General features: G+C 55.1%; 4 protein-coding genes and 1 long non-coding RNA gene across 16 annotated transcripts; 3 read left to right on the top strand and 2 right to left on the bottom strand.

Moving 5' to 3' along the window:
- Nucleotides 1-14,264: 14,264 nt before the first annotated feature.
- On the top strand, nucleotides 14,265-51,146 carry HDAC7 (histone deacetylase 7). 10 transcript variants are annotated; one of them, XM_032347986.1, is made up of 26 exons: nucleotides 14,265-14,312; nucleotides 31,451-31,501; nucleotides 34,625-34,809; nucleotides 34,946-35,036; nucleotides 35,287-35,398; nucleotides 36,022-36,137; nucleotides 36,330-36,455; nucleotides 36,803-36,894; nucleotides 37,085-37,195; nucleotides 37,337-37,517; nucleotides 37,738-37,934; nucleotides 38,182-38,355; nucleotides 39,465-39,684; nucleotides 40,987-41,120; nucleotides 41,266-41,386; nucleotides 41,601-41,650; nucleotides 42,872-42,979; nucleotides 43,956-44,011; nucleotides 44,179-44,266; nucleotides 45,370-45,489; nucleotides 45,700-45,797; nucleotides 47,037-47,155; nucleotides 47,810-47,943; nucleotides 48,247-48,331; nucleotides 49,611-49,749; nucleotides 49,901-51,146. In XM_032347986.1, exons 1-26 carry the CDS (start codon nucleotides 14,291-14,293, stop codon nucleotides 49,944-49,946), a joined length of 2,976 nt encoding a protein of 991 aa, XP_032203877.1. In that variant the 5' UTR covers nucleotides 14,265-14,290; the 3' UTR covers nucleotides 49,947-51,146. The 10 variants fall into 10 exon arrangements, with proteins under 10 accessions (XP_032203877.1, XP_032203878.1, XP_032203879.1 ...); XM_032347987.1 differs by lacking the exon at nucleotides 14,265-14,312 and adding an exon at nucleotides 15,293-15,329; XM_032347988.1 differs by lacking the exon at nucleotides 14,265-14,312 and adding an exon at nucleotides 15,582-15,790.
- Nucleotides 51,147-52,963: 1,817 nt separating this feature from the next.
- On the bottom strand, nucleotides 52,964-59,865 carry SLC48A1 (solute carrier family 48 member 1). Its single transcript, XM_032348001.1, has 3 exons — nucleotides 59,612-59,865; nucleotides 54,001-54,168; nucleotides 52,964-53,376 (listed from the first exon to the last, which is right to left on the bottom strand). Exons 1-3 carry the CDS (start codon nucleotides 59,745-59,747, stop codon nucleotides 53,240-53,242), a joined length of 441 nt encoding a protein of 146 aa, XP_032203892.1. The 5' UTR covers nucleotides 59,748-59,865; the 3' UTR covers nucleotides 52,964-53,239.
- Nucleotides 59,866-59,890: 25 nt separating this feature from the next.
- LOC116593688 lies at nucleotides 59,891-73,214 on the bottom strand. Its single transcript, XR_004286943.1, has 3 exons — nucleotides 68,037-73,214; nucleotides 67,170-67,496; nucleotides 59,891-59,997 (listed from the first exon to the last, which is right to left on the bottom strand). It is a non-coding gene; the product is annotated as an uncharacterized LOC116593688 (long non-coding RNA).
- A 58-nt stretch (nucleotides 73,215-73,272) lies between these two features.
- Nucleotides 73,273-96,437, top strand: RAPGEF3 (Rap guanine nucleotide exchange factor 3). Of its 3 annotated transcripts, none has more exons than XM_032347994.1 (28): nucleotides 73,273-73,567; nucleotides 74,045-74,257; nucleotides 79,925-79,978; nucleotides 80,064-80,170; nucleotides 80,326-80,447; nucleotides 80,601-80,769; nucleotides 81,319-81,403; nucleotides 81,738-81,798; nucleotides 81,907-81,983; nucleotides 82,161-82,307; nucleotides 82,826-82,938; nucleotides 83,215-83,303; nucleotides 83,605-83,683; nucleotides 83,893-84,043; nucleotides 84,129-84,211; nucleotides 85,043-85,082; nucleotides 87,555-87,636; nucleotides 87,938-88,084; nucleotides 90,005-90,120; nucleotides 90,581-90,706; nucleotides 90,800-90,981; nucleotides 91,238-91,328; nucleotides 91,419-91,469; nucleotides 92,350-92,437; nucleotides 92,782-92,846; nucleotides 93,243-93,297; nucleotides 93,429-93,500; nucleotides 94,311-96,435. In XM_032347994.1, the coding sequence occupies exons 1-28, from the start codon at nucleotides 73,562-73,564 to the stop codon at nucleotides 94,427-94,429; spliced, it is 2,790 nt and encodes a 929-aa protein (XP_032203885.1). In that variant the 5' UTR covers nucleotides 73,273-73,561; the 3' UTR covers nucleotides 94,430-96,435. The 3 variants fall into 3 exon arrangements, with proteins under 3 accessions (XP_032203885.1, XP_032203886.1, XP_032203887.1); XM_032347995.1 differs by having other exon boundaries at nucleotides 73,274-73,567; nucleotides 90,023-90,120; XM_032347996.1 differs by lacking the exons at nucleotides 73,273-73,567; nucleotides 74,045-74,257; nucleotides 79,925-79,978 and having other exon boundaries at nucleotides 80,070-80,170; nucleotides 80,624-80,769; nucleotides 94,311-96,437.
- An 8,914-nt stretch (nucleotides 96,438-105,351) lies between these two features.
- On the top strand, nucleotides 105,352-120,328 carry ENDOU (endonuclease, poly(U) specific). The gene is made up of 10 exons (XM_032347998.1): nucleotides 105,352-106,343; nucleotides 111,067-111,189; nucleotides 113,472-113,543; nucleotides 113,997-114,131; nucleotides 114,582-114,753; nucleotides 115,138-115,337; nucleotides 117,734-117,847; nucleotides 118,476-118,582; nucleotides 119,331-119,473; nucleotides 120,086-120,328. Exons 1-10 carry the CDS (start codon nucleotides 106,289-106,291, stop codon nucleotides 120,204-120,206), a joined length of 1,242 nt encoding a protein of 413 aa, XP_032203889.1. The 5' UTR covers nucleotides 105,352-106,288; the 3' UTR covers nucleotides 120,207-120,328.
- The last annotated feature ends 7,563 nt before the right edge of the window (nucleotides 120,329-127,891 follow it).

Here is a 127,891-nt window from a genome sequence, read left to right as displayed (position 1 = left end):
AAAGCAAAACAATCTGTGGACAAGAAGGCATTGTTTTACAGTCTTGCGAGTCTCTACTGTTTGGCTCCATCGAAGGCAACTGGGGTCTCATATCTAGCTCTGCATTCCATCTGTTAGGGATATCACATACCATGAAACTTCTGGAAAACACCTCTGTACGCAGCGGAAGAATGAGAGTGAAAAGGCAAACCATGTCTTAGTTTTACGATGAAAGTAGTTTTGGCCTTGTGAGGGCCCTGCATGGAGCTCAGAGGCGCACAGGGATCCCCAGACTACACTCTGAGGCCCACACTGTACTTTTGTCTGTGCGGTTGTTTCCTGGGCCAGCCGTGCCCTCCCCTCCTCCCTGATTCCCCGGTTTTCTCAACGGGGCTGATTCCAACTGCTCCTGCCTTTGCAGGCTCAGGGTTCAAGTCTTTCACGAAGTCTTTCCGGAACTTCCCTATGCCATACCCACCCCTTGCCCTGTGCGCCCTCTCTCTAGGGGAGAAGTGTTCACCTACCCTACTGTAGAATGAAGCACCCACTGTTGTGTGTTGTAAGTTTCCGTTTTGCCTTTGGGGCTTCCCACCAGACTGGAATGAACGAGGGATTCCACAAGGTTGGAATGAATGGACGAATGAATGAATAACGGGCAACGTCCTACCCACTTCTGTGAGCTCGAAAAGATCTGGCCTTCACCATAGATGTTAAGGGGGGAAAAAAAATCTGCCTGGGTCCCTGCTAGAAAATGAAATGCAAACGGACTTATGCAAATTTAAACACCTTCCCTTGAACTTTGGAAACTGAGAAGTTAAGACCCTGTGTGGCTTCAGAACCCGTATACGCTCAGTACCTACCTCTCCCTAAAGCATCTGCCACATCTTCCTCATTCCCCCATGTAGACGGTTTGTTTTGGGACCAAAATGTGGAACTCAGCATTTCTCTCGATTCCTACTTATCTGATTTGATTTATCCCACACCTTAGTCTGCTCAGATCCTTTGAATCCTCATTCTGTCATTCAATCTTCTGACCGTCACCCCTGGTCATATATCTTCTAAAACTTGGGTCTTCAGACCATGTATAGAGTTGACTGAGACCGAGCCAAAGGCTATGCCCTCCTGCGGGCTGACGTTAGTGCACCGACCAGAAACACTTCGGTTCAGTTGTTCCCTGGGAGCAAGGGGAGGGGGTGGACAAGGAGGCGTTATGTCTCAGGAGAAGGGAGTAGTTGGAAAGACCCAGGCATCCACAGAACAGGGGAAATTGTCAATGTTTCCAAAGCCCAGCCCTCTTTGGAACCTAATAGTCTCCCCCAAGTCTGAACAGACTCTTACAGAATGAGACCAGAGCCAAGCCCTGGATCAGGGATCCAGGGATATCTGTTACAGGGAATGCAGGAAGAGATGGATCAAGTATCACGTTCCCAGCTGGACTGTTCTGCAAATTCTGTCTGAGCTGGACTCAAGGAAGAAAGGCATAGGCTCGGAGAAGAGGAAGGCTGTAGGCAGTGGGCAGAACGCTCCCTGGGGGTCCCTACCCTGAAGGCGAGTGGAGAAGTCACACGTAGCCCAGGCCAGCAACCCTTATTTAGCTTCATGAGGCCTCCCCACTGCCCTTTGTACTTGTGCACAGAATCCTAAGGGGCGTCTAGAAAGGCCTGGGCCACTCTGACACCCCATCTAATTAAACGTCCTGCCGATACCTGTGAACACTTGCGGCAGCAGGCGTGAGGCTAGGACCGGGAGAGGGCTGGGGTCCTAACTGTGTCTGTTGCCTGCTTCTCTTCTTCCATTCGCCTACCCGGATGGGCCAGGTAGACCCCGCAGCCCGTCAGAAAAGGACCGGCAGCCCAGGTCAGCCCAGCCTGGGTGCGGAGGACTGTGAGCTCCCAGTTTAGAGTACCATTGAAACCCCCTCCTGGTGTCCCCTCCGTTTCCTCCAGCCACCCCCAGCCCCACTCCCAGCTCCTTGGGTTTAAAGTTCTTTCCCTCTCCCACCCTGGAGCCCCAGGGGAGCAGCAGGAGGGCATGGTGGGGCAGCCGGTGGTGGTGTTCGAGTGGGGATGGGGAGAAATGATAAAGGGGATGGGCAAGAAGCCAGCCCCACTTCCTCTCTGATAGGACCCCACCCCGGGGGCTCCCTGCCTTCAGCTGTGTTTAAGGGGAAGCCTTGAGGTGATGAGGAGTGGAGAGGAAGAAAGGGAGCAATGTCAGTAGACAGGACACCAGGGCCTTTGGAGAGGACCCATGCTTTGATGTTAGTTCATCCTCTGAGCAAATGCTTACCCAATTCCTCCTACCCTGGACCAGCATGATGCTGGGCTAAGAAGGCAGCATAAACAGAAGGAGCTCAGGGGCTCTCCCGCCCCCTCCCTCCATTCCTGGCCCCGGGGAAAGCAGCCAGGCTAGCAAGGAAGAGCATGGATTTCAACATTGGTTCTTCCTACTTGGGGTGGAATGACTTGAGGTCTCTGGGCCTCGGTTTCCTCGCCTATGAACGGCAACATGCATGACTAGGTATTTGCGAAGACAGAGGGAAAGCATATGTAGGATTCAGAGGAGCGCCTGGCACCTAGCCAGTGTTTGAGGACCATTAGCCTTCATTATTATAATTCTCCTCGCCTTCTGGAGATCCTCGCCTCTAAGTGAGGGTCCTCTTCCTTATACAGAGCTCCCTCCCCTCAACACACACACATGGCCAAGGCAGGGTTGGAGGAGGTGGGAGTTGGAGCTTGCAGGTGCACAACTGTCATGGAGGGCCATGCTGGTACCCCAAGGGAGCTCACTGCCCTGCTCACTCTCCCAGCTCCACACCTGTGGGCAGGGCAGCTTTTGTCTGGAGCAGAGCTCCCCAAGGCAGGAGGAGCTGGGGCTGGAGACCAGTTGACCATGCCTGGCCTGAGGACACTCTGTTCTAGTCCGGGGCTCTGCTCCACCCCATTATCTCCTCCTGCAAAGCCTCCTCCACCCATCAACCCCCAACCGAGATTAGAGACCCTCAACTGTCTCCAACTGCTCTGATTCAGGGATAAGGCTGGACCCTTGTCCCCGCTGCTACACAGACACACACACACACACACCAACACACACACACACCAGCCATCCCCATCTCGGTGCCATGGTGCAGGAGGCCGTCTGTTCTTTGGGTCCCAGGGAGCTAGGAGGCAGGTGTCCCCGGTGGGGAGAGATCTAAAGCCTCCCTCGGTCTTCCTCTTGATTCGGTGCTGCTAAGTCTTTCTTGTCTCTGCCTCTCTGTGTCTCTAGGCTGCTCTGGCTGTTTCTGCCTGTCTCAGGCTGCTCTTCCCCCACCCCCAGAGCACACCTGGCTCCTCACATCAGATAACCCAACCACAGCAGCTCCCCTCACCCCCACTCGGCTTCCAGTAGCCCCTCGCCCTTTGCCCTCTTCCTCCCCCTCTTCCTCCCCTGCCTCCCCCACCTCATAGCTCCCTGACTCACCTAGATTCCGGGGTGGGGGGTGAGGTGGGGGGAACAAAGCTTTAAGGCCCTAGTGGGTAATGAAGGTGCAAGAAGACAACTCTTTCTACCCCCCAACACATTCTCTCTCTCTCTCTCTCTCTCTCTCTCTCTCACACACACACACACACACACACATACATACACTGTGGAAATTCTATACCCCCATGCCCTGTAGGAAACAGAGTGGGGGAGGGACCCAGGGACCAGCCTTGAGGTATGAGGAAAATCCAGCCTGAGGAAGTGAGGGGGTGGTGGTTGGGGGGCAGCTGCCTCTGTGTCTAGGGGCTCCACAGCTTCTAGGCCAAGAGAAACTTCTTCCCTTTTCCAGGGCTTCCTGTCTGTGAATGGTCACCTTCAGTCCCAACACCATACGCCTTCCCAGCACAGGGAAGTCACCTTCAGTCCCACCACGTGCCTCTCTCAGGCCAGGTCCTGGGCCGGGGAAGTGGATGGACTCCATCTGGGCCATTTGCAGCCCCTGCCTCCTGCTCCCCAACGACGGCCAAGGAGGGAGGAGCTGGGGTGGGGTACTGTGGAGGAAAAGGGGCTGAGAGTGGAGGTGTACGGCCAGCACTGGTAAGACCCATCGGGAAGGGGAGCGGTGGCACACAGGGGTGCTGGGACCAGGGGACCAGTAGGTGCCTGGTAGCTGGGGATGGAGGTTTTAATGCCTCTTGACAACAAGTGAATCATAGGCAAATGATGTGGAAATGATGGCATAAATAAAGATGTGTTATTTCAAGGCCCCAATATGTCAATGAAGGAAGAGAGCAGAGGGGGAGGAACGGCAGGCTGGCCGGGCCGGATGGTGCCCCCAGGTGGGGCCCAGGTAGAGTTCCTGGGGGGCAGGGCTGTGGAGGTGATGGCCCACTCCCACCTCCCACCACCTTCAGGGAGACATGAAACAGAAGGTGACAACCACAGCCCACCAGCCCCTCCCCCAGGGCAGAGCAGTATTCACATTCCCCAAGCTCTGTGGTGATCCCCCAACCCTGCCCCGCCTCCCTGGGGCCATGGTGCCTGCTCTTGACTTCTCTGGGTCCTGTGCCCTGGGGTATGTCCCTCCGTGCCCAGGACAAGGTCTTGCCCCAATCCGTGACACAGAACTCAGTAAAGCTCCAGGAGCTTGGAACCCAGGCAGGGACTCAGAGTTTCTCCCATCAGGGAAGGGCTAAGCTAATGGCACAGTGACAGCACCTGGCAGGTGCACAGAGTCCCGTAAATAAACTCAGGGAATGAACGAGATCATCACCTCCAGAAGGTGGTCAGGGCCCTCCGTGTAGCCCAGCCCAGGCTTCTGATCAACCTCCATCCCCACTCTCCACAGCCCCTGACAATGCTGACAATCCTTAAATGACTAGAAAAACACGTACACTCATACCACCTTACCTGATCAGTACCAGCTGCATATTTCCTCTCCGTCTTTTCCTCTAAGCCCCTGTTGGGGTTTTTTTGGTAATACGGTTGCCATCACAGTTCATACACAAATCGATACTGTCTTGCGATGCTATGTTGCATTCATAAACATCTTTATAACGGCTTCATAATTTTCTATTAAGTGGAAATGTAACTTGCTTCACAATTTTCCAGTTGTAGGTGTTCAAATTGTTGGTAACTTTCCATATTCTAAACAATGCAGGGGTGAACATCACTATGCCCGTATTCCACTCCCCCTCCTGAATTTTGGCTGCAGAAACCTAGTTTAGGGTACATTGGGTGGCGTAACTGAGCAAAGGGTGAGACCATTTTATAGCTCTTACTATCTGTCCCCAAATTCATTTCAAACATGTAAATTTCACCACACTGTCACTAAGGCTGGGAAACAGTGTCTACCTCCCTCTTATTTTTTTTTTAAATTTTATTTATTTATGAATTTATTTGACAGGCAGAGAGAGAGGAGGAAGCAGGCTCCCCACTGAGCAGAGAGCCCAATGTGGGGCTCGATGTGGGGCTCGATCCCAGGATCCTGGGATCACGACCTGAGCAGAAGGCAGAGGCTTTAACCCACTGAGCCACCTAGGCGCCCCTACCTCCCTCTTATTTTAATTGGCATTCCTTTGATGGCGATCCCCACCTCCCCTACTAGCTGTATCTCCTCTTTCCCTGAAGAGTCTTTTGCTCTTTGAACGTCGGTCCACCACTCTTTTCGTGTTCATTATCAATTTGTGTCAGTTTCCGTCAGAATGGTTTTAAAGCATCCTCAGTCGCAGCAGAGGACAAACCTCCCCTTTCCCACCTTCTCTCCCACTTTGGATTCCGACACAGTATTTCCTCTTGCTTCTTTTAAATCTCTGACCGCTCCCTCTCGGCCTCGTTCATGGCCTGCAACCTCTCTGCCCACCCAGAAACTTGGTTCTCTCATGCTCCTAGAGTTAGCCGTCTTTCCAATTCCCATCCCCTCCTTTCCCTGCTCTTATGATCTCATCCATTGCTACCAACAACTCCAGTTCTCACTGAGGACCCCAGATCTTTATTTTGCCTTCCCTCCTTAGATAGCAACTGTCCACTCGACACCCCCTCCAGATGTCCCACCAGGATCTAAACTCCACAGATCCGCTGCTTGGCTGTATTTCCCCCCAAATTCACTTCTCCTCCCACACTGCCTAATTGTGCTGCCTGAATCCCTTTGGGTTTGCAGTTGTGTTTGGAAGGGGACAGGGAAGGGTAGAGGCTGGCCACCTGAAAAGAAATAGGTTTCCTCCAACCTTCAACTTAGAGCAAGAGGTCGAGGAAGAGAAGGAGAAGACCGTTGTCTGGGAAGACGCTGTTCGGTGACTCAGTTTCCCTGCTTGCCTATATGCTAGGACTGGTTGCAGGTATAGATGCTTGAAAATTGAAAAGTGGGTGGCCTCCCTCCTAGAGCCAATTAACACTTCACGTGGCCCTCACCTGCCACTCCTCCGTTTCTGGAGCCTCTTCCCTAGCAAGGAGCTAGAAGGGCTGAAGAAGCAGCTCGGCTAGGCGCCAGCTAGACCTGGGCTGTTAACTACAGGGGCTGCTCGCCCTGGAAATGTGGCCGGCCAGGACTGCGGTGTGTGGCAAGGGGAGACCTCACACCGCTTTTGCAAGACTTAGTCTGAGAAATGGTTGTAAAACATCACCTTAACAATATCTCTGTTTCAGTTACATGCTGAAACGATAGTTTTACATACATTAGGTTCAATAGGCTGTTAAAATTCATTTCATCTATTTACTTTTACTTTGTTGGTGGGATGGTGGAAAATTTAAAATTACACATGTGGCTCACATTCGGTTTCTACTGGATGATGCTGGTCTAGACTTTTCCAGCAGGCAAAACAGGGGGCTCAGGTCGAGAGGCAATGATGGGTCGTTGACGGATATCGCCACAGACCCCAGTGGAGACGTGGGCCAGCCAAAGCTCCGAACGGATGTCATCAACCAGTCAGACACCGAAGGACAGAGTCTCAGGGGCCAGTCTCTCTCAGGCAAAGCAAAGCAACATTTCTGGGAAGATTTCTTTAATCCTAGACTTCATGAAGCCCTCTGGCCTAGGGCTTGGCTCTCCAGAGTGTCTCTGTGGATGCCCTGTTACTCCAGGAGAACAGTCACCCAGAGCTGCCCGCCCCCTACCCCCCACCCCCTACCCCAGCGCTTTGGATCTTTCAACCCAATGGTTCGCAGGGAAGTTCATCATTCCACTGGGGCCAGGCCTGGGGCCTCTCCAGCAGCCCAGAGGCCTCCTTTCTCCTGTCTCAAGACCTCTTTCCCACCCGCCCGGGCTTAGGCTCAGCCCACCTGTGGTCTGGGAAGGGACGAGAGAGGAAGGTGGGTTAGACATAACACCCGGCTCTAGATACACCGCCTGCCTAGTATACATATTTTGAGCTCCATTTCTAATGCCCGTCCTTCCTGTCGTCCCACTGATAGGGGAACAGAAAGGGAACAGGAGAGGGCCGGGGTGGCAGCACCAGCCCACTGGACTTCCCTTGTCTGTTTGTCTCCCTCGCCTGTGCCCCAGCTGAGCCATAAGAGGGCCCTGGGTTCTGGGGCCACAGCCTGCGTGGGTCTGCCCTTCCCTCCCCCTCCCAGATGGCTCCACCTCTCCCAGGTCCTGGCTGGGATCCGAAGGCCCCAGGCAAGTGGGGGAAGGGGAGCCACTCCTACTTTCCCAGCAGCTGCTGCTGCCTCTTCCTGTTTTGCTAAAACGCTGGCTCTGGACCCAAAGGGGTGGGGGAAGTCGTCGCCAGCCGCTCCCGCCCCCCAAAGGTCAACCTCATCCCCCTGGTCTTCTTAGCTAGTTATTTATAGCCCCCTAGGCCCTGGCTGAGGAGCTGGATCTCTCCTCCCTCAAATGTCAGCAGCTGTGAACATTGCCCCAGGGATGCAGCCAGATGTGCAGATCACTCCAGATGCTTGGTGCCAGGATTGGAGAGATGCAGCAGGGCCCTCTCTGCTGTCTGGTTGGCCGTTCCCAGCAGCCAGTCCATCCAAACTTCCCTCAACTGAGTCAACTCGGAACCCACACCTGTACCTCGGAAGGGTCGGGAAAGCTTGCACATAGTTCCCCATGGCCGCAGCCCTGCCAGGCTTCACTGTGTGCCCCAGAAGGGTTAGCTGGTGTGAGACTCTGCAGAGTTCTTTGCATAAATTAGGACAGTATTTATTTTGAGACTGAGTTTGTAAGGGGAAACTCTACAAACTTAGAGTTTGTAGCTTAGAGGGTGGCTTAGAGGGTCAGGGGGACAGGACACTCAGGACACTGTCTTCTATAACTAACATCCACATTGGGCTCTGCCCCGAACACAGCCTAGTGAGGCCAAGCACTGCACAAAGCTTGACTCCCCATCCAGAGGGTCATCACAGCAACCCTAAGGAGGCACACACGACGTACCCATTTGGGGATGAGGAAATGAGCTTCCCAGAGGTCAAATAGCATGCTGAAGGTCACGCAGTGGGTAAGCAACAAACTCCAGCCCAAGCAGACTGACTCTAAACTCTTGCCTTGAACCACGATACAACATACCCTCTCTTCAGCAATACCTTTATAGATTTTTTTTTAAGATTTTATTTATTTTGACAGAAAGAGAGAGACAGTGAGAGAGGGAACACAAGCAGGGGGAGTGGGAGAGGGAGAAGCAAGCTTCTTGTCAAGCAGGGAGCCTAACTCGGGGCTTGATCCCAGGATTCTGGGATCATGACCTGAGCCAAAGACAGAGGCTTAACGACTGGGTCATGCAGGATCCCCTCCTTTACAGGTTTTTAAATATTTCCTTGAAAGCTCAGTGTAGAGAAGCGTGGAGTCCAGCCTCAGGGACTGCCCAAGGAGGAGAGCAGGCGGCGTCTTCTCTGTCTCCCGCGCCCTCCTACCCCTAACCGCTCTGGGAGAGCTGGAGTGAGGGATGTAATGGGGGCAGAGACTTCTAGAATTACGGCTTCAGGCACAGAGGGCAGCAGGTCATTGCAAGACAACTGCCCTGGCCCATCGAGACCCCATTGTCCAGCAGGTCCCTTCAAACATGGAACTTCCATGACTCTGAACCCAGCGTATCCTTGAGGGCATGGGTGTGATTTCACTGGAAGAAAACGATTTCACTGGATGGTCATATGGAAGTGGGGCACTTCAAGGTCCTAGCAAGGAACCCCGTTCACATCCCGAGTAGCCAGCCTCACCCCATTCACCCTCCCCTCCGCTCCTTGCTCCTTTCTTGCCTCCACTCCCCTGACCTACAGAGACATCTTCTAAATCCACCCTGAAACACACCTCTGGGGACGATGGGTACAAGCCCGGAGGCCAGGACCTCTTCAAGGTCTTTCTAGAGATGCTGAGGCCAGAAAGAAGTGCTTCCAAAAAAGAATCACCAAGACCCATAACCAAGTCAGAAACTGCCCTCCAGCCAATTCGGTAGTTGGGGCTGCAGAGGGTCCTGCTGGGGCCAGGGAGCGAGGCTGAAGGCCCCAGCCCCCCAGTGAGTGGACCTCAGCATCCCTGCAGGGCCACCCCCACCCCACCTCCAGAGCCAGTAACAGTGGGCTGGTCACAGAAAGGCATTTTGCTGCTCAGACGGATTTCTTCTTGCTCACAATTAGAGTATGGCCCAGTGGCTGCTTCCCTGACCATAATCTCTGCTGGCACTGGCATCTCCAGGGCTGGGCGGTGTGGGCTGTTAGCAGGAGGGCTGATCTGGAAGCTGGGACACCTGAGTTCTCTGTCTGCTCCCCGCCACTGATTAACCATGTCCTCTCCGGCAAGTTATTCCCCCAGGGGCCCACAGTTTCCTTATCTGTAAAAGGAACTGTTTGGATCAGATCAGTGTCCTAAACCTGAGGTTACTGGGTACTCTGCACTCCAGAGAGCCTGATGGAGTCTTTAAGGGGGGCCCAGAGATCTGTTTTTCACAGATCCTTCTAAGTGATTTTGATAACAATGTCAGTTTTGGGGGGATCCTACAGATGAGATAATCTTATAAATCTACTCGCAGCTCTTAAAGAGCCAAGATGCTAGTAAACAGAACAATTGTCTCAAGAAGTTCCAGAGCTGTGGTTTTGGCAGCGGTGGGGGAGGGGGGGACTTTACCTCCTTGTCCTGTCGTCTTCATCATCATGACTATTCTGATGATTTTGCCCCTGGTGTTCTTGTGGTGGAAGGATGTGGCGGGTCCCCATCTGTTTGTTTCCATCACTAATGGAGGCTCTGGCTCCAGGGGGCCCTGGCTTACCTCAAGGCTGGGAGTGGGGCTGGGAGAGAAGGGAAGGGTGGATGGGGCCTCTTGGCAAGAGAAGCTTTCTTTCCTTCTCTCCTGGGTGGAGTTTGGCTGGATGGGCCCTGGCACCGACCTCTGGGGCCAAGAGAGTGTCTTCCCACCCACATCCCTCCCCCACTTTCTATCTCAGCAGCCTCAGTGGTGACTGCCTTCTCCCCTCCTCCTGTCCTGACTTCCTCTCCAGATTCCCTGAGTCCTTACCAACCTCATTCCTGAGCCTCCCTAATCTGTTTGCCACCCCTCTGCTTCCTTGCCTCGCCTAGCACATGCCATTCTCCCCACCTGGAATGTCACCCCCCGCACCTCACACTGATTCACATTTCTGGGCTCCTCCAAAACCCAGCTCAAAACTTCCTACTTCATTCGGGTCCCAATCCGCTCAGGTCATCCCTCTTTGCCTGTGCACTCACGGACGCTTGGAATAACAGGATCAGAAAAACGGCTTCAACTCGGCAAGATAAGCTGACATGGCCTAAACTGGCTCCCTCACTTGACGGATGAGAAAACCAAAGCCCAGAGAGGCTGTGACTTGGCCAACGTCACACAGTAGTGAGATGTTAAAAAGAGTTGTTTTCTTCCAAGAGGCTTTCAAGTATTTTATATTTTTTGTTTCCTCAACACACTGTGATCAATAGGAGGGCAGAGATTGTATTTTGTTTTTGCCTTTAATGTCCTTTATCTTCACTGTGGTATGTGCATGCACATGTGTGTGCTGTATCCAGGGGCTATCAGGACAATGATTCTAAAGCTCACAGTGTTTGGACAAGTCCTTCCTGTGACCTCAGATCAGCCCTGTGAAGAAGGAGCCAAGATATTGCTATTTTACAGAGCAGAAGACTGAGACTGAGGCTCAGGAAGTTGTGGCTTGGGAATTTAATGGCAGAACTAGGTCCAGAACTCTAGTCAGCTGCCTCCCAACCCAGAGCCCTGAACCCCATAATGCCTTCCTTCCAGTTCTCTCCTGATAGTCCCGGCTGGGGCCCTGGAGTAGTCAAAGGGGTGACCTGTGCCATCTTTTGCATTCATTCTGTTTTCTTCATCTTGGGGTTAAGGAGACCCTGTCTTTGACTTCCTGCCCCTCCCCATCCTGTCCCACCGCTTTCCCTTGTGTCCCCTATATGTCATTGTTGGTACATAGACACATACACGTATACTAAGAACTGCAGGTGTCTAGGGCAACAGACCACAGGGGAAACCACATCACCTTTGTTGACACTGAAGGGGGGCAAAGCGACAGGGTAAGGGACTCACTTCATTCCTTCCACCTGCCTTAGTCTCCACAGTTATCTGGTCTACCAACCAACCTGAGCCATCTGGACTTGTAGCCTCTTCTGGACTTAGCCACCCAATTCTGGCCCGGAAGACTGTATCCCCCCTTCCCTCCCATCTTGAAATCCGAGGTGGGGGGCCTGGCTGGCTGCACTCCTAGTCCTAACTGGAATACTCACATAGCTCCTCTAATTCTGACTGTGTGATGCCGACAGAGAAAGGGGGGAGCCGGGGATGAGACGCTATGGCTGGGGTCAGTTGGGAGGTACATTTGGCTTCAAGAATGTCACACATCGATCAGCTGAGACCTCAAGCAGCCAGGTTTACACGAGGCCAGCAGCTTCTCCATTGTTCCGACCTGCCATGAGATACTGCACAGGCTCTGAATCAGACATTCAGGATTAAGTCATTTTACTGGCTGTGTGGACTTGGGCAAATCGTCTTGTCTTTCTGGACTTACGTCTGCTCATTGAAACAATGGGGATAATGACAAGATATAAGTGAAAGAACCTTGAGCAGCAAATGATACAAAGGAGACGCTCAGTAAATCCAAATTATCTCCCCTCCTTCCTTCCTGCCTTCCACTTGCTATATCTGGTCCCATGAAACCCTTTATTTGGATCTGGAGACCTACCTCCCCTATCAGTCCGCAAATCCCAAACCCTGTGAATTGGCATTTGATTCCAGGTTCAGAAACAGCAATGCAAGGCCCACCCCAACCCAGTGAAAACTGTGAGGTCTCACGGAGGCTGTGGGGAATGAGCACTTTCTGATTGGCTTTGTGGGGAGTGTGTGGGAAGTGTGGGTTAGGGAAGAATTGTGGCTTTGGCTATCGCATCTAGAAGGCAGGGATGAAAGTGGTCTCAGAGCCCTGAGTGTAGACTGGATGACTTTCTAGAGCTTTGAATCCCTGACCCAGGGTGGGCACCCAATAATATATGTTGAAGGAGCGAATGACTCCATCGCTTACTAGTTGGGTAACTTTGGTTCAGATTTTGTAACCCTGGTGGGCCATACTTTAAGTGTGAGCATAACAAGGATTATTAAGAATAAATGATCTAATGTCTGCCAAGAGGATGACATAAGCCTGCTACACGGCATATAGTTGTAAAGTACTCAAGTAAAGATAGGAGAGGAGAAAGAGAAGGTCAAGTAGGCCCAGAAGCCCAAAGAGAAGCAGAAGGGGTGTGCCCTGCAGCTTGGGACTGGCCAGAGACTCCAGGAAGACTCGAGGGAGCCAAGGCAGGTCGTATGGGGCTAAAGTCTTCTGCAAGGTGCTTGGCTGAGCCACCTGGGAGATAGGCCTGACTCCAGAGCTCTGCAGAGAAACTTCCCATGGTAACCAGGATAGAGGAGAGACAGGCAGCCTGCACTTTCCTGCCTCATATCTTTCAGGGTTCCTGGGGCCTCTGTTATATCCAGCAAGGGGCATGGGACTTAGAAACTGGCTTAAGACCCTGCTTCCGGTGGGAGGGCGGTGGTGCTGGAGTGAAGAGTTCAGCTGTCCAGGGAGGGAGGGACACAGTCCAGCTTTCTGGGTGCTGGTCTTATATGTGATCTTACTGTCTACACTTTGGGGATGGTGAGTCCTGGTGTGTGTAGAAAGCACTGGATACTTGGGGGACAGACTGAGGCAGAGGGAGACAACCCTTTTTTGCTCCAATCTCTTAGAATTCAGTGATTAGGTCAAAAAGAAAAAGAAGGCTCAAAAGAAATACGTGAATGATGCACATGGCAGAAATGAGGCAACAGGGGCCTGATTTCAGTCCAGAAACTACTCCAGGAAGCCTGGGGTGTATTAAGGTGGGGGGATGGCAGAGTTAAGGGAGAGAGATGATGTTGGGGAGGGAAGAGGCTAGGAGTCTGAAGTAGCCAAGCAATTTTTCTGGAAGCCACGGGCACGAAGGAGGGATCTGGAAGGACCCAGTCATCTGGTTTGGAGGTGAGAGCTGGGAAGAATGCACCTGAGGCAGAAAAACATGCATCTTGCAGTGTCAGCATGGGGGGGTCATGGGGAAAAGGGGTGTCCAGCTCGGGAAGGAATGGTCCTTGACATCTGGGAACATCTGTCTCACTTCAGCAAAGAACACAAGTTCAGCACAGAACTCAAGTTCTGTGCAAGCCATTTAGGAAGACACTGCAAGAAACTCACCCATGACTAAGGGATCAGGGGATGTCCACTCTTGAACATTCTTGGGAAGAAGGAGAGTTGAGACACGGAGACTAGGTGGATGAAAGTCAGTGCACAGAGCAAGACTGACTAAGTGCTGGTGGGGTCCTTTCACGGAGGGGGAGAATCCCTGGGGCTATGGGAATCCTGGAATGTCTCCAGAGAAAGTGACTATAGACCCCTGAGAACTGGGAAGATTTCAACAGAAGCAGCAAGGGACAGAGAGGGCACCATTTGTGGAGGAAACACGATGAGCCAAAGTAAGGGAGTAGGAAAGCCTGAGGGCATGATGGGGTGCAGACAGTAGCCCAGTTTAGCTGAAATAATGCGAGAAATAACAGCAACTAATATTGTTGAGCACCAAGTACCAGGAGCCACTGGGCAGAAGAGCGAGAAAAAAATAGCGGGATATGGGTGGAGGGAGGGGTGTTTGCACAGTGTGCTGCCGTGCCATAGAAGGGCTTGGATGCCAGGCAAGGAGCTTGTGAGAGTAAGTTAACAAGAGCAGAGGGGTTGGATCTGCCTGCTGACTGAGCCCTGGGACAAGGAAAGGGACCGCTACAAGACCCAGGAAGAAACAAGTGAGGAGGCCCAAGCTGCGCTTGTGCGAATGAGAGTCTGTAGTCAGAAGCTGGACCTTGCCATGTCCAAGCCCTCCTAGGCCACCATGGACTCTTGCTTCCCATGTGGTATGGCTCTGCTTCTGGCTCTGCCTCAGTTTCTCCTTCGGTAGAATAGTGAGGCTCTTGGGGTTCCAAGGATAGAGGGAGGTAAGATAGGTAGGAAGTCAGAGGGAAGCCGCATCCTGCCTTCTGGAGGTGACGCCTCCCATCACAGGAGAGTCTAGTGTTTTGGGCTGTGGACCTCTCCCCTTCCCAAAGCCAGTCTCTGTCTCCCACCCAGCACATTGCCAGAGGCCACGGAGCTGATAGGCTAGGCCAGGGAGCACAATGGGGAGGTCCTCAGACCCTGACCCCTGAGTCTGACCTTCTGGTCCTGTTAAGAGGTGGGGGCGGGAGGGGGGGCAGGGAGTGCAGGAAGGACTGCTGCGCAAATCTGGACCAGAGCTGAGTTTACTAGCTGAGGGAGGGCTGGAGGCGGCTGCATTCCGACTCACAGACTGGAACATTTCTGTGATCCGCTGTAATGCACTGGGAGACACTGGGCACATTGCTGAAGTTTGACTCATAGGGACCGGGAGGGGGAAAGAAGGGGGGAGAGTTATGGGGGGGAGAGGAATGGGAGGAAGAGAGGAAGAGGAGAGGAGGGAAGGAAATCCCTTGAGAAATTTCTTTAAAAAAAGAAAACTTTCAAAATCAGCACCGCCCCCACCCCCTTTTTCTTTTAATAGGAACAGGCTGGACCCTTCTGTTCCCCTCGGCAGGCGGGGGGGGGGGGGGCAGAGGGGAGGGCTGGGCAGTGATTCAAATCAGATCCTGGAACTTTCCTCAGGCAAGTCGTGTTGATGAGGGGTATGGTGGAGGGGTGGACAGGGGTGTCCGTCTGGGATTCCTTGGCCGGGACTTGGGACTCCACGAGTGCCTCACGTCCCTGTGTGCGGCTGTTTGCTGGTGGGGCCGTACGTGCACGCACTTGGGAGCGCGGGGGTCCCTCCCAGAAGTGTGTCTGTGCGAACGATTGTGCCCCTGTGTAAACAGGGCTGTGCGCTCGTGTACGCTTGTGTATGCAAGGCTGCGTGCGCTCAGGTATCTGGGTTTCCGGGAATTGTGCGCGGGTCGGCGCGCGGCGCCTGGGGCTGGGCGGCAGCGCGGCGGCCGCGCGCGGGTCGGGGCCGCGTCCCGCGTTCCGGGTTCTACGCTGCCTCCCGGGCCGCTCTGTGTGTCCGCCCGCCGCCCGAGCGCCGCGCCGGGCAGTGTCTGCCGCGGTGGTGTGTCCCCGGGCCGCGAGCGCCTGCCCCCTCCCTCCCCTCCCCCTTGGCCCGCTCTCAGACTCAGATAAAGCATTTCCTTCCATTGTCATCCTACCCGGCCGGCCGGGCTGCCAGGGCCCTCCCCCTCCCGGCCCCCTCCCTTCCTCTCGCCGTCTCTCAGTCGCTCTGCAGCCGCCGGCGACTGGGGGGATGTGAGGCCGGCGCCCCAGCCCCCCGCCCCGCCATGAGCCCCCCGATCTGAGGGCCCCGGCCCCTGGATGCACAGCCCCGGCGCTGGTGAGTACTGGGCTGCGCCCCCCGCCCCGCCCGCCCCGCCCTGCGCGCGGCACCCAGCGCCGCCCGCCCCGGCTCGGGCTCGGCTCCGGCTCCGGCTCCGGCTCGGGCTCCGCGCGGCCCGCGGGCCCGGCCTGGAGTGCGCCCCCCGGCCGCGCCCGCCCCTCCCGGCTCCGCGGGGGCTCTGGCAGGTCCCCCCCACCCCGCCTCGGCCGGGGCCGGTTCCGGGGCCGGAGGGCTCGGGCCTCCCGCGGGGCGCCCACATCCGCCCGCCCCGGGGCAGCGACAGGCCCGAGGGAGGGAGTTGGAGGCCCCGGAACGCCAGCGCGCAGGCCGGCCGTCCCATCACCCCCAAGCCCGGGGAGGACCGATCGGCTGACCGAGGGAGGGATAGAGGGCCGCCGCGGGGCCCGGGAGGGGGCGGTGCTCCGGGGCGGAAGGTTTGGAAACGCGAGGGCAAAGGGCACGACCCACCGACTTGGGGCCCGGCTCTTGGCGCTGGACATCAACGCCCCCATCCCGCGGGGCCCGGGAGGGCCGAATGCAGCCGACCCCACCGCAGGGGGTCCCGGACTGTGAGGTTTCTCTGAGCACCGCCCCCCACCCTTGCTCACCCATCAGGACGAGGAGACACCTGTGCCCAAGTGAGCTGCTGAGGTGCCGGGAGCGGCGCGAGAGGGTGGGGACCACAAGACTGTGTACTGAGGGGTGGGGAACGGGATGTCCGCCCCCCAGGCCTGTGGTCTGTTGTGCTTGGGAGCGTGAGCAGGGGGTAAATCTGGCAGCTCCGACGCCCTGAGTTCCATAGGCCCGTGACTAGGAGAGAGCCCGCTGGAGCTTGCAGGCCACTGAGTTCCCCCAGCCCCGTTTCCTTCTCTCTGCCTGCCCATTCGTATCTGACCTCCCAGCCACTGCTGCTCCTCCACCCCCCCCACCCCCCCCCCGAGTCCTGGCCGTTCCCTTGTCTCTGCTGGCTGTCCTGCACACAGAGGCCTCCCGCCGCATCTGGACACTGGCTGTCTTGCTGCTGCCCATCCCTCCCCACGCCCAGATTCAACATCTGCTTGAGGCCCAGCTCTGCCTGCCAGTTTTTAGGTTGAAAATGAGGCATTGGCCCTCAGTGACCCTGCTGGGGACTCAGCATCTGGACACATCTGCCTGTCCCCTGGACTTGCAGCAGGACCCATGGGAACCTTCCCCAAGACCACTGCCCAGCCACTGGGCTGAAAGAAAGTAGACTGTGACTCAGTTCCCTGTCTCCGAATGGGGTACTTTGGCAGCCCATATCTCCCCAACAAGGACCCCATAGTCCAGGTCCCTAAAGTGGCTTGGCTGCCACACACACTTCTTTCCTCACTCCTCACCCCAACCCTTTTATACTTCCCAGGCTCCTTCTCTGGCTTCTGCAAGCTACTCTTAGCTCATCGTTGCTTATCAGCTCATCCTCCTTACTCTCTGCTCTGTGTTCCCTCTACTTGCCTTTCTTTGTAAGTAATTTTCTTCTCTGTAGTCACTTTAGAGGGAAACTAAGGCAAAGCAGTCACTGTGTTGTACCCAGTGAACCCAGACCAGAAGCAGGTCTGGACCCGCTAGTACTCTTCCCTGCCTTTAGTCCCCTGATGTTCCCCCACCCTGTAGGGACAGGCTCAGAGCTGCCCCTTGGTGTTATATCCAGAATGGCCCTGGGGCAGTGTCCTCCTGAGGCCTCTGTGTTCTTAGCTTTGGCCCCCGGGTGGGTGTCTCTCTGGTCACTTGGTGTTAAGCTGGGATCCTGAGGCTGGCAAGGTTGCATTCGGGTCTTGCACTGACCCCCACCCCCACCCCCAACCCCACGCCAAGAATCTAAACTGGTCCCTCTGCTTTGACACTGAAGCTCAGTTTCCCCATCAATAAAATGGGGACAGTATTTCAGGTCCAATTCCCAGAGCACAGAAGAAGAGAGGCTGACTTGAAAGAAATGGACTGGCGTCTAGTGTGGAGACTGTTATGCTGCCCCCAGTTTCCTTCAGGGATGACGGACAGACCCCAGCTTTCATCCTTGGTGGCTTCTGGGAAGGAGAGTTGGAACTCTTTCTTTCTCTATCATCTCCCCAGTCCTCAGTGAAAACCCCTGGGAGTGATGAACACATGTGTGATGGGGGTGGGGACCCCCCTTTAGTGTAGGCATGCTGGCTCAAGGACCTGGAAGGCAGAAGCTGGTGTAGCCCCGGCCTCCTGTTGTCCTCCTCCTGGTCTTTCATTAAGAGCTGGTAATTTTCAAGTGCGAAGGGGAGGCCCAAGAGAAGATGAGCTCAGGCAAGGCCCAGGGTCACCCAGCCAGGGAATGGTAGGCTGAGTGGGCCAGAACCAGACCCTCTAACTCTGCTCGTGCCCATTCTCCTGACCGTCTCCTCCTCTGGCCTGGCTGAGGGCCTGCCCAACCCCACCTTTGCACCTTGGCCTTGGCCTGTCCTAGGTCAGACTAAAGACTGGACGGGAGGTATTGCTAAAAGCAGGGCCGGAGGAAGGCCCGGGAGCTGGGGGGGGAGGGCATCTGTCCAGGACTGTGCATTTGTGTGTGTTGGAATGGTTCACTAGATGGGGCACTTCCTCTGGAGCAGGAAGCTTTGATTTCCTGTGGTGGGGGCGTTGGTAGGATTAGGAGTGGGGGGCTCAGCTCTGGGCCATCCCTGATGTCCTTTAGAGCCACAGAGGAGCACTTTCTGTCTAAGGCTGCTTCCCCCAAGCCAGGGGAGGCAGGAAGGAGCGCGCTGGTGAGGAGGCCCAAGCTGAGGCCAGAGAAGGAGGCCATGAGGGCAAGGAGGTGGTGTGGGGGGGGGGAGGGGGGAGGGTGGTTAGTGGTGGGCAACACAGCAGGAAGCCTGGTCAGCAGGTGACCCTGCCGGCTATTGTGTTTCCCTGTGATATTTCCCCCCTGTTTCTGTGGTAACCTTCCCAAGGGGACCCAGGCCTTTGGGCTGCAGGAAGGTGCCCCCAGACAGCCCTTTCCTTAGAAGCCTGAGTATTAGGAGGAGTCCCTCAATTGGGCCACCTCCCTAGGCCTTTTGGCTCTCGAGAACCAGGGCCTGGGAATCTGGGCGAGTAGTTAGAGCCAGCACTGATGGGGGTGGAACCTGGGTGTGGACCCCTTCGCATCTCCTGGTTAGCGGGTGGGGGGCAGCAGGGGAAGAGGAGGGTCTGCTAGACTTTGGAGAGGGCTCTGTACCTCACCTCATTCTGTCTCTCCTCTCTCCTCCTCCAGTAGCCCTCCCTCTACCGGGGACAGTGGACTGCATGCTGCCTGGGGCACAGGGTTGGGATGGGGGTGGCAGAGGCCGGAGGGATGTTTTCATCAGCAGAGCATAGCTCCTTTGGTCCTGGACCGGTTCCCAGAGGCAAAATAAATTCAGGAGAGCATTTGTTTAGTGTGGGTCCCCATGTGATGGGTGTGTGTACACACGGGGTTTGTGGTGGGGGTCTGGTTGTGCACGCTCTGGGACTGGTGTGTGTACTTGTGGTGTTTCCGTGGCAGTTTGTGACCCATGTGGTGGCTCTGGATGAGGTGTTTGGAGAGCACGCACACATGTAATTCAGAGGTTCGACATCCGTAGAATTGTATACCTTTGCGATTTATTGCTCCGTGTAGGATGTATGGACGTGTTTTGGGGGAACGTATACCTATGGAAGAGCGGGTTTTTCATAGAAGTCTGGATATTTGCTGAAAACCACTGTCTCAGTTGTGGTCCTCCAGTGCCGGTTCCCGAACCATTTGCTTCCGGCACCTGGGAGGGGGTTAAAAATAAAGACCCTTGGGCCCCATTCCAGACCAACTCAGAATCTGCAGCGTTGGGGCCCAGGAATCTGGGTTATAATATGTGCTTCAAGTGATTCTGGTGCAAAGCCATGTTTGAGGACCACTGATCGGGGCCAACATTTTCGTTTTTTCTTTTGAGAAGACCGAGATCCGTAAAGGTATGTGGTTTGTCCAAGGACACAGGGCTATGGAGAGGAAGATCTACAACAGAAGTCCACCCTTTCAAAGCTAGTACAGCACCTACCCAAGCGTCCTCTCTGTGTGTGTGTGTGCACGCGAACTGGGCCTTGACCTTTCCTCTGGGGTGCCAGCCTTCCCGACCTTGCTTTTCCTGTTACAGCCTGCTTTCTCTCCCTGAGGAAGTCCTGGAACTGTTGAGCATCTACCGTAAAGGGGATGACAGCCGCCGGGGGTACCCCATTACTGAGCTGGTTGTTCAGCTAGTCACACTTTTGTTGGAGTGCCAGGCACCGGGCGCAGATATGCAGTGAACACATAGGCAGAGCATCTGACCTCAGGGAACTTCCACTTTAGTGGAGGAGAGAGACAGTAACGAGGAGGCAAGTCAAGAAATGAGTGTATATATATATCTCCTACGTTGTGATAAGCCCTAAGGAGGAAATGAACTGGGTGCAGCAACAGAGAAATAGCAAGGTGGGACTTCCTTGGAGAGGGTGGCCAGGTGGCTTGAGAAGGTGCCATTGATGCCTTCTCTCACCTCCCCAGACCAGAAGTGAGTCCTCAGAGCTTCTGAGCATGCTTGGGAACCGCCTGGATCCCGGTGGGGCCCCTGGGCTGAGCACTGGCCTAGGACTGAAGCCTCTTTCGGGGCATGGCAGGCAGCAGGGTCTCTGCTCCCCGAAGCAGCCCCCTGAGGTTGGCGGAGGGGAAGGGGAGGAAGGGGAGCTGGGCAGTGCTGGAATTGAGGCTGCTCCAAGGGGCAGCAGCTTTTCCCTCTGCCAGGCTGAGTCCAGGGCCCCATGCAGGCACGTGTTGGGTGTGGGGAAGGCAGCAGCCTCTCCCCAGGAGCTCTCAAGCACCACCCCATTCCTGACGCTCCAGCCTCACCTTCCTCCCGCCTCATCCCCTTCCTCCCCATGTCTCCACCTGGGAACTCCCGTGCCAAGTCCCTCCTCTCTGGGTCTAGCCTGGCTGCCTCTGTAGCCACTGGGATTTATTCACCTGGCTCAGGAATCACTGTGGAGAGGGTCAAGAGTTAGAGAGGACCGGGCCCTGGAAGGGAGGGTGGACCAGAGAGAAGCTTTGGGCCAGGGACCCGAGAAACCGGGACAAAGGAGAAGGCTAAAGCTGGCGGATCGATCTGGGGTCTGGACAGAAGAGAAGGCCTGGAGAGGTCCTTTGGCTGGGTGCCCCAGAGCCTCTCCTGGGCCCTTGGAATCAGCTTCCCAAACTGGGTGAGGCTCTCAGCCCAGGGGGCAGACATCAGCTAGTGCCCCTGCAGTCCTACCCCTTCTCCCTCTCAGGAGGCTAATTTTCACATCAGGCAAGAAGGCCTCAGACCCTCTCACCTCCAGCCTTTTCTGCAGTGTGTGTGTGTGTGTGTGTGTTGAGGGGGGTTCCCTGGGGGACATAGAGCTGAGGCTGCAGGGAGCTGCAGCTCTTTCCTTAGAGACCCAAGGAGTTAGAGGAGCCCCCCAGATAAGAGAAGAGCCCTCTTCCACCCTCTCCCCCTCCTGCCTCGGCTAGCATTCTACCCCGGGCCTCCTTTAGGCTGCTCAGTGCAAAAGCCCCCTGGACTCCTGAGCCTCCCAGGCATTCACTCCCAATCTTAACCCCAGCCCCTGTGTACCTGCGACAGCAGGATGGGGAGGGGACCTTCAGTGAGGAGGGCTGGGGGCTATACTCACCATCCCCACCCTGCTTCCTTCCCACTTCCTTTTTTCTCCATATTGCCTGCAGGGATTGGAAAGCCTGGGGGTCAGAGACCTTGGGCCTTCAGGGAGAGCCTCTGCCCTGGGGTACCCTATTCCCGCTCAGCAGTACAGCTCAGCTCCCTGCAGAGCCCACTCTGAGGAGCCCAGCTCCAGCTCCTGCTGTCACTCCCAGCCCAGGAAGTCTCATTCTTGCCTCCCCCAGCTCCCAGGAAGGCTGGGAAAGGCGGGGCCGGCTGGGAGCCACAGGTTCGGAAAGAGTCCGGGGTGGGGGAATTCGGCAACTGGGCTGTAACCGTCTTGTTTTGCTTGCCCCACAAACCTGCCCGGGCATCCGCTGCACCCGCCGGGGCGTTCAGGTTAGAGAACTGCTCTCAGAATGACAAGCTGGTGGCACCCGGTTGGGGCAGAGGGTGGGGGTGGGGTGCAGGGGGGGAGCCCCAGGCGAGGGGGAGCTGGAGGGTTAAAAATAGCAGCAGCCGGGTTTCGGTTAGCAAATGTGGAGGCGGGGAGCTGGAGGCGGGGCAGGAGGCAGGCAATGTTTGCCCGCAGCGCAGGGCTGTGTTTCCCCTGGGTCCCAGGAGTGAGTCACGGGGGAGACGCCGAGGAGGTGCTGGCACAGCACCCCCTCCCGCACCCCCCCCCCCCACCGGGCCGAGAGGCTGAGCGCAGCCGTCATCTCCATGGTTGTAGAGGACATGCATCTCCCTCCCAGGCCTTCAGAGCCGTCCTGAGAGTTGGGCCAGCGGACTGTAGGACCTAGGGGAAGAAATGTACCCTTCTGAGGCCAGAGACCTGGCTTGGATTCTGAATGGCTGTGGAAACGTGTGCAAAGCCACGAAAGGCCCCCCAAGTCTTGGTTTCCTAGTCTTTCAAGTTGGGATTTTCTCAGATGTGAATGCAAACACGTGGGGGACTCCAAAGCACCCTACAGATGTTCCTTATCACCTCTGGACCCTCCTGCGCCCATTGCAAAGCCTGGCAGCAGAGCCTTCCAGTGAGGACACAGAAGGAGGGATAGGATGGCCTTGTCAGAGTCCCTGTGCCTCCCGCAGACAGCTAAGTGTAACCTCTGTGCCTCAGTTTCTCCATGTCCATAACATGAAAGCAACAACAGTTTCTACCTCATGGAGTTGCTGTAAGGTTTAAAGTAAATAATGGCAGTGCCGTGCCCCGTGTGAAGCTCGTGCACACAGAATACGCATCAATCTTATTGATGTTATTGTTCACATTTCTGAAGGTCAAGGATAGGGAACGTTAAAGACATGAAGAACAGAAACTGGGCCCAGCCCCAGTTCACAGGCAGAACCAGGCCAAATTCACTGTTCCAGATTCCTCCACCCATAAGGGCCTGGAATAGCAGGAGCCTGCTGCCAGAAGTCCCAGGGTGGACCCCTTCTTCTCTCTTTCAGTCCACCGCCCCCAGGCTCCCCCAGCGAGGCAGGATGCTGGAGGACCCCCGGGCCTCCCAGCCAGCTGGCACTGGGGAAGGGTCTGGGACGGGGCCACCCTCCTGGGCCTGATGTGGGATACCTTGCCAGCATCTGCTGCAGTGACCTTTATTTCAGCCCCTCCCTAGCAGCTCCTAAGAGGAACAGGAGGCTGAGGAGGGGTGGGAAGGTCAGTGATGTCAGCAGTGAGTAATCCCAGCACTGTGGCCCTGGAAGAGGCAGGAGGCATTTCTTTCAGGAAATGATCATTATTCAGCCTACAGGCATTCGTTAAGTCAGTCCTAACGGGGTGCCCAGCCCTGTGCTAGGCCCTCTGTGCGATTTAGGAGAGTCAGGGGATGCGAGGTGGTAAATAATGCGGAACCACGGAGGCTGTTAGGGTCCGCGAAAAGGGTGCACGGAGTTCATGAAAGCCTGCTGTCCTCGTTCTCATGGGAACCAGAAGCTGAACCTCGGCTTTGCAACCCACTGTGACATCCTTACCACGCACGTGTGTTTGTGTACATACATGTCTGTGTTCTGTTTTATCATTACAGAGGCAATTCTTGTGTGTTGTACATGATCAGACAACCCAGACAAGCAGAAATTTAAAAACTGAGAAGCATTCCAGTCCCAGCGGTCAGAGACCATGGCCACAATACCGCTTCGTATCTCCCTGTTTCCTGACATGCCTCTCTGGGTCATATTTTTTACGAAAACGAGATGACACTGCACCTGCTGGTTTTTCAGCGCTTGCCACCTTCCACGACAGTAAATTCTCATCTCATCGAATTCCCAGGTGGCCAGAAATTGTCCTTCACAGCTGGTTTGTCCAAATCAGTACCCAGGACCATGCGTCTGTTTGCTGAGTTCCCTGAAGGCTGTTTGAGCACTGGCTGGATTCGTGGTCAGGAAAAATCCTGGCCTACCAAGGGCAGCCGCAGAACCCTGGTTGCAGGAGGGAATCCTGTCACTGGGAGAATCTGCCTGGCAGACCTCTGCCATCTTCCAACAATAATAGGCAAAACAAGGGGAATACCTTGGCCCAACTGGGCTGGGGATCTCTGGGTACTTAATGTCATTAATATTAATGTGGGGTCCTGTGAGTGCCAGCATTCAGAGGTATTGCTCTTCACAGCCTCCTCTATCTGTGACAGCCTGGGCCTCCACAGTGGCCTCTACGTCCCCCTGACCTGCCACAGGTCCGAGGGCACTGATGGTCTTTGGCTGTGTTCCTGGTCCCCAGGAGTCTGCCCTCTAGGAGGGTGCTCTGTTCTGCACTGGTGGGTGCCTCCATCTCTTCTACCTGCCCAAGGCCTGCCAGTGTGTCTGAGACCTGGGGGAGAGATCGAGAAAGAGAGAGGTGTGTGTTGGGAGGGGGCAGAGAGAGGGAGCGAGCTTCTCCTTCTGAGGGAATTCACTCAAATAGCCGCTCCACGGGGGACTTGCTCCGGTTGTGCAACCTGCCTTTTCTCCGGTGCTTGACTCTTTCCAGAGTGGCTGCACACGCGGCTGACCCTTCGTGGCAGCCCTGGGAGGGTTGCTTCTCTGTTTATATCCTGCTGGAGGCTGCTTACAGGCAACAAGGACAGGGGAACAGGTACATTTAAAAAAAACAGGGAAAACAAGACGAAAAAGGGAGTGAAGATGGGTTTGGGAGCGCTGCCTGGAGACAAAAGGCATGTGAAGGACACAGGCAGAGATGACTCTCTCTTGTTATTCTTGTTGCGGGGCTATGTCTTCTGGGAACACACTGCCCCTGGGGGACACGCCCAGGCCTTTGGATGCTGGGACCCACTGTGTCATCCTCTGGCCTCTCATGACCTCACCTTACCACCTGGGGAGGTGGGCGGACCTTTGTGCCAGGGTCTCAATTATGAGCTTAGGTCTTAGAGCCCCAGGAGCCCATTTCCCAGCTGTGTGGCCTCTGCAGGTTTCTTAAGAACTCCACACCTCAGTTCCTCCTTTGTAAAAGGAACGTGCTTACGGTATCTACCAGACAGGGTCTTTGTGAGGGCCAAGTGAGTCAGGACGAGTAGGGTGCTTCACACAGTAGCTGCCACCCAGTAGGTATTTGGTACAGAGTTGTAGATCACCCCTCATCTGATTCATTAGTCATTATAAGACACTAATTATTAATATTAATATTAATTATTATTAATTATAAGACACTAAATATTAATATTAATATTAATTATTGAGCTTTTCCCTGGCGGTCTCTGGAGGGGGCTGAGTGGCCTCCTGGTGGCACAGGTGGGAGGAGCCAAAGAAGGCACATCTTGTGGCTCAGGTGCGGTTGGCAGAGGCAGAGCCTGCAGTGGGCAGGGGGCCAGCGGGAGTTGGGGATGGGGGAGGCACAACCTGGCCAAGGAGGGCCCACAAGCCAAGGGAACAAGGAGGAGTTCCAGGGAGGGAATTCGAGACCTTGGAGGGGAGAAGGAGCAGGCTCTGAGAGGCAGCCCCAGGGCGGTGACCGTGCTTCCTGTTGGGGCAAGCGCTGGCCCTTGAGAAAGACTGTCTGGGGCTGGCTGCTAAGAGGGAGCAGCTGGTCTAAGTGGGGCAGCAGGGGCTGGGGGAGGGGAGAGACAAAGGCAGGAGCTGACGGAACCTCCACCCCTCTCCCCACATTAGAGATGGGGCCCCCATCTTGACTGCTCAGGATGTTTTGCTTATGATAGGAAAGATGGTGGTTAGATACCATGGGGAACTTCCTATCTCAGGGATTGGAGTTCCTGGAGCAGTGGAGCAAGGGTAAGTGGGCACTTAGCCTTTGAGGGCTTTCAGGGCCAGAGAAACCCTAGGGCAGTCTGACCAGGGGGCTGGGATTGGGACAACCTACCAGCTCAGGAATTCCCTAGGTGCTCAGGCCGGCCTGGCTGTCCCGGAGAAGGCTGTGGGTGACAGGAAGTGGAGGCAGGCTCTCCAAGGCCAGCCACCCTGAGCGAGTAGCTCGGTCTGCCCCTTTGCACCTCTACCAAGGACAGGCAAGGAAGACTGAGGGGTGGTCTGGGAGGCCCCTGAAGGTGGGCCGGGCTTGGAGGAGACCCTGTTTCTCTTTGCCAGAGGACAGTGAGGCTCTCCAGAGAGGGCCAGTCCCAGGTCCCTGGCCCAACTGGGATGGCCGGGCTCCCCCTGCCTCAGCATCCCACCGGTCTCTGGCTAGGAGGAGAGGCTGTGGGATGCAGGAGAGGACCTGGGCTGGGGGCAAGGAGCCAGGAAGGACGCTTTCCCACCCCCAGGGAGCTCGAGCTGCCGCTGCCATGGTTACGTCTGCTTCCTGTTTGATTCATCTCAAACAGCAGAAGGGGGGGGGTGCTGGCTCCCAGCTCGGGCCACCGCTGCGTGGGGCTGTTTACAACAGCCGCATGTGGGATTCCCAGAAAGAGACTCCAAACCGGACATCCTGCGGCTGCAAAATACCCAGGTGTCAAGAGCTAAAAATAGCTGCCCTAGGGCCCCAGGCAAGGGGAAAGGGGCATGCTCACCGCGGGGGCGGGCAGCCGGCCTGTGGCCTCCCATCCAGCCTCCTGCGAGGCCCATGGCTGTGAGCTGCAGGGCCTCAGTCCCCTCGGACTGAGTGCCCCCCCCCTTGGAGTGACAGGGGCCCTTTGTCTGGGCCCATGACCCAGGCCACTCACCTGCGAGCAGCCCAGCTCGATTTGGGACACTAATGAGAGTCTCAAAGGGACTTGGGAGCTTCTAGAGAGAGGACTTAGCAGGCCCTGGAGAGCAGGGGAAATGAAGCTGATGCTTTTCCCAAGACCCTCACCCGTCACCAGCCCCTTATTCCCACACGAGATCCAAAATCATTGCTTGGAATCTTTGAAGTCAGCAGTTGCTGTCCGTCTGTGGTTATTACAGAGACCCGGAGATGAAGCAGGCAGCTTCTGCCCTCTGAACCTCCAGCAGGCCTGGGGCCTGCCACCGCTACTGGTTCCTGGGGGGCTGTGTTCTCTCTCTGTCTTTCCCTACCTGCCGGCCTGTGGGAGCGGAAGTGCTGGGGAGGAGCAGGGGAGCGTAAAGTTTGGGAAGGTGGATTCTGGAGCCCAGTGGCCTGGCTCAAGTCCCAGTGGAGCCAATTCCATGTTACATGACTTCATACAAGTTATTTAATGCTTCTGGGCCTCAGTCTACTGACCTATGTAATGGAGATAAAGGTGGTACCTACCCGCCTCTGGTGAGGGTTGGGTGACTTAGCACATGTGAGGCACTCAGAACAACTGGCCAGTAGCGAAGTGTTAGTTTACAGAGGTTCGGAGGGAAGAGAAAGGGAGGGGAGTGCAGTCAGCAGAGGTGGGGCAGGGAACACCTGGGGAGAAAATGGCTGTGGCGGGAGAGGAGAGGGTGCAGCTGGGACCAGATGCTGAAACGTGCGAATGCCAGGAAAGAGGCTGCCTCGTTCAGGGACAGATGGTAGTAATGGAGACTATTGAGGGAGCACCTACTGTGTGCTAGGAACGTGCTACGCAGGGCGGCTAATCTCCAATGACCTCTTCCAGGTGCATATTCTTCTGGCCAGTGGGGCAGCCAAGGCTTGACCGGGTTATCCTGTGTCCCTGGCTCTCCCTGCCGGTCATGGAAGGGAGCCAGGGTTCAAACCCATGTCCATCTGACCTCTATGCCGTGGGGCCTCGTTTCCATTACTCTGTATGGCAGGCGTTTCTAGCCAGCTTGCGGCCCCCTGGGTTCTGGATAAATCTGAGCAATAAGCAGCTTCATGCCAAGATAACGGGCAGTAGAATTAATAATGAGCAAGACAATTTCTGGAAGGTGGGGGAGAGAGAAGAAACCGTTTGAGGGTTGACTCTAGGCAAGTTCTTGGGAGTCGGACAACTGAGAAAGTTTCTTACGCTTTTTGAGGCTCTGAGCTTTTTTTTTTTTTTTTTTTTAAGTATCTGCAAGTCGTCTACTTTTTAATTTTTAAAAGGTTGTGGGCTGTATGTGAAACTCCTTGAAAGTGAGAAGAGATTTCATTCATAGGGCCCTTCAGGGCCTGGAGCGGCGACCTCGTGTAGAAGGACTGGGTTCCTGGGGCGCCTGGGTGGCTCGGTGGGTTGAGCTTCTGCCTTTGGCTCAGCTCATGATGTCAGGGTCCTGGGATTGAGCCCCGCATCGGGCTTCTCCTTCTTCCTCCCTCCTTCCCTGCTTCTCCCTCTCCCTCTGCCTGCCTCTCTGCCTATTTCCCATCTCTCTCTCTATGTGTCAAATAAATAAATAAAATCTTAAAAAAAAAAGAAGAAGAAGAAGAAGTAGTACTGGGTTCCTGCCTTTGGGATTGCCTTCTTGGCTCTTCCCTGGCCTGGCCTGGCCAGACCGCTCCCCTGCTGGGGAACAGTGACCTAGCCCCTTCCCCTTGCTCTTGTCTCCTCTCTGAATTGAGAGGGTTGGCCTGAGTGGGCTCTCAAGCCCCATCAGCAACTAAGGTTCTCAGATTGTGTGACCGGAATGCCTGCTAGAAGAGCCTCTCCTTGGTGCTCAGTGCTCAGGCTGTGTCAGGAGGGCCTGGCAACCGTGATGTTCTTTCTTGTGTTTATTTATTCTTGGATCTTCCTGAAGCCATTTCAGCCCCAGCTTTCATCTTCTCTGCCAGCCCCCATGCAGAGTCAAGCTTTGTCCTGCCTGTGTCAGGGAAACAGAACCAGAGCCACAACGTGGGGTGTGGAGGGAGTCAGCCCTGATCCCGGGACCTGGCCTCCCCCTGCCGCCTGCTTTCCTTCAGCATGCTGGGGCCCAGGCCTTTCTGCTACTCCTCTTCAGCTAGTCGGGAGATCAGGGAGGTGGGGACAGCCTCAGAAAAGACATCAGAGGCATGGGCAGGGGGCTTCTGCTCCTGGGGAAGCCGTCTTCCTGACAAAGGGCCTAAAACACCTGGGAGGGCAGGTGAGCAGACCGGGCTCAGGTTTCCAGTCACCGTGCACCTGCCTTGGGGCAAAGTCCCATCTGTGGGGGAGGTTCGGCCCAGGCCCACAAAGGAGGATCGGGAGACCAGCTCGCACAGGTGCCCCCCCGGAGACTTGTGTCTGCTCTGGGGGTTTCTGAGGACTGTGGAGGATGCACTGCGTGGACCCATTGTGGCAGTATTTCTGGGGCTTTTTGGTTCTGAGTGAGGTTGGGGTGCTGGTCTGGGAAGGTAACCCAGTAGGCCCACATGCCTCAGTGCCAACTAAACTGCCTCTTCAGTCTGACTGCAGTGGCTTCGGAAGGTAGAGATGGGACGAGGTGGGGGCGGGGGTGGTAATCAGAATTCCAAAACGGAGAGAGCTCTCCACCCTGGCAGGGAGTTGTGTGGAGAAGGGTCCAGGCCAAGGCATGGTTCAGGCCCTCAGGTCCATTCGAGCCTACTTTTTTTTGCCTGGTCCCAGAGTAGTGGGAACAGCATCCCGAGAGGGGCCAATGAGAAGTATCCCGCAGATCACAGCCAAGCCTGGCTTGCAGGATGTTTGCTTTCTGGTGCGAGTTCAGCTGGCACCTGGGTCCCCTCAGATACCTGTCCTCTCTCTGGGACCCAGGAGAGCTGGTTCACAGCTCTTACCTTCTTTGCTTTGGACTCTTCTGAACTCAAAGGCTGTCAGCACAGAGACAGGGAACTGGGGGAGAAGCAGACCTTTTTCCAGGAATCGCTTCTGGAAGCAGCTCCTGTTGGCAACATGCGCGCACACGCGCGTGCGTGCTCCCAGCTTTTCCGAACAGAGTTTCTATCATAGATCATCATCATAAAATGTCCCTTTGGGCCCTGTAACAAGCACTATGGAGTTCAGGGCCATTGGCTGGTCTCCTGTCCAGAGAGTGCATGGTGTCCTGACTCAATGGTTACCAGGGGAGCAAGGCTTGGCTCTGATCCCAAGCACGATTGCTGCTGACCAGCCCTCGGGCAGGGACTGAGGGGAGGTAGGGGACAGTTCCCACTGACGGGGGCTGGAGGCACCGGACTGACACACGGGCCTGACGCAGCCTCTGGGAGTGTACCTGCGAGCCCAGTTCAGAAACCTCTCCTGTGAGACCAGCAGAAGAGAGAGGAGGTCCTATGAGAGCCTGGAGTAGGGGTTACCACTTCCTGGGGAGGGGGTGCTGCCTGCCACACCTGTGTTCCTGGGGGGTCCCGGAGCTTGAGAAGGCAGAGGGCTGGGGGGCAAGTCACCCCTTCCTGATGGAGCCTGGCATATGTGCAACACGATGGTAGGCACAATGGGCACAGCTTCTGAATGACACCGTGGAGGCCATGACTGGCAGAGTACTGAGGTGGCGCACACAGGGCGGGTGCTCTGGGAAGGGAGCAGGAGGGAGGTCGGGGTGAGCCTCATGAGGAAGCCCGTGGGCTGGGGCCGGCCGAGTTTGGGGAGGTGGACCGCCCTTCTCTACCCAATGTCAGCATCTGGAGCATGGGGCACGAGTGTGTGAGGGTGGCTGGTGGGGAGCTCTCTGGGCCTAGTGTTGCCCCCTCCCCCATGGGGCCTGCCTGCAGGGAGTTCTCCTTTCTTCGGCTTCTGGAAGAGGAACTGTGGTTGCCCCTTAAACACAGACCCAGGAGAACAGCACCCACCAGTCATTCTTCAGAAAATAGCCCTTCTGCCCCAAGGTTGGCCTGAGGGAGGTCTTCTGTGTGTCCCTCAAGGGCCCCTTCTGGGTGGCCCTCCAGTCTCCCAGACTCCTGTCCCTAGGGTCCTGAGCTGGGACAGCAGGAGAGGAAGGGGTCCATCTGGAACAAGTGACCTCAGACTTGTGTCTGTCTCCCTACCCCAGTGGGCATCTGGGCAACTTTGTGCCTCTGCTTCAGCCCTGCTTGGGCCCTCCTATGGGGTTTTGTGGGTTCTAAATGGGATAGGGGGCTCTGGGTTCGGCTTCTGAGCCTGAGAGAGGTGACAGTTTCCAAAAGGAAAGACTTCTATTTCAGGTTATTTAAAAAAAAAAAAAAAAGTCGGAGAGGTTCTGTTCACTGGGGGAGCACAGGCTGCAGGACATGGCAGGGCCGCAGGAGGAAAGGCTTTCCTACTGTTGGGGGCTTGGCTGTGTGCTCCAGACCCGCAGCTTCACAGCTTCCTCCGTTTCTGACTTGATCTTCTGGCCATGACCCAGTCCTTCCCCACCGAGGAAGCGCCCCTTCTCTGGGCCCGCTTCTCCCCATCTCCCTCCTGGCAGCCTCACTGGCAGTGCTCTCCCTCCTCCGGCCCCCTCCTCTCCCAGATCTCTTTCCCTTTGGGTTGTGGGAGCCTGGGCCCTAGGAAGATGAGGTCAGAGCACATCCGGGAGGGCTGGAGGGTGAACTGGGGCCTCCTTGGGCCTACTGTGGACTGGACTCCAGTGGGGCGACATGTCTGAGTCACAAGGTGACTTGGGTGAGGAAGAGAGGATGGGTGAGTGCTTGCCTTCAGCGTGGGAATCTGAGGGAAGGAATGGGGCAGAATCCTTGCTTTTTGGTTAGCTTCTGATGCGGGTGCCGGGTTTGGGGGTGCTCAAGCTGGAGTGGGGCCTTCCCACCTGAGCTGGCCCTCTCACCCTTTCCCCACCCCTTCCCTGCAGCCCCTTCATGCCCTCTCTCTTCTCTTTACAGATGGGACCCAGGTGAGCCCGGGTGCCCGCTGCCCCAGCTCCCCCGGCACAGGTAAGAGTCAGGCCTGAGGGAGCCTGAGGTGGGGGTGCAGGACGAGGGTGGAGAGGACAGAAGAGGGGCGAGCGAAGCAGGGTGGCTAGTTGATGGGCCGGAGGGTTGGGAGGTTGGGGTTCTGGGTGTGGGACGAGGAGTGGGGTAAGAGGCAAGTCTGGCTCTAGGCTGGTCCCACTGTTGGGAAGCACAACAGGAAAAGGAAAGGCAGGAGGCTCTTCTTGCCCTTGTTGGCTGCGGGGAAACAGGAAGGCAAGTAGGAAGCTAGTGTTTACACTCAGACCCCTGCCTCACATCAGGCTCTGGGCGAGGCGCCTGGCTCTTGTTTGTTGGCCTCGGGCCTCACGGGCCTCACGCTGGCGCCGCAGAGGGGGCACAGAAGCCCTCACAGGGGGAAAGATGCCTCTTGCTGCTCGGGCGGGCTGCAGGGAGGGAAAGGATCCCTCTCCTGGGTTCTCTCGCTGCCCCTTGCCTCCTCTGCCATTTGGCCGTTTTCTGGTTTAGGATGTGGCCCTGAGGCCAGGTCTGGAGTGGCTGATGGCCTCGGCCAGTGTCCTCGGAGGGCCTACCGGGTGCCTGACGCCTTGCGGCTCCATATGGCAAGGAGGAGTGAGGACCCGCTGTCTTCTTTGCCTTGCTCCCAGTTCTCCGAAAGCTTACAGGCAGGCTGGGGAGACAGGACACACCAGGAGGAGAATGCCCTATGTGACCAGGGCCAAATGAGGGTGCAGTGGACAGAGTTCATCCCTTCAGTCAAGAAACACTAAATCCGTACCTGTTGCCACGTCCTCCTAGATATTTAATATAAAAAAAGAAAACAACAGAAATTAGAAAAAGAAATATTGATGAACCCCATCCCTGTGCCCGGGCACTCACTCCCTGGGCATTTTAGGGGGGCAGATATAGACATTTATTCATCGATTCAGCCAGTATTTACTGGGTTCTTGTCATGTGCTAGGTAACATTCTAGGTGCTGGGGTCGTGAGAAGTAAACAAAACTGAGTTCCTGCCCTTGGAGCTGGACTCCAATGGTTCCACCCATGCTGGGCTTAGAGGGCACCGAACCGTCAATGTGATTGGAATCCAGAGAAGGGAGGGACGCAGGGCGGTGGGCTGAGTGCAGAGAAGAGGGAAGATTCCAGCTGGACTTGGAAGAAAGGGTAGGATCTGGAAAAGTGGACTCTGAGGGGTTGAGGGCGGTACCGCCAGGGGGTCATTGTGGGCATAAGCTTGGAGGGTGAAGGGTATGTGGGCTTGCGGCAGGACAGGGCTTAATGGCTAAGAGCAAGGGTTGTGTTCAGATATAGGAGACAAAGGGAAACTGGCTTAGCCCCAAATCGTGGAGGACCCCCCCCCCATGCTAAATGACCCAGAATTCCATTCTGAGAGTTGCTGGCAGAGCCCCTCCCACATTCTCGGCAGCCCTGCGCTCGGAGGGAGGGATAGGGCCTCTCGGGCCATGCAAGGCCAAGGCAGCAAGCCCTGTGTCCTGTGGCCTGCCTGGGGTTCTCTGAGGTCCCTCTTACCTCATCAGAGGAGTCACCTCAGGAAGCCAAGACACCAGATGTAGAGGAGTGTGTTAGCTTCAGAGGCCCAAACTCAAGCCGAGTGAGAATCTGGGTTCCCCACGTGGATGTGTGAGCAAGAGTGGGGGGCATGGAGGCCATGCGTGGCCTGTGCAGGGCACGTTTGGAGGCACAGCCATCCCCTCTGGTCTCTTACTATCTGGACAGTCGTGGTGGGCACCTCCCTGCTTGGCTCCTCTCTCGTCTCTAGCTCCTGGGCAGAGAACCTTAGAGCAGATGCCACTAGTGCAAGACCCTCTCCCTCTACCCAGCAAGAAAGCCCTGCGAGGGGTGCTGACTTCCTGAAAGTCCAGGGGACAACGGAGCCAGAGCAGTGGCCTCGGCAGGCCCCGAACCCACGCTCACCATGCCTCTTGCTGGGTGGCTTTGGCGAGGTCCCTTCCCCTGAGCTCAGTTTCCACATTTGGGATAATGGAATAGCAATAACCACCTCTTAGAGCCTGTGGGAGTTTCAGGGCGGGAGGGTTTTGCAGGCATGCCTGCATGTGTGCCCTAGATCGGAGGGAACGATTGGTAATGGTTGGTAACCGTTGAGCTGGGTCTGGAGACTGCGTTCCCCGACTCCCCCGCTGCTGCTCGGTCACAGAGCCTTCCAGTGCCCCTCAGCCTGTGGCTGCCCTGATGGGGGCTGCCATGTGTTGTCGGAGGAGCTGAAGGAGTCCTCTCCGGAAAGGTTTCCCCAGCAGTGTGCTCTGTCCTAGGGCCCCTGCTCTCACCCCCGCCAGCTTCGCCTGCCCCAGGATAACGGCTCTGCAGACGCTCCCGCTGCTCAGTCCAGCCTGGCCCAGCTGGCTGTGTGGGCCTAGAACCTGGTCTGGCAGCCAGTGAGAAATAGCTCCTGCCCCCATGGCCCTGGAAAAGTGCTCCTGGTGTGGGCGCAGAGCACACTTGAGAAGAGGCGGCTGGGCCTGCCGTCCTCACAGGGACGGGCCTGGAGCAGGCCCCAGGGGTGTAGGAGCCCAGTGAACTGAGGAGGTTGCCCTGTGAATAGGGCTGTGCAGGCTCGGGATGGTGGGCCTGGGCTGCTGTACGTTCAAGGCGTGGTCACTTTAGCCTTTGGCCTAGGATAGAGCATGGGGTGCGGGGTGGCACCTGGGAGAGCCCACGAGGCCGGCTGGGGCTGGAGGCTGAACAAAGGGGACTGGCGGATCGCCGTCTTTGAGGGCAGGTCATTAGGGGTCAGCCTGACCAAATCTTTATTCCGGCGGGAAGAAGGGAAGGAGATGGCAGGGCCCAGAATGTTCCCCCGCAGGGCTTGTCACTCAGTCTTCCCAGCTCCCAGCCCCTGCCCTGGGGCGGCAACACCAGTTAGTGGAAAAGCCTGGTGCTTGGAGTCAGGAGGGTCCTTTCGGGCACAGCCTCCATGGTCTAACCCCACCTGGTTCCACGCCTGCCCGCCCCCACCCCCACCGTGAAATGGGAGCTGGAAGTCCCTACCCCGTGGGACCACAGTGACAGAGGAAAGGCCCCTACAGTGTCCCGCTGTGGCCCAGGGAGCCTGCAGGAGGCTGAGCGGGCCCCCTCTGTGTGCCCGCAGGCCGCCCCAGGCCCCGCGTGGACACGCCTGGCTTTCAACCCCAGCCCATGGACCTGCGGGTGGGCCAGCGGCCCGCGGTGGAGCCCCCGCCGGAGCCTGCGCTGCTCGCCCTGCAGCACCCCCAGCGCCTGCACCATCACCTCTTCTTCGCAGGCCTGCAGCCTCGCTCCGCGGAGTCCATGAGGGTAAGCTCCGTGCTCCCTGCCCCTGCGGCGGCCTTGAGCTCAGCCCCCAGCCTCCCAGCCTCCCTTCCGCCTTCCCAGACCCTCGGTTCAGTCTCCAACTCCTTGCCCCTTCCTGGGCGGCCCGCCCTGCCCACAGCTCCCCATGGACACGCCGGTGCCCCAGCTGCAGGTGGGGCCTCAGGAGCAGGAGCTGCGGCAGCTTCTCAATAAGGACAAGAGCAAGCGAAGTAAGAACGGAGGCGTCCCCGGCCCGGGGTCCAGGGCCCGCCGCAGAAGGCGGGGTGGTGTGTGAGGGCTGGGGCCTCCCTCTGCTTGCAGTGAGCCGTCTGTGAATGTGGGTGGGGGGGTCTGGAGGCTTTGCGGAAGGGGCGGGGCACCAGGCTTGGCTCTCCGTAGGGACAGGACGATGGGCAGGCGGTGGGCCAGGGAGGCCACCGTCCACCTGCCCCCGACCCACTCCTGACTCCCCTGCCCCAGGTGCCGTGGCCAGCAGTGTGGTCAAGCAGAAGCTGGCAGAAGTGATTCTAAAGAAGCAGCAGGCAGCCCTAGAGAGAACAGTCCATTCCAACAGCCCCAGCATTCCCTACAGGTAACGCTGTCGCAACGGCTCCCTTGTGTCCGTCATGCCTCCTCCCAAAGTGTCCACCCCATGAGCCCTCGTACTCGTTCCCCCTGCCTCCTAGCTGCTTGTCAGCAGACCCATCCCCCTCACCTCTAATTACAGTGCTGCCCCAACCTCTCTCCTCCCACCTGCCCCCTTCTGTCCTTTAATTATCACTCCCGACCCCACCTGAAGCCCTTCCTACCTGCCCCCCCACCCCAGCACAGACAGACCACGCTGGCTTTCTTCTTCCCACACAAGTCCCTTTGCTCTTTAGGATTTCCCCAAAGCACAAAACTATCCTGATTCCTAGAGCAGTTTCCTCCCACAGGAGACAGGTGACTGGCTCTCACCCCAGTCCTGGGACCCTGGCTCCTAAGCTTAGATGGAGGCCTGCCTGGCCCAGCAGCTGGCCGGGAGGCTGGCCCGGTCCTGCCACCTGGATATGTCCCTATTCTTGACGGCCACAGGCTGCCTGGCCCTGTCAGCGACTGCATCTCCTGGCAGGGCCTGGGGACCCAGGCTCAGGAAGAGCCCTTTGCAGAGCCTTCTGCTGCCAGGCCTCTGGGCATCCCTGCGCCTCTGAAGCCACCTTGGCTTTCCCTCCACAGAACTCTCGAGCCCTTGGAGACGGAAGGAGCTGCTCGCTCTATGCTCAGCAGCTTTCTGCCTCCTGTTCCCAGCCTGCCCAATGACCCCCCAGAACACTTCCCTCTCCGAAAGACAGGTGAGTGGGGCGGGCAGGTGAGGACCCTCCAGGGCAGGGTCAGGAGCCTGGAGGAGCGGGAGAGCCCGTGGGGCTGCAGCAGGTCAGCTCACCGTGCTTTTCTCCCTGATGCCGCCTTCTCTTGCCTTCGCCCAGAGGTGACTGGGAGGGAGGAGGGTGGTGTGGGGCCAAGTAACACTGGTGCTCCCACAGTCTCTGAGCCCAACCTGAAGCTACGCTACAAGCCCAAGAAGTCCCTGGAGCGGAGGAAGAACCCCCTGCTCAGAAAGGAGAGCGCCCCGCCCAGCCTGCGGCGGCGGCCTACCGAGACCCTTGGCGGTGAGGGCCAGCAGGGCGGGTGGGGTGGCCTGTGTGGTCCCTCTGGGTTGGGGCCTGCCCAGACAGGACGACTGTGCGCGGTTATACAGGCTGTGTCCAACACACTCGCCAGGGAGGCTGATTGAGGCCAAAAGCCAGCTCCTGCTCTGTTGGCTAAGGGGCCCTCGAAGAAGGGGCACCTTAAAAAAGTGGGCAAAGACACCGGAGATGAGTGGTGGCCTGCCTTCTTCCTGCCCTTCTGGGAAGAAAGCAGGAAGCAGAGGCCACCCCCCTGGGGAAGGGGGACTGGCCCCGTTGTCCTGGCCACACCGGGCCTCTGACTGTGCTTCCCTCTCCGCTGCCCCTAGACTCTTCCCCGAGTAGCAGCAGCACGCCAGCCTCGGGCTGCAGTTCCCCCAATGACAGCGAGCACGGCCCTAACCCAGTCCTGGGCTCCGAGGTAAGCCCTTGCCAGGCTGGGCTCTCGGGGGCAGTTCTGAGGCTCAGCCTTCTTCTCAGCAAGTAGCCCTGACCGAGCTGGGGCCACAGGGTCTGGGCAGCCTGGACCTGAGCCTCCTGGGGGTTCTGGGGAAGGTAGGCCCGGGGTAGAGGTCTGGGACCGGTGACCCCTGCCCTGCTCCCCATGGCAGGCGCTCTTGGGCCAGCGGCTGCGGCTGCAGGAGACCTCTCTGGCCCCGTTCGCCTTGCCGACAGTGTCCTTGCTGCCCGCAATCACGCTGGGGCTACCTGCCCCTGCCAGGGTGAGTGGCTGAGGCGCCCTCCCCCCCACTGCAAGCCCCCAGCTTCTCTCGCTGCCTTCTCCTACCACCTCACCCCAGCACCTTCCCTGCTCTCTCTGCGGGGGATCTTCCCCCCTGTGACGTCTCCCTGCCTCCCCCCAGGCTGATGCTGACCGTAGGACCCATCCGACTCTGGGCCCTCGGGGGCCGGTCCTGGGGAGCCCCCATGCTCCCCTCTTCCTGCCCCATGGCCTGGAGCATGAGGCTGGAGGCCCCTTGCCCTCTCGACTACAGCCCATCCTCCTCTTGGATCCCTCAGTTTCTCACACCCCTCTGCTGACTGGTGAGTTCTAAGGCTTCTCCAGGGGAGGGGCTGATCCCTGCATCCTGCTAAGGGCCAGGCTTGGGAAGGGTCCCTTCCTTCCTCCCTGCCCCCTCCGCAGCCCCTCATCCTGCGCGTCTCCCCGTGAGCCCGTGCCCCCCGGCCACCCCGTGCCTTTGCTTCCTTCCGTCCCTCCCTTTGGTTCCTTCCTTATGCCCCACCCACACCCCGTTCTTTCCAGTGCCCGGGCTTGGGCCCCTGCCCTTCCACTTTGCCCAGTCCTTACTGACCACCGAGCGGCTCTCTGGGTCAGGCCTCCACCGGCCACTAAGCCGGACCCGCTCAGAGCCCCTGCCCCCAAGCGCCACCGCCCCCCCACCGCTGGGCCCCCTGCAGCCCCGCCTGGAACGGCTCAAACCTCACGTCCAGCTGATCAAGGTGAGGGGGACTGGCTAGGGGAGGTGATGAGGGGTTGCTTCACTGGGCCTCTGGGGGCTGAAAGAAGGGAGGCTCAGGAAGGGCTGGGACCTGGAGGGCCAGAGAGAGGACATGGCTCCCAAGGGCCCAGAGCCGTGTGGCCACTGAAGTCTCAACAAGATGAGTGGCCACACAGCCCAGCCCACCACGGTCCACCGCACAGCTTGCGTCCCAGCATGGCTTCTCAGTGGGCATCTCCCTTCCCCAGAGGCCAGCCAAGCCCAGTGAGAAGCCCCGACTGCGGCAGATACCCTCCGCTGAGGACCTAGAGACAGATGGTGGGGGAGTGGGGCCAGTGGGGGATGACGGCCTGGAACACAGGGAATCAAGCCACGGGCAGCATGAAGCCAGAGGCCCTGTTCCTCTCCAGCAGCACCAGCAGGTATGGCAGCACCCATGTGCCTGGAAAGGTGTAGTCGGGAGACCCTGGGGCCTAGCATAGATGGAAGGGAGGGAGCTAGCTCCTCAGTGCAGGAGGCAAGTCTGGGACCCAGTTTGCCCTAACAGATCCATACCAAGGTGCAGACATGCCCCCACCATGCACACGTGTGTGTACGTGCACACACACATACACACAGGCACAATCAGCAGCCTGCCAGGCTTGGGGGAAGCCATGTCCCTTGTCCAGTGCTGAGGCTGGCCTCTCACCAAGCCGTGCACGTCCCTGCCCCAGCCCCTCTCCCCTGTGACCCGTTGTCCGGTGTCCAGGACGGGGACTGGGACCAGAAATGGGACAGAGCCAGGTGTGGGCAGCACTCTCAGTGTGAGGCAAATCATGGGGCTGAGTTTGCTGGGGCTGCTGGAACAAGGACCACAGACCCAGCCCCTACAACGACAGAAGTACATCGTCTCACTGTTCTGGAGGCTGAAATGCCGACACTGGGGTTTGTCTTTCCGAAGGCCATGAAGGAGGGGCTGCTCCCGCCTCTGTCCTCAGCTGTAGATGGCTGTCTTCTCCCTGTGTCCTCACACCATCTTCCCCCTCTGCCTGCCTGGGTCCAGCTTTTTCCTTTTTATAAGGACAAAAGTCATACTGGATCTCATTTTAACTTGATTATCTCTGTAATTACCTGTCTCCAAATAAGGTCACATTCTGAGGTACTGGGGTGGGGCTTAGGACTTCATGAATGGGAAGTGGCAGGGACACAGCTCAGCCTACCGTGCATGGCAACAGTCCACACATATGCAGTGGCTCATGCATGTCCTTGTATCCTTGGGCAGTTGGCCTGAGGCCCCTTACCTAGGTTCTGGCTTTGGAGTCCCAAGGGTCTGAGAAAGTCTGGTGGTACAGGGTGGTCATTCTGGGCTGCTGACTTCTGGGGGTGGTGCGGGGGGCCGAGGGTTCAGAGATCAAAGGCCAGAGCCCTGCCAGGAGGCAGGGCTAAAAATCTCTCCCAAAAGGGACCTGCCCAGAGGTTTCCAAGGCCCTGGGCAGCAGCAGATGGAGCAGAATCCTGAGACCTGGAGACTGAGGCCCCCTATGTCCCTCAGGTGTTCCTCTGGGAGCAGCAGCGACTGGCTGGACGGCTCCCCCGGGGAGGAACTGGGGACTCTGTACTGCTTCCCCTGGCCCAGGGCAGTCACCGGCCCCTGTCCAGGGCTCAGTCATCCCCGGCCGCTCCTGCCTCATTGCCAACTCCAGAGCCCGCCAGTCAGGCCCGTGTCCTGCCCAGCTCAGAAACCCCTTCCAGGAGCCTGCCCTTCACCACAGGTAAGGCCAAGATCAGGGTGGGACAGGAGAAGGGGCAGGGAGCCCACAGGGGCTCAGGCATAAGTCCATGTCTGGTCTTGCTGTCACTTGGGACATTGTTCGAGGCCACAGAGCACTTGCTTGGCCTTGTCACAGCCTCACGGTGTCCCATGAAGGAGGTGGAGTGGGTGATGGTCCTCACTGTGCAGATGAGGACACCTGGGCTCGGAACTAAGGTGACAAACTTGTGGTCAACGAGCAAGCTGAGGGTCAAGCCAGGTTAAGGATCTGGGTCTCTGGACAACCCAGAACTCCCCTGACCTTTCAAAAATGATATTTAGTATGGTTGTTCTGTTGGTAAAGGAAGAGCTCAAAAGTATTTTAGAAATTTTGAAAAACACCAAAAAATATAAGAATACAATAAAAATAGCCGACTGGTCTCCCACCACCCCAAAGCCACCTCTCCTAAGTGCTGCTGTGTAGTTCAGCACCACCTTTGTCCTAGAAAGCTGTGTATAGATACCACACACACCCATTGCGTGTTGAGCCCTGCTTTATTCTGTTAACATATTATGAATATGTCATGATACAATTAACCTTTAAAAATGAGATTTTTTATAGTATTTCATCACAGTATTTTTCTTTTTTTGACGATTTCTTATTGGTGGGGCGGATAGGTGTCCACTCGTGAGAATTTCTTGTCCGTGAGTCTTTGCTCATCTCTGGCATTGTTTCCCAAGGGCTGCTCTTAAGGAGCGGCCTCCCTGGGTCAAGTGGGATGAGCATTTTGAAGATCCCAGTGTCCTGAGGCATGCTGAAAGTGACCCATCCACCGTGTGCAGGACTCTGTAGGCGGCCTGCTGGTCAACCCAAAACAGTCACTTCCCCAAAACTGCATCTGTCTTGTCACATGGCTCTGCGTCACTGTGAGCTTCCCAGCTCTTGGCTTGGGGCTTTCTGAGGAATTCTTTCTCCTCTCACACCCCTGTGGCAGCCTGGCTGGGTTGTGAACGTCCAGCATGAGACCCCAACATTAGGCCCCCTTTGGTCAGGCTTAGAGCTCTCGAGGTCTTGGTGGCCACAGGAAGCCATGTGTGGAGAGTCAGGATGGCAGGAAGTCAGGGGCTCTGTGGCGGAGGTGTTGGCTGGGGCACACCTGTGTGTGTGTGTGTGAAAGGCTGAGGGGCTGGGTGGGGGATGTGGGGCTGTGTGAGTCTGGGAGCGATGGGATGTCAGGTCTGGCTCCATGTGGGTGTGATGTGTGCGGCCCTGCGGGGAAGAGGGGACCCCTGGTCTCTGGATCCTGAGTCCTGCTCTCGGCAGGGCTCGTCTACGATTCGGTCATGCTGAAGCACCAGTGCTCCTGCGGGGACAACAGCAGGCACCCGGAGCACGCAGGCCGGATCCAGAGCATCTGGTCCCGGCTGCAGGAGCGGGGGCTCCGGAGCCAGTGCGAGGTGAGGAGGCAGCGTGGGGGTGCGTGGGACCACAGGGGGTGGGAGATGAGGGGCCTGAGCAGGCAGTGGTCGTGGCGGGGAGGAAGCGTGCAGGGGCAGGGGTTGGGGGAGCCCGGGCTCAGGAGGTCTGTGGGCCCATCCTCAGTGTCTCCGGGGCCGGAAGGCCTCCCTGGAGGAGCTGCAGTCCGTGCACTCGGAGCGGCACGTGCTCCTCTATGGCACCAACCCGCTCAGCCGCCTCAAACTGGACAATGGGAAGCTGGCAGGTAGGGACCCCGATGGCTCCCGGGACCCTACGCCTCCCCTGACCCGGCCAGCTGCTGTGTTCTCTTGTCCCAGCCCCACGCAGCCTGCCCCTCGGGCATCCTAGGAGTCCCCCTGCCGCCCGCTGTTCCCCTTCCCCAACTCCCCGGCCCCAGCCCCCCTCAGGCCAGAGCTGAGAGGCTTCTGGGCTCACACACACTGGGCCTCTCCCCACAGGGCTCCTGGCACAGCGGATGTTTGTGATGCTGCCCTGTGGTGGGGTAGGGGTAAGTGTGCCCGGGGGGCTTGAGCGCCCATTGCCATGGGCTCTTGGAGCTCCTCCCTTCTGTTCTCCCAGGCCCAGCCCCTACCTGCTTGTTCTTGGGGTCCTGCCAGACCTGTTGGGCCAGGGGCTCTCCCATAATGCTCCTCTGCCGGCTAGAAGCTCCTTGTGGCCAGGTGTGTCCTCTACCCGTCAGTGTCTCCTGAGCGGGGAGCCCTTTGCCTTGCACTTAGACGGTGTTCAGTAGATGTGGAGTGAGGCTTAAAGAGCAGGGGATTGTCTCCCTTCGTAAAGCCCTGGTGGTGGTCGGGATTCACCCTTCCACGCCGGCCTCCGGGCGGAGTCGGGCTGCTTGGCCGGAGCTGTGGGGATGCCTCCAGGGTCCTTGGTGACCCAGGCAATTTTCTCCCACAGCCCAGCTTCCCCTCCTCCCAGTTCACCCTGCTTAGCGGGCTCCTTGCCTCCTCTGGTGGCGTCCCAGCCCGGAGTACGGAGGCAGGGGATGGAGGCCTAGTTCTGGAGGGAAGTGGGAGCTGTAGCTGGGGGGCTGTTGGGGAGCCAGTCAGCGCCCTGTTCACAACTTCCCATTTCTTGCCACTTTCTGATTTTTCCAACTGTTGTTGCTTCTGTTTTCTCCTCCCTCCTCTCCCTCTCTGTCTGTCTCTCTCTCTCTCTTTCTCCAGCCTCTTGCGACTCTCTCTGCCTTCCTCGCCTCTCTTGGTCCGCCTCGCCCTCCCCATCTCCCCATCATGCCCCCCGGCCCCTCCCTAGCCTTGAGGCCCAGGGACTGGGTTTGGGGGGCCTCCCAGCCTGGGCTAGGGGCCCTGAGTGGAAGACAGTGGTGCAGACGGCCCCTCGAGCTCCGACCGTCCCGCAGGGCCTGAGCAGAGTCAGCTGGGGCTTAAAACCCCCTCCCGGTCCAAACCCCAAGTCCCGCCCAGGTAACGCCATGCCCCCTCCTCTGACTGGGGAGGCAGGCGCGATGCTGCTGGCAGAGTGCTGGCCAGATACGGGCTGGTGATATGGACTGAAGCTGGGAAGAAGTCATGCTGGGATTGGGGGACACAGGAGGCCTTGCCTTTGGGTGGTGGGGCCCTGGGGAGGCAGCACTGTCTGCCCAGTTCCCTGCCCCTGGGGTCCTGGCCGTGGGGTGGGCACCGCCCAAGAGGGCCCTGGTTCCTGTGGGGGCCTTGGATGATGCGGGCCCTGACTCTGGCCCCCACAGGTGGATACCGATACCATCTGGAACGAGCTGCATTCCTCCAACGCAGCCCGCTGGGCCGCTGGTAGTGTCACTGACCTCGCCTTCAAAGTAGCTTCCCGTGAGCTAAAGGTAGGAGCTGTGAGTGGAGAGTGGGTCAGCCACAGAGAGGGTAGCAGGGTGGGGCAGTAGGGAAGGTCAAATCCAGAACCGCAGGCCTCTCACTCCTCTTGGATAGTGCCTCAGGGTTTTGGAAGGGAAATTGAGAGTTCTGGCGACAGAGCTGAGATTCGAACCTTATGCTCATGCTATTTGCTGGGGATCAAGCCGCTGGTCTCTAAGAGACCCAGAGTCGTAATTACTCAGGATCATTTCACACACAGACCCGCTGTGTGACCACCGGGCAGTTGCAGAGCATCTCTGGACCTCTTCCATCAGCAGATCGGTTCTTTGCCATCCGAGGTTTTATAGACCGGGTTGGTGCCTGTGCTTGTTCACTCTGGGCCGGGCACCTGACAGGGGCTTGTGCTGAGGCCCGAACCCCCTGCTGTTGAAGAGCTCACAGCCCAAGGGGGGCATATGTCCGGTGTCCCTGCTCCTCCTCAGAGTGGCGTGCAATTAAGAGCTCAGTGCTGGGCTGTACCTTCTGGCCTCACCCTTTGACAAGCGGGCAACTTCCCACAAGCTACTTAACTTGCCCAAGCTTCAGATTCTCCTCAGCTGTGAACTAGAGAGAACCCTGTTTCTCTCATGGAGATATTGTGAGGATTAGGCGACATTTACCTCAGGGAGCTGTCAGGATGAAGTCCCGCTTTTATGGAGTGCTGGGGCACAGTGCCGGGCATGGTGTTTTTGCCCGAAAAATAGTAGCTCTTGCTAAAAAGTGATGAGAGTCAGGACACACCAGGGTGGGAGGTGTTCACCGTCACCCTAAAATCACCCGCCAGGCTTCAGGGCACCTCAGATCCCACTGGCCGCGGTCAGATCTGCTGACATTTGTTGTCCTACGGCCCCTTCTCAAGGCATGAGCCTGAGCTTGGGGCAGCTTTGTGGAGATGTGGGTCTGAGTGCTGGCCGTTTGGCTGACAAGCATTCTTTCTGTTTCCAGAATGGTTTTGCAGTGGTTCGGCCCCCAGGACACCATGCTGACCATTCCACAGCCATGTAAGGCTGGGGGGAGGTCAGGGAGGGGGTGAGATGGGGGGGGCATTACCCGCTCTGTCCCCTGAGCCTTTTGGGGCCGGGCCAGACAGGGCGGCCAGAGGAAACGGGAGAGGTGAAGACACAGGGGAAGAATGGCCGGGCAGAGCCTCTCTTTCTCTTCCTCCCAGGGGCTTCTGCTTCTTCAACTCCGTGGCCATCGCCTGCCGGCAGCTTCAACAGCAGGGCAAGGCCAGCAAGATCCTCATCATGGACTGGGTAGGTCCCAGTTCCTGGTTCCTGGCCCCTTCAGATCCGAGAGCCCTGTAGAAAGAGCCCCAAGCCTGGCAGCAGAGGATCTGTCTTCCTGTCCGAGTTCTGCACGAGCCTCCTGGGCCTCTGCGTCCCTCTGTATATAAAATGTGGGCAAAGATAAGAGTCACACTGGGGGGCTGCCGGGAGGCCTGGAAGCAACCGCGTGTGAGAAGGCCCTCAGCCATCACGAACTCCCATGGCGGGAGGAGCCACTTGAGTGCTCTTTGGCCTCCAGTGGCTTCTTTCTGCAGGTGTCACTGCATTGCCCCTACAGTCACAGGGATAGCAGGTCACCTCAACGTGCCCCTAATCACATCTAGACCCTGCAGTTTGACCTATGATGGGTCTGAACCTGACTGTTACCTGGTTTCAGATGAGGAAGGTGAGCCCAGAGATGTTAAGTAACTCACACACAGTCACAAATCTGGTAAATCCTGAGACTAGGACTTGAACCCAGGCCAGTTAGCTCTGGAGTCCATGCACCTAAGCCAGACACTCTGCCTGAGCATCTGTGAATGCGACATGCCTCTACAGCTATTGACTGCAGAGGAAATTTCTACCCTTGTGCCCAAACACGGTCCTGTGACTTACCAAGTGTCAGACCACAGCTCTTCCTAGCAGTGGTGACCCCGGGCCTCACAGACCTGCCCCTCCATAACTGAGCTTGGTTTCCGATCACCTTATCACTCCTTGACCGTGGGCAAGATGCGTTAGTGAAGGTTCCTGACATGTGTAGGCTTGGACTTGCCCCTCTTCTGCCGTACATGTCTTGTGCCCGCTGACCAGTGGGCCCTTGGCATGCCTCCTCCCCTTCAGGGTCTCACGGTATAGTCTTCCCGGTCCAGGGCTGTGTGTGCCCAGATGTGCGCACACGGAGAAGCACAGAGTGGGCCAGAGGACTACTTGGGACGACTCAACAGTGTCGCTCTGGGAACCCCAGCCTCCCTACTCCCAGTCTAGGGTCCTGACCCTCAGACAAGGGACACTTGAAACCTCCGTGCACTGTGCCAGCCCCCATCAGCATGCCTTCAGGCCTTCACTAATCCGTTGTCCATGCCCCTGCCCAGGATGTTCACCATGGCAACGGCACCCAGCAGACCTTCTACCAGGACCCCAGTGTGCTCTACATCTCCTTGCATCGCCATGATGACGGCAACTTCTTCCCAGGAAGCGGGGCCGTGGATGAGGTAACTGCATGCTCCCTTCTAGCCCCGTTGGCTCTGCCTGTGTCCCAACTAGCTGTGGGATCCTGGGCAGGTCGGTTAGCTTCTCTGATGCTCCGTTCCTCTATCTGGAAGTGAAAAGGCCAGTTGAGCCAGTCTCGCAGTGCTGGCGTCCTGGAGTTCCTCTCCTGGGACCCTGCTCTCCTCTGGTCTCTCTTGCCTCCTGTTTTCCAGGTGGGAGCTGGTAGCGGTGAGGGCTTCAATGTCAACGTGGCCTGGGCTGGAGGCCTGGACCCCCCGATGGGGGATCCTGAGTACCTGGCTGCCTTCAGGTGAGTGCTCTGGGGGCCCAGAGGAGGTCCAATCAGCAAGGCCACTCTTTTGTGCCTCTTTTCCCAACAGTACCAGGCCGGACGCGATGGGTTGGTTTGGCAGCCTGTCCTCAAACAGTTACTGGACATGATAAGCCAGTCCCAGGGTGGGCCTTTCAGACTGAGACGAATAAAAGGAAAGGCACTGTTATAGTGGCCTCTAGGAGCCTCCAGTCCCCATGAAAAGACGGGAGACACAGAATGAAAAAGTCAGGGGTACTTTATCAAGTCACGTGTTACCCAGAGCCAGTGTCGAACTGAGTGCCGGAAGATAGGTAGGGTGAAGTGAGCATAGCTGCCACATTCAGTCAAGCAAGGCTGCTTGGAGGAGGTGGGCTTTGCATGAGAGATAAGAAATTTAGATTGTGGAGAAAGAGAGCAGATGATGTTCGTATTGGGGGAGTTGCTTAAGAAAGTGCATTCTAGAAAGGGCCTTGGGCTGTTTAGGGGCCCTTATGTTTCCCTCTGGGATGCCTATACTCCATTTGGGAAAAGAGAACCCTGGAAGTAGGTCTCAAATACTTTTCTGGAAATAGTCTCCATGAGAGCTAATTCTGGAGAAGCCCCAGACTGGGCTTCTTAGTGTCTGTGTGCCCTGAGCCCAGGGCTTCAAAACACATCAAAATGGACCCCAGAGTTGGGTGAGGGACGGAGGGAGGCAGCTGCGGGGGGCCGGCAGGGGCAGAGAATAAGAGAATGAATCTGGGTGGCTCAGGACGTCAACAGAGTCAGCTCTCAGGTGGCAAGAGGTGAGGTGTGGTCAACTCAGTCCGACGTGAGTGGCATCTGCGTCCCAGTAGTTTCAGTCCCGAAGGCTTAGTGACCTGCCCCCACTGTGGCCCTGCCCCACCGCACCCCACAGACACACACACACACACACACACACACACACACACAAGCACGCGCCCAAGCACCCATGGACATACACACACTCTTCTTTCTTCTCCTTTGGGATCCCATCCCTAACTCCTTCCTGCCCCTTCCCCGTTAAGAGCTCTGGGTGGCTAAATACTTAGACTGTGCCAGGGATATGGGTGGCCAGCCAGGTCAGAGAGGCTAGAGGGATCCATTTATCCTGCTGGGAGATTGGGTGACTTGGAGTCCCAAGAGCAGGGTACTCACGGTAAAGCTGGTAGGAAGGGGCCCGCCCCCCGCAGCCCCGCACAGAGTGCTGAGCCCCTGCGTCTGGCCCCCACACAGGATGGTCGTGATGCCCATCGCCCGAGAGTTCTCTCCGGACCTGGTCCTGGTGTCAGCTGGGTTTGATGCCGCCGAGGGTCACCCAGCTCCACTGGGTGGCTACCATGTTTCCGCTAAATGTAAGGAGGGCCCAGCTCAGGGGGAGAGGTAGGGAATGAGGGCCAGGCTGGGAGGAGAGGCACTGCCCCAGTCCTGGGGAAGGTGGCAGTGGCCAGCTCAGGACCATGAGTGAGGACGGGTGTGGCAGCTGGGCCTGATGTTCCCTGGGCCCTCCTTGCCTAGGCCTGCCCAGAGCCGTTTCTCATGACTGGGGCTGTCACCACAGGAGACCTACGCTGCAACCTGGGGGTGATATCTGGTAGCCAAGAAGCTTGGCCTTGGGACCCCCTCCCCACAATGCACACCCCACTTGTGCCATCCCCAGCTGAGTTGCCAGCTTCTCCTGGAGGGGGACGGGGAGGAGCCCACTCAGCCTGCTGGGCCCCAGGGCTTGGGGGTGACTTAGTGGAAAAGACAGGCTTGGAGTACAAGCCCCAGGTTCCAGTCCACTTCCTGGCTGTGGGCCTCATGCAAGTCCCTTAGACCCTGTAAGCCTCAACTGAGGCATATGAATAGGTCTGACACAGGGGGACCCTGTGAAAGGCCTGGAGGAAGGAGCGATGTGTGCATTCTGAGCATCATTTATAAAGAAAGATGCCAGCAGAGAAATTTCAGAGAGGGTCCACCTCTCCTCCAGGCCTGCTTCTCCTCTTCCTCCCCACCCAACCATCTAGGTTTTGGGTACATGACACAGCAGCTGATGAGCTTGGCGGGAGGTGCGGTGGTGCTGGCCTTGGAAGGTGGCCATGACCTCACAGCCATCTGTGATGCGTCCGAGGCCTGTGTGGCTGCTCTTCTGGGCAACAAGGTGAGCTGCCCGCCCATCTGTGTATCCATAGAGCAGGAAGTCCAGCTCCCTGAGGATGGTCCCGGCGTGCAGGCAGTTGGGGTGCCCCCCAGAGGGCTTGCAGATAGTGCTGGGGTGGCAGGCCTAGAACGAGGGGGACATAGTGGGTACCCCTTCCCCAGGTCAGGTCTAAGACTAGCATTTCCAGCCTTAGGCAGAGCTGGGAACACAGCCATGTTTGTATCTGGAAAGCCAGGGCCATTGGGGTGGAAGATTCCTGGGCCTGTGGGTCCCTAACAGCTGACATGCTGTTCTCTCTTAAAGGTGGACCCTCTTTCAGAAGAGGGCTGGAAACAGAAACCCAACCTCAATGCCATCCGCTCTTTGGAAGCCGTGATCCGGGTGCACAGTGAGTACGGAAAAAGGGTACCCGCTGATCCCAGAACCTCAGGGGTCTCCTGCCGTCAGTAACCCGTGCCCCATGACTCCCAGTGCCTGCCAGGCAAGCAGCTCTCTTGCTGTACTGGAGTGGGCTTCCTATGAATAACCCCAATAATAACGGTGGGACTGCCTCCCTCCCCGTGAATGGGTGTTCTCGGAGCCCTCCATGGATCCAGTGGGGACTCCCTGCCTCCTCAAGGCAGGACAGGCCTTCCATCCCCAGCCACAATCCTAGGTCAGGGCCAGGCCAGTAGCAATAGGCCTTTTGCCAAAAGCGCTGGTTCTTGACCCTCAGTCCTGTCCACAGCGATCTTGGGAGCTCTGCCTGCTTTGGGGACTGGTCTTAGAATAACCCCGTATTTGGGGGTGCCTGGGTGGCTCAGAGGCTTAAGCATCCAACTCTTGATTTTGGCTGAGGTTTTTGATTCTCAGGGTCATGAGTTCAAGAGCTACATTGGACTCCACACCCGATGTGGAGCCTACTTTAAAAAAAAAAAGAAGAAGAATATTTGGGAGACAGCTTAGATTTTCACTTGCAACTTAGCATCTATGGAACATTTTATGTGACCGGGGTTCAATGCTAGGGATACAAAAATGAGTAAAGTAGGTTTGCCCACATCCAGGGCCCGTAGAGGACAGGTGTAGAACAGTAAAGATGGTGCTGGTACTTCGTACAGAGTCTTCACCCTGGGTCGGCCTCTGGGCTGGGCGTGTGCCGTAGACATGATCTCTTACAACAGCAGGCAGGATGCTCATTCATGTCCGTGGCTTAGTGGGGGCCGTTGGAAGCCCAGGCGGTTAGGTGACCTGCTGACGGCCACCCAGAGCAGCCGTGGTGGTGGTCAGCTCTCTGTGTTGTGACCTTCCCCCCTCCCATGCCCCATCCTGTGTGCTGCGTGGAGGTGCAGATCTTATCTAGGGAAGAATGGGCCCTACTGGTGCTCTTCAGAGCCCCACGCTATGGGAAGGGGTCAGGGGTGGGAGAATGGCTGGGGCACCTGCTAGGGCCCGCTGGTGGCCACAGCGAATCCGCTCTGCTCTTCCTGGCAGGCTGCGGTGGGGGGGACCATGAGGGAACTGAGGGTAGAACGGAGAGCACTGATCCCTGACTGAGGAGGCGCCCGCTCCTGTCTGCTGTGGGGCCTTTGGTCTGAGAGGTCCAGCCTTCTATCAGTTTAGGACGCGTGGCGTGGCTGGGGGCATGGGCCTGTTTCCCCAATCCTTTCTGACTCTGCTTCTTGCCACAGGTAAATACTGGGGCTGCATGCAGCGCCTGGCTTCTTGTCCGGATTCCTGGGCACCCAGGGTGCCAGGGGCCGACGCAGAAGAGGTGGAGGCAGTGACCGCACTGGCATCCCTGTCCGTGGGCATCCTGGCTGAGGAACGGTAATGCCCGGCCCCTGGCCCGCAACCTCTTCACCCCTCAAACCCTCCTGGCTCGAGGACACCAGCTCCCAGCACAGCCGCCCCAGCCTTCTTACTCCCAGCAAGCTGAGCTGAGGCCCTCTGGCAGCCCCACCCTTGTCTCTCCCCGCAGGCCCCCAGAACAGCTGGTGGAGGAGGAAGAACCAATGAATCTCTAAGGCTCCAGAAGAATGGACCTGCCACCCACCCTGCCCTTCGGACCTGGTTCTTGTCTAGCCTCTGGCAACCGTACCCATTCCCGGGGTCTTCAGACAGCCTTCGGGCAGGTAGTCGGGGCCAGAGAACAGCCCCTTGTGGTCACCCCAAGGAGCCTGAAAAAGGCCCTGGGTCTAGGATAGGGACCAAAGAGGACCCGGAGAGGAGGCAGGCTGGGCAGCCAGCCAGGCCTCAGTAGCACTCTTTCAAAAACAGAGTCTACCCCTTTGGGGTCCAGGCCCTGGGCTGGGCCCCCATTCCTCAGGACTGCACAGAGGAGGACTAGCTCAGTCGGGCCCACCAATAACCACTATTCTTGGCTCTGTAGACCCTGGGCTTTGCACACAGCCCCAGGCTCCACACAGAAATGTGAACTTGGCCTCGGCCAGGGTGGTCCTTCCTAAGCTCTGAGGGCTGGGCTGGAGTGGGGAAAGGGGGACGGGTCGGAGGAGCCATGGGGTCCGCTGTCCCTGAGTATGGGGGCATCCTTCTTGCCTGCTTCCTCAGATGACTCTGGAAGCTTCCTCTCCCCGCCTCCCCAACCCCACCCCATCAATGGGCAGGGAGACAAAGCTCCTTCCGAGAGAGTAGTCATCGGCAGGCCTCCCATCTGGTCCCTGCCCCCGCCAGAGGCCACCCTACGTCAACCATCTCAGTGCCCTGGCAGAGCAGACAGGTGCTCTGGGAGTTCCATGCTTCCTGAGCCAACGGTGCCAAACTCTTCATCTCCCCTCAGCAGCACAGCATGGCCGCCAGGGGCCCCTGGGTCACTGCCTCCCTCCATGAGCCTTCTCTCTTTCTGGGGTCTCCCTCACTCAGCTCTGACTCCTGCCCTACATAGGACTAGCTTGGCTGAGGGGAAAGGGGGTGGGAGAGTGGACACAAGACATGGGGGAGGGGAGGCTGCCCTGGCAAAGTCTTCAAGGCTTCTGGGGTTCAGGCCTGGGGCCAAGAAGGAAAGTGTTTGTGTGTGTGTGAGAGAGAGAGGGAGAGGGAGAGTAAGAGTATGTATGTTTGTGAGTTAGAGAGTACGTGTGTGTGTGTGTGTGTGTTCCCCAGGACCATCATACCCTGTGTACGTATGCATGTTTTTGTAAAAAAGAGAAAAAAAAAGAAAAAAAAATGGAAAAAAAATCTGAACAATAAATGTTTTATTTGCTTTAACGGTGCCTGTGGAGGGGCCTCTGGGGATGAGGAGTGTACTGTGGGCGGAGGGCTACGGAGGGGCGAGCGGCAGGCCTTCAGCCATACAGCATAGCATGCGTCCCATTTGATGTGGGGAAGGGACCAGGCTGGGCTGTGGGCCAGCCCCCCTCCGGCTCCTGCCCTCCTGTGGGCAGCGCCCTTCAGGAAGAATCCATTCTGAACACAACCCAGCTGGCCCCTGCTTGCCCCCCTTCAGGGTCGTAAAGGCAGCAGCTTTGGGCTGTGGCCAGAGATAGAAGCCCACTGAGAGGGCGGGGGTATAGAATGCAGCCCCAGAAGGCCTCCCCAGAGAGCGGTGAATCAGACCTCCCTGGGTTCAAGTCCCAGCTGGGAGCTCAGGTAAGTCACGTCACCTCCTGGGGCCTCTGTTTATCAGTTAAAGGCTCCAGAAATAGACACTGTTTATGGTCCCTTCCCGCTCGAATGCACCATGACTCCTTAACAGGTAGTGAGCCCAGGAGAGACCATGCGCAAGGCAGCAGGCCAGGACAAACTCATCCAGTCCCCAGAGAGGACAGTGCCAGGCTGCCAGCGCCGGTCTTTCTAGTTCCGAGCCCGTAGGAGTAGCAGCCTCATCACCTCAGACCTGGCCCCGAGCCCTTAGCTGGGGAGAGCATGAAGGGAAGCAGGTTCGCCCCCTTCCCATCTGTCCTGACCTCTTGGGTGACACACTAAATGTCACCAGTGGTGCTGTGCTGAGGCTGTGCCTCTGAGCACCGTTGCTGTGACCGGCACGGCCTGAGAGTCAGGCTGCTGGGCTCTCCTATGCCAAGAGCGGCCAGAGGGAGAGGGCCTCCAGCCTGAGTCAGTGATGCCCCCTCTGCCTTCCAGGGCACACGGTGAGCTAAGGAGACGGTCTCCTGAAGACACCTCGAGACTGGCCACCACCACCCTTCCCTCTGACCACTCCCACAGCACCCACCCCCCCCCCCAACTCCCCAAAAGAGTCCACCACAAGAAACCACCAGAGGCTGTTGGGTACAAATGGCCGCTGTATTTCTGCTAAAGTGACAGTGACACAGATAAGGCAAAACAGCTGAAGGGCAGGACATATCAGGGGGAAAAGGGCAGACCGTGCAAAATGGCAACCTAACGTAAAAAGGTGTATGTAACAATAGTTCCCTCCTGAGTTAGTGAGCCCTTGTGCCCGTGTATAGGCAGAAAAGCAGATTTTGTCCTTCAGAAGGGAGATTTTCAAAGACGAGAGCTCTAGGCGAAGGGCAGTGAGTGGGGGAGTAGAGGACTGTCTCGTGGCCAGGGGTGACACATGTGAGAAGTGATGGAAATACAGGGCTGTGGGTGCATGGGCACAGATCCGCGGGGCTCCCTCCGGCCTGCGCCATGCTGCCCCTTCCCTGGAGCCCTTCTGGGGGCAGGGTACCTTCCCCAGACACCTAGTTTGGCCTTGTTCAGGGAGTCCTGCTTCGGAGTATGTGGTGTGGTGAAGGAGATGACTGGCTCCAGCACACTCCTGGGATACCAGCCCTTGGCCAGGAGAGGGACAGTCAACTCTCCACTCAGGTCCCCAGGCCTTGGGAAAAGAGAACCAAGTGTTGCCATCCCTGGGACTGACGGGTTAAACTACCTGACTCTCAAAGGACAACAGGATGGGGGGCTGGGGTTGGGGTTGGGAGGTCTCCCGTAGAGACCCCTTACTTGACTTGACTCCCAGGTTCTCAGCCTTGCCTGAGGGAGAGTGCCCCCAGGCAGAGCCCCAAGGCTCACTGCCCTACCCCTCCACTCACTGCCCTGGCCCTGCTTACGAAGATTCCTCACCGAGTGCTAAGAAAATAGATCCATCTGAAAAGGTCTAAAGCTGCCCTCCAGCCAGGCCGATGAGGAGCAACATGGCAGGAAGGACCCCTTTCCACCGCACCCATGTGTCCCACAAAGGGGACAGGACAGCTTCCTGGGGGAATGCAGTCCTCTTGCAGTGTTTCTTCTGCCGCAGATCCAGGGTGTCCAGGGGGTGCGGCAGGCCTGCCCAGTGTCTCAGAGTCTGAGTCCAGGTCCTGAGGACCCCCAGGGTATAGAAGCCTCACCCCGTGGGTCAGAAATCACTGAGGATGCTGATGTCGGCGAAGTCAGCCCGGTAGCGGTGGGCGTAAAGGCTGAGCAGGAAGGCCCACTTGAAGGAAATGAAGCTCCAGACACAGGAGAGGTAGTAGCTGTTGGGGTCCGTGAGGCCTGCAGGGGAGAGGAACCCCACCCTCAGTGCCAGGCCATGCCTGACTTGAGAGGGCTTTGCCCTGGACTCCAGCCACCATGCCACAAGCCCAGGGCCACCTCTCCCCACCAGGAGAGGTGGAATGTGATAAGCACTTCTAGAGCATTTGGGGTTTGCAGGCAGGAGGCCGTAGGGCTGAGGGAAGGTCAGAGTTGGCCAATCCCGGCTCTGTACCACCTGCTCTGCCCTTCTACATTGACCCTGGGCCACTTGGACCCTGCTGGAAGCTTTAGACTCCTTAGTGGCAGGAAGAGCCTTTGCTTACTTGCTGGCCGCAGCCACCAGGGGGCACTCCCATCCCAGAGCTGGGCAGAAAGACCAACCCCTAGAACTAATAAAAACTGCCGGCTGCCCACCTGCAGAGTCCACCCAGCGCAACACCTCCCACAAGTTTCAGTGAATCCTTCCAACCCGAGGCGGGGAGGTCGTCTAGGTACTGCTTCCCCCTCACTGAGAAAACCCAGGCACGGGTAGGTTAAGTGGGCTGCCCAAGCTCCCAGGACGTAAGCTTTGGAACCAGAACCAGAATCCTCCTAAGTCCCCCACGGGCCCTCCCACGCCCTTCCCTCCCTGACCGCCCTCACTCTGGTGTCGGGTGACAGCCAGCACAAGGAAGGTGCAGAAGGTGGCAACGGACACTGCCGAGAAGAGGACGCCCACGAAGAAGAAGCCACGCAGTCCCTTGAGCCAGGTCCTCCAGTAATCCTGCATGTACATCACGTGCGTCACCAGCACCCACAGCGCCAGCACACCTGCGGGGACAGACCCGTCAGCCGAGGGAGCCGCCCTTCCCCTGCCTCCTCACCCGGCCTCCAGCCCGGGACCCCAGGGACCTCCCAGGACCCTTTGGCCCCAGAGGCCAGTGCTGTTTGCATAATATTACTAAGGTAATGTTGGCTTTCCACTTTCGTTGCTTTCTGACCCCAGGGTGGAATGTTCTGGAGGCTACAAGGCCTCTGGCATCACCAACTTGAATGCAAAAGTAGATAAGAGAATCTACCATCTTCTGTTAAGCCAGATGTTAAAGTGATTTGCAAAGATAGGAAACCATGGCATTCTTTCCCCCTCATTTTTTTGTTTTAAAAAAAATGACTATTTCTTACACAAATATGTTATTTATGCTAACACAATGTTATTTTTCATATTACTGTAAAATGCTTGTAATGAGCACTGGGTATTATAGAAAACTGATGACTCACAGACCTCTAACTCTGAAATAAATAATACATTATATGTTAATTAATGGAATTTAAATTTAAAAATAAATTAAAAAAAATTTTTAAAAAACATTATGAAACAAGCAGAAAAATTAGGACACTGGATATTTGATGACAATAAACAACAACTGAAATGTTTAGATTAAAAAAATAAATGCTTGTAAATGCGTCCTAATTTCTGGTATGGTATGCATCGAGAGATATAACCCACAAACAAGATTTCTTTGGGGTGTTACTACTTTTCAAGCATGTGAAGCGGTCCGGATATCAGAAGGTTTGGGAATCACTGCAGTCGGGCCTGCTTTCCAGAACCTGCTACCACCCACCGAGGGCCCTCTCGCCCCTCCAAGGTCTGTGGCCCCTATGGGGCCCTTTCAGAACTCTCTGGATTGCTCCTACAGAGTGAAGAGGTCCAGTGGTGAGACCCCCAAGGCCACCCAGCGTCCAAGTGGCCCTCTTGCTCTTGACCATGTCACTCCCTCTGGTTTGCTGAGAGGGCAGGCCAGATGCCCCCAGCCTCTCCAGGGCCTGCCCTCTGGGCCTGGCCGGGCACTTCCCCAGATGCCAGCTGCTGCTCAGCAGATACAATGAGTACCCTCAGTGCCAGGCCGTGCCTGCCGGCGCAGCCCCAGGAGTGGGACAACTATGTCGCACTGGCAAGGGCCCACAGCAGGGCCACAGGTCCCTGCGAGGAAGGAATGAGGAAAGAGGCAGAGCCACCGAGAGACGCTTCCAGCAGGCAGCCAGCCGCACACTCTACAGGCAGAGGAGCATCTGGGTGTCGGAAGGGCGGGCATCTGGTTGGGGAAAGTGGTTCTCTTGAGCAAGGGCGAGAAGGACGGGAAGTGGATGGGAGATGGGGGCGGGAGCATGCTTTGACTGGGTCTGTAATATTTTATTTCTTAGACTGAGTGCTAAGTATAAGGGAGTTCATGAAATCATCTAGCCTTTTTTATATGCCCAAGATATTTCTCTCTCTCTCTCTTTTTGAAGTTAGGAGGGAAAAGAGGCTGGCAGGGGCGGAGGGCACGGTTACAGAACTAGGCTCTGGTTCTCAGCTCGGCAGCTGTCACAATTCGGGCAGCCTGGCGTGGGACACAAAGCCACGGGACTGTGAGCCAGGAAGTCTGGGGCCTGGCACTGCTGTGCTGCTCATGACCTCTCAGAGCCTTGGTGTTTCCCCGTCTAGAAAATGGGTGAACCCAAAGGTCCTGTCAGTCTGGAAACTCAGCCACTCCCACCCTAGTGAGGGCTCAGCCCTGCCAGCTGCCCACCCCCCACCTCCTGTCCCACCCTGCTTGACCCAGGCTCTCCCAGCTCTGCCCCTCCTTCTGTGGGGGGGTCTGGGGCCTGCAACATGGGTCCTGCCACTCCTGAGATCAGGGTGAACTGGGAACAAGCGTCTTTCCATCCCCACCCAGACAGGAAGCCAGAGCAGGCTGGAGGTGGGCAGAAATATGATCTCCGGGCTTTTCTGCTTACACCTTACACGATCTAGAGCAGGTGCCCAGAAACATTTCTCAGACCTCTCACGTGCATCCTAAGTGTTCATCTGGGGATGGTGTGTGAGTCCTTAAAGGGCCCCGGGAAGAAGGCATGTTGCTCCTGAGTGCATCCCAGGACAGTCAGACGGGCATTTGTCTGGGACAGCGCCACCCGCCCTCGGTCGGCTCAGTACTCCATGGAGGGCCTGGAGTGGCATGGAGGGGCTGGACAGGATGAGCTTGGAGATCCTCCACCACCTGAAGATCCTGGAGTCAGCTTAGGAGAAAAATAAGGAGGGCAGAGTAATTCCTCGGTGACTCAGCAATTTCTGGGTTAGGAAATGCTGAAATGGGGGCCTGTGGAAATGCCATGTGTTGGTCCACTGGCCGGCTGCAGGAGTGCCCCCAGACACCACCCTCACCACCCACTGCCATACACCCACATGCCAAAAAGGGCTAGGAAAAGGAAGATGACCATTTTAGGTGTCCTGTGTATAGTTCTTTGTTAAAAAGCAGGCCCAACCTTAAACTCCTCTCACTTCCCCTGCGCATAGGCCTTGCCTCCAGATACACACAAGCCACTTCTGGCAGCAGGTCCATTCTTACACACCCGGGCTCCCACCGCTGTCCTTGGACCAGGGACCTCCCCCAAGGTGGGCAGTGAGGGAGCAGGACCCCCAACGGGTCCCCTCCCACACCTCAGGCAGGAAGCAATTGCCTCTCAGTTTTACTCGCTTCCTGAGGACACTCTGGGCAGGATGGTCAGTTCCCCAGGCCCACCCAGCTGCATACTCACCCTCGGCCCCCACCCCACTGCACCACTTCAATGAGCAGAGCCCTTGCTCCACTGGGGGCCCGCAGCTGGCAGCCCAAGGGCAAGGAAGGGTCGGAGCTGGCCAGTGAGAGTACCACAGGGCCTGGGATGGAGATGAGGAGCTGGGAGGAGGACAGAGGGGCCCACAGAGACACTCAGACAGGTGGGACCCTGGGGCCAGGGCCCCAGTCTGTTCATGCACCTCTGCCCTCTATACCAGCCTGGGGAAAAGCCAGGCCCCGAGCCCCAGGGCTCCTCTCACTCCCAGGTCATGTGGGAAGAACACAAAGCCATTTAGACTCCTGGGGCAACTTTTTCCATTCTTTTCCCCTTTCCTTGGTCTGTTAGACCTGGGATGAGAGTCTGTGTTTCCCCAGGATTCCCAGGGCAAAACCATTTTCTCTGCAACTGCCTTTCCTCCAAGCCGCTTCTTGCCAGACACCCACCAGGATGGGAGACAGTGCATCTCCACCCATGGCCCCTGGGGCCCCAGGGCCGACACTCCCTTAGAAACCAGCACCCCCATCAGCCTGGTATGCAGGGGAGAAGGAGCCTGCTGGGGCTGCCCTCGGGTGACTCAGCAGTTTCTGGGCTAGAAAATGCCGAGTCAGAAGTGGGGTGCTCACAAGTCAGTAAATCTGCTGATGCTTCCCCCCAAAAGAGGAAGAAGGCTGACTGGCTACAGACTTTCTCAGAACCCACTCGAGGTGGGGAGGGCTGGTGGCTCTGACCTGGCCAGCCCTCTGCCTGCCCGAAGACCCACCACTGCCAAGCGGCATGGCTCATCCTTTGCCACCTCCCAGTCGTCCACAAGCCCAGACTGCCTGGGAGGCGCCAGGCCCTGCTCCAGCTGCTGCTGCCCCTGCTTCTCTCCCTGCAGGCAGCTGCACAGCTGGCCTGCCTCAGAGGCTGAGGGAAGCCTTCGGGGAGGGAGAGAGGGCAGGGTTCAGGTCAGAGGGAAAGCCCACACTCCCTGGAGCCCAAGTTACGGGCCTCTTCCACAGCCTCCCGAGAGGCAGCTGTGGGATGATCGCTGCAGAGCGTTCTAAACTGTCCCTGGAGGGGCCCCCGAGATCACCTCTTTCAGTGCTGTCTCTTCCCACTTCTTACAGATGAGGAAACTGAGGCCCAGGAGGCCTCAGCTCCACTCAGCTCCACCGGGCTCAGCTGCTCTGGACCAGACTCTAACAACACCAGCTCGGATCCCAGGGACAGCCCTCCCTCCTCCGACCCCACCAGCCCCTCCATCTCAGGTGTCACTGTGGCCACAGGCCCTCGCTGGAAGACCCCTCCTTCCCAGGAGCAAACACACAAAACTGCAAGGAGAGAACCTTGAGGAATAGAGCAGCTGGATGTGGGGAGAGGGGATCCAGAGGTCTGTAGAGAACTGAGCAGTGCTGGGCTGGCTGCCTCCAGGGAGGCCAGGAACCCACGGGTGGGGGTGGGGGGACCTCTAGGCAGGCCTGAGAGCAGCCCAGCCAGGGTGCCCCCCAAGGACTCTGTGGGGGCATTGCTTAGGCTGCAGCTCTGTATGCCCCTCTATTAAGGCAGAAACCCCACCTCCCGTTCCTTCTCTACCCAGGGACAGCCCTCAGTAGGCTTGGTGGCAACGACTAAGTCTAGTTTCTTTCAGTGAGTACATCTACGGCTTTCTGGGGCAGAGGATTTTAGGAATGGAATGAGATCACCATATGTAAAAGTAATATCCTTACAGGTATTTTTTTTTTTCCCCAAAGTTCTTCCCCACACACACTGTTTTGTGTAACTGTGTAGCCCTGGGCAAGCTATTTATTTACTCTTAGCCTCAGTTCAAGCCTTGTCTGTGAAATGGGCACAATAATAATGCCCACCGCATAGGACTAACGTAAAGATGAAACAAGATGATTGAAACACTGCTTAACACGGTGACTGACACACAGAAAGTACTCGGAAAAAATGTTCGTGAGTAGGAATAGTATGTTTTGTCTTCACACGGATTCTGCAACCCAGAGAGGTTCACTGGGTGTCGGCAGGTGCACAGTGAAGACACAGCATTGGTGAGGATCCTGTCTCCAGCAGCAACCTGACGCTCTCCCTCCAACACTCGCCTCCCCTCTGCTCTTTCAAGTCCAGAAAAGGCACCAGCACAGGCTTCAGCAGACCTTGGCCGAGGAGCCACAGCGGAGGCGTGGCAGAGACACCGTGGTGGGAAGAAAATGTCCACTTTCTGCCCGATTCCCTCGCGCGGTGCCCCCTCCCCGGGCTCGGCTGAGGGCTCTGCTGGAGGTGGGGTCCGCGCTGGCGGGAGGAGATGGGCTTCCCCAGGACCCCCCGGCCCTCTCGGCTTACTCCTCCTCTGCCTCACCCAGCCCCCAGGGGAGGGGCGCGAGCGGAGGGTGGCAGCCCGGCGGGCGCGCAGGGAGGACACTGTCACCGGGCGGCTGGGCCGGCGGCGCGGCAGGCGGGTGCCAGTGGCAGTGGCGGCGGGGGACGGGCGGGCATCCGCTTCTGCAGGCGCCCGGGCCCGCGCCGGGCCTGCGCTTCCCACGGACGCTTTTGGATAAACAGCCTCCTCCGCCCCGGTCCCCGGGGAAGCGCCGCCCGCGAGGAGCCTCCCGGAGCAGCCGACAGCGCCTCCCGCCGCCGCGCGCCCGTAGCCGGGACCCCGCGCCCTCCCGCTCCATGCCAACCCCCAGCGTACCTGCGAGCCCCCCCATGGCCGCTGTCCCCGGCTGTCTGTACACCACGGTCCAGACGAGGAAGATGGAGAAGCCGGCCGCGGAGCTGAGGCCGGAGTAGGCGGCGCGGAGGCCGAGCTGCAGGCGGGACGGGGCCATGGGGCTGCGGGCGCGGGGCGGGGAGGGCGAGCGCCGCGACAGTCACAGGTGCAGGGCCGGAGCCGGGGCGGCGAGCCGGGAGCCAGGAGCCGGGAGCCGCCGGCCGCCCCGCGCTCCGCCCCCGGCCCGCCCCCCGCGCCGCGGGCACAGCGCCCTCCCCGGCCGGAGGCCGCCCGTGCCCGGAACCCGCGCCGCGCGGCCGGAGCTTCTCCAAGTGAGCTGCTGGGGCCGCCCGGTTGTTTGGGGGTGCCTGGGGAAAAAAAAAGTCACGTTCCAGGGCTCATCCTCAGACTTACCCTGTGGAGATATTCGGGGCTGGGCCGGGCCCGGAAATTTACATTTACACAAGTCAGGAGCGGCGAGGACTTCAAAATTTTTCTCTCTGATCACAATTCTCTTTTCAAATTTAAATTTCTCTTTGAAAGTTAAGATGTAAAAGTTTAGAAACATGCAAGTACACAGTGAATAGGATTCCCTCCACCCTGTTCCTTTCCACCAGGTGCCCTCCCCCAGACGTTGTGCGCATCTCAGAGGATTCTCCACACTGACATTTGAGAACCCCTGCACTGTGACCATCACTTCTTATCCTCAAACACTTGACCGGCGCTGACAGCTTCCCCTTCCTTTCATGGTCATAAGCTTCACCCCCACCCCAAATCCTACCAAACATCACCCCCACTCTCAGAATCTATACAGGAGTATATTGAGCTTCGCCTGTGAGCCCCGCTTCCTCCTGGGAGCTGGGAGGGAAAGTCGAAGATAACACAGAGCCTTCAAACACATATAATCTAGTTGGGGAGGCCCATCATCATATCCCTGCACAAAATAAGTAGCCAGTATCCCTATTAGTTTCCTTTTGTGGCTCTAACAAATCATGACAAATCTAATTTGTTGCTTGAAGCAACAAATATTTATTCTCCTACAGTTCTGCAGGTGAGGAGTCCAACAGTAGGTCTCACTGGGTTAAAACCAAAGAGATGGCAGGGCTGCCCTGCTTCTGGAGGCTGGAGGGGAGAATCAGCTTCTTTTGCTTTTCCAGTTTCTATAACCACCTCATTCCTTGACACATGGCCCTCTTCCTTCATCTTCAAAGCTAACAAGCACATTAACCTGACCTCTGCTACTGTTGTCACACCTTCTCCACTGAGGACTCTGCTCCCTCCCACTTCCCTCCTAAGGACACTTATGACTAAGAATCTGAATGATCTGGGGCACCTGGGTGGCTCAGCTGGTTAAGCGTCAGACCCTTGGTTTCGGCTCAGGTCATGACCTCAGGTCAGGGTCTTGAGATTAAGTCCCGAATGGGGCTCTGTGCTTGAGATCCTCTGTCCCTGCCCCACTCGGCCAAGTGCAGTCTCTCTCAAATAAACAAACAAACAAATAAATAAAATCTTTAAAAAAAAAAAGAACCCAGATAATCCAAGCTAATTTTGCCACTTCGTTACCTTAATCACATCAGCAAAATTTCTTTTACCATTACAGCAACATATTCACAAATTTTGGAGATCAGAACATGGATATCTTAGGGAGGCATTATTCTGCCTACCACAACCTTCTAGAATGTAAACTCTATGAATAAGGACTATGCCACTTTCATTCACAGGGACACCTAGAAGAGTGCCTGGCACCTAGTACCCCTTAATGAACATTGTGGAATAGGTGAAGGCAGTGGATGGGGTAAGCACTAAATAATGATAAAGGTGATCATTATAAGAAGTCTAGGCAGGACAAGATGAATTGCCCAGGGAGTCATATAAAGCTGTGTGAACCACACTTGCCTCACTTCAGAATAGTCTGGGAGCTTCTCAAACAAAGAAACAAACAAACCAACAAAAAACCCCGACTCCATCCATGGCTTCTTAAATTTGGATCTTGGAAGTGTATTTTTTTTTTTTTAAGATTTTTATTTATTTATTTGAGAGAGAGACAGTGAGAGAGAGCATGAGAGGCGGGAAGGTCAGAGGGAGAAGCAGACTCCCCATGGAGCTGGGAGCCCGATGCGGGACTCAATCCCCGGACTCCAGGACCGTGACCTGAGCCGAAGGCGGTTGCTCAACCAACTGAGCCACCCAGGAGCCCCTTGGAAGTGTATTTTTTATGCGGACTCCATCCCCAGACCCTGGGATCATGACCTGAGCTGAAGGCAAATGCTTAACCAGAGGTCCCTCGGAAGTGTGTTCTTGAATGAGAAGTACTTTTCATGTGATAAGCTCATCACTCAGCCCTTCTTTGGGAGCCGGTGATGCAGCCAGAGAAGGGAGTGAGCCCCATGGTTCAGAGTACCCTGCCACAGATGACTTTAGTGCTGGCTGGGCTGGGCTAACATTTCAGGTGGTGGGAACGGCACGTGTGCAGCCCAGAGGGAAGAAATAACAGGGCAGATTTGGGGAAACTGTAAAATGGTTTGTGGCCTGTGGGCAGAATGGTGGATTTTGAAGTTAGAAATATTCTGAACATAAAGGGCCTTTGTGCTCTGCTAAGGGGAGGGAAGTAAGAGCTCTGTTCTAGAAATGTGGTCAGGGTAATAGCGTGAGGACCAGCTGCACATGAAAAGACTAGAAGCGGAGAGCTCATTTGGACAAGTCCTTCCCCTTGCTGTGCCTTAGCAACCCCATCTGTAAAATGGGCACAGCAGGGATCTTGACTTCCTGTGTTGTGCCGAGGAGTCGGTGCTTAGAAGCGTGCCTAGCACATACTAGGTTCTCAATAAGTATGATTAGCTACTGTACTGCAGCTGCCAAGGCAAGAGATGGGGGTTGCCGAAAGGGGGTTCCACTGAGAGAGTGACAAGGGAAAAGAGGGAACTGATTCAATAGATACTGAAGCTGGGGTGCCTGGGTGGCTCAGTGGGGTGCCTTCGGCTCAGGTCATGATCTCAGGTCCTGGGATCGAACCCGCATTGGGCTCCCTGCTCAGCAGGGAGCCTGCTTCCTCCCTCTCTCTCTGCCTGCCTCTCTGCCTACTTGTGATCTTGTGATCTCTCTGTCAAATAAATAAATAAAATCTTTTTAAAAAAATAGATACTGAAGCTATTTGAACCTTAACAGTCATATAGGAATTAATTATCTGGGCGGACAGAAACGAGGGGAGTGAAAATATTCTGAGTGTACGTAGTGGGAGTATTGGAGAGCAGCAAGCAAAGGCATTGCTCTGCAATAGGAGAGCTTACAAGACATTAAGGAGAAATAATTACTTAACTGTAGCTGGCCCAGGTTGTCCAGAAAGGTTAGGAGAAAGCTGAACCTTCTTCTTGATTGTGGAGGTAATATGGAGCCCTTGGAAGATTTTATACTCAGATGGGGTTGCCACTTACTCAACAGTGTGACCCTAGGCAAGTTCCCATAACTCAACAGAACTTTCTAACTTTCTGCCAAGAAACTACTCCAGGTCTGTGCTCTCCAAAATGGTACCTGCTACACAGGTTTGGCTACGGAGTACTTGGTACCGGGCTAGCGTGACAGAGGAGCTGAATGTTTAATTTTTAGTTTTTAATTTTAATTTAGATAACTACAGGTGGCTAATGGCTGCGATAGCACAGGAAGCTCTCAGGACCCCCGTTGCTCTGTGTGTAAATTGGGAAGGCTGATGACACTTAGTAGGCTTGTTATAACAACTGAGACATATAGACATACTGCAGTTAGAGCAGTAACTTGTCATCCAACAAGTTATTTTCGCTATTCTTAAGATGGTTATTATTGTCCTCATTGAATTGGAGTAGCAGGAAATAAGTCATGTCTTAGGAAGATTACTGAGACGGTGATGTCCAGGTTAGATCTGACAGAAAAAGACAACTGTAGAAAAGAAAGCATTCATGAGACTAGTTCAGTGGTACGGAGTGGGACCACTAAGGTCCTATCTGGAAAAAGGCCATGACAATGGGAAAGAATGGACGATTTCTGTTGTGTTCTGCAAAGCACAGGAGTGTGTCCACACATACACGTCTTCCCACATCAGCTTTCTTTCCGAGGTGCTTTCAGAGAACACACTCCCGTCCCAACCCAAGACAGACACCGTAGCGCGATCCCCACCTTGAGATAGATAGCCCCTCTCCTTGCTCACTAATGCTCACCATTAGGAACCCTTCTTCTGGCACATCACCCACTAAATTTGAACTTGGGACACTTCCCAGTGTCCTTGCAGTGAGACTAATGCCACAGGATTAAGTTCTGAACAATGGAATCAAAGTGGAAGCAATGTGTGTCTTTTCCGGGCTGGACCCATAAAAATCTTCCGCATACCCCTTCCCTATTTCCATTCTGTCAGGATTTCGGGGGCCAATGAAGGTGGTGGACCCACATGTTGGAAGGAGCTTGGGACCCCTGAATGAATGGAACAAAACCACTCACTCTGTCCCCATAGAACTGTAATGTGAGTGTTGTGCTAAGCCACTGAGATTTGCAGGTTGTTTGTTACAGCTAACCTGATTACCTTAAGGCACCACCCCTCATGCCATTTCAGGTCATGTGAACAGATCCCATAAGGCTAACCCTGTCTGAACTACCTGGCCCTCGGGAGTCACTTTCAAATTGGGCCCCACCAATATTAAGACAGACTCTCCCACCTGCAGGCATCTTGCCTCCCAAGACATTCCTTCCTCACTGCCCCAAAGCAGGCACATTCCAGACACACATCTCCCCCAACACTACGTCAAGGATAACCCCACGGAGCTGTATTTGGGTTGACTGAGTTTATTGGACTCACCAGGGCTTCCTCCTCTCTGCTCCTTACTCCCCACACAGAGGGATCTCGGCATGCCTTCTGGGCATGTCCTTGTTTACTGTGGCTCCAGTCCCAAACCCCAGCATCGTTTCTGAGTCCTCGCTTTCCTTCCTCCCCACATCCAATACATTGTCATTCAGCGGGGTCTGCCCTGTCCTTCTTCACCTTCTCCCTGTCACCACCCTAGTCCAGCCACCACCATCCCCAGCTGCCCACTGGCAAAGAAGCTGACGCGGGAAGACGTGTATGTGTGGACACACTCCTGTGCTTTGCAGAACACAACAGAAATCCGTCCATTCTTTCCCATTGTCGTGGCCTTTCTCCAGATAGGACCTTAGTGGTCCCACTCCGTACCACTGAACTAGTCTCTTGAATGCTTTCTCTTCTACAATTGTCTTTCCCTGTCAGATCTAGCCTGGACATCACCGTCTCAGTAATCTTCCTAAGACTTAGGTCCTCTCGCTTCCAGCCCATTCTCCAGCCAGCAGCTGGCACGATTTTTTAACCGTAACAAGCAGAACATGGCACTCTCCTGCTTAACCCCTCCGTGGGCTTCTCATCTCTGGTGGAGTAAACTGATCGGCGGGGCCTTGCCACTCCAACTACTCTGACCGGTCATCCCGATTCCGGCACACGGGCCTTCTCTCTGTTTCTCGAATGTACCAACCTTGTTCCTGCCCCCAGGGTTTTTGGACTTCAGGCCTGGAAATCCCTTCTCTGAGTGCCTTGAAGATCGATTCCTCCTCCTCATTCATTAGCTCAGATTCTACTTCCTCCGAGAGGCAATGCTGTGCTCCCTCTCTTGAGTACCGTCTGCCACCTGGTTTTATGTTTTTCATGGTACCCAAGACTATGTGAAATTGTGTTTGTCTACCCTTGTGGGCCCCCACTTCTCCTACCCCTTCGGAATATGACCTCCAGCGGCTTTATTTGATAAGGTCCGACTCCCCTTGGTTTGCCCAGGGCTGTTTTGGTTTTACCACTAGAAATCCCACACCCCAGGAAGTCCCTTAGTCTAGGGCAAACCATGACGGTCACACTATTGCCTGTCTCGATTGCTTCTGTATTCCCAGGACCTAGTCTAAGGCCAGGTGTCTAGGGAGAAACTCAGTGAACATTTGTACAATAAATTGAATAATGCATGGCTCTCCGTAAAGAATTCTTTGATCCTGGGACACCTGGGTGGCTCAGTTGGTTAAGCCGCTGCCTTCGGCTCAGGTCATGATCCCAGGATCCTGGGATGGAGTCCCGCATCGGGCTCCTTGCTCAGCAGGGAGCCTGCTTCTCTCGCTGCCTCTGCCTGCCTCTCTGCCTGCTTGTGTGTACTCTCTCTGTCTCTGGCAAATAAATAAAAAATCTTTTTAAAAAAAGAATTCTTTGATCCTAGCTCTAGGGGGCAGCCTTCTCCAATCTTGTGTCTTGAGGCCGGGCTTTTGGAAGTCGGGCTAAAAATCTCCTTGCTTGAATTTAGGTGGTGAGTTCCGTAAGATTCTTCCCAGACACCGCATAGGCCCCTTGGCCACCCCCCCCCACCCAGCTCTCGTGGAGTTCGAGGCTGAGGCCCTGAATAAGATCTCCATGTCCTTCCTAAAGCTTTGTCTTCCTCCTGAGGCCAGACTGATGGACCAGAGCAGAAGGACTGTTCTAAGAGGGGGAGCAAGAGGCTCACTGAAGGGAGAGTGTGGGCCCATCATGAGCAACCCAGCTGTGCAGACTGTAGAAAAGCATCCTGAGTTGAGGGCTCCCCGTGTCACATAGCCCCCTCCCTCTACCCCAGGCTCCTCCCAGGAGCTGTGGCTGCCTTCTGCCCCAGAAGGGGGATGGCTTTGCTTCTTAGGGCGAGAGTGAAACTGTTCAGTCTGCCTTGTCACTGAGACCCCACTTCCTCTGTCTGCCCACTGACGGCCTAGAAGTCCACAGAGTGTTGGGTGAGAGAATGCTGAGCATGGGCCGCAGCTCTTTGAAGTCAAGTGCTAAGTGAGCATCAGAGGCAAAGCCAGAGGCAGCAGGTGGGGAGTGAGTGTGTGTGTGTGTGTGTGTGTGTGAGAGAGAGAGAGAGAGAGAGAGATCACAGCCTCCGTACCGTTTGGGAGGGCAGTTTGGGTCCTAGGCCTGCTCGTCTCTCCTAGTATACCCTGGGGAACTCGACCTTCCGACCTGAACCCTAGACCACAGGTACTGACTCCAACTCTCTTTCCCTTTCCCTGTGGGCTTGCTGTTGGGTGGGGAGGGAGAGAGAGCCTGCCCTTCACCTCCACATGGGACTTACTCCCGGAGCTGTGGGAAGTGGGAGGACTGAGGGCTGGAGGGGAGGGGGCTGGCATTTCCTGCAGATCGGAGCCTGGCTCAGGGAAGTATACAGCCTGCCCTGTTGATTCGAGTTTGGTGACTGGATTGATTGAATGAGAAAGTTACCCCAGAGGTTTAATCAATACATGTGGATCCTGCCCTGGTCCAGCTGCAAGGACCCTGGGGGAGGTAAAGGGACTAGAAATAAGGCTGTCACCTGTGCTTGGTCCAGAGCATGGGAGAGCATGGGACCCAAGAATAGGGGCCTGGAGGGTGGCCGCATCTGAGGGTGCTTCCTGGAGGAGGGAGGGTGAGCTAGAGCTGGGCGGAAAGGTACCAGGAAGGAAGACAGATCTGGGCCGGCCATGAGGGAAATGAAAAGGACCGGTGCAGGAGAGGGGGAAGTTCATTTACCTGCTGAATTCAAGAAACCTCCCTTGAGGATCTTCTGTGCATGAGGTCCTGACTGCGTGAAGTCTGTGTGGCCTTGACAGAGCAAAGCCCGGTCCTGCCATTTGGGAGATCACATTCCCTTGAAGGAAGAAACACAGTCATAACTAAGAAGAGATTTCATGTTGGCTGTGGTGAGCGCCAGGAGTGTGGCCTTGCAGGCCGTGGGGGCAGCCGGCTCCGAGGGCCCCACTAAGTACCTGCTTTCAGCTGAGGCCTGAGGCGCCTGGGCGTAAGGAGAACCAAGGGCATCAGGGAAGATGAAATCAGGATTCAGGCCTCAAGAGGCCTCTGTGGAATGAGAACAGAAACTCTGAGGTGGGCTCTCTACCTGCCCCTGCACAGTGTTTAAGTGGAGTGTACTGAGTCTCCATTTCTCTGGAGGAGGGGCCAAGGCCACGGGCAGGAAGGACTTCCTGAGACCCAGGCCTGGGGGGGGCGGTCTGAGCCACTGGTGCTGTCTCCCCATCCTGGAGCTGGACTTCCTGAGGCCCAGGCCTGGGGGGGAGGTCTGAGCCTCTGGTGTTATCTCCCCATCCTGGAGCTGTCACCAGGAGCGGAGGGAGTGACCTATGACTCTCTCTCTCTCTCAGTGAGAACTGTAGACCCGTCTCTTTTCTGTTTCACTCTATGGACCCCATCCCTGTAACCTCCCCTGGGCTTCTCCCAGGTCCTGTCAGGAGAGAGGAAATGGGTAGTGGTTCTGCTGCCAGGAAGTCTTTGGACTCATCAGTTTCCTCCCTGGCCTCAGCTCTTCCTGACTGGGATCTGGGGGCAGGATTGAGGTCTGCTCTGAGGCGAGGACAGGGCTTCTCTCCCTGGCCTGCTTACCTAATTCTCCACATCCTTTTCCCTTCTCAGCCAATGTTCTAGATCCAGAGAGAATGGAGCATTTCACAAGCAGCATCAGGGACCCTCCCAGGAGACCCCCTCGGGCTCCGGCAGCTGCTCCTGCCGGGGTCTAGAACATGAGGGTCAAGTAGGTGCAGAACAAAGGCCATGGGCTTAGGATGGGTTGGAAGACTGGAGGGCTTGAGACTAGGGAAGGCAGGAATGCTGGGAAGAGGCAAGAGGGAGGAGGTAGGGTGGGTGGTCAGCCTCAGGGAATGGCTAGGAGTGGTGTGTGCTGGGGCAAAGGCAAGTGTAGGCTGGGAGTCCTGACAGAGCTGCAGGGGTGAGGGGGAAGGAGAGGTGATCAGAGCCTGAGGGGCCGTGGCTACAACTGGCCTGGAGTGGCTGCTTCCCTACACTAATGACTCAAGGTCAGATACAGGTCTCCTGGGTATTTGGGACACACACACACACACACACACACACACAGCCCTTGAAAAGCAGCAGCTTGAGACAAAGCAGCTCCTACTTCATGCACATTCATAGAACAGCACATTTGCCTGCTAGGCAGGCCTGTTCCCTCCCACGCAGCTCCAGACCTGTCCCTGCCTTCCCTCCTGCTCTCCCAGCCTCTCCTCACCCTCCGGCCACCACCGTCACCACCACGGGCCTGCTCAGTGATTGTTTCCTTGCCCCCGTCACACATGACTAGCCTGAGCACCAGCCGGGAGACTATGCCTCCAGGAAATGATGGGGTCCCTGTTGCTGCCTCCATCAGATCGTCCCCGGTCCCCAGCCCTGTCCAGCCTTCCCTCCCAACTTGCCAGGAGCCCGTTGCTCTTCTCCTCCTGCTCCACTGCTGTCAAAGTGGCCCATGAGCACCGGGCTGGAACCTGCTGGTCCTGAGAAGGTTTGGCTTCATGCCCATTAGTGTTCCAGCTCCGGACCTCAGCCCCCCACCCCAGGAATGGGCAGGGAGGGGAGGTGGGAACTGAACTGGAACCACCTTCAGAGCAAGGTACCTGGGCAGGTCTGGGAGGACTTGAAACCTTCCAGGGCCAGGAGGCAGAGCCCCCACGAGGGTATTAGGCTCAAGTTCCTCTCCCTTGTCAATCGGCCACGGCCCAGGTAGAATCCCAGCGATGATGCGGAGGGAGGCTGCAGCAGGCCCAGGTTCCCAGGCAGAGCCCTTCCATCCCCTGGTTTCCAACCTGGCCCTTTCCTGCAGTCCCATAGAGGGCCATTAGTTAAAACTTCCTCTAACCTCCTGCTGACCATCCCCCCAACCAACCTCAGATGACAGAGCTGAGGCTGTGAGCTAAGTCTGCTGCACAGGACCCGAGGACAGAGTAGGTGGCAGGGAAGCAGTGAGGAGGGAAGGAGATGGAACCAGATGCCCCGGAAGCTAGACCACTGGCAGGGGGGAAAGCAGCCCCTCCCCCGCCCTGGCCCCAGGGATTGGGGTGGGGGTGAGGGGGTACAGGCCCTTGGTGGGCACCAGCTGGTCTCCCACAGTTCCCATTCATTTCATTTCCACTACTAATCTCTACATCAGATACTGTGCTGGGTGAGGGAGGCCTGACCAGATGGGTGTGTTAAGGAGATAAAGAAAATTCCACTTGGCCCTATGCCCCCACAGCCCCGGGGCCTTGTGCCCTGCAGCCCGGGGTCTGCTCCCTTCTGGGTTCCTAGTTTAAGAGCAACATTCCTGGCCCTCGGGTAAATATGGCAGAATGAACTGAGGATTCGTGCAGCCTGGCACAGGACAGTGAGGAGGGCGAGGCTGAAAGCCACAGTGGGGAGGCAGTCCCCAAGAGTGGTGGAGTGAGCGCTTGGCCGTCTGGCTGCCTGGGTCTGGCTCTACCAAACTCCACTGTGGGGCTGCAGGCAGCTTACTGCACCTCTCTGTGCCTCAGTGTCCTCACTTGCAAGTAGAGAGTGCTCTGGGGATGAAAAGTGACCTAGCACCCTGCATGTAGTGAGTGCTGGAAGAGGTCACCCTGGGCCAGAGCACTAGTGGCAGGCCCCAGGGCATAAGGGCTGAATGTAATAGAGTTGTGGCATGGCTGATTGGATGTGGAAGCAGAGAGGGAGGAATCTAGTTGGTGGCTTAGGCAATGGTGGGGCTCCTGGAGCAGAGAGCAGTGGGAGGAGATGCAGAGCAGGAGGAAGGAGTCCAGACATGCCTACCACGAGGCACCTGGGAAGATCCAGGAAGCTGTGGGCTCGGAGAGTAGACAGCTCAGCAGAGAGACCTCAGTGGGTGGGAGAGAGCCAAGTCCAAACCAGGGGGCCAGAAACTCTCCTGACCTGTGCACCCTCCTCCATTATTCCTGGGGGCCTCTGCAGTCCTCTACCATCCTCCTGAAGGGAACAGGGCAGAGGAGGCTCAGACCCCAGCAGAGAGTTCCTTATATGGGGAGACTGGGACAAGGGGCCTGCCCTTCAGCTTCCATCATGTGCCTCTCCTTCCCCTTCCTTCTGGAGCCCATGCACCCAGCTACGTGGGGAGTGACTCTGGGTAAAGGCTTTTTCCCCATTGTGGGAACTGACGATGTATTTGAGAGGCAGGATTGCAGAATGACAGAGCATACAGGACTCCTGCTGGCTTGGGTAGAACCCACTGCTCTCCATTTTCCTAGTTATGGGGGAGCTTGGGTAGGCCATCTAACTTTCTTGTGTCTCAACTTCCTCATCTGTGAAATGGGATGACAATAAGACCTATCTCATAGGACTGTTGTAATGATTAAAAATGTGCATGTATATAATGGATCAAGAGCAGGGCCTGAGGTAGGGTAACTGTTATCACTGATCTGTCCTAACACACTCCAGGCATCTGATGACAGTCAGGGGAGGGTGGAGGGTGCCCCGGGCGGGCACGATGGTTTCCCAAGATGTCTCACTGTCTGTCTTGGGATATCTTCCTCAGACACACTCCCCTTGTCCCCTGCCACCTGCAGGCCTCAGCCCTGATTAAACATCTGTTGTGTGGTCATTCTACCAGGCAGCCCTCACTCAGGAATCCGGAGAGGGAAAAACCAGGAAAATCCTGGGCCCATCAGCTGCCTGGGGGTGGGGGCAGGAGAGGGCAGGAGGCTTTGCCTTCAGGTAATGAGAATGGAGACCTCTAGGTCTCCCAGGAGAGGGGAAATGAGAAAGAGCCCAGAGAAAAGAAAAGCAAGGAAAGAGTAGTGTTGAAGGAGAACGTAGCTAAGGGGAAAGTGGGTCTGAGACACTTCCACTTGCATCCATTTGAATGGCTTTCTTTGGACCTCCCAACCCCTGCAGGCATGCTCAATTTCTTTTTCCACAGCTTTCTCTTTTAGGCATAGAGTCCAGATTAGGAGAACAAATACGATGGATACACAATGCAGAATAACATGGGGGACACGTGGGTCCTGGCAACCTGGACTGAAGCCCCAGCTCATCATTTGCTAGCTGTGTCACCTTGGCCAGTCACTTAATACCTCGGAGCCTCAGTTTCCCCATGCATATAAAGTGGGAATAAGGGTAGTGTGGGTTCACAGGGTATCAAGCAGCAGAGATTACATACATGAAGCACTTGGAAGGCTGCCAGGCACCTACAGGCTTTCATGGCTTCCTGAGAGGTCCGCAGCTACGCAGATGTCCTGCTCCACTTTCCAGCTCCTTTTCCACCTGCCCATGTAAGGGCAGGTATAAAGACAAAATGGGGGACCCCTTTCTGACCCCACTGCCAGTCCCTTGGAACTCCTCTGTAAGACCTTCTAGATCAGGTCACTAGCCCCAGCAACCTAAAACTTCCGCTCCCCTCAACTCACTTCGGCATGCACCCCTGTGCCCCCGGCCTGTTATTCTTTCCTGCCAACAGCTAAGCTGTTCTCCCTTCTCGCAAATTCCCAGAATGTGTTGGTGGAGGGGGGTGGGGTGCTGGTGGCTGGGTTTCCGTGTGGAGCAAAATTTATTCTCAGGTTCCCCCTCTCCCCTGAAAAACTCCACCATCATTTCTGAAAATGTGAACCCAGCAGACAACCTTGGGATATTTGCTCAGAATACAGATTTTCCACTTCATGCCAATAGAACGGAATCTGAATTGGGGGGAGCGGGGAGGATAAAACTTTCATTTTCATAAGCTCCTGGGTGGATTTTAAAATACATATTAAAATTGAGATTTTAATCACCATTATAAACTGTCTTTGAGAAAATAATCGCGGGTGGGAGATGGGGGCTCAGCGTTTCAAACAGGAGGTATGGCTAGTCCCCAGTTCAGGCAGGCACAGCAGCAAAATGCAAGGGACAGCGACTGGGCCAAAAACCTGAGTCCTAGGAGGCTGGGGGCGGGGTGTGCGAGTCCCTTCAAAACCCTCATCCCTGTCCTGACCAATTACTGGGCGCTTCGGTGTCGCGGTGAGGGGCCACTGTCTCCCCTCCTTCTCCGAAGCTGGAGTGGGGCGAAGAGGGCGGCTCTGGGCCATCTGCGCGGTGGTGGACACTGAAGCCCAGGAAGGCGACGGGCCTTTGGTCCAGAGCCTGCAGAGGACTCTGGAATCCCGAGGCTCAGCCTCCAGCCGCCCGGCAGCCGGGGAGCGGGCTGCGGGCGTGGTTCTCGAAAACCCCCTCTTTTCCACAGCTCCGCCACAACTCCGGCCTCCATCCCTCCTGGAGAGTCGCTCTTCTTCTCCGGCCTCAATTTCCCCACCCGCGTCCGTGCGTGTGTGTGCGTGTGTGTGTCTTGGGGAGGGGAGGCTCGGCAGCGGGATTCCCCACGGGAAAGCAGCCCAGTCCCTCCCCCGAGTTGTTCGAGACCCTGAACCGAAACAGGAGGCAGGACGCCCCCGGCCGGGAAGCGGCCCCAGCCCGGATTTCCCTCCCGGGTGGGGCCGCAATGACTCACCCCCCTCCCCCTTCACCCCGGTTTCCTTGTTTGCATTTCTCCTCCCGGCCACGTGGCGGCCGGTGCCGCCACTCACGACCCGTACCCCGACACCGCGGCCGCGGCGGCCCCGGCACACAAGCCGGGGCGGCTCCTGCCCCCTGGGGTTTCTCGGGTCTCCAGCTGGCCCCCGCCCTACTACCCCCGAGTCCCGACTCCACCCCCGGCCCATGCCCGCCCCCTTCCCTACACCCTCCCCCACCGTCAGGCCCGGCGCCTCCTCTCCGCCCTCTCAGGCGGTCCCAGGGAGGGGAAGGGGGCGGGGAGCGCAGGGGGGTGTGACAGCTCCCGCCCGGACCAGTGCCAGCTGCAGCCTCGCTTCAGTGCCCGGTGCCAGCTGGCTCATTTGTCTGGGACGGAGGTGGAGGTTTGGGACTCCTTGCTGCAGGGGGGGCTCCCCCCCACCGCGCCCCCTGCCCTCTACGCACCTAAAAGGAGCTTCTCCACCCTGCCCGTTGCCCTGGCGGCGGGTCCAGCTAGGAATTACCCCGGTCACTTCTCCTGGGGCTTCCAGCCCACACCCTTCTAGGAGCAATCGGGGTCTCGCTGAGGGTCTCCCCCCGCCCCAGCCTTTCGCTAGAGCCCGCAGGGCTGTGCGAGCTTGAGCAGGAACATGAAGGTGGGTAAGGTGGGGGGTCAGGGTGGGGAGGAACAGAAGAGGAAGCTGACAGGGTGCGTGGAGTGTTTGGGCAGGAGAGAGAGGGCTGGCCAGGGGTGAAGGAAAAGGGGAGAAGAAGGGTTTGAGCTAGAGCTGTGTTTCTGGGGGATCCAGTGAGTCCGTAGCCTCATACTGGGAGGTGGCGGAGATCCCTTCAGGACTATGGGCTGTGGGGTGGGGCAGAAGTCCAAAGGAGACAGGGAAGAAAGGCCTGATCTCCGGCCGCCAGCTGGAGACCCCGAAGCGCGCCAGACCGGCAGGCCCCAGTGAAGGTCTTCCTGTCCCTCCCCCGGCTCCTGGCAGGGTTGCAGCACCTCCGCCTGACCAGTCCAGAGGACTCAAAGGAAGTGGTTCTGCCTGGGGCAATTGCGCCCTGGTCCAGCTGCCCGGGTCCCAGCCCCAGCCCCATGGCTCTCTGCCTTCCTCCCTGCGTCACAGGTGGGCTGGCCAGGTGAGAGCCGCTGGCAGGTGGGCCTGGCTGTGGACGACACCCCCTCTCTAGGAGCGGCACAGGTGGGAGGCCTCCCGGACGTGGTGCCGGAGGGGACCCTGTTCAACATGGTGCTGAAGAGGGTGCACCGGCCCCGAAGCTGTTCTTACCAGCTGCTGCTGGAGCACCAGCGTCCCAGCCGCATCCAGGGGCTCCGCTGGGTGAGTGCCTATCAGCTGCTGAGCTAGGGCCAGGCGGTGGGACCGGAGGGCCTGGACTTCGAGAAAGAGTACGCCACTGGGGGTGGAGGGGCCGCTGCTGGGCTGCACAGTGCAGAGAGCAGCTGGGCTGCTGTGCTTGTGGGTGGCGTACACAGCCGCCCCATGCGTGTCTGCGTGCGAGTGGTACTCACCCCTGCCCCTGCTGGCGTGGGGGAAGGGGATTTGTCATCGACCTGTCACTTCTGTGCATCCCGAGTTAGGCAGCTCGTGTGTTCTCCAGGTGGTGGTAGGAGGCGTGTGGGAGATGCGGGCAGGTCAAGGTGGAGGGTTAGGTAAGCTGCGTTGCTCTTCTGGCTCTCTCACCGCGGCAACATTCTCCTATGGCGAGCCGCCGAACTGCGCCAATTCTGCTGGATCTTGGGGTGAAGTGGTCATGTGAACATTGCCTGGCATCTGTCTCTGGGGGTCTCAAGGGAGGCTTTGGTGAAGTTTGGAGACGGGAGCCGGAGTCTGCCTTTGCCAAAGAGCCTCCTGGAGCTGTGAGAATGAAGGAGAGGGCAGGAGTGGGCAGAGCTGTGGGGCGCAGGGTGGGCGTCGGGATTCAGATCAGCAGAGAAGCTCTCTCCCGCTCTCTGCGACCACCCAGAGTCCCCAGAGTTCCTTCCCCTGAGATTTCGCGTGTGTCTATTGTGTGGGCCACAGGACAGCTTTGGTGGGGGGTGTGGGGTGCCAGGAGGGTAACCTGGGCGAAGGGGTAGGGGGAAAGCAGGAGCAGGTGACAGAATCGGGAGAGCTTGTCACCTATGTCTTTTATCAGCAAGTCCCTTTGAGTAGGATGACTACCACCTTCTACCTCTTTTCCTCCTTATCAAAATATGAGGCTGAGTGAGACAAAATGAGCTCTGCCAAGGTGATGGGACCTCCTCCCCCAAATCGGAATTGAGAGGATAATCTAGGTGCCAGTCCCTAGCTCTCCCCCAACCCCTCCCTCCCTCCCTGGGTCTTCCTGATCAGTTGTCTCTTGGGCCTGGGTCCGGGTCAAGCTGGGGCTCCAGAGGGGAGCGGCCCCTTCTGGGCTAAGCCGCCTCCCCACCCCTCCAGGTCTCTGGCGGTAGCTAAGGCTTGGAGCCTGAGGGCTAGAACCCTCCCTCCTTCCTTCTCAGGCTATAATTACTTGTTCATTTCCTGTCCCCTTCCCAGCTAGTAGAGGCAAGATGGGGAGTGGGGGAAAGGGCAGGTGCCGGGGACAGTGAGGTCACTGGAGGATCCCTGGGGACTCAAAGACTCAGGAGGGGGAATGGGAGGGCAGGGGAAGTGGAAGAGGTCACAGGCTGTCTCCTGACTCTCCCAGCCCCCAGAATTGAAGAACTGGGGTGTGTGGGAGGCCAGAAGGGTGGTGTGAGGGTTGCTGGAGTAGAAATGGGATGAAAGTCACTGAAACACAGCCCCCACCCCTCACTGCCCCGTGTGTGTGGGGTAGGTGGGAATGAGTGATTAAAGGGAACTTAGATTTTTAGGGCTAGGGGCAAGGGCTACACCCTCTCCTGATGACTGCCTCTGGGCAATGGGGGGATGGTGGTCTCAGGCCACTGCCGCTGTGTTTAAGAAGCCACACCTCTCACCTATGGATGATGCATTTGGCCTAGGAGGGGCTCACCTGAGGGAACCAGGGGCTGCGCACCGCGGGTAAAGGGTGGATGTTTTAAAGGAGTGGAGGCTAGGAGGACAGTGCTGGCAGTCATTCAGGCTGTGACAGCCTCTTAGAAAACCAGGGAGGAAAACCCATCAACCTCCTGAGGCCTGAAGAGAGCACTTTGTGTTGTGACAAAATCAGGACAAGAGAAAATGAAAGCAAGTTACAGCAGGACGGCCTGAGGTTAGATAGAGAACAGATTTACCAACCAAAGCAAAAGTGACCCTGGAATGGGATGGAAGGACATCTTCTTTGGAACCCTGGAGAGGGAGAGGAGATCTTGTCCGATGTCTGGGAGCCAGAGAAGGATCAATTTATCTAGAGGCAGGGGCAAGGTCAGGATACATCTGGTGGGTCTCACAAGCTCAGAGAAGCCTGGGATGCTTCCCTTTGAGTGGTTGTTTTGGGGGAGGTGGCTCCGTTCTCTAACTCCGAAAACATGCTTTCATCCAACCTGTCCAAACAATGGTAGTAGCTAATAGTTGTTTAATACTTAGATCCCGGGTACTATTTTTTTTTTTTTTAAAGATCTTATTTATTTGTTTGAGAGAGAGAGGAAGCACAAGCCAGGGGGAGAGGCAGAGGGAGAAGCCATCTCCCTGCTGAGCAGGAGCCCGATGTGGGGCTTGATTCCAGGATCCTTGGGATCATGACCTGAGCCGAAGACAGATGCTTCACCGACTGAGCCACCCAAGTGTCCGGGTCCCAGGCACTATTATAAGAGCTTTCCCTTATCATATCAAATAATCTGACAATAGCCCTGCGAGACAGATACTAATGTCATCAACTCATTTTATAGACGAGAAAACAGAGGCACGGGGTGGCTAAGTGACAAATCCAGGAGGCTCGGACTCGTCTCTGCTAAGAGACAAAGTGAGGCTTCTGCCCCGGGTGGTCTGGCTATGACGGCCGAGTTCATGGCGTGCTTTCTTCGGCTACAGATGATAACACTGACCACCGAAGCATCACCCCTCCCTGTCCCAACACACATAGCCCTGGCCTGAGACCTTAGCCATGGCCTAAGGGAACTGGTCTGACAGGTCTCCACGAGCTCTCTGGCTCAGCGCCGGCCTCTCCAGTGTGGCTCTGACACCAAGTGACAGGGAGGGAGGGTGGAGCTGGCTTGTGCTGGTGCCCAGAAGCTCCTCTTCTACCCTAAGTCCCTCCTGTCTGGGCAGGAGGGTATGCCGTGGGCAAGGGCTTTCACCCCTACCCAGATCAGCCACTTCTTTCCAACTGAGAACCCCTATGGTGACACTCAGGGTTATCATATCAGGGACAGGGTCGGCCAAGGTACACAATATGTTTTGCATTGTGTCTGGGTAATAGGCACCCATTGTAAAATAATGGTTTAATCAAGTTACTTAACATTTACTAAGCAGTTACCACAAGCCAAGCATCACTTTGAGTGTTTTGTGTTATTAACTCATTTGACCCTCATAATTCCCTTATAAGATGGGTACTACTATCACAAACTCGACTTACGGATGAGGAACCCGAAGCCCACAGAGTTTAATAAGCAGCCAAGGTCACACAACTGGCTGGTACTGGGGAACCGAGATTCGACCTGGGCGTCTAAATTGGGAGCCCCTAGACTTAATCGTATTTCCTGAATAGTACCGCCACTACCCTACCCCGTCCAGAGCACAGGCACAGGGTAGGGACCCAGAGGGACTATGATAACAAACCCGGGCAACTTCATTTAACACAAGGATTTCTAAACTTACTTGCCCATGGAACATTCCTGAGGGCCGAATTTATCCGTCCCCCAGGCCGTGGAGGTGCCTGGGAGATGGTGGTGTGGAGGTGGTGTGGAGGGGCTGAGGACCTGTGCTTTGGAACCAGACAGGCACAGCATGAATCCCAGAGCCCCTCTTCACCAACTCTCAAGTCAGGTTGTGTCACCTCTGAGCCTCCTCCTCCCCAGCTGCGAGGCAGGAGACAGACACCTCCTTCCAGGCTCAGCGAGGGCTGGTCAGTAAGCTCTTGAATTTCTGAGCAGCTATGAAACTCTGGGTCCATCACCTCATCTCTCTGGGCTCCTGTTGTCCTTGGCAGACTGAGAGGGAGGTCTTCAGGAACCTTCCTCAGCTCTGATGGGCCAGAGCCCCCTTCCCCTGACCCTGGTGCTTATTCCCTGGGGCTGGGCCGGAAATGGCTTCAACAAGGCCTGGGGATCTGGGATCTGGGGTGTGCCCTGCCTGGCCCTGCAGGAGCAGGCACGTCCCTTCCTAATGTGCCCTCCAGGGTCAGAATAATACCAGGAAGGGAGCACAGGCTGGAGCCTGGGTCGAGGGCACAGAGGAGAGCTGGGGCAGGGACAGGGCCACCTGGGCATTTTGACTTGAACAACAACAAGTCATTAGCACTCGGCACTGTTTGTTCCGACACAGGGGGGTGGCTTGGTAGCATTCCTGCCCTTCCTCCTTCCCCGACTCCTCCTCCTCCTCCTCCTCCTCCTCATTTCCTGTTGCTAAGTCTCCAAGGCTCTGTGTCTGGCACCAGGCTGGGCCCCATGACCCGGGCAGGGATACCCTAGGGACACCTAGCGACTTCCGCCCAGCCCCAGGCCAGGCGCCTGTGCATGCCAGACCTCGGGCCTCTGCATGGCACACAGTGGGAAGATGCCAGGACCAGGCTGGGGGGTTCTGGCCCTGGGCCTGCTTGCTCCCCAGCTCCCCAGCCAGGTCCTTTTCAGGGTCCTGAGGGCATCTGGGAAAGCAGGAGACAGAGCTGGTGAGAAGGGGGAAGAGGGGAAGGGGAAGGAGCCAGGCAGGTGCGGTGGGTGGGGTGAGACCAAAAATGTGAGCACTTTGGAGCTTACGCATGGCTGTCTGGCTAAGTAGTCAGATACTTGAGTGACAGAGTTACACCGGCTCTTCACCCCGACTTCCTAAGTTAGAGAGGACAGACCATCCCTGCTCCGCCTACTTTCCATCTGGTCCTCTTCTGTGTAGGATCAGAGGAAATCATGAAGCAAGACGTGCTTTGTAAACTGTAAAGTACTCTGCCTTTGGGAGGGCCCATGGAGGGTCAGGAATCCTGTCCAGAGATGGTTTACAAATTCCAGTTTTCCCTTTGACAGAGAAAGAAGGGCTGTAAGGGGCTGTTGTAGCCCACATCCCAGGACCTATGGGCCCTGGATTCCTGGATGGCTCAGGTGATACCAAGGGCATGGAAGCCTTGTTAACCAGTGTTTCTACATAAATCCCATCTTCCAGAGCCAGTGGGGCGCCGCCAAGGCTTCCTCCCTCTTGCAGGGTTATGGGCTAGCAGCCGCATCTCAGAGAGCACAGGGCCTTCCCAGCAAGCAGCCCGCCCTCTGCTTCACAGATGAGTAATAATAGCCAACATGTACGTACAGCCCTGTGCGAAGCTGGGCTTCAAACATTCAACCCACACTAACTCACAGAACCCTGCCCAGAGCCTCTGTATTGCTATTATGAGTGTTTCATAGGTTTTATAGACAAGGAAACTGAGGCAGGGAGAAGTTAAGCCATATATTTAGGGTCACACTGCTAGTACATGGAGGAGCAGGGATTTGGACCCAGGAGTCCCCAGGTCTCGCGGCTGGGGATGAACCCTGACTCGGGATTAGGCTTGTGTGACCCCAGGCTAGGAGCAAAGATGCTCACTTCCTGACCTGTCTTGGGCCTTTCTTCCCTCCCATCCTCACGCTCTCTCTCAGCAATGTCCCCTACACGGGTGTGGTTCACCTGGGAGCCTGGGCACACCTGGGCCCTGCTTAAGCAGAACAGGGATCACATCTCTTGGGGTGCAGTGCTCGTGTCGAGAAGGAAGACAAGGGTCTGGTTGTAGGGTGGGGAGAGGTGGATGCCTGGTGGACGGGGGTGGCTGAGTAGCTAAGGTGCATGTGTTTGGAGCTGGGGACGGTGCAAGGGGTGCGAGAGAAATGGGGAGGGCTGAGGTCCATGAGCTGGCATTGACATGCAGACCTTCCCCCCTGCCCTTAGACGCCACTCACCGACAGTGAGGAGTCCCTGGATTTCAGCGTGAGCCTGGAGCAGGTACCAGCCGCAGGGGGTGGAGCCGGGAGGGGACAGCAAGCCAGGGCTTCAGGGCCTGAGCCAGCTGTGGCCCTCCCCGTCCTAGGCGTCCACGGAGCGGGTGCTCAGGGCTGGGAAGCAGCTGCATCGACATCTCCTTGCCACCTGCCCGACCCTTATCCGAGACCGGAAGTACCACCTTCGGCTCTATCGGTGAGTGGAGGCCTGGGCTGCCTCCTTGCCCCCCCCCCCCCCCCCCGTGTCTCTCCCTGTTGCTCTGTTTCAGGCCTCTGGGGCTCACCCTGCTGCCAGCCTAGTTCCCTCCTGCCTTTTCATTCTTCCTCTTCCTGTCCCCTTACCTCTCATAGGCAATGCTGCTCCGGCCGGGAGCTGGTGGATGGCATTTTGGCCCTGGGCCTTGGGGTCCAATCCCGGAGCCAAGCTGTGGGAATCTGCCAGGTGCTGCTGGATGAAGGTGCCCTTTACCATGGTGAGCCTGAACCCAGGGTGGGGGCCCCCGGGCCGGGCAGTCCTGGGGGGCAGGCATCTGGGGGCAGAGCCTCAGCGGGCCTTACTGTAGGGGCCTCGTACCCACGCGGCCTCAGTTTGTTTCCTCCCTCACACCTGGGCCTCTGCCCTGCAGTGAAACACGACTGGACCTTCCAGGACCGAGATACCCAATTCTACCGTTTCCCCGGGCCGGAGCCAGAGACCGCTGGTGTCCGGGAGCTGGAGGAGGAGCTGGTGGAGGCTGTGGCCCTGCTGTCCCAGCGGGGGCCTGACGCTCTGCTCACTGTGGCACTCCGCAAGCCGTGAGTCGGGTGCCCTGCTGCCTGCACCCCCTGGCCTCACATGGCTCTAAGACTCTCTAGTCTCTCCGTTTCATCTCTGAGAGTCTCCCTTTCCTCTTGCTGTGTGACCTGGAGCCCCCCTTTCTCCACCTCTGAACCTGTTTCTTCCTTTGTAGCTGGGGTGGGAGGCATGGGGTCTATAAGGAGCAGGTGCGCTCAGGGGCGGTGGTGGCTGGGCGGGGGTGGGCAGGCAGGTCCTGGTTCAGGTTCCAGTTCTGCTGGCGACTTTCTGGGTAGCCTTGGACGGCTCCGTGCCGGCTTCCTCTTCTGTCAAAGGAGGAGCGCCGCGCCCACATCACAGGGTCGTCCCGAGGGCAGGTGGGATTGACACGTGGGAAGCACTTGCCCCTTGTCCAGCACGTGGTGCACATGCAGTAGTGGCCGGCCTGGTCTGGTCACCACCACCGCTGCGGCCAGCTGGCCCCGGGCCCAAGCGTGGTGGGCGGAGCGGCTCCCATGCCCTGAGGCCCGCAGTCCATTGTTTGCTTCTCTACCATCCTGTGCCTGCAGCCCGGGTCAGCGCACAGACGAGGAGCTGGACCTCATCTTTGAGGAGCTCCTGCACATCAAGGCTGTGGCCCACCTCTCAAACTCGGTCAGTCCGCCTGCCTCCACCCTTCCCCCAGGACCTCCTCTCCCTGCAAACCCCTGTGGCCCCTACAGCTGGGCCAGCAGGTGCTTCCCTCCCCTTCGGCCACTGGCTTGGAAATGTCCATCAAATTTCTGGCTCCCAACATCCTTGTCCAAAAATCCCTCTGCCCCTCCTGGCTTGTTTCCTTCCCTTGCGTTGTCTCCTGCTGAATCCCGGGCACCTGAGCTAGCCCCATCTCTGCCCCCAGGCGCTTGTGTCCTTGAACCTAACCTCCCCGCTAACCTGGCCCTTCTTACCCCGGACTCGCCCCACTGACCCTCCTCTCCCTGCCTCACAGGTAAAGCGGGAATTAGCAGCAGTTCTTCTCTTTGAACCACACAGCAAAGCGGGGACTGTGTGTAAGTCAGAAGGGGTGCAGGTCACTGGGCACCAGGGGTCTGGACGTGGCAGAGGCCATAGAGAAGAGGAGGGTGACTCCAGGTGTGTCTAATGGGTTCTTCTCTCAGTGTTCAGCCAGGGAGACAAGGGCACCTCGTGGTACATTATCTGGAAAGGATCGGTCAATGTGGTGACCCATGGCAAGGTGAGTTCTCCCTCTCTCTCCAGCCTCCTTGGTGGTATCCGCTTCCCTGGCCCTAGCCCTCGAGGTAGGACCTTGAATGGACCCAAGATTGCCAATCTCCCAGGTCTCCTCCTGCCCAGGGGTTCTCCCACCATGGATCTGCTCTGACAAGGGTTTGGGGGGTGGTGCTGGCTGCAGGGGCTGGTGACCACACTGCACGAGGGAGACGACTTTGGACAGCTGGCACTGGTCAATGACGCACCCCGGGCAGCCACCATCATCCTGAGAGAAGACAACTGTCATTTTCTCCGCGTGGACAAGCAGGACTTCAACCGTATCATCAAGGTGCCGTTACTGGGGGTGTCAGGGCAGGGGACATGGCAAGGACCCTCCTCTGGAGAAGTGGTAGGGGGTAAGGGGCAGGGACCAGAGAAGGCCTATAAGGAGCATGGAGAGGTAGGAGCTGGAGAAGCTTAGAGGTGATGGCTGGTACATGGGAGAGGTCCATAGCACGCTGAGGAGGCTCAGTGAAACCGGAGAACCCCAGCTCAGTGTGGGAGACCGTGGGGGTGGGTGGCTACAGAGGGGTGGCAGGGCACAGAGGGGTGGGAGACTAGGGCATGAGGGGAGGCAACGTAATGGAGAGTGGGAGCCACAGAAGGAGGTGGGGGAGGGAAGTGTGGAAGAGGTGGCTCAGGCTGCATGATGGGCAGGACTGGGAGTAGGGAAGATCCAAGGCCATGGGCATTGAATGGGGTGGGAGAAGGGCTGAATGACCTTGTGGGGCGGTGGAGGGAGATGTCCTGGAACAGGGGAAAGGACCTGCGGTGTGTACTGAGCACTGGGTGTGGCTTGTTCTCCAGGATGTGGAGGCGAAGACCATGAGGCTAGAAGAACATGGCAAAGTGGTGTTGGTCCTGGAGAGAGCCTCTCAGGGAGCTGGTCCTTCTCGCCCTCCAACCCCAGGCAGGAACCGGTAACACACCTGCCACACTCCTTCTGCACACCTTCTCTCTTGCCCACCTTCTCTGCTTCCATTTTCCAGGCTTTACTCCCTTCCCCCATGTCCTACCCCTGCTCGCTGGCCTCACCGGGGTGGGAGGGGCGGGACATCCGGGGATCAGATGCACCCCCAGAGCCAGCTTTCCCTTACACCCCAAGGTGGGGCCGAGCTGGTGGATAGGGAAGGGCAATATGATTCTTGATGTCTGTCCAGATGTGGGAAGTGCTATGGATTGGCTGTTTCTGCTAGGTATACTGTGATGTCTGGCACCCCAGAGAAGATCCTAGAACTACTGTTGGAGGCCATGCGACCTGATTCCAGCACTCATGACCCAACAGGTAGGGGCAAGAGATGCCCCATCTACTGTGTGACTCATCAGATGGTCAGCGTAGTCTGGGAGAGGGCCAGGCACCCTGAGTGTGATGTTAGTGGGTGCTGAGTTGGCCCATTCGGCCGGTTGGCAGGAAGTCCTTGTTCCTGTGCTCTTGGCTTGGGTGGGGAGTGCCGTCACAGGGGCTGGGCCTTGCTGGACACTGCCCGCTGTGGGACTAGGAGAAGGGAACCCCCGTTCTGTCTATATCTGTGCTCGGCAGACTTGATCTCTGAGGTTCCTCCTGTTCCCCTGTTCCTGCCCTACAGAGACTTTCCTCAGTGACTTCCTCCTGACCTACAGCGTCTTCATGCCCAGTGCCCAGCTCTGTGCTGCCCTGCTTCACCAATATCCTTCCAGCTCCAGGGGGGATGAGGAGGTTGTGCAGAACAGGGAAAAGGGGTCTCTCCCCGCAGGGCTGCGCTGAGCTCTCCGAAGGACCAGGCTGGTGCCGAGGCCGGCTTGTCCGCGGGCCCCGGGGTGTCCTTGCCGGTCCTTTGCCTGAGCTGTGGTGGGTGGCCTGGCCGGCCGTTGTGGTTCCCTTGACTGGCACCCACCTTCCACGCGGAGCCCTCAGGGGGCAGCGAGCAGGAGAACAGCACCTACATCTGTAACAAGAGGCAGCAGATCCTGCGACTGGTCAGCCAGTGGATGGCCCTCTATGGCCCCATGCTCCACGCGGACCCGGTGGCCACCAGCTTTCTCCAGGTACCTGGGGGTGAGGCAGGGCCAGACTGGGCAGCCAGGGGGAGGTGAGACTACCTCTGAGCCAATGCATCTTGGCTCTTCCCAGAAACTCTCAGACCTGGTGAGCAGAGACACGCGGCTTTGCCTCCTGCTGCGGGAGCAGTGGCCGGAGAGGCGGCGACACCACAGGTGATGGAGGCTCAGGCTTTAAGTAAACTTTTCACATGTGTGGCGGGTGGTGCATAGGGGATGGAGAACCCCACGCTGATGCTGGACACTGACACAAACACGCTGCTGGCCATCCAGGCTGCACTGCCTGTGGCTCTGCTGTTCTAGGCATGGTCCCCCTCTCGGGGCCTCAGGCTCTCGTCCCTAACACCGGGCGCCCATCTCCTGAGGATGGCGTGTTCCCATGCCTTAGCTCAGCAGCACCTGCAGGTGCCGTGAGCCGTGGGAGAGCCGGCTGGGACTGCTCGTTTGACTCCTTATTACAGTCAGCCCTTCTTACCAGTCGCTTGCTGTTCACCCTTACGCCGTGCCTGCGCCTTCTCCCTCGCCCCTTCTCCTGAGCGCACCTGCCATTCCCACTTCCTCCATTCTGCACGTACTTACCCCAGAGCATCCTCAGTGCCCGGTCCTGCCAGCCCTACCCGATGCATTTCCTAGAGCTTCTCTTGGCCTTCCCAGACATTCCCGTAGGACCAGGTGAGGTTTAGGGAGGGCTCATCTGCCCAGACTGACCCCTGGGGCATGGCGCTTCCTGGAACTCTCTTTCCTTCCGGTGCTGGCCTGCGAAAATCCCAGCAGGCGGGGGCTGAGTTTTGAGCCCTGGCTTTGCCCCCTCTGGCTGGAACTTAGCAAGTCTGCAAAGCTCTGAGCCTCTGCTGAGGGCAGATGGAATCCAGGGCCAGACCCCCTCCCCCCACTCCTTGCCCCTACCCTCCTGTCTCCCCCACAGGGGTCCGTTGCTGTTGCTCGGTCCCTCGCCTCATCTCAATGCCCTTCTCACTTGCTCCGCAGGTTGGAAAATGGCTGTGGGAATGCATCTCCTCAGATGAAGGTGTCTGCATGGACCAGCTCCTCTCACCTCTGTCTGGCCCCAGCTTCTTCCCTCTGCCCCTCCTTCAGCCCCACCCCAGGGGCTCAGCCTGCAAAGGATCCCCACGCACAGGCACACCCCTGGGGCTGGGATAGGTGTTCACAGAGCAGGAACTCCCCACTAGTCCTGGGGAGACACAGAGGTCTAGGGTCACCCCTCCACCCCTACCTCACCCCAAGGGGTTTCTGTTGCATTTGGGAGGTAGTCCGCGTTCATAGAACCAGTTAGCAGTTCTGGGGATGGCGGGATGGTGCCTGAAGGCAGCCTCTGAAGCGTGAGGGTTCCTGGGAGTCAGAGGTGGCCAGTGCCATCCCCGGCAGGGGACCACAGGGAGCAAAGGGGGATGAGGACGTGTGGCTGGAGCCGAGATTTCTTGGGGAATAGTAGGAGAAAGGGCTGGAAAGGTAGGATGGGGCTGGTTATAGGGAGTGTTGCCCTGGGAAAATAAACACCAGGCTCTCTGTGCCTGGTGGCCTGAGTGCCCCTTGACCCCAGACTCTCACAGGCTCCTTCTCTTCTATAGGCAAAGTTTGTTTCTACCTCAGGGCCTGGAAATTTCTATCTCTGGCTCTTGGCCCGCCTAGATCCTTATCTTTATGATCTCAGCGAAAGTGTTGGGTTCTCAGAGAGGCCCCCCCATCTCCTTATCTAGAGCACCGCACCCTCTCCCCTGCCAAGGTGTCTTCTGTGATTCCCCTCAAAGCCTTAGCACCATGTGGGGTACTTCTTTATCACCTGTCCCACCAAGCTGGAGTGCTGGCTTCGAGAGTGAGGGGCCCAGACCTCTGCTTCCCCAGGGCTCCCAGGCAGTCTGGCTTATGGAGGGTGCTCAGGAACTAGTGTGGAATTGCCCTCACAGGCCCTCTGCTAGGTGCTGTTGCTGCAGAAGTGGGGGCGAGACACCCCCGGCCATGTGGGGCTCACATCACAGACAGGCGAGGGATAGAGCGGCTGGACAGTGTCATGATGCCTAACGGCAAAGGCAGGAGTCTCTGAAGATGGAGAAGAGGCAGGCTGACTCAGGGTCAGAATCAGGGAGTGTGACCACAGGAGCTGAGAGCTACAGGGCAGGAGGGTCAAGGCAGAAGGGGCCCACAGTCTGGTTCGATCGGGAGGGAAATCCGCCTGTTTGGGACCCTGCAGGAGGGAGTGTGAGAGGGAGCCACCAGAGGAGGCCATGCTGAGGGGTTTGGTCCTTGTCCTCTGAACAGTGTCATGCCTTGGAGGTGTGGGAACCATGGGTTGACAAGGTCAAGTGTGTGTTTTGAGTAGGTCAGCTAAAGAGCTGGTGATTTATCTAGCAGACAGTGATGGCCTTGAAGCTACATTAGGAAGCTTGATCTGGCTCTGGTCAGGTAGACGGGTAGGGGGTGTTTGGGGGCTGTGGGGGGAGGGGTAGGAGGCACCCAAGGGCTGATGGAGGAGAATAGTCCGGCCACTTAGGAGGGAGGCAACTGAGCAGGTGGATCTGAGGGTTGGCCTGGGCTGGGAGGAGGGGCTCAGGGGAACGCCCAGAACAAGATGATAAGCTTTAGGGAAACCAGAGTGGGGGGGTGGTCAGGGGCTGGAGAAAGGTTGGGAGGCAGGATGAGAGCATCTGGGGGGATGGAGCACAGATATGGAAGGATCCAGGAGGTGCTTGGAAGAGAGGGTGATGCTAGAGGCTGCGACCTCCCCATGCAGGTGGTGTGAGACTGTGTGGAACTCTGGGGAGAGCTCTGAGACATGAAACATAGAGAAGACCTGTGGGTCAGGGTCTGAGCTCGGAGGATTGGCCCCATTCAGAGCTGGGAGGGGAAGAGTCGGTACAGGAGTGAGAGGAACAGTCGGGTGGGTGGAGGCACTGTGTGGTGGAGGCCTCCACTCCTTGCCCTGTGCTGGGGCCGCATGAAGAAGGGCTGTGGGGCCTGATGGGGCGGTAGCGTGTGGGGAGGAGCAGGTTAGGATTCTGGCTGTGCTACTAAGCAGCTGTGTGGCCTTGGGCCCGTTACTAATCTCTCTGAGCCTCATTTCTATCACATATAAAATGGGAATAATATGAATATTTTTGTTAAAGGGCTATTGTGACTATTTAGATACTTAGAATAATCCTGTCCTTAGCCTGGCACGCAGCAAACAGCCAGCTAGCAAACAGTAGCCAGAGGAGCAAGAGGAAGAGAAAACCAGGGCCAAGGGCTGAGGTGTGCTCATATTAGGACCACTCAGGGCCCATTTGGCAAAAGGGGTGACACGCAGGCACAGGAGCACTGACTTGTCTCTCCTCGGGGAGTCTTGGTGCCTCATGCTTACCCAGCTCAGGTCCACGCAGCAAGCAGAGCCTGCCGGTGGTGTGTGCCCTGTGCAGGTCTCACGCTCCCGGGGACAGAAGCCTCTGCTCTACCTGTTCTCCCCTGTGCCCCCTGTGCCCCAGGGCTTACTTTCTCTCCCTCTCAGACCAGGAACATGCCCGTTTGGCTCCCCGGCCAGGACCAGCCCCTCCCCAGCAGGAACTGTGCCATTCGAGCTGGGGACAAAGGTTGGTGGTCCCTGCCAGCCTGCACCCTGCTGCTGTCATCCTTGACCTTTGTATGCCTGGCTGAGGAGGATACACTGTACTCCTCAGGATCTCTGTTCCAGGCTGCTAGACAGGGTGTGCCCCCCAAAGTCAGGACAACCCTCCCCCCCCTCCGCCCCGGCAGCATATCCACCCAGGCTTCCCCTCACCACCCATCCTGCCTCTTTGGGACCCTCCCACTGCTGCATCTGCTGCACGCTCACTTCTGGCTGGGGGAACCAAGAAGCCTCTTCCTCCAGCTCAGCCCGGTCTTCCTCTCCAGTCCCCTATGACATTTGCCGACCGGACCACTCCGTGCTGACCCTGAAGCTGCCTGTGACAGCCTCCGTGAGAGAGGTGATGGCAGCATTGGCCCAGGAGGATGGCTGGACCAAGGGGCAGGTGCTGGTGAAGGTCAACTCTGCAGGTGGTGAGTTGTGTCTCTGGGTGGGATGGCCCTGAGGGAGGGGCCCGTCCATCCGTGCATGCCCAGATTCCCGCCCTTGAATTAAGATCATCATTTTGATCGCCTTCATCATTGTTAGTGATGGTTAGCATTTAAGGCCGGTTTATTGTGTCTCCAAAGTGCTTTGTGTGTCATGCTTGAGAGCATGAGCTTGGGGCCGGCTGTCTGCCGTTGTGTCCAGCCCTTTAGCTCCCTGTCTGTGTGTCCTCGGGCAGGGTTCTTCTTGATCTTTCTGTGCTCTTTTCAGCATCTGTAAAATGGGGCTGATAGGAGTGCCGACTTCACAGAGGAACTGTGAGGACTGAATGAGCCTATCTATTTTAGGGTTTAGAACGGTGGCTGGCCCAGCACTTCGTACATTAATTTTATTATTATCGTCCTCATATATTCATGGAATTTTAATAACCACTTTATGAGATAGGTACTTTCATCCTATTTTCTTTCAAGGAAACTGAAGCTCAAGGGGATGAGGCAATTTCCCCGAGTCAATGAGAGTGTCTGGCTTTTGAATTTAGGTAGTCTTCATTCATTTTGTCAGTTGGCGCACATACTTGAGAGGCAGCTACGGGCAGCAATGTGTTAGGAGCTGGAGGCAGCGTGGCAGGTGAGACAGAGAAGCTTGGTGGTTAAGAGCATCCACAGAACCCCTGGGCCTGGGTTGGGACCCCAGACCCACTACCGACGAACTGTGTGATCCTGATCTGAACAGAGTGCTTAACCTCTCTGAGCCTCTGATTCCTCACCTGTCCCATGAGCTCTAAAACTGTACCCATCACACGGGATGGCTGTGGCCATTAAACGAGGTCACATTAAGAAAACACTTAGCCCGGGGCTGGCACAAAGTTAGTGCTTGGAACATGGAAGCATGAGAATTACTTAGACATCCCTTCTGGGACCTTGGGCCATCAGAAACCTCTCTTCAGTCTCTGTGAAGGACACAGCCCGGGCCTGACAGCTGGAGCCTAGAGTAGACAAGAATTAGGGGCACCCAGGGAATAATGGCAAGGAGCGGAGGCCAGAAAAGCAAACCCTTCTCCCCCTTCAGGAAGTGGGGCTTCGGGATCAAGTCCCGAGCACCTGTGTTCTGCTCTGGGAAGCACCTCCCCCTGGTGGCGACTCAGAGACTTGCAGCTGCCCCGGAACCAGAGACCCTACTATGTGACAGGGACTGTTCAGAGCACTGACCTTCCTTCAGATCGTTTAGATCCCCTCCCATGTCAGTAAATGCTATTTTTACTACAAACCCACTGTTATCTGTGTATTTGCTCAGAAGTCATATACATATACTCCCATACTAACACTATATAATTCTGAAGCTACCCACAAAGTAAAATTGCAAAACAGATGAGAAAAATAAATATAAGGAGAAGAGTTGATATTTTTTGGACGCATGATGGTCTTACTTTGGAGGCTACCGGCCTAGAGAGTGGGGATTCCCACATGACTAAGAACACGGGCTCGTTTAGTAGTTGCTGACGAAAATCAACACTAAGTAAGGCCCGTGTGAGGCACTTTCCACTTTTCAAAGGCCACTACCTGCCTCATCTAGTTATTGCCACTGCTTACATAAATTAACTTGTTGGACCTGTGAGTTGTCAGGGTTGGTCTTGCTGTCTCCATGTGACAACAGAGGAAACTCTCGGAGACTTCAGTGTTGCCTGAATATTGCCTGTGTCACTGACAATCCTTTCTTGTCTTCCTTGGTGTGCTGACCTGTCCACAACCTGGGCAGTGTGGATGTTGTGGGCAAGAGCACCTGCCCAGGACTCTAGCCCAGCCACTGGGAGAAGGGTCCTCCCAGCCTCCCGACTGGGGCCCCGACTCTGCCTTTGGTGGCTCCCTGGCCTCCCTTTTTGTCCACCACTTCCCCATCCCCCAGCCCAGCCTCTGCTTTCTTTGCAGATGCCATTGGCCTGCAGCCAGAGGCCCGTGGTGTGGCCACATCCCTGGGGCTCAATGAGCGGCTCTTTGTTGTCAACCCACAGGAAGTGCACGAGCTGGTAGGAACAGGCAGGGGGCCAGGGAGGAGCTGGGTTTTGGGAGTGGCAGAGATGGGTGCAGGGGAGGGTCACAAAGAGGGGATACGAGGCCCTGGCTCTGACTGCTGCTGGGTCTTAAGGATGAAATGGAAGGAGTGGGCCTCAGCTGATGGAAGGTTCCAGAAGCTGGGGAAGGGAGAGAGCTGGTTGAGAGCTCTCAAGGAGAAAGAAGACCTCCTCCCACTGGAGATTCCCCAGGAGATAGGAGCCCTAAAAGGAGGGGGGTCTCAGCATTGGGGAGCTGGCAGGAGGATAGACGTCTCCTTGGGCAGCCTTATCCTTCAGAGGCCTACTCCTGGTAGCACCCATCCCCTCCCCGACATCCCTTTGGCCATAGGCACGGAGTCTCTGCCTCAAACTCTCTCTTCCTACCCCGCATCTGTCCCCTGGATTCCCCTCCTGAGCTCTCTTGCACCCACAGACCCCACACCCCGAGCAGCTGGGGCCTACTATGGGCTCTGCAGAAGGGCTGGACCTGGTGAGTGCCAAGGACCTGGCGGGCCAGCTGACAGACCACGACTGGAGCCTCTTCAACAGTATCCACCAGGTGCGGGGAGCAGAGCTGAGGGGAGGCGTGCAGCCGGCTGGCAGGGACACCCCACCTTGTGTGGGCTCATCTCTCCTGCTCTCTCCTCCCCAGGTAGAGCTGATCCACTATGTGCTGGGCCCCCAGCACCTGCGGGACGTCACCACGGCCAACCTGGAGCGTTTCATGCGCCGCTTCAATGAGCTCCAGTATTGGGTGGCCACGGAGCTGTGTCTCTGCCCTGTGCCGGGCCTGCGGGCCCAGCTGCTCAGGAAGTTCATCAAGCTGGCCGCCCAGTGAGTGTCTGTGGGCTGGAAGGGGGTGTGTGTGTGTGGCTGAGTCCTGAGGCGTCTCTGTCCCCAGTTGCCTAATCTGCCATCCCCTTGCTTCCCTGGGTCTCCTAGAGTCTTTGCCTCCCTACCCCGTTTGGCCCCAGGCCCCACAGAGGCAGAGGCCGGGCCTGATCCTGGGCCCTAGGCCTGCTGTTGTCTGGGTAGGAACTCTGTGGGCGTGGCTGTTTCCCCTGAGATTCTCTGGATCTTCTACCCATAGCCTCAAGGAGCAAAAGAATCTCAATTCCTTCTTTGCCGTCATGTTTGGCCTCAGCAACTCGGCCATCAGCCGCCTGGCCCACACCTGGGAGGTAGGTGTGATCTGGAGAGCCCCGTGCCCATCCTTGGAGTGTGGGTTGGGGCTAGGAGCAGTGAGAGCCCCATCTGCCTCTCCTCTACAGCGGCTGCCCCACAAAGTCCGGAAGCTGTACTCGGCCCTCGAGAGGTTGCTGGTGAGTGCTGGGCCTTGGCTCCTCTTTCCAGAAACCCTGATTCTGGGCTTCCCAGAAGTCCCTCTACCTTTTCCTGGCCACTTCCAGAGTTCCCAGCCCTGGGCCAGAGTCGGGTTCCTTCTGGGCTGTGTGTTTGGGGAGCTGGCTGCAGCACGAAGTGTTAGCAGAATGAGGGGGGCACAGAGCATATTGTATCCTGTGTGGCAGGGGTGGGAGAACCTTGGCTGTGGCCGTGAGGTCCTGTGTGAGGACCAGGACAGGACACATTTGGTGTCTGGCCTCGGGCTCCGAAGCGCCAGGGGAACATCCGGGGAACACGGGTCTCCTGCTGATCTGCCCCAGGCTCAGGAAGCAGGTCCTGGCACCAGACCCATGGTGGGCCAGAGTCTGTCAGTGGCTCCTCAGGAGATGCTAGAGGAGGCCAGAGACAAGGGAAGAGCTGAGGAGCTGGCTGCCCTTCCCACCCCCCTGCCAGGAATTGTTGACGGTTAAGAGGTCTTGAGAGTGTTCAAGAGAGCTTGCACAAAGGGTTTTTATCAGCCTGGCTATGAGCTCTCGAGAAAAAAATGTACCTTGCGGCCTCAAGAGATTCAGAGGAATTTACCCAAAGACAGAGACAAAACAAGAGGAGGGACAGAGACAGAGAGAGAGGGTTTTCCATGAAACCCCTGGGCCCCGGAAGCGTGTTTGGGGGGCCAAGACCCTGAAGCCTCACACACAGATGACCGGCGGTGATTCAGGTTCCCTCCTGCCTGCTGCGGAGCCCGCCTCGGGGAGACCTGGGGCCCAGAGGAAGCTGAGCTCCGAGCAGGTGGTGTTTGCTTGTGTCATGGTGCGTGGTGGTCAGGTCCCTCCCTCACAGAGGCTTCTCCCCTCTCAGGACCCTTCGTGGAACCACCGAGTCTATCGCGTGGCCCTCACCAAGCTCTCCCCTCCCATCATCCCCTTCATGCCTCTTCTTCTCAAAGGTAATTGGACCAGTGCTTACCTTCTCACCTCCACCCATCCGTTCCCACGTCTGTCCGCGTCTGTCTGTATGTCCACCTGACCCTTGGGGTGCTTGCCTCGGGGGACACAGATGAATCAGGAGTTCTCAGGCTAGAAGCAGTGTTGAGACAAGTGCTGGTGACATCAGATGGCCTCTGATACGAGGCCTGAGAGAGACAAGGAAATTGCTCCGAGGGGTCAGAGGAAGAGGGCAGTGTGGGGCTGGGACAGGCCCAAGGCTCCCATGATTGGCCTGTCACCTTTCCTGGGCTGTAGGAGCGGGGAAGACTTTGGGGATCTTGAAGCAAAACCCATCTCTCTGCAGACATGACCTTCATCCATGAAGGAAACCACACACTGGTAGAGAATCTCATCAACTTTGAAAAGATGGTGAGTTCAAGGAGAGTGGGCATCTGCCCCTAGAGTGGGTTTGAGATATGGCTGTGTCCTTGGAAGGGAGTGGGGGAGGGGTGGGAGCTGACCTAAAGCCGTTATTAATAATACAAAGATGAATACTTCTTTTAAGCTATTCACTCCCTTGCGTGCTGGGGAAGACAGCCTTAATGACCTCACCCAGCAAACAGAGCCCGAAGCCCTCCCTGATCTCTGTTCTTTCTCCCACTGCCTGGTCACCTGACAGTTAGGGTTAGGGTCAGGGCAGAGCAGATACAGCCCCATCTAGTCCCTAGGAACACCCCCACTCAAAGGGGTCTTGGTTTGCAGCTGCCCCACAGGCCATGTCAGGGTCCTGCCCCTCAGGCCTGGTCTTGTGTCCTTTGCCTACAGAGAATGATGGCCAGAGCCGTGCGGATGTTGCAACACTGCCGAAGCCACAGCAATGGTGAGGGGCTGGTCCCCTGCCCCCACCCCTCTGGAATCCACATTCCTACCCCCCACCCCCACCCCCACCTCTGCCCCTCCAGGCTCTGGTTGGGCCCTGTCTCCCTGACTCCTGCTTCTCGCCCCGCCCAGTGCCACTGTCGCCACTCAGAAGCCGCGTATCCCACCTCCACGAGGACAGCCAGGTGGCGAGGATGTCCACGTGTAAGTGGGGCAAGGCTGGGCGCTGCCAGGGCAGCCTCGGCTGGCGTTTCTCGGCTGGCGTGTAGGATGCTGTGGACTCTTCACCCCACCGCTCTGAGGAAGCTGGAACCTTCTCCCAACTTAAGGACACGCAAACAGGCTTGAGCCCTGAAGTCACCTGTAGAAGGCTGGGGCAGAGTGATAGAGCTGGGCCCCAGACCAGGGGTCCGCTTACCCCAGACCCGATTTTTTTTAATTGACCTTCAGTCGTGTGAAGTGGGATTAATCAGAGTCCACAGTTTATCCAGCGCTGTCATTGTTGGCCCTTTATTTTACGTATCTATCTATTGGGATCATACAACGAACACTGCTGGACCCATGCCAAGCGTGAGCACACTGACGATAGCTCCCTCTCCCTGCGTACTCCTCCGTCCTCGGGGGCTGCCATAATACAGTGACACAGCTAAATTTATATGGACAGACACACATACACCTAGAGCTTTTAAAATGCTTCATATATTTATGATGACCACAGAATTCTTCAGTTGCCATTGCTTTTGAATTCAGTGAAAGGGGCGTTATGCAGTACGAAATCATGGGGACCTGTGTTTTGGAGTCTGAGCCCTTCCCCACACCACCTCTGCTCCAGACTGGAGGGCAGACTGGCCACTAGCTGGGCTGTGGGAACTGGCAGGGTGGGGGGCGGAGGGCGGCAAGGCTCATCTGCTCCTTTTTGCTGGGGTGGTGGGTGGGGGTGGGGTGGGCAGGCATGGGCCCTACAAAGCTGCGGCTGTCCTCCCCTGACCACTCTCCCTCCCACCTCTCCGGCAGGCTCCGAGCAGTCCCTGAGCACCCGCAGTCCGGCCAGCCCCTGGGCTTATGTCCAGCAGCTGAAGGTCATCGACAACCAGCGGGAACTGTCCCGCCTCTCCCGGGAGCTGGAGCCGTGAGGCAGCTGGGGCTGGAGCAGGCACTTCCCGTCAGGAAAGCCAGGGCCCGCCCGGGGCCAGGAGGCCCACAGGCCGGCGGCAGCTGGGCAGGGCTCTCCCGAGTGGACTCACGGCCCTGGAGTGGGCGGCATGGAGGCGGCTGTCCCCTGTGATGACAGACGGCCAAGGAGGACCTCGGAGTGGAATGAGCCGGGGCCCAAGGCTAAGGAATGGGGGGCAGAGAGGCCCTGGAGTGGGCAGGAGAGCGGAGCAGGCGCTGGAACTCGGTTCAATAGAAAGCTCTCCACACCACGTTTTTCCCAGATTCTGTGCGTCTGTGGCTTTGTCCTCAGGCCATCTCCAGGCGCTTTGTTTTCATGGTGGACAGAGGGAGCAGGTCCCATCTGTGTGGCGGGTGTGCAGGCGGGGGCAGGGCCGGTGTGGCCCGGGGAGGGGTGAGGGAGGAGGGCCCCTGCTGGTCTTCCCAGAGCTCAGGAACAGGAGATAAACAGTCGGGTGTGGCAGGGCCTGTTTGTAAGGGAGGGGTGGCCCCTGAGGAGCCTTACCGTTAACAGAAATGACCGGGGATGCTGTGTTCTGAGGCCAGCCCTGTGGGGTGTGTCGGTGAAGGCCGAAACCCTCCCAACCCCAAGAGCTGGGGAGGAGGTGTTGTCTCTGGAGTGGACCCAGGGAGGCTGACAAGCGTTCCCACTGCTGTAGGGGTCTCTGGGAACCAGGCGGAGCGCCAAGACCGATGACGGCCGGCCCCTGGCCGCAGCAGCTGCTGGGGCCTGGAGCCCCCGTCAGTGGCCAGCAGGGGTGACCCTCGGTTCTCCACTGTGGACTGAGAGCTCCATTACAGACCAGCCGCCACTGGTTCCTTCCACCCTCCCCTCCTGGCTGCACTTGCTGTCCCTCTGCCTGCAGCACGCCTCAGCCTGGTGGGTGGTCCTCTCCACAAACCCAAGGCCCCTAAGAAATGGCCACTTTGTGGCCGGTGAGAGAAAGAGCACTGGGGTGGAGGCCTCTGAGGGGAGCCATCCCTTTCTGAGGCCTAGCAGGCTCCCAGGAAATCCAGTTTCTTGAGAATGGTCCCAGCCAGCTCTGCCCACATTCAGTCCTCCCTCCCCTGCCCCTTCAGCACTCCTGTCCCACCCAGGGAGCAGCTCTGACAAGTCCCAGACAGAGCTTCCCTCCTCTCTCAGCTTCCTATGGCCCTGAACCTGGTAGGGGGAGGTGCACTGTCTGGTCTAGAGAGAGGGAGACCTCTTGGTCTTGGGGAATGACCTCAGAGTCGGCATTGAGCGGCAGGGCCTGAGGGCTTCTGGAGGAAGTGGGCCCCTTCCTGGAGGCTGAAGAGGCAGCTGGTGTGACCCCGTACTGCCTCAAGTCCACCTCCTCTAACCCCTGCTTTGCCAGACCTCTTATCCCAGTGGTCAGGGACACACATGCAAACTGTTCCCAGAGGGAATTAGAGTCTTTTGCAGGAAGCAGCACAGCTGGGATTACACCTCAGGTTTCTGAGAGAATCCCAGCAAGTTAAGGAACAGTTCCCTGCCTCCATTTCTCTATCTGTAAAATGGGTATGATGATCTCAGTCCAGCCCTTAGTGACAAGATGAACCATAGCTCAGCCTCCAGAGCCACGGAGACAGCCTTGGTAGTCTGGTGTCCTCGGCCTATCGGGGTGGGTAGAGAGCACCCAAACCCAGCCTTGAGTGAAGCTGGGCAGAACCCACTCCTCCAGGGAGAGCCTGAGTAGAGCAGATGACAGGTTAACCAAGCCAGTTCCCTTGCCTATGGGTGGAGATGCAGGACCACGGGGCACGGAAGCTTCCAGAGCTGAGCAATCATGACATGAGGCCCAAGCCTTGGTGAGTCAGGACTCCCAGGGGTTCTCTTCCGTCTGAAACCCATTGTCTGATGAGGTTTTGGCCAAGAGCAGACAAGCCCGCTGGCCATAGCCCTTCACCATCGTTTCAGACTCCAGAGTGAGACATGCCTTCCAACAATAAAATGGAAGCCAAGCATGGTCAGGACTGGTATCCTCCGTCAGCATTTCCATTTTCCTTCTCTGTGGTCACACCTATGTCCTGAAGAAACTTTGGCAGCACACACACCTTCCTTGTGCCTTGGACTGCCCTACAACTTCCCAGCTGCCTCAGTCTCTGGGGTATACCTTTTGAGCCTACTGGGAGAGGCCTGGCCAGGAAAACAGTGCCCAGGACGGGCGGGTTGGGCACTGTAGATGCTACTGACTGGGCTGGGTCACCACAGAGGAGGGAAAGGTTCTGGGTCATGGTGGCTTCTTGCTCTGAGGGCCATGTCACCTTCTGTCTGCCTAACTGCCGAGGCATGGGGTGGGTGGGAGGCATCTTCCCGTGCCATGTCCCAGCAGCCCAGGATGCCTGTAGGGGACTCCCAGTTAGTGTCCCAGCTTCAGGATAGCTGTGACAGGAGAAGGAACTCATGGCACTGCTGGGAGAAGAAAGTGTAAGATGAGGCCTTAAATAAGTCTCTTACCTAAAAGGAGGGAACGCAGGGAAGAAAGTATGTGTGTGTGTGCGTGAATGTGTGTGAGTGTGCGCAGGCACCTGTGCCCCACGCACGAGGGAGAACAGAACGGAGCAGGTGATTCCTCCTCTCAGATACACACACATACTCACCTCTCCCTCCTCCCATACCCCTTGTCCTTAGCTTCTCTGGGAAGGCCAGGACACTAATTGTGGGGTAGACACCAGGGAGGGTCATGCCTCTCCAGCAGACTGAGCAGGATCTGGTGAGAAGGGAGGGCAAGCCTGGGAACCCGACTGTCTGACCCTCTGGCTGCCTCAGCTCTCTCCTCCCTGGGAGCCAGCCTCCCCCACCAGCCCTGGGCCTCTGGCCGCCAGGCTTCCCAAGCTGCAAAGATTAGTCTTTTTAATATTGCTGTTACTCATAATACTTATCATGCTGATAGGCTTAGATGTGAATAGTTTCCATCCTTTCCAGCATACTTCAGCCTCTATTATTTTTATATGGAGAGTAGCGCACATATTTTTACCCCCGCTCCCATTTTATAGTCAAACTGAGGCCCAGAATGATTTGCCTGAGGTGGCATAGCTGGCTAATAAGCAGGTGGACTGGTGAGGACTGGGGTGTGTATCCGCTGGCCCTGTGCTGCGGACCTTTGCTCACCCCTGCCCTCTCCTCGTGCCCCCGGTGCCCCAGGTGCAGTCTCCCTGAACCCAGGCATTTTCTTCTCTTAGAGAAATAGATCCAGGCATGTATGTTCCCTACACACCCCCACAACTTCATTCTCAAAATCTTATGTAGTAGGGGCTCTGTGAATGGGACAGGCGGTCCTGGCCTTCCTGGAGCAGACCTCTCTGCCTCGCCTTGCCTCGCAGACAGATCCGGAGCCAGGCTGTCAGAGGGAGCGGATGCCGCAGAGCGCAAGCCCAGGGAGGAGTGGATCCCCACAGGGTCTTACTGCTCGCCCCTAAGCATTTAGGCATCGCTCTGCCTCCCGGTGTTGGGACTGCTCTCCCCTCAGCAGGGGTACAAGCCCCCGAGGATCCTGAGAGTATCAGACAGCTAGCGTGGCCGGCGGTTGGGCAGACTCTGAACGGGCAGTTGGCTCCCCCTTCCCTTCCATGGACGGATAGGCCAGAGCATAAATGCATTTCCAAAATGTATCCTGGTACCCTGCCGCATACAGGAGTGCTAGGCTTCACACACAGCGGCCAGGGCTGGGGGGCTGGACCCTCCTGTCCAGGTGCCCTGTACCTTCGCTCCACCCATTCCAGGCACCCCTCTCTGAGATTCTGAACTCTCCAAGCCCCAAGCCCTGCTGGACAGGGCACCTGAGGACAAAGGGGCTTGCAGCCCCGGTGATGAGTGACTATCCTTTCCTCCCAGTGATGATGAAAGCTGATCCTCTGAGAAGCCGAGTCTGACTCAGCTGTGCTTTGAGAGTATCTCCTTGGCCATGCCAGGGGCCTTCCTGGAGCAGGTGGCCTTGCCGGGGCCAGAAGGACTGCTGTTGCTGGTGGTAGGTGGCACACTGGGGAAGAGGAAGTCTGGGCTCAGAGCCCAGATCCACTTTCTATTGGAAAGTGTGGAATTTCAGTTGTTCGTTCAGTTGTTCAGCCTTTGACCCATGTGGACCCTGGGTGAAGAGCCCTATGCTTATGGCCTCGTCTGACTCTGCCTGACACATTTTTGGCCCTTGGGGAGAACTCAGGGCCTCGGTTTTCTTGCTGGGGTGTGAGTCGTGGGCAGACAGAGCCTTCTCTGGGTTGCCGAGGAGAGGAGAATGCAGGCTTTCCTGGCACTGAGGGGGAATGTAGCCAGCAGGGGGGGGAAAGAGGGTGACTTTTGCTGGGGTCATGATGGCAAGGCATTTTTAGCTTACTCGGCCTCCCAGAAAAGCGCCCCATCAAGCCGAGTGGGAGGTGTGCAGGTGTGGGTCAGGGCCATCCTCCGTGAGGGGCAGTGGGTCGAGCCCCCAGGAGCCTGGGCCTCAGCGGCCACATGGCCTCGACCTTGGGCAAGCCTCTTCCTCAAGGGTTTGGGGTATTCTCCCACTCTCAGTGTCTTGGCTTAAGCTGCTCAAGTCAACCAAAGAGAGGAAGGGCCCCCGACCTCTCTCGGTCATAAAGCTGCAGACCCTCGGAGCATCTTCCCAGGGGTGGCCTCCAGCCAGGACTGCCTGAGGGAGGGAGTGCCAGCTGTAAGCTATTTTATTAGAAGGATTTCCAGAGAGTCCCCTACCCCTAAATATTACAGCCTGCAGCCTCCCTGAATTCTGGTTGTCTCTACGCAGTCCTGTTATGTAAGTATGTACCTTGGGAAGATGCTAGTGGTCTCATTGGCCAAGATCCTCATCCTCCTAATGGCCACTTTAAGGGAGAAAAAGGAAAGGAAAAGCTCGAAGCAATGCATTAGGGAAATTTTGTTCCTCACTGAGGCTCCTAGCTCCCCTCTAGATCTGGCTTAGTCCTCTAGGTGGTGGCCCCACCCCCCGAAAATAAGTGTTCCCCTTTGGCAACCAAACCCAGTGAGCCAGACAGTGTGACTGAGAGTCATCCCCCCAAACTGGGAAATACTCAAAACTGAAATGCTTGAACATACTCAGAAGCACATTATATTCTTAAAATACAGATTTGGTTTTGCAATTATAAAAAGGAATCACATTATGAAGAGTTTAGAGAAACTGCCACTTTCTCATGCTTTGTGTTTGTCTTAAATATCATTTTTTCACAGAGGCTTCCCTAACCATCCTATCCAGATTAGGTCTTTTGTGGCCTTTGTGGCCCTGCCTTTTTATTTTTAATTGAAGTATAATTAACGTAGAGGGTTATATTAGTTTCAAGTGCACAGTATGATTCAGCAGTTCTACACATTACTCAGTGCTCATGATGGCAAATGTGCTCTTGAGTCCCCATCCCCCACTCTCCCCTTAGCCCCACCCACCTCCCCTCTGGTAACCATCAGTTTGTTCTCTGTATTTAAGAGTCTGGGTTTTTTTGTTTGTCTCTTTTTCTTTTGTTTGTTCCTTTGCTTTGTTTCTTAAATTCCACCCATGAGTGAAATCATATGGTATTTGTCTTTCTCTGACTTATTTCACTTAACATTAGAGCCTCTAGATCTATCCATGTTGTTGCAAATGGCAGGATTTCATTCTTTTTTCTTTTATGGCTGAGTAATAGTCCACTACAAACATATGTGTATGTTTATATATGTATATATGTAAGTACTGTGTATATATATTAGCGCTGCTTCTTTCTTTATGCATTCATCTCTCAATGGACACTTAGGTCGCTTCCATATGTTGACTATTAAAAACAATGCTCCAATAAGCATAAGGGTGCATATATCTTTTTGGGTTAGTTTTTGTTTTCTTTGGGTAGGTACCTCCAGTAGTGGAGCTACTAGAGCATGTGGTAATTTTATTTTAAAAATTCTGAAAACACTCCACATTGTTTTCCATAGCAACTGCCCCAGATCGCATTCCTACCAACAGTGTACGAAGGTTCCTTTTTCTCCACGATCTTCACCAACACTTATTTCTGGTCATTTTGAGTTCAGACATTCTGACAAGTGTGAGGTGATATGTCATTGTGATTTCAGTATGCACTTTCTTGATGATGAAGGATGCTAAGCGTCTTTTCATGTGCTAGTTGGCCATTTTTACGTCTTCTTTGGAAATATGTTTATTCGGGCTCTGCCCATTTTTTCAGTTGGATTTTTTTTTTTTTCACAGTATTGAGTTGTAGAAGTTCTTTATATAGTTTGGATGTTAATCCTTTATCAGACATATCACTTGCACATGTCTTCTCCAATGGTTTCCTTTGCTCTGCAAAATCTTTTTATTTTGGTGTAGTCCCAACAGTGTAATTTTGCTTTTGAATCCTTGCCAAGGTCTGGAAAAATGTTCCTATGGCTGATGTCAAAGAGATCACTGCCTGTGTTTTCTTCTAAGAATTTTATGGTTTCAGGTCTCATATTTAGGTCCTTAACCCATTTTGAATTTATTTTTGTGTATGGTGTAAGAAGTCCTGTTTCATTCTTGCATGTAGCTGACCCGTTTGTCCCAATACCATTTATTGAAGAGATGGTCTATTCCCCATTGTATATTCTTAGCTCCTTTGTCGCAGATTAACTGACCATAGATTTCTGGTTCTCTATTCTCTTCCATTATGTGTCTATTTTGATTACCACAGCTTTGTAGTATATCTTGAAATCTGGGAGTGTGGTACCTCCAGCTTTGATCTTCTTTCTCAAGATTGTCTTCGCTGGCCTTGTTTTGTTTTTTTTTTTTTTAAACACACACTATTCTGTTCTTGTTATGTGCCGGGAACTATTCTAAGAGCTTCACAAGTATTAACTCATTCAATTTTCACAAGAGCCTCGTCAAGTACTTTTACTTGCTCTATTTTACAGTGATGGGGGAAACCAAGGCCCAGAGAGATCAGAAAACCTGCCTGGGGTTGTATAGTTGGGGAGTGGTAGAATTGGGATTCGAACTCAATAGTCTCAGCATTGGGTTCTGCTCCCCCAATCCCAGCTCTCCCTATGCTTTGTCCATTGTCTCCCTCCCCCTTTGGAGGCTAAACTTCTCGTCCTCGCATCCATTCTGCTTAGCAAAGTCAGGCGAATGAATAAAGGCTGAGAAAGAGGGAAATTGGCCATAAGCCAACTACCTTAGACACTAATTATGACAGTTTTGAAAGATGGTAGATCTTCACACCCTGGGTAGGAACCGCTCCTGCCAGTTCCACTATTGTCTTTGGGAGGCCAGAGCGGCCACAGCTGTGCCGACACACCTGGGGCAAGAGGCTGGTGGGGTGCCTGGTGCCAGTGCCAGGCTCCTGCTCGGCGGTGGCTCCCCTCCCTCCCTCCTGACCTTGCCCTGGCTCATTCCCTCGCTGTCTCTCCGAACCTCCTTATCTTGGTCTGCCTGTCTCATCTGCTTCTCTTTGTTCCCAGCTGTGCCTCCAGAGCCTCCCCTAAAACTACTGGGGTTTGAGGACATGAGACAGAATCTTTATTTTATAAACATCATTGGGTAGCGTAAAACAAACATTAGCACAGCAGCCAAAGGGGGGAAAAGTGTAGGCAGGTGGTAACTTTGGGATTCTAAAAAGTGGGATAAGTTTGAGTTATCTGTTACATCTGATTCAGAAGCTGCTGGAGTCCTAGGTCCTGTCTGATCCCTGTGTTGACTGCCCCTAGCCATGGTGATGCCAAGGGAGTGCTTGGGAGGAGGGGCATTAGATTTCTATGAGTTCCAAGCAAACCTGCAATATTGCCACAAACGGTGTGTTTGCTATGAAAACATAAGTACACAATGAGTCCCTAGACCCCATTTCCACCCACTGCCCATAAGGCCCCCACAGAAGCTTCCAGATCTCAAAGAGGGCCCCGTCTGCTCTCTCTGGCTCACCATCTTCCGTCAAGACTTTGTAACAAGTGGGGCTGAAAGGCTCAGTTTGCTCCTTCATTCATTCTTGGCTCCTTGTCCGTGTTGGTGGTTATTTAACAACCTTCAATGAAAATACGAGAAAGTAGAGGGGACCCAGGAAGCAGAGGTGAAGAAGCAGCCTGTATGGATGAAAAAAGTTAAATGGCAGTGCGAGGGTTAACTGATGCCATGCTGGCCACATCACCCAAGGGGCCGGGATATGTCAATGGCACCCAGGACAAATATCAAGAACTGAGTCCACAGGCAGGAGCGATTCCTCTGGTTGGAGGGCAGAAGTCCGGCTTCACGGGAGGGTGGGTTTGCCCTGGGCCTGGAGGAGAGTAGGAGGTGGAAAGCCCAGGTGAAGGCAATGCAGGCAGAGGACTGGCCTGTGGTCTGGCCAGCAGAACCAGAAGCACAGCCTGGGACTCTGGTGAGTGCCCTCGGTGGCACACGTCTGTCTGACTCATGCATCCATGGGACTTGGGGGGTGGTGAGTGTGACGCTGAGTATCAGGGCTGCCCACAAACTTTAAAAGAAAGGCCTGGAAACCCAACGGTGGGACACAACCTACAAGCCAGTGTGAAAGCAAACCCCACGTGGAGCTATTCTAGAACATGTTCAGTGAGAGGGGACTTCAGACTGAGCTGGGTCACAAGTGACCAGATGTGGGTGACTGTCCGGGTCTCTATCCTGGGGCACTTCCTGGGCCACAGTGGGATGGAGCCTGGTGGTCTAGCATCTTCAGGAGCCAGGGGTCTGCTTGGGAGGGGACTCTAGGCCTTCCCTGAGCTGGGCTAACGGCAGGACCCATCCAGTTCTGGTCTTGTGCTGAAGTGACTGAGCCTTGGTTTCATAGAGGACAAGGTTGACCTTGGTGTATGTCCCCTGGGCCATAGCCTCTGGGTCCTGACGACCCCTCACCACCCCGGTAGCCCAGAGATGTGTGGGATCTACTTCCAACAGCCATCTAATGCTGAGGCTTCTCTGTGCTCTGTCCCATGGGAAACCAATAGGTTCTAAGAGCCCTTTTTCCAGCCTGGCTCAGGCCAGGCTGAATCCTGCTAGCCTGGGAACAGCACAGCACAGGCACCCTAGTGAGTGCTCAGCAAATATTTTCTCATGGAATTCCCATTCCCTACACTGCTGACCGCCTGACCTGACTGCCTCTGGGATCCTTGCCCACGTGCCTTCACCCTCTGCACCTGTCCTCACTTCCTGATAAGGCCTCTCTGTGCGTGTTCTGGCCATGGGACTACCATCCACCGTTCACCTGTCACCATCCCCTCCAGGCCCGTGTCTCCAGGACCCCACCTCCTATGACTCTCACTTGCTGGCTGGCCCCCTGGGGAGGGCTTTTAATGGAGGTGGAAAGCCCACATGAGAACCTAACTGGGGGAGAACTTGGAAAGCCAGCCAGACCATCCAGCCGCCTCGAACACCCTTTCCTGCATTTATCTCTATATATGCATATGTAACATATGTAATCTGATATGCGCATCTCTACATATGCATAGATGAATTGAATCTATCTATGAGGCATCTTTGCAGGAGTGTACAGAGGTGTGTTCAGACACTGGCTTGCTGGACTGTTCCCAACTGTCCTATCTACTTTCCTCCACGTCAGCATGCCTTGGCTTATACAGTCCCGGGGTTGCCCCGAGAGGCACAGAGGCATCCGAGTGGAGGCAGGAGAGCCTTTTAGGATCGTGCCAGGCTTGCAACTTCATAGGAGGAGCGGAGCCACATGGTTGCTGAGGTCCCTTTCATTCCCTGTAATCTGAGTGCAGACCACGGTGCTTTGTAACCCAGACGTGGTTAAGTGGTATTGATGCATTCTGTGGGACAATGTGGCATCAGTGCTCATTAGGACGGCGTCTGGTTGGAAGTCTTGCTGCATAACTTACCGATGTGCTCCTGGGGGTACCTGCCAACATTTCTGTGCCTCAGTTTCCTCCCCTGTGAATGAGGATAACAATAATACTCTGAAGGGTTGTATAAGAGGGAAGGAGGGAGTGCGTAGGAGGTTCTGGCATGGTACTCTCCGGCACGTGCTCGGTCAGTGTTGGCTATTGTCCTTAAAGCTGACATTATGGTTCTTGTTTCAGACCTGGGTCCTCAGATGGGCCCTCTGGCTCTATGGGGTCAGTGTCAACCATCTCTAAGCTCACAGCCTTGCTCCTGCCCTAAAATTCCCCTGTTGGAGGGAGGAGGTGCTTCTGCCCGGAAGTTCCTTCCGACAGGCTGCTCTCAGCTGGATGGTAGGGCCGCCCCGGGGCCCGAATGGACTCCACACCGTCAGTCTCAGTGGGGTGCCTCCAGCCAGGCCCCTGGAAGGCACCATCCACCCCAAATTCTGAGGGGTTGTTCTCCTGGCCCAGCCAGTGAGCATCTCCTTTATTCCCTAAACTAACCAGAGTCTGAAATCCAGGTTTGTGTCGCCAGCCCACTGGCCGTGGTCACAGCCCGCTCTCTACTTGGACTTGACCACTGGAGCTGTCCAGGCAGACTTTCTGCTTCTACTCCCTCAACCACCCTCCCTGCTCCATGAAAGGGCCAGGCTGATGTGTCAGCTGGGCTTCTGCTGTGAGTCTCTTGCAAGGCAGCTTGTCACAGGCTGTCCTGTGCTCCCCGGAGCGCCACGTGGGGTCTCATCTCCGCACTGAGAGTAGGGGGGGGATTCTCCCCACCCCACCGCGGCAGCCCACCCTGGGTGTGGGAGGGAAGCCCCGAAATGAACTTGGCAGGGCTCATCAAGTTCAACCCTGTCATTCCAGAGATGGGGAAACTGAGGTCAGAGGGAGGAAGCATCCCATATTTCAAGCATGCTGGCAGAGAAGGATGTGTCCCCTTACCTCACCCCTGGAGAAAAGTCACTATAGAATAGTCTGAATGGTTCATCAGTTTTGCCTTCTTATATGAGGCTTTTCTTTTATTGAGAGGGCAGAATCTCCATGCAGCACTCTTTCTGGAAAGAACAATTTACTTAACAGATTTTGCCTTTAATAGGAGGGGGAACTTGGCAGTCCCCCATTGCCGCTCCTGGGACTTGGGGAGGAAGGACTTGGAGAAGCCTCACCTCCCTGGGGAGGGCCCACGGGAAGACGAGTGTAAGTAGGGGATGAAAGGAGTGGGCTCCTGGGCCCCCAGGAGAGGAAGGATGGGTCCTCTGGCTGTCTCTGAGCCTCTAGCCCACCGCTGACCTCGTAAAGCTGGAACCTGTGAGAAACTGAACTGTGAGAAGTTGAGGTGCTGACTCAGTCAGAATTAGATACTATTTGCATATTATTTCTGGGGTCCTTGGGCTATGTGTGGTTTGACGCTAATAAGAGCAGCCCTTATTTCTGACCCACACCTCCTGTATCTCTCCTTGGACTGACCCTAATGCTTGAGCTTCACTGCCGGTCAAATTTGGAATAATCATCTCACTAGGTTTCTCATATTAGCATCAGGAACTCAAAGATGAAGCCAGCCTATAGCTCCTTGGAAGGCCAGGACAGTGGCTTGCCAGTAGGTGGGTGTTTGGAGGGCATCAGCCACAGACCAGGCCATTAGTCTCCCACTTGGGATGGAGAACCGCACCCTCCCTTCCCCCAAACTAGGCCCATCTTGCTGTGTCTGCTTACATGACCTATTTTCTGGCCACAGCTAGTATTACCTGTTCTAAACATCTGGAATTACCTGCCTGCTTAGTCACCTTCCCTCTGGCTTCAAACAGCTGTTGGGCCCCACCCCCTCTCCACCTCTTATCCATCTAGGGTCCCTCCCTCCCCTTTTTCTTCCTGGAAGGATCTGGAGGTACCAGATCCACAAGTTCTGATGTCTTTAAAAGGATCAGCCTGGGCAATAAGGCTCATTTGAGAGCTGTGACATTCACCTTGACTCTAGTGAAAGTCCAACAGCCCATCCCCTTTTGGCTTCCAACTGGGCACCATGAGGGCCTGTGTGCCCCTGATAGTGGCCATACTCTTCAGCCTGGCCTGGGCTGGTAAGTCATTATCTGGTGGGGGTGTAATAGTCCTGTGTAAAGAAGCAGAGAGTTGGGGAACTTGGTATGAGCAGAGTGGGACAAGGAAACTTCAGCTCTGTCCTAGAGCCATGGAGCACCTTAGAATCCATCCCTGTCAGAGTATAGGCGTTGTCTTTGGGGTGGAGGGGACTGAGGAGCAGGGCTGAGGGACTAATGTCATGGAACCCCCTTCATAAGTCCTTGGAAGACCAGACCCAGACATCCCTTGCTCCAGTCTGACTTTTGATCTCACCAAGGTTTGTCTGTGGGACCGCTGTGTGATGTAAAGCTTGCTGGGTTTGAGTGGCCTGGCTGCCCTTGGAAACTCTCTCCACTGCCTGTGGGTGGGTGAGGTTGTTTGGGGTAGGACCCTGCTCTGGGTAAAACCTCAGGAGCTGGGAAGGCTCAGCGGGAAACTGGAAAAGGCCCTGGTCCAAAGGTGGGCCATGTGCTCTCTAGGCTATACAAATAGTCAATGGAATGGGCCTCCGACCCAGTGACCGAAGAACTTGAGCACGGAACTGGCCTATATTTACTAGCGGTGCAGGGAATGGAACCAGCAGAAGGACAGCAATGCTTTCCTTGGTAGCTGGGCAGAGTGCTGGTGCTGATGTGTTCACTGGTAGTTGGTTAATGGGTGCGGAGGAACGGCGGCCAAGGGAGGGGCCTGAGCTGAGAGGTGTGGGGAGAACCCTCCTCTGCCCAGAGGAGAAAGAATCAGAGCTTGATGCCCACCCCACCCAACCCAGGTGGTTCTTAAATCGGACTGTCGTAAGGATGAATTAAGATACTGTATAAAAAGCACCTTACGTGGAGTGAGAGCTCAACCAGCTGAGGTTTGGGTTATGCGTATGCATATGCCTATTCCTGGCAGAAACCCTTGTTTCCAGTCAGGTTATATATGGAGACCCATGATGGGATTCCCAAACGGAATTCCCTGCACTGGGAGGGATGGGGGACCTCTACTCCGGCACCCGCGGCAGAGCAGCTGGGAATCAGCTCTGTCGGGGGCCCTGGGTGGTGGACAGCCAATGGGGAGGGCATGAGAACTTCTAGCTTAGTGTGAGCCAGTGGCCGCTCGGTTAGCCCATCCCAGTCTCAGGAGAGGAGAGCAACTTTAGACATTGGGTCTCTGAGCAGCCATCCTCGAGAACAGAGGCAACAGTGGCTTTAGAAATGCAAGTGGAGCCCTTGCTCCTGGGGGAGGAGGGCAATCTGATCTGGATGTGGGGTGGACGGGGAGGTGCGAGTCTATCCTCGCTGCCTTCTTTCCTAAGGTGGGCAGGAAGGGGCTCGGCTCTCGTCCTTCCTAGTTCCTACATCTCAGAACTTAGATGCAAGACAATGAATCATATGGAGGAGTCACCATCAGCCTTAGGAGCCTGGTTGTTTCGGGAGAACTGGGGCAGGAAGCTGGTCCTGGAAACGAATCTTCTTGGTTGGCTAGGTCTCCAGGGAAACAGCCTCTGGGGCTCCTGGACAGGCACGGATGGAGGATGATGTCCCGACCCTCAGAGCAGCTAAGTGCTGGTGTAATAGCGACACCCAGGTTTGGGACCAGACTCTCTGGGCAGGCAGCGTGGGTAGCGAGTGGACCTTCTGGCATATTGAGGTTTTGGAGAGTGCAGAGAAATTTAGCATCTCACGAGACAGGGGAGGCCCTAAGCCCTTGCAGGGGAATGGAGGAAAAGCCTGGGTCTGAGACAGACAAGGCCAATGTGAAGAAGGCCATGGCTCAGAGAGATGAGGCAGAAGGGCAAGGGGCTGATGGCTGCTGAAGCAGTGACTCAGTGCCTGGCCAGGGAGCGAGGCTCGCACAGGGCCCTGTGTGGCCCACAGGCACAGGGTGGGGACACTGGAGTGAGGAGTCAGAGTGACTCGGTTCATTGAGTGTCCCCAGGACAGCCCAGCGAGGTACCTACGAGGAAAAGAAGTCCCTGCTACCTCTCCTCCCCACCCTCAAATCCCAAGGTCATCTCAAAGCAGACCAAGTTTATGGGGAAGGGAGTTCTCACTGGGGACAAAGTTCTCGAACAGAGATGACAAGGTCCACTCAGCCAGGGCCGTGGGGGGTGTTCTCCTGAGCTCCAGAGAGCTGACTAGTCACGTGGAGTCCTTCTCAGCCTGTGCCAGCTGCTGGAATGAAGTGAATTCTTTCCTGGGACTCTGCTGATCGGGCCCATTGTGAATGTTGCCTTGATTTGTCTGAATTTTCTCCCTTTGGATTCTGGGTGTTCTGCCAGGCTGACTGGGCAGGCAGCTGACTGAGCCTTCCTCCTGCCTAAAAATTTCTCCTTAAGGTCTTTGCATTTAGGTTCCAAGGGAGCAACATTTAAGATTCAGAAAGAGTTCCATTGAGCCTGAAAGGACAAGTGGCCTTGGGCCTGGCTGTTTTCAAGGACAACCCACTGGATCAAAGGCCTGCCACATGGGAGGCCCTGGATCCAACTTGAGGCTGCCTCAGGACGTGGTTAACCTTGACCTGACACCTCTTTGATGTAGAGAATACAGGCTCACAGCAATGACGTCAACTAAGAAACTGTCAGCGACATAAATGCACCGACACCCTGGTCTAAGGGCTGGCCCTGCTGGAAGCCAGGGAGGGAGTCAGCTGGATGAAGTGCGTCCACAGGGAAGACTGCTCTAGCCAGTCTGAGCACTTGCCACATTGGAGCTGGGCGTGGAATATTATCGCTGTTTATTTATCTAAGCAGCCCATGTTGCTAGTAAGGATAATGTACTGTACTAAGTGCTTTACAAATATCACCTCATTTAATGCTTATAAATATTCTATGAGACGGACTCCATTGTCATGACACTTTCACAGATAAGGAAACCGAGGCACAGAAGGTCAAATAACTTGCCCAAGAGCTTATAGCTCGAAAGCAGCCGAACCAGAATTCCAACTCCATGAAGTTTTGGCCCCAGAGTCCAGGTCAAGTTCTTTGCTCTGCCACCCTCATGAACACCATATAAACCCTAATCCCAGAATCCAAAGTAGTAACTAAACCCACAACCCTCATATTCACCTCCCACCCAATCCAGGCTCTTTTTTTTTTTTTTTTTTAAGACTTTATCTATTTATTTGACAGAGAGAGATCACAAGTAGGCAGAGAGGCAGGCAGAGAGAGAGAGAAAGAGAGAGAGGAGGAAGCAGGCTCCCTGTGGAGCACAGAGCCTGATGTGGGGCTCGATCCCAGGACCCTGGGATCATGACCTGAGCGGAAAGCAGAGGCCTTAACCCACTGAGCCATCCAGGCACCCCCCAATCCAGGCTTAAATCGAGATACGGTACCTGTGTGGAGTCACCACTAGAACCAAACTCCAAATCTAATCTAAGGCAAAAGTGGGATAATTCTCTTCTCCTAGTCTTGACACACTCTTCAACCCTGGAGTGGCATTAAACCTATCCCCTTATTCCTCGGCCAAACAGCAATGCAGAACTGTTACTTTATTGATAAATTTAACTCCAGCCCAAATCCTGACTGTAGCTTTTAATTCGAACCTAATGCACTGTAACTCTGGTGCAAATTAGGTTTCGGTTTCCACATTCATACAAATTCCGATGCTAATGGCGACTCTGACCCTGATCTTGACATCCTTCCTCACCCACAGCCGGGCCCCTAAACCCAGCATTCACGAAACCCAAACCTCAGGAACCTCAAGTGGAAACAAAGTCCCTGTAATTACCCTTAAGTCTCAGAATGGAAGGAAAGGGCCCCCAAAGCCAGCTGTCACCAAAGACACCTTCCGACTCTGTCTTTGCTGGGGTGGGCATGGCGGGGGTTGTGTTTTTAAGAGTGGTAGTGGGCTTGTACCATTTCTTTCAAAATTTTTTGTCTATGCCCCTTGTGACCAAAAATTTGCTTCTGCAGGCCATGTGGCTGGAGTAAGGGATGTGGTCTGTGGTTACACAGCGGATCCTGTTCCAGAATCCAATTCTCATGTATACTTGTTCCCCACATGAGCATAAACTAATTCAAACCCTTTCCAAAGACTAGAAGAAACAGAAAGATGGGACCTGGGAGAAACAGGGTGCCCGGGAGACCAGGTGAAGGGGAACAAAGAACAAAGGAGCAGAAGACATAAAAGGGGCAGGATGAGAGGAAGGGGGTGCTTGGGGAGAGGGCAGGTGGGATCACTGGAATAGTAGTGACCACCTTCACCTATGTGACAGGTGAGTGATGACCTGTGGGTCACAACCAATCCACAGACCTCTTTCGTTGGTCTGCAGAAATTTTTAAAAAATTGGAAAACTTCACATGAAAAGGAAGGATTCTTAAAAAACTAGAGGCTCTGGCAGCACTGAGCCTGTACTCCAGCAGAAGGGGCTGGAGCTGGGAGTGGCTATCAATTTCAGGCCAAGCATCAGTTCCAAGTTTGTTACAGTCCCCACCAATTCCTACTGCCTCCTTGCTTCTTTACTTGCTTCTCTTAGAGTTCTAGCCTCGCTCAGCATTCAAGTCTGTGATCCTCAAGTATATTATGAGTCCTGCAATACAGGGTGGGTGGGAGTGGGGTGGGGATGAGGCTTCTGCCGGTGCGTGGGAAGCTGCCCATGTATTTCTCTGCAGCAGATGGCAATGATCTTCCCTGCTAGGTGGGCCCCATGCTCCTGTCTGCAAACCCTACCACAGGGGGCACCTTGAGAGGGAGAATATGACCCTCACAGAGCTGAGTTTGTGACCTTTACTGCCCGTAGGAAAATTAGAGTCCTGTGCATCTCGCTGTGATGAGAAATTTCACCGGGACGCTGCCTGCCAGTGTGACCGCCAGTGTCCCCGGCATGGGGACTGCTGTGAAGACTATGAGCACGTGTGTACTGGTGAGGCTCCTTGTCGGGGGAAGGGTCTGGGAGGCACAGTGGGCCAGGCCATGCCCACGCCAAGACTGCCTGCAGGGGTGCTGGCTCAGGTGTCTGGCAGTGCAGAGCTGGGTTCCGTGATGGATGACAGGGCTCCAGGAGCCCAAATGAGGACACTGACGAGCAGTGCAAAAGTCAGGATTTGTCAACTGCTTGTCCCAGCTATTCTAGGCTGTCCCCAGTCTAAAACCGCAACTTAATAGGTATTATTTATCTGGAATATCTATCTGAACTATCAGGATAAGCAATACTATTTTGGAAGTTCAAGTAATTCCAAATGCAGCAGAATAGTAACAAATATTAACATAGCATGTATCTCATGACCAACTGTAATTCAACACTTTACATCACCAAAGTGTAAAAAGGGAGTCGAACTCTCCAACCGCTGTGCTCCCAGGGAGCCTGCGTGGTGTTACTGTGACTGTTGAGATTCACACACACCACTCTCCTGGTAATGAGTGGACTGAGTGGCTGGAACACCTTCAATCTGTCATTCCCTGTCCAGTGATTAAATGGGACACGCACTACTCTCAGAGGCCAATTGTTTCTCTGTTACTCTAACATAGTTTAAAGGTCATTTGAAAAAATTATTTTGAATAATACTCTTGTTTGGATGCTTCCAGTATTTTAGACCGCCAGATAAATGGTCTTCTGTTTTAGGACATGAAGCCTCATTAAGTTCACTGTCAAACCAGGTGCCCCGACTCTCAGTTTGGAAAACATGATCGCTAGAGCCATGATAGGTAATGGCTAGCAAGACCACGGCATACGGTTGTGCAGGTTGTACACTGCACAAGGGTACCTGGCTGAGAAGCCAAGTTGACCAAAATTGAGTCCATTCTTGCTAACCCATATGCCTCGCTTGGTGAAGAGATGTGTCTACTGAGAGAAAGGAGTACCTTTTTCTAATTTTCCCAAAGGGGATATCTGCTGACCCAGCCGTGCCCACTGAGCTGCTTGCACCAAAAGGAACCCTCATTCCATTTACATGAAAACACCATCTATACCAGCAGGAGTTCTGTTGATTAAGCCCAGGGAGGGAAACACAGGTCCAGAGCTCGGTGTCAGAATCAGAGCCTGTCCCTTTCCCCTCGCCTTGTGCCCTATTCAGCAGACACAGGAGAGCCCATTCAGCTTGGACCATCGGGCTGGCATTTCACAGCACAGACAAGACTTAGCTTGGGAGCCAGTCCATCTCCAAGCCTCTGATTTGCACCTCAGAATCCTTTTCCCACAGAAAAAATATGGATGACGCTTGAGACCCTAAATCAGCCCTTGAAAGTCTGTTTAACATAACTTTGGCGGAGTTAAGAACTGGTGGATCAGGACTTAGAACACAGCCTGTCACCAAGGAAGTGATCAGAACACAGGGTGTTGGCTGAACACATAGTCTGGCCTGTGCTTCTGATAACACAACACCATCCAGCAAGCTCACTAACGGATTCCCAATCACTTTGTAACAGTGTTGCTTCTCTGGGGGAAATTACTCCCACCATGTATGGGAGAGGAGCTCAGAGTCCCCAGGAGGATCCTTCCTCTTCCTCCCCACCCCCACTCCACCCAGCCTGCAGGCCAAGGGAACAAGGCGGCAATACGAACGTCCTTTTCTGAACTCACCTCCCCCACCCCCTTCTCTGTGGCCATTGCCAAGTGTTGTAAAGAAAGAAGGGAAGTTGGTATCTCAGGAAACAGTTCTTAGAGTTCTTAGTCCCAGAGGGCCTGGGTGGAGTTCACCCTTGACTGTGACTGGGAGTTATTATAGTAAGGGATGTTCCTAAGCAAGGCCTTGTCATCTGGAGAGGAGCAAGCCTGTCCTCTATCAACAGATCTTGAAGAAAAGCCATACCCGAATCAGGGTTTTCAATCCAGAGGGCACCCCTTCCTGCCTCCCCTCCTCTGTGTACAGATGAACACACTGAGCGCCAGAATGCTGAAGTGGCAAGGAGCGTTGTCACCTGGGGAAATATTTTTCACTTTTTAGAATAGTTTCCAGTCATCTGTCCCCTTCTGTATTCCGTTTTTATTTATTAATTTAGGGCACTTTAAAAGCACTGCATTTATTTCCCTATTAATCAAACTGTCTTCCGTTTTTAGTTTGTCTCCTTGTTCATTGTGCCTCAGCCCCTGTTTCATATTTTCTTCCATTGCACGGCTTGTCCTGGAGGCTGGGGGAACTGGGAATCGGACATAAGGGGAAGGGAGCCCTTGGGGGTGGCTGGTGACACTACTTCTCTCACCTACAGGAGAAGAGGGCCCCGAAGAGCCAGAGCCATTCCTGGAGCTGGAGGAAGAGCCGGTGGAGGCCCCAGCTGGCCGTGAGTCTGCCTTTCTAAAGGGGGGGCCTGCAGGCTAAAGGCGGAGGGACACGAGAGGTGACAAGGAGGAGGCAGCCATCCCAGCGGCAGCAGGCACAGTCCTGAGCTAGAGAGACCCCAAAACCAGTATGAGGGCTGGCTTCTGCAGCCTGGGGTGTAGGCAGGAAAGGGAGCCTGAGGCCTATGGAGGGAAGTGGAAGAGATTTTATTTTTAGGGTGGGAAGATTATAAAAACAACAGGCCAGAAAGTAGAGTTTGGCCTCTCCGCAAGGCAAGGGCTTCCGGACCGTGGAGGGTGTGTACCAATTCAGCCTGTTTGTTTTCCTTCCCTGGAGATCTTCAATAGGAGCGCGGAGGGCGAGGCTGGAGGGGGAGGGAAAGGGGGGACCCGGCGGGCTGGCCCGGAGCGACCTCTAGGGGTCTGCCCCCACACACCTCTCCCTGTGCTCTCAGACCTGTACTGGGCACCCAGCTCCTGCCGGGACCGCTGCCACGAGGCCTTTGACCGGCACCAACCGTGCCACTGCGATGCCCGCTGCCCAGAGTTTGGGAACTGCTGCACGGATTTCGAGAGCCTGTGTGGCCACGGTCAGTCTCCTGCTCCCTTTAGCACAGCCCCAGAGACGGAGGAACTCTCCAGAGTGATAGTTCTGCAAGTGCGCTCGCTGGAGCAGCATATCAGTATCCTCTGGGCATAGATTAGAAGGGGAGACTCTAGGAATTCCCCCCGGACCCACTGATTGGACACTCTGGGGGCAGGGCCCCCAAAACTGTTTTAACAAGCCCTCCAGGTGATTCTGGGGCATATCCACATTGGAGAACTTCCCAGAGGTGGGAGCAGTGTGGGCATTTTGCAGGCAATGCCATGTGCCTATTTTAAGGAGCCTTTGGGCCTGAGGTCCCCGCCTTCACCCAACCACTAGGGTGATGGACTGCAGCCTCCTTGTCTGGCTGTCTGCTTCTGGAAGGCGCCCAGGGGAGGGGGGCTCCCTCCCCCGGCCTTCCTTGGGCTGAGAACCCCCTCCCCACTCCTCCTAGAGGGCTTCTCCTACAGCAGTGATGCTATAACCAAGGAGGAGCTACAGAGCATCTCTGAGAAGATCTACAGGGCGGATGTCAACAAAGCCCAGAAGGCAGACATCATTCTCAACAGCCAAAACCGCATTTCGCCCTCAGAGACCAGAGACCAAGTGGACCGCTGCCCAGAGCCGTGAGTCCCCTTCACAGTGTCCCCCCACCCCTGGCTTCGCTTCTTTGCCTGCCTCAGCTCTTTTCTCCTCAGGCGGGATGGAAGGGAGAGAAGGAAATAGGTCTCCAGGGACAAAGAACACCATCTTGAGGGGCTGTGGGTATCCAGTTGGGAGGGTTTCTGTGACTGACTGGGCCGAGAAGAGAGCTGAGCTTCCAAGAGCTGGAGGGGGAGAAAAGAGCCGCCTCATGCACACCCTTCAGAGGAGCTGAGGTCCTGACTCTGCTCCTGACCTCCACCTTTGCATGCCTGCCCTGACCTGTCTGGCTGCCCCTGCAGGGGCCGGGTGGGGGTGGTCCTGCCCCATGTTCAGGCCTCCCTTGCACCTCCCTCCACCTCCCGCAGGCTCTTCACCTACGTCAACGAGAAGCTGTTCTCCAAGCCCACCTACGCGGCCTTCATTAACCTCCTCAACAACTACCAGCGGGCCACGGGCCGTGGGGAGCACTTCAGTGCCCAGCAGCTGGCTGAGCAGGACGCCTTCCTCAGAGAGGTCATGAGGACGGCGGTCATGAAAGAACTCTATGGCTTCCTCCGTCACCAGAGTGAGTGAGCGACCCCAAGCCCCACAAGGCAGTGCTCAGGACAGGAGAGCCTGGCCGCCCTGGGCCTCCATGGTGGGGAGGTGAAGCGAGCAGGGGCAGGGTTGTGTAGTGGCCAGCAGGCCTCTGGGAGGGCTAGGAGGGACCCTGGACCTAAGCAGTGGAAGCAATCTCTGTCTGGCTCGCAAGTCACCTCTGCTCTGATTGACTCTGAGAGGCCTGTGGATGCCTGCCACGCGCTCACTGTTCCAGTCTCAGGCTCTCTGCAAGCCCGGGAGTCATCCCTGCACCTCCCCCAACTCAGCTGATCCCACAGGCACGTCGTCGGGTCCCTGATTCTCCTTCCTCCTGCTCCAGGTCCAGGAAGGCTTGTTGGCTTGTCCCACATTTTTGCTGGGGAAACAGCAACAGAAAATCACCAAAAGCTTCTACCGGGAGGGGTTCTGGCTAGCGCGCGGCTAGCCTAGTCCCCGGATAGGGACGCATTTGAATCAGACCAAAAAAGGTTTGAGCTGCAGGAGTTCTTGGCAGGGGGCTGTGTCGGTTCGCGTCCTGCAGATTCCTCTCCTGAACTCCAGGCAGCCGGGCTGGGCCTCATGGGCAGCTCTGTCCGGGTCTCCCCTCTACTCACAGCGGCTGCCTTCCATCGCCCGCCTTCCTTTACGTGTGAGTCACCGGCTGCTTTTAGGTGAAGAGGGTGACGCCCGAGCGCCCGGGTGAAGAGGGCGCGATCCCGCACCGCCCCCTGGCGGTCTTCTGCCGCAAACACGAGCGAGCGTCTTGGCAGTCGGGGCAGCCCTCCAGCTTTCCAGAGAGAAGCGGGGAGGTGGGGGCGCCCGCAACAGGCTGATGACTTGTCTGAGCCCTGCGAGGTCGTGAGCAGAGCCCGGTCTGGGACCCAGGGATCCCATACTGAGGCCGGGCTGTTCCATCACGTCTCTCCCTGTCCAAACCCAGATTGTCCTTCAAGTTGCAGCTCACATCCCACAAGGCTGGGTCTGCACCTGCCCCAGTTCCCCGCTGCCTTTTAGCATCTCCACAGCGTGTCATCAGAGGTCAAGGGTTGGGGGGGTGGGTAGCCCAAGATAGCTTTGGGCCCGAGGGGGCCACTTGTTAGTGGTGCAATCCTGGGCAAATGACCTTACCTGTCAGAGCCTGATCTGTGAAATGGGATCTTTGTGGATTAGTGCATGTGAAGCACTGGGCGGAGAGCCTAGCACTGGGGAAGTGGTATGAACCATTCAGGCTGCGAACCCATTCTCTGTTATTGTGTGTACATTTTGTCTCATTTTCTGACTGTGTTTTAAGTCCTAGAAAGGCTAGCATATGTCTGTGTCTCTTTGGTATCCTCCACACACATTTCTGAGCAGCAGTTGGTATTTGATGGCTCCCTAAATTAGAGCTCCAGCCCTGACCTTCCCATTGGGGCCCAACTGCCTTGTTTCTAACCTGGGCATAATTGGTATCAACCCTATGTGAAGATTCAATGTGAGGACTGAAAGCACTTAAAAACAGTTGAGGTCCAGGGTGCCTGGGTGGCTCAGTGGGTTAAGCCGCTGCCTTCGGCTCAGGTCATGATCTCAGAGTCCTGGGATCGAGTCCCGCATCGGGCTCTCTGCTGAGCAGAGAGCCTGCTTCCCTCTCTCTCTCTCTGCCTGCCTCTCCATCTACTTGTGATTTCTCTCTGTCAAATAAATAAATAAAATCTTTAAAAAAAAAAAAACAGTTGAGGTCCATAGAATGTAGACAGTAAATTGAAATATTTTTGTATTGTTACTTTTTGACTGATGCCCAACTCTCTGGCCACGGCTTGTGAGGCCTGGTGGCTGCCTACTTCTCCGACCTCCTGTCCGACCCCTCCCCACTACACTCACTGTGCTCCAGCCACCCTGCCTTTCCCTTAGCTCATTGAATACTGAGCCCAGGTTGACTTAGAGCCTTGCTCCTGTTGTCCCTTCCACATGGAAGACCATTTCCCCCAGGTTTTGTGTGGCTGACTCCTTATCCTGCAGGTCTCTGATTAGTGCTACCTTCTCAGAGAGGTCTTTCTGATCTTCCTTTCTAGAAGAGCCCAACCCCATCCCAACCCCATCTCCAGCCGTCATGGGACACTCTGCTTTATTTTCTTCATAGCACTTAACTGCAATCATATTGTTTATTATTTGTCTTTTCCGCTGGAATGAAACTGTGAAAGCAGGGATCTTGTCCTTGCTATTCCCTGCTGACTCCTCAGCCTGCAGAACAGGTGCACTGTGGGTAGTTACAGAATGGAGAACTGACTATCTTTGTTGGTTGAACCCCTGTGTCTCTTAATGTGCTGGAGCAGGTGGCTCTTCCCCGCTTCCCAGGACCTGGTCCCGCCTTCCCCTCTCTTAGGTCCTCTGTGTTCCTCCCCGCAGACCGCTATGGCTCCGAACAAGAGTTTGTCGATGACTTGAAGAACATGTGGTTTGGGCTCTATTCAAGAGGCAATGAAGAGGAGGACTCGAGTGGCTTTGAACACGTTTTCTCAGGTGGGATCATTATGGCTGGAAAGAAAGAGTTGGAGGAACGAAGGGAGACTGCTTCCCTCAGGAGGAGGGCGGCATCAGGCACTGAAGAACTTGCAGCCAAGCCTGTTAGCAGGGACGGGCCTGTCCACCCCCAAGCCAAGAAGAAGGGGTCTGAGGAGCTGTTTTTGAGGGATAGTCTCCCGTGGAGTATCTAAAGGGGGAAGGAGACCAGACACTAGGGCTCCCAAAGGTCACACGTAGGAAGGGAGCTGGGTTTGGGGGCAGGGCTGGCTACTTCTGAATGGTCCTCTGCTTTCCAAGAGGCTCATGGTCTTTCTCCCCACTGTCCCACCCCATAAAGCTCCCACCAAGTTTGGCTTGCTACTGGAGAAATGGCTGAGAGGAGATTGGTCGCCCAGGCCAACCAGGAGGAGGAGTTCTCCCAAGGGCTTGAGCTGAAAGCGGGCGGGGAGGGCTTTCCTGGGTGAGAGTTAGGGATGTGTGGCATGCTGGGGAGTGTGGGCAAGGGGCTAAGCAGATGTGCATTCTATGAGCCAAAGTCTCAAGAAGGGGGACAGCCTTGGCAGGGAAGGGGTGCAAGAAGTCGGAGGGGAGGCCCAGATCACCCACCTTGAACTCTTCATTATAGGTGAAATCAAAAAAGGCAAGGTCACTGGCTTCCATAACTGGATCCGCTTCTATATGCAGGAGAAGGAGGGCCTGGTTGACTATTACAGTCACATCTACGACGGCCCGGTGAGTACTGGGTGCTGACCCATGGGCTGGAGAAGCTTATTAGTACCCAGACTTTCTGCCCTCACTCTGCACTCCCAGCAGCCAGACAGGCTTCTCGCCCTGCCTCTCGTTGGCTGCCTAGCAGGGATGGTGAAGATGACTTCCCGATCTGGTGGCCAGTGGGTTTAGGCAGCAAGGACCCTGAGATTCCCTTCCAAACAGTGAAGCCTCCAGACCTGGATAGGCAGGAGGCAGAGAGCACTATCCCTGGATGGGAGGCTGGGGGCCAGGAAGATCTTCAGAGGGGAACAAGTCACAAAGGTATGTAATGACCTCCTACCTGAACTTCTTTAGAATGTGGCCTTGGCTGGAAATTTCAGCCTGGCGAGTCTGAGTTCAACTCCTTACATTTTAGAGAAAAGAAACCTTTGCTGCCCTGTGCCAGGAAATAATTGGGGGACAATAAATTGTCTTTCTCCTCCACATGTCATAGCTACGAAGGAAGCATTATGGTCCCCGCTATCCTGGTGTCAGTCACAGGAAAGCAGGCTCTGGCCTCTTTGGGAGACTCATGCTGGCAGCTCCAGACAGTGGGTCCAAGTAGGGCTCAGACCCTTTAGCTGGGCAGACCGTTTCCTTGGTCGATGTAAAGAATCCAGCCTCCCCAGAAAACTCATGCAGGCCCCTCCTGGGGGCTGCTGCCATGTACCACTTGTCTGGCAGACTCCACTCATGGCATTCACCAGGCCTCCTTTATTACTCTCTGCAGTGGGAGTCTTACCCTGATGTGTTAGCCATGCAGTTCAACTGGGACGGCTACTACAAGGAGGTGGGCTCAGCTTTCATCGGCAGCAGCCCTGAATTTGAGTTTGCGCTCTACTCCCTGTGCTTCATTGCGAGGCCAGGCAAAGTGTAAGTACTGGGCCAGCCAGGCCTGGGGAGCAGGCTGGAGCCACAGGCTGTCCTCAGACAGGACAATCAGGAGAGCTGGATTCTGCAACTCTGTGGCTTGGACAGACCACCCTTCGGCACCTCAAGTTTTCTCACTTGGGAAATGAGGTTGTTAGATAAGGCTGGTGGTTGCCAACCTTCACCTCAGTGGCAGAACCACCACCTGAAATCTTATGCAGAACCATCATAGGTCAAACAGTTAGAGATGCACTTGCCCTGGTGCTCCAGGCCTCTCTCTTCGGTCCCCAAGGCTGCTGGGGGAACCCCGGAGCCCCAGAGAGTATAGCTTGAAACCACTGGGCTTCATCTCTTCTAACGTTTGAGGACTTTGGGTCCTACTATGTCTGAAACCCTAAGCAGACATTTAATTTCTGGGGGTTCAGCTCTAGAATCTGAGATTTTAGATTACTGCTCTGGGAAAAAGGAGTCCTTCTGAAGGGGTGCCTTCAGAAGGTAATGGCTGAAGAAAGCTGGGGCAGTTCTCTGCATGGGTTGGGCTTGATCTCCCTAGTGAGGGGATGGGCATGGGGAGATGTGATGGGCCCCTATGACTTGGCCATCTTTCCTCCACAGATGCCAGTTAAGCCTGGGTGGCTATCCCTTGGCCATCCAGACCTATCCCTGGGACAAGTCCACCTATGGAAATGGCAAGAAATACATCGCCACGGCCTATGTGGTATCTTCTACTCGATAGAGCTTGGAGCCCTATGGGGCATGAGAGCAGTGAGAGTTTCTGCAGGATGCAGGGGCTATCTGCTCTGGGCTGCAGGAGGCTAGAGGAGACTGAGAGGGATTCCCAAGTCTAGAAATGCCCTTATGGTTAAAAGAGAAAAGTACAAATAAGAAAAATGGAGAGGAACAGTAAAATCCTTGTGCTCCAGCATTTGGGAAAGAGAGTCCAGACAGAGAAGATGGGAGCCCTCTGTGGCCCTTGGCCCTGATGGGAGGTAAAACCATAGACAAGTCCTTGACCTCTCTAGGCCTCATGTTTCTTTTGACTGTAAAGGGAAGGGGTTTGCCCCCTTTCTTCTTTTTGGAGTTGGTGAGAGGGCAAACCTGATGATATCATTACTGTGAAGGTGTTCTCAATTGTTCTTAAAAAGAACAGCAGATAAGAATTCAAGGTCACTATAATGGCTGTTATCATACACAGCTTTGCAAACTGCAATTCAGCCCTATGTTGGGGCCTCAGAGAACTCTGACCATGGAAATCAAGCAGTAGGTAGTTGGTCTTTTCTTGGGCTATAGCATCTCAGGACAGGGTCTGGGAGAACTCTGATGTTTGATGGAGAGGAGAGTGGGTTGATGCCGTGAGTGAGCTTGGGAGGGAGTGAACTTCTCCAGGCTAGCTCAACAACTGCATCAAGAAGCTTTCTACTCGTAGATGCTAGTGTGGGTACAGAGGTGTATTTCGATCCCACATAGTTTGTGAAAGAGTTCCCCAAATAGGAGGAAGAATGGAACTTGGAGCTTGGTGACATTAACAATTATTTTAAGGCTAATCCAGTAGCCGTAATTTGCTGAAATTACTCCAGATTTAAAGACCAGGGAGAGTGGAGCTCCCTGTTCCAACCTCAATTATGCATTTCTCCTCCTGTGGCCTTACGGAGAACCAGACACTGTCCCACAGAACTAGGCTTGAACTATGGTTTACAGGGTTCGAGTCTCCAATTAAAGTCATTAAGGAAAGTTGAAATCAGTCTCCTCTTTGTATATGACCCCCCTCAACTGTCTGTCCCCCTCCCTTTCTTTTCCCCGGAATGATGTTGCTGGGTTCTGTGGCTCTTCGGGATGGTGTGGAGAATGTGGTATTTCAAATCCAAGAGGACTGACTCATCAAGTCTCTCTAGCTAAGAGAGGAAGAGAAGCCTCCTGGCTGATTTGTAACGTGAAGAGTAGAAGGAGGGAAAGCACTTATGACTTCTGGTTCCACATATAAGGAGCTTGGAAGTCACTATTCCATCCTAACAACAAGTGAAAAACTGAACAGACTGAAAAATCAACAACTCTTCTTGGATCTGTGGAAGAGATGACTCAAGCAAACCATGGCCCTCAAGATTAGAAAGTCAGGCAAATATAGATTGGAATAAGCTTGGAAAGATAAGTTTACTAGAGCAGAGACTCTCCTGCAGAAAGGCATTGCAGAAACCAGTGCCAGGATAGGAAAATGTGAAAGGGAATAGATGAATTGTCTGAAGGAGAGGCAGTGCAGACTACTCTGAGTTCAAAACTCCAGGCGAGCCAGGGTTAGGGGAATGCCACAGGATTGTGAGATTTACCTCTGGGAGCTCCGCCAGGTTCCCATAGTGTGTACCAGAGAAAAACCCTCCTGGGCTTCTGGCACAGGGAGGAGAAGAGGAACCATTTTGAAATAGCAAGAGCGCTCTGTCCTTGTTAACAAAGCCTGCACTTGGGGGAGACTTGTTAGCTGTTGGCTGACCTGCTAGAATATTACCAGAGTTTAACTCACCAGGCGAAGGGAAAAACCCAACTCCACCCACTTTAGCCATCCTCTTCCACACAAAGGGGGCACAAACCTGAGAAATGCTTGTGAAGTTCCCAATCCAGAGGTATAGGCTCACTAAAACACTGAGACCCAATCACAGGAATGTAGAATGCTTCCGCCCCCCACCCCCAACATTACCAAAGGCCGATTTACCATGCCTGGCAATTGAGAAAAAATTACAAAGCATATCAAAAGGTAAAATAAGATAATTTCAAGAGCTAGAGCAAACATCAGAAACAGACATGGCAGGGATGTTGTAATTTTCAGATAGGAAATTAAAGCAACTATTATCAATATGTTAAGGGCTATAATGAGTAAAGTAGATAGCATGTAAGAACTGATGGGCAATGTAAGCAGAGAGATGGAAATCCTAAGAAGAACCAAAAAGAAATGCTAGGGATGAAAACACTGTAACAGAAATGAAGAATACTTCGATGGGCTTATTAGTAGACTGGACACATTTGAGGAGAGAATCTCTGACCTTAAGGATATCTCATTAGAATCCTCAAAAAACAAAAATCAAAGAGAATAAAGACCACAAAAACAATGAAACAGAATAGCCAAAGACTGTGGGACAACTACAAAAGGTATAATATACACATAATGAGAATGCCAGAAGGAGAAGAAAGGGAGAAATGAACAGAAGAAATATTTGAAACGATGATGACTGAGAATTTCCCCAAATTAATGTCAGACATCAAACCAGAGAGCCAGGAAGCTCGGAAAACACCAAGCAGAATAAATGTCAAAAAACCCCACTATATTTTGATGTATCATTTTCAAATTACTGAAAATCAAAGATAAAGATTAATTGTGAAAGAAACCAGAGTTGGGGGTGGAGAGAATCTTATCTACAGAGGAGCAAAGAAAAGAAATACATCTGACCTCTCCTCATAAACCATTCAAGCAAGAAGAGAATGGCATGAAATATTTAAAATGTTAAAAGAGGGCCCCTGGGTGGCTCAGTTAGTTGAGTGTCCAACTCTTGATTTCAGCTCAGGTCATGATCTTGGGGTCATGAGATTGAACCCTGCATCAGGCTCTGTGCTAAGCACAGAGTTGTATACTAATATGTATTATGGACATATACATATATATTTATTCTCATATATAAGTGAAATGAATAGCAGGTACAAGGGATGAGAGAGGAATTGGGATTATTTTGTTATTATAAGGCACTCACATTACCCTTGATGTGGTAGAGTGTTATTTGAAAATGGACATGGACTGATGTTGTAAATGTATATTGCAAACTCTAGGGCAATGGCTAAAAAAAGTAAAAAGTATAATGGATTTGCTAAGAAAGGAGAAAAAAAGGGAATCATATGAAATCCTCAATTAAAAACAGAAAAGCCAGAAAAAGAATGGAAGACAAAAATAGGAACAAAGACCTAAGGCAACAAATAGAAAACAGTAATGAGTATGGCAGATATTAATTCAACTATCTCAATAGTTACTTTGAATGTCAGTGGTCTAAATGCAAAAAATGAAAAAGAGATTGTAAGAGTGGATCAAAACCAAGAACCAACTATATGTTGTCTACAAGAAACACACTTTAAATATAAAGACACCCAAAGATGAAAAGTAAGTGGACAGAGAAAAACACACCATGCTAGCACTAATCAAAAGAAAGCAGGTATAGTTTCAATTTCAGACAGACCAGACTTCAAAGTAAGGAAAGTTATCAGGGAAGAAGAAGGGCATTACATAAAGTTAAATGGGTTAACTGTCCAAAAAGATGTAACAATTCTTAATGTGTATGCATCTAACAACACAGCATGAAACTACATGAGGCAAAAACTGATAAAACAGAAAGAAGAAATAGATGAATCCACTATCATAGTTGGAGATGCCAATATTCTTTTCTCAGAAATAGATCTGGTAGGCAGAAAATCAGTAAGGATACAGTTAAACTCAGCCACATCATCAATCAACTGAATATAATTGACATCTGTAGACTATTTCATCGAATAAGATAGATTGCACATTTTTATCAAAGTCATATGGATCATTCACCAAGATAGACTACATTCTGGGCCACAAAATACCCCTTAACAAATTCCAAAGAATAGAATCCTATAATGTCTGCTCTCAGCTCACAATGGAGTTAAACTAGACATCAGTAACAAAAGATAATTGGAAAACCATAAAATACATGGACATTAAACAACACACTTCTAAATAACATGAGTCAAGGAAAAAAAACCTCAAGACAAATTTTAATATATTTTGAACTAAATGAAAATTAACATATAACTTATCAAAATTTGTGATATACATTGTTTAGAGGAAAATTTATAGCACTGAATGTATATATTAGAAAAGGAGAAGAATCTAAAATCAATCGTCTAAGTTTCTACCTTAGGAAACTAGAAAAAGCGGAGAAAAATAAAACCCAAGTAGAGGAAAAGAAATAATAAGAATTAGAGCAGAAATGAATGAAGTTGAAAATAGGAAATCAATAGAGAAAATCAAGGAAAGTAAAAACTAGTTCTTTGAAAAGATAAATAAAGTTGATATGCCTCTAGTCAAGCTAGCTAAGAAAACAGGAGAGGACACAAATTATATCAAAATGAAAGAAGAACAGCACTGCAGACTCTATGACAGTTAACGGGATAATAAAAGAATACTGTTAACAACTCTATGCTCATAAACTTGGTAACCTAGATGAATGAATTCCTTGAAGGACACAAGAGGAAATAGATGATCTGGTTAGGCCTATATCTATTAAAGAAATAAGTAATATAATAACCTTCTAAAAGAGAAAACACCAGTCCCAGATGGGTTCCCTGATAAATTCTACCAAATAGTTAGGAAGAAATTTAGCCAATTTTCTACAATCTCTTTCAGAGGATAGAAAAAGAGGGAATGCTTTGTAACTAATTTTATTAGGTCAGCATTATGCTAATACCGAAACTAGACAAAGGCACTACAAGAAAAGAAAACTACAGACCAATAGATCTCATGAATATAGATGTAAAAATCCTCAACAAAATTTTGGTAAATAGCATCCAAAAAGGTATAAAAAGAATCGCGTACCCCAGCCAAGTGGGACTTATGCTAGGTCTGCAAAGCTGGCTTGCTATGCAAAAATCAATTAATGTAATCTAGCACATCAACAGACTAAAAACAAGAAATTGCACAATCATATAAATAAATGAAGAAAAAGCATTTGACAAAAGTCCAACACCCATTCATAATAAAAACTCTCAGTAAACATAAGAACAGAAGGAAACTTCCAAAGAATACTTACGAAGGCCTGTGGTCGAAGTGACTGGTTTCCCTTCAATACCTGCTCTCCTCTTGTTTTCCCTTAATCATTGAATTCTTAGTTTTCGGATGAGCACCATGACTTCCAAGAGTAAAAACCTCCCCTGCACCCAGGAGTGGCCATGTGTCTAAGTCCTGGCCAGTGGCAGGCAAAAGGGAGTTCTTAAAGGCCAGGGGGTACATTACAGACAACTTACATCCTACTCTGCCCCCTCCTGCTGTCTGGATTGAAGACAAGATTGGTGGGAGCTCAAGCAACCAGCCACCAGGGAAGCCGGGTGCTGAAGATGGTGGGAACAGCAAGGTAGAGGGGGCCTGGGTCTGACCCTGGAATGATCATACCAACTCTGGACTGCTTATAATCAGTCTTCTTTTACTTGAAAGAGAAATATTATTCTTTCACGTTGAAGCCACTCTTTTACTGGGGTTTATCTTACATGCAATCAAACCTCACACAGTTTGTAACAGGAAGTCCCAAGGTACATAAATGTTCTTGCTAAATAAAGCTACTTAGCTCATATTCCCTTTCTTAAGATTCATATTAACTGCCAGAATGTTCCCTTATTTAGCTGCTTGAAAAATCTCAATAATTGTTTGGGACATTAACACAAAATTAACATCATTCAGAATCATTAATTGCAGCATTTTACTCTTGCGGTGATATCATGCATATATATTTCCACTCTGAGAAGACATATATTTTGAACAGTGACTGTAGAAATACTAACAACAAATGCAAATGAGATGACTGGAGTTTATTCACACTAAGAGAAGAAATTAATAAAGGAGACATGAAAGAAAGGCACAATTTATCAATCTTGGTGAGAACTATTTGAAGATGGGTCAACAGAAGTGGGAAGGTCTGTAATCCAGAAAAGAACGGCCTGTGTCTTAACTCACAAGAGTGAAGGCTATCATTGAAGCATAGTTTTTGTTTTTTTTTTTTTTTAGAACAATGAAAGTCTCAGAATTAAGTAACAATGGCCATAAAGACCATTCAACTAAGTCCTTTCACTTTGATTCTGAATTCACTAAGAAACTAACTCACTAAGAAACTTTGTGACTTAAGAGGGAAACAGAACGGAGGATTCACCCACGCATCTATGAGGTCTTACTAGAGCAGCCGGCTGCCCCCTTCTCCCTCGTCTCAGCTGACTCTGACAGAATTCATTAAAAAAAAAAAAAATACAGTTGTAGGCACCTGGGTGGCTCAGTTGGTTGAGCAACTGCCTTCGGCTCAGGTCATGATCCTGGACTTCCAGGATCGAGTCTCACATTGGCCTCCAAGCTCCCTGGGGAGTCTGCTTTTCCCTCTGACCTTCTCCTCTCTCATGTGCTCTCTCACTCATTCTCCCTCAAATAAATAAATAAATAAAATCTTTAAAAAAAATACAGTTGCTTTTGTTAAGAACATCCATAAATATCTGTTTTAAAATAATTTTAAAACACAAAATAACTCTGAAAATTCAGTTTTCCAACACAAAACCAAAAAAGGCATTTCAATGCCTCATATACTTAACGATTTGACTACTATGTTGTTAAAATACAAAGACACCGAATAATTTTATACTTGGAAAGATGAGCTAATATGCCCTTGTAAGAGAGGACCCCAGGGTGTTTTTCATTGATCATTAACTGGATTAGTGATTCCCAGCTTCAAAGGCACAGTTGTATCTTTGTGTTTTAAAACTGATGATGCCTAGGCTGCACTCATGAAATCAGAATCTTTAGGGACAAAACCTAGACATCAGTATTTTTTAAAAAAAGATTTATTTATCTTGGAGAGAGAGAGAGAGAGAGAGAGAGAGAAGGAAAGCATGCAGGAGGGGAAAGGCAGAGGGAGAGAGAGAGAGAATCCCAAGCAGACTCCCTGCTGAGCATGGGACTTAACTGTGGCTCCATCCCAGGACCCCAAGGTCGTGACCTGAACTGAAAACAGAGGCAGGAGCCTTAATGGACTGAGTCGCCCAGGTGCTCCTATTTTATTTTTTTCCATGTCACATAGATGATTCCAAAGTTCAGCCAAGACTGAGAGTCACTGAACTGGATTTTGGGGCTAATGTTTGAGATCACTGAGTTGTTTCAAACTGACAGGTTTGTTTGCTTCTGTTTGTTTTCAAGGACTGTTGACATAATTTTTGTTTTACAGTTTTTTTTTTTTTTTTTTGTGGTAAAGATCTTATTTATTTATGAGAGAGAGAGATAGAGAGCATGAGAGGGGAGAGATCAGAGGAAGAAGCAGATTCCCCTCCAAGCAGGGAGCCTGATGTGGGACATGATCCCAGGACTCAAGGATCATGACCTGAGCCAAAGGCAGTTGCTTAACTAACTGAGCCGCCCAGGTGCCCTATTTTACAATTTTAGCGTTGTCATGAAAAGGAAAGAAAGCTCACTCATACGGTAAGCAGAAGTAAGAAGCACTAAAACCTTCACATTCTTTCTTCTTTGTTTAAAACATGCTTTCTTTTTATTAAAAGACAGAGATCAGAAGTAGGCAGAGAGGCAGGCAGAGAGAGAGGGAAGCAGGCTCCCTGCTGAGCAGAGAGCCCAATGTGGGGCTCGATCCCAGGACCCTGAGATCATGACCCGAGCCGAAGGCAGAG

Source organism: Mustela erminea, chromosome 6 (assembly GCF_009829155.1).
Source record: "Mustela erminea isolate mMusErm1 chromosome 6, mMusErm1.Pri, whole genome shotgun sequence".
Lineage (NCBI taxonomy): Eukaryota > Metazoa > Chordata > Mammalia > Carnivora > Mustelidae > Mustela > Mustela erminea.
The sequence above is the reverse complement of the archived record's forward strand: the minus strand, read 5'-3'. Positions and strand labels throughout refer to the sequence as shown.

What these genes read in the sequence shown, in the direction of transcription:
- HDAC7 (XM_032347983.1), top strand. Translation starts at nt 16,329, where the DNA reads ATGCAGCCGACCCCACCGCAGGGGGTCCCGGACTGTGAGGTTTCTCTG. An exon ending in CTCACGTCCAGCTGATCAAG is followed by an intron (nt 37,935 to 38,181) that starts GTGAGGGGGACT and finishes TCCCTTCCCCAG; the next exon opens with AGGCCAGCCAAGCCCAGTGA. An exon ending in AGCCGTGATCCGGGTGCACA is followed by an intron (nt 48,332 to 49,610) that starts GTGAGTACGGAA and finishes TTCTTGCCACAG; the next exon opens with GTAAATACTGGGGCTGCATG.
- SLC48A1 (XM_032348001.1), bottom strand. Translation starts at nt 59,747, where the DNA reads ATGGCCCCGTCCCGCCTGCAGCTCGGCCTCCGCGCCGCCTACTCCGGC. An exon ending in GGCCATGGGGGGGCTCGCAG is followed by an intron (nt 54,169 to 59,611) that starts GTACGCTGGGGG and finishes CTGTCCCCGCAG; the next exon opens with GTGTGCTGGCGCTGTGGGTG. An exon ending in GGCTGTCACCCGACACCAGA is followed by an intron (nt 53,377 to 54,000) that starts GTGAGGGCGGTC and finishes TCTCCCCTGCAG; the next exon opens with GCCTCACGGACCCCAACAGC.
- RAPGEF3 (XM_032347994.1), top strand. An exon ending in ATGCATCTCCTCAGATGAAG is followed by an intron (nt 85,083 to 87,554) that starts GTGTCTGCATGG and finishes TCTCCCTCTCAG; the next exon opens with ACCAGGAACATGCCCGTTTG. An exon ending in CTGCCGAAGCCACAGCAATG is followed by an intron (nt 93,298 to 93,428) that starts GTGAGGGGCTGG and finishes CGCCCCGCCCAG; the next exon opens with TGCCACTGTCGCCACTCAGA.
- ENDOU (XM_032347998.1), top strand. Translation starts at nt 106,289, where the DNA reads ATGAGGGCCTGTGTGCCCCTGATAGTGGCCATACTCTTCAGCCTGGCC. An exon ending in CTATGAGCACGTGTGTACTG is followed by an intron (nt 111,190 to 113,471) that starts GTGAGGCTCCTT and finishes TCTCACCTACAG; the next exon opens with GAGAAGAGGGCCCCGAAGAG. An exon ending in CTTTGAACACGTTTTCTCAG is followed by an intron (nt 117,848 to 118,475) that starts GTGGGATCATTA and finishes TCTTCATTATAG; the next exon opens with GTGAAATCAAAAAAGGCAAG.